General features: G+C 36.2%; 6 protein-coding genes across 7 annotated transcripts; 2 read left to right on the forward strand and 4 right to left on the reverse strand.

Moving 5' to 3' along the window:
• Positions 1 to 3,368: 3,368 nt before the first annotated feature.
• On the reverse strand, positions 3,369 to 9,699 carry LOC117327761. The gene is made up of 6 exons (XM_033884892.1): positions 9,642 to 9,699; positions 8,596 to 8,711; positions 7,344 to 7,677; positions 6,718 to 6,900; positions 5,259 to 5,520; positions 3,369 to 3,876 (listed from the first exon to the last, which is right to left on the reverse strand). The coding sequence occupies exons 1-6, from the start codon at positions 9,652 to 9,654 to the stop codon at positions 3,795 to 3,797; spliced, it is 990 nt and encodes a 329-aa protein (XP_033740783.1). The 5' UTR covers positions 9,655 to 9,699; the 3' UTR covers positions 3,369 to 3,794.
• A 210-nt stretch (positions 9,700 to 9,909) lies between these two features.
• Positions 9,910 to 65,378, forward strand: LOC117327760 (ATP-dependent RNA helicase HAS1-like). Of its 2 annotated transcripts, none has more exons than XM_033884890.1 (14): positions 9,910 to 9,927; positions 11,240 to 11,308; positions 12,552 to 12,683; positions 13,512 to 13,790; positions 14,946 to 15,105; positions 17,001 to 17,101; positions 17,659 to 17,858; positions 18,681 to 18,795; positions 22,502 to 22,641; positions 27,812 to 27,973; positions 39,830 to 39,982; positions 59,223 to 59,393; positions 62,811 to 62,988; positions 63,972 to 65,378. In XM_033884890.1, exons 1-14 carry the CDS (start codon positions 9,918 to 9,920, stop codon positions 64,097 to 64,099), a joined length of 1,998 nt encoding a protein of 665 aa, XP_033740781.1. In that variant the 5' UTR covers positions 9,910 to 9,917; the 3' UTR covers positions 64,100 to 65,378. The 2 variants fall into 2 exon arrangements, with proteins under 2 accessions (XP_033740781.1, XP_033740782.1); XM_033884891.1 differs by having other exon boundaries at positions 9,911 to 9,927; positions 13,515 to 13,790.
• Positions 65,379 to 87,156: 21,778 nt separating this feature from the next.
• Positions 87,157 to 88,581, reverse strand: LOC117328399. The gene has a single exon (XM_033885928.1). It carries the CDS (start codon positions 88,579 to 88,581, stop codon positions 87,157 to 87,159), a length of 1,425 nt encoding a protein of 474 aa, XP_033741819.1.
• A 43,405-nt stretch (positions 88,582 to 131,986) lies between these two features.
• LOC117328401 (DNA-directed RNA polymerase II subunit RPB1-like) lies at positions 131,987 to 132,424 on the forward strand. The gene has a single exon (XM_033885929.1). The coding sequence runs from the start codon at positions 131,987 to 131,989 to the stop codon at positions 132,422 to 132,424; it is 438 nt and encodes a 145-aa protein (XP_033741820.1).
• Positions 132,425 to 139,215: 6,791 nt separating this feature from the next.
• Positions 139,216 to 140,646, reverse strand: LOC117328402 (spore coat protein SP65-like). The gene is made up of 2 exons (XM_033885930.1): positions 140,558 to 140,646; positions 139,216 to 140,212 (listed from the first exon to the last, which is right to left on the reverse strand). Exons 1-2 carry the CDS (start codon positions 140,644 to 140,646, stop codon positions 139,216 to 139,218), a joined length of 1,086 nt encoding a protein of 361 aa, XP_033741821.1.
• A 57-nt stretch (positions 140,647 to 140,703) lies between these two features.
• On the reverse strand, positions 140,704 to 141,225 carry LOC117328403 (vicilin-like seed storage protein At2g18540). The gene has a single exon (XM_033885931.1). The coding sequence runs from the start codon at positions 141,223 to 141,225 to the stop codon at positions 140,704 to 140,706; it is 522 nt and encodes a 173-aa protein (XP_033741822.1).
• Between the last annotated feature and the right edge of the window lie 2,954 nt (positions 141,226 to 144,179).

A 144,179-nucleotide genomic window follows, 5' to 3' on the forward strand; every position in this document is an offset into this window, starting at 1 on the left:
TAGTTGATATGAAAATAACTACGAATTTGAATTTTAAAATTACCTTTTACATGGTGCTTCTCTCTTGCATTGTTAAAAAAAATGGCTACCGTTCTCATATTGCCTCGGGTATTGGCGAATACGTGAGAATCTAAACAACGAGTCTATTCAACACTATATGATTCACGTCAATGACACAATGATACGTGGGTTATTGCCATAACGCAAAATAAAGAGTATATATGGCATACGTTACCACTGTATCACAGGGTGTGGAGGCGGTCAACAATGTCAGGTGTTTATACCAGTGAGTAACAAGCTTAAGAATAAGTACCTGGAAATTCGGCCATCGACAATACCTCTGACGGTGTGCGGCACGTGACATATAGACGTCATCATTCATAGGTGATAGAAGTCATTAATCCAAATGAAGTACCGTATATTAGATATATATTTTCAATGTAAAATTTCTAGTTCCAGCAATGTGACTTTGTAATCATGACAAGTATGGCGTCTGGTTGTTTTCATTCATTATCGTTTAATACCATTATTTTGTAAAACAATTTCCACAGAGAACTGTTTAATAAGTACTTCTGCGACTGACGTCAATTATAATTTATTCATTGTGCCATTTAGCAGGAGTAATCATGGCTGTGACCACAAGAAGAAAGACAATGTTTAAGGGTAATCTATATGGCAAAAATAGTGTTGAATTTCACACACAAAATAGTCATGTGATATACCAAAATGTTTGTTTGGATATGTAGTTTCTTACAATCACCAATATTTTGTTGTTGATGCCACCAGTTTCTTCTATAGAGTTACTTTGTGGTACGATGTAGCAAGAAATAATTTTAAGTCAAATAAATAACCAAACTTAAAAAACAGCCAAGCTGTACACGTTATGCTCACAAGTGTCTCTAGCATAGGGTAAAAGCATTTGTTTGACCGGATTTTACTTTATGTACGTATTAACACTTATGTCATTTTTACCTTGAAATGCAAATGGCGCCTGTGAATTACACAAATATGGCATAAAGGGAGGTATTTCAATCAACAAATATGCTCCTATATCATACGTTTAAGACATCTGATCATAGTAAAAAGGACCTTATTAAGACAAATTGGTCAACTGTGGAGCTTGTGGCCTTTTTTCAGAAATAGGCATATTTTACCCCAAAGTCTATGGTTGAACTTTTTTTTCTAATAGCAGTCTTCTTGTCATTTCAAGATTTCTTTATAATGCATAATAAGAGCATTTTTTATGTTTGAAATACCTCCTTATATGCCATATTTGTGTGATATTATTCACGACTACCATTTGAATTTCAAGGTCAAAATAAAAACTGTTTGTAATGCAAAGTAAAATCTGGTCCAACCAATGCTCCTATTTTGTGCTTTAGACACTTGTGAACAAAACGACATGGCTATTTTGTGCAATTTATGCGATACAAATGAGCTAATTATGTCCCCCTGAAACATGCATTTTTCGTGTGTTTTGTTAAAATTTACAAACAGCTTAATAAACTAGATGTAAACAGCACGTCCCACGGTTTGCCATAATACATACTAAAAGTTCAAGTTATTTTTGTTAAATTGCACCATAGTAGGAATGTATAGGCTGGAAAAATATCACTGTTTTGACTGGATTTGCTGTTTAAATGCCCCTTAAACATAATGAAGTGTGTTATCACTTTTATGGAAATGATGGTGTCTACTTTGGGCCTATCTTTTTTTATTAATGTATTTATTTTCGTTGACACCTTAGTCCACCGTTTTAATATATTTCAATATTGTGCTTTATAATTATATGTGTATTGGTTTAAATATATGTCATTGTATCGGGCTATGAAACTGTTCCCATTTGTTTACATATTGGTTATTCTATCAGGCGATGTAACAATGTTTTCTATTTGTCAACATATCTGTTCTTATATCAAGCGATGTAACAATGTTTTTCATTGGTCTGTATATGTGTTATTCTATTAAGTGATGTAACATTATTGGTCTACATATATGTTATTCTATCAGGCTATTTGTAACAATGTTTTCTATTGGTCTACATATCTGTTATTCTATCAGGCTATATCTAAACATGTTTTAGCCACATATCTGTTATTCTATCAGGCGATGTAACAATGTTTTCCATTGGTTTGTATAAATGTTATTCTATCAGGCGATGTAACAATGTTTTCTATTGGTTTGTATATATGTTATTCTATCAGGCGATGTAACAATGTTTTCCATTGGTTTGTATAAATGTTATTCTATCAGGCGATGTAACAATGTTTTCCATTGGTTTGTATATATGTTATTCTATCAGGCGATGTAACAATGTTTTCTAATCAGGCGATCTTACGATGTTTTCCATTGGTTTGCATATATGTAATTCTATTATTTGATGAAAACAGTGTTATCGATTTGTCTATACTCTGAATCATGTCTATATTTGTCATCCTGTTGTTTATTGTATGCGACGAAAAAAATAATCCTGTATCTTAATTGTATCCTTTATATCAACATCACGTCGACATCACGTGTTACATTTCCCGCAGTGTAATGGATAAAACCAACTTATTTGTTAAGTAATTTTAAACATTTTCTCACACTAGAGGTAGATGTATCACGATAATACAAACACATTTTGATAATTTAATAAAAATATTAATGTGTTTCCTTACTTCAACTTTGAAATTATATACATTGTAGCAGAGACCTATATACTAGTATATAGGTCTCTGATTGTAGTGTGACCTGATCAGGAAAAGCAGGGACGATGTACATGTATGTCCCTGGGAAGAGGTAGCTTAGACATGATACACTTAGTGTAGAAATTCCATAGCTACCTGTATAGGATGATTAAAGAGACATTGTACACTGTTCATTGTGTTTATATGACTTTGCCGTCTCCTGCAGCAATAGCAGATCGAGCTCAGTTAACACATACCAATGTACGTTTTTAACATAAAATATAATCATTTGGGGACTGTAGCAGGAACAGTTTCTTTGAAATAATTTTTTCGTAAGTTAGTTGATTTGAAGTATTTACTGTTAAAATTATCAAATAAAACAAAACAATGCTGCATAAATTGACAAATAAGAATAACTGTCTTGTTTCCTGTGTACAGGTAGTTCACAGCCATTACAGATTGAGTAATAACAATAAAACATCTAGAAAAGTTATATAATAATGTCTAAGTAAATATGAAGGTCATTATGGAACAACAATTTAATTCTATAACGACCTATACCAGGTATCTATAACTACAAATCGCTGGGAATGGATCGATCTTAGAGCAGTCCCATCATCATTTCGCTCATTCAGTTATTAAGTGTGATTCTCGGGTGTATAAACCAATGTGATGAGTCACATAGAATAATTAATACTATTTCAATATATTCAGGCTGATAAAAGCCTCTTTAATTTAATAGTCATTGTGACAGAATACACATACACTGTTATATCATTTGATGAAACATTTGATCTATATTTAGCAAAATGAAAATGATATTTATGAAAACAATTAGATATTATTTACATCTGTGATAAAAGATGCTGTCTGATCAATGTATTTTACAGTTAACTATGTTGACAGTAAGCCCTCCATTAGTGATCACTCTAGGGACATCCTGTGGCAGACTGATCATGAATGACACATAATGTAGCCCCTACAAACTCACTGCTGTTTGTGGGTTTACAATGTTTGATTTGTTGCTGTTAATGTGATATTCTGATAGTGTTTACATGGATACCTCTGGGTGGATCAGTATCACCATTACGTCTAGTCAACATTATACACTATCATCCCACTCCATCACCTCTGTAACTGCAGCAACCCTGCATCAACAAGCTTCTGGATTTTTTTCTGTTTGTCTTGATCAGCCTTTTGGAGAAACCTGAAGAAAACAATACACTTGTACTTCTTTTTTTACTTCAGAAACTTTAATAGCTATCTTTCCCTCTTGATGAGAAGAGGGGGGGGGGGGGGGGGGGGGGGGGGGGGGGAGTGGAAGGGCTTATTTACATGTAACTCAGTGTTTCCTGTTTTAAATTGGTGGTTAAAATATGTTATCTGATGCATCCCCCATCTTTGATATTACTTAAATGAACACTTTGGTAAGCTGATCCCCCTTGGATCCTACTTTAGGAATACAAATTAATGACCTACTCATTAGTTTCCCTCTTGATGTTTTTACTTTATGTGTGATCTCATATGTAAACATATATTGACTACAGGTTCAGGCCTATTTGTCAGGTGCCCCCACAAACAATATACATAAAATGTAGTTCATTTTCAGATGTAAATGTGTGGGAAACTGATTTTTATTTCTTTGAACATGAGGTTCTTTGAACATGAGGTTTGTGGGCCTTCTAGGTCACCTGAGTTCTGGTATGCATTCCAATAGATTGTGTTTTCTTTTAAACTAACATTAAACATGTGACCTTGAAAGTTGATCAAGATTTGTTCATTTGAATAAACTTAGTAGTTATTAATTCCAGCATGATTAAAGACTAATATTATGACTATAGGCCTCTTGGTTGTTGAAAAGAAGACATTTAAATATTTCAACACATTTGAAACCTATGACCTAAAAAGGTAAAGGACATTCGTTTGAACAAACTTTAAAACCTTTCATCCTAGCTGGCCCAATACCATGACCCTTGAACTCTTGCTTATTGAGAAGTAGTTTAAAATTTTTAACACGTTTGACACCTGTGACCTTGAAAGCAGGTCAAGGTAAATAATTTGAACAACCTTGTCAGCCCTTCATTTGGGCATGTTACTGGCTCAATATCATGACTCTGAGCCTCTTAGTTATCCAAAAAAAGTTGTTTAAAGATTTCCTCCCACGGTGACACCTTGCACCCTTCCATCCCCACCAACAAGAGTCATTAATGTAAGTTTATATAACTGGTTTCACAACAGTTGTAAAATAAATAAAGTTTACCATTACAGCTGAAATAATTGATATACCTTCAGCGAAGCATTCTACTGGCCCAATATCATGACCCTAGGCCTTTTATTGAGAAGAAATCGATAATGGAAATTGTTTTCTTGGTTAGTAAGGTCAATTAAAAAAATATTGCAAACAAAATAAAAAAAAAAAAAAGACCATTTTTTAAACAATCAACATCTACATGTATACATATGTTTTATTGATGAGATCACAAACCATTAACATTGAAAACTTCTAAAATTCTAGCTGGAAAGTGAAAATTATTTTACAACAGATCGTATAAGTTAGATACATAACTATGATTGAGAATTGATATATACCTTTGTCCATTCACTGGATCAGCCCTCATTTTCTCAAACAACTTTTGTATCCATGGGTCCATTAGAATCTCACGTGTTTCAGGGTTGGATAATATTTCCTGCATTTTCCTTTCATCATCAGCTGTTGGTTGATTTGGGTTAGTAGAACTTCTGACTGACAGGTCAGCCCCTCCCCCTGGAGTTTTGGTGTGGACCTCCTGGACCTTAGGTGGTGGGTTTGGTGCACTGGGTGATGTTTCACCCATCTTATTAAAATGGTCACCTGAAAAAGTTTAATACAAAATTAAATTATCGTAAACCTGTTAATGTTTATGAGTGTTAACATTTAATATCCATTTTGTGCATAAGAGCTTTTCTAGTTCTCAAGTAAAGCCAAAATAGGTTAGATTTTTGTTGTACTATAAGACTGTACACTCAGGGCCAAGAGCGATAGAAGATAGTTAAGGGTGATGGAGCCATAACATACAATGTTGTAAACAAGTGTATACAAATGGTATTCATGCCTTTATTTGTTTTTCCACTTTTTAAGTAGAATTAAAAGTTGTTTTGTATGTTATTTGTATGTTTTGGTGTTTGTTGATAAGTTAAACACATAACACATACAGAGGGATGGTTGTTGGAAACCTCGTAAGTAGATACGGGAGAAAAGACAGGTGGTTAGAAAATGTATTCTGACCGGACATGCCACGTGCTCGAGACTCGGGGTAAAGTAGATTTATTTCATATATATTTTCAGTTGTGATTAAACGATAGTTGGCATATGATTTAGGTTAGATGTTTATTACTGTAAAACCCTCACTGTGTCTCGCGGGTATTATTTTGGTACTTTGTTATTTTTACACATGTTAATGAATTGTTGAACTTTATATGACGAGTCTATTTTCCTTCTCACCAGTTTACTAAATATCATCTATTACTTGATAATTAATTTGTATTTGGAATCTGCAAGCGAAAGTGGCAGACGAACCCTGGGCAAAAACTTGGTAGCAGTCCGACACACGTGGCGCCCCTGCGGTACACGTGCTGCGCGTTACAATAGCCATTGTAACTCCCAGAGGGGACCCTCAGAATTGTGGGTCTCAGGTTGATATATGGCACTATGGCCATATTACCTCAATGTAATATCTTTATGTATTTACCCATTTGTTTATCATTAATTTTATTCAAAAACAATACATTTTTCACACTACATCTTGTGTTTTACTGATATGATAAATGCACAACACATATATCAACCATTGGAAATCCCAGAGGTCTATTATGTAAAATTGTATAATGAATACAGGGAAGTAATATAACATTCCAGTTAATAAATTATAGTCTTCATACAGTTATAGAACATGTACTGGTAGGTTCATATGTACTTGCTCTCCATATATTACACAATACATTTTGTATCTATAAACAACAACCCTGTTTAAGCCAATACAATGTAGAGATCTAATAAATACAAAGTTACCCATGATTCCACAGAAGTCTTTAAATGTATCTTGGAATTCTGGGTTGTTCTGGTATTTAAGGGCAGCAGCTTGAGGGTTGGTCTGGAACTCGGCCAGAGCACGGGCGAATGTTGGGTCCTGGAGGCGTCGGGTAAGGCGTTCATTCTTCTGTACATTCTCCAATAACTCATCTGTTACCCATTCTGTAGTGGAAAACACATTATACTAACACATCCTTTCTACAGAAAAATATCAGGATTCACAACACTGATACATTTTACTTCATGCATTAATTTTGTAGTTATGAATTACTACAGTAGCATCTTGTTATCTTGACATCCAGAATATCTTATAATTGAAACATAATTTGATAAAAAAAGAACTTAATATACTCACAGATTTACCTTTATAGTGTTATCTGTTTTACCTATTACATTATTATCCATTAACTGGATGTTAACTCAGAGCCTATTCACAAGAGGTTCACTAAACATGATACTTTTATTACCTCTGCTGTCAAGAAGATGGAGTCATTATTTCACTTAAGATGTATTACACACTAAATATAGTATATCATTTTTGTCCAGATCTCTGTAATTTGACTCAATTTTTACAACATTTAATACAATACAATTTATTGTCATACCTTTGTTGTCGAGAAGACTAGAAGTTTGACTCATGGCCTTCTCTACCTCTGGAAACTTGAACTGTGATGATGACTCCTGTTCATTCTTTTTTATAAATGTTAAATCATCTGATTCTGTTTTTGTCTCTTTCTTAACAATTGCACTTTTTTTTGGTGATGACTTAGATGAACTTCCCCCAAAAAGAAAGCCTTTTTTCATTCCTCCGAACCCTCCTTTATTATCTCCCCCTGATTTGGGTGTGGGTTTGGCCTCATCCTTTTTCTCAGATTCTGCTGTGGTTTTGTTGGTGTTTGCTTTTGTGTGACCATCTGTTACCTTTACTGTTGATCCATTCTGTTTAAAATAAACAAATTTATTTACATAAATATACATAATACATTATTGTTGTTTCTTTTAATTTAATTGATTCAATATTTGATATCTAAAGACAAGTTAAGCTGGCCATAGTTTTATCAATTTTACCTCTGCTTAGAGTTACAAGCTTTGCATGTATATCACTAAAGTAAATACACTTGTACCTGGTAAACATTCATTTGAAGATGTTTTTTTATCAGCATCTACTTTTTTATGAAAAATAATTCATGAAGCTTAGTTGCATAAACAGATATAAAGATGTTAAGTTTAAAGAATAAAGGATATTAGTTATTTCATTTGTATTAATATAGAATATATACAAAATGATAGATTGAAAACTCCACCATGGCATGATATGTTCTTCATCCAACCTATGTTTATGTGAATATTCCAGAATTGAAAATTGAAAAGAGGACATTTCATCAAGGACTAACTAAATGATAATATTAAAGACAAACTAAAGAAATCCTAAACCAGTTACTCCAAATTCACATAATACCATAAAAATCTTTTCTTTTCTATTTCAAACCTTCATTTTGAATTTTTTATCTGTGTTTATTATAACTTTGGGGACCGACTTTTCCATTTTAGTAATAGTTTTACAAAACTAATTTTTCAGCTCCATTTTACATGCATTGAAAAATGTTGATACAGTTAACTGATCAAAATATAAAAACATGGACTTCTACTGTAAAAAATAAATTCTAAGTTATCTACCAAATTATTATATTACATTTCTACATGTAGTTATCAAAGTAATTTGCCAAATGTGAACAAAATCAACAAATGAGGCAACTGCAACTATAAATGAAGGCCAAGTCATCTACCAAATGAGGGAGAAAAAAATCTGATAATAGCATTAATATGTTAGTCAGGAGAAAGACACTATTACAGAACCTCTCTATGAGTATGTGATGTTCCGTTCTGTTGAGTGGTCTTCTTCTGTGGCTGTTCTCTCAATCTCTCAACCTGCTGTAACATTTCTGACATATCCTCCAATGGAGGAACATCGTCTAAAATAAAAAAAAACAAATAAAATAACATTGCAAACAATAAACCATATACACACCATACATATTCATATGATCTTTTCTTTTGAATTGGAATTGGAAAATTATGAGTACTATCAGAAAACCTTGGATAAAAATCTTGGAAAATCCATAAAAACCTAACAGGCTTATTTCCAATTGGGGTCCATAAAAAAAGTTGAAACTAGTAGACAATGGGGGAAAAGGAAAGGCAGTTGCCATGCTTAGATACCTAGATGAGAGAGAAGCAATTTGTCAGTTCAATAGCGAATAAAGCACATATAGTCATGTAGTTATGAAACAGAAAGTCAGTACCCGTAAAAAAAAGTCTTGTCTGAGTTTCCTCTGGCCCTGACACCAAACTTGGACATTCTGACAGCTAGGTCACATGTAGGGACCAGAACGCACTACTTTACATTTCCCGAGTTTCCTCTGGCCCAGACATTCTGACTACTAGATCATACATTTGTAAAAGGAACGGATCGATGTGGCGTGTGAAAAGATTTCTGCTATTTATTTAAGTATTTTATACTTCCATAAAATGCTTCATTCCGAGATTCACAATAATAAATATTGTTAGTATAAATAATATATCAAATGTTTGTTTAAAAGGTTATATATCCAATGCTTGTTAAAAAGGTTAAAGGGCCATCTCTCTTGATTATATAGCATTCTATTTTGTACATGAATACACATGTTTATATAGAGAAACGTTAACAGATCCCAAACTGTGTAGAGGTCTGCCGAGACAATATTATGAATATCAGCTGAATATTCAGACTGTTTTTCATTTGTACATGTACTTGACAGTTTTCAAAGTGAAATAGAAAATAGAAGGAACTATATTGTTTCATAATTAAACGAAAAGTAACTCATAAAACAAAAGGACAGAATGTAGCGTCATTAGAAACCCACCTGCTTCAGCCATGTTTCGCTTGGAATGTGAATGCTCTCTAAAATGTTTGTTTCGCTTGTTGTCTCAATATTAACAAATTTCAAGCGTCTATATAACAAGTGTAATGTCGTAATGAGATATGTTTTTATAATAATCGTTGAATATTCCCAACAAGCATGAAACCAATATCGATTATATATATGTTGGTGTGCGTATATATTGATTTATTTTTTTCTATTACCTTTGTTCCATATAGCTAACGATAATCTCCTGCTTTTTGGTATTCAAAATCCAACATGGCTTCCGGTGAGTTAAAAATCTTGAGCACGTGGTGTAACATGCTGTTTTATTTACATATATACTTAACATTGTGATTGTAAAATTTAACAGAAATTGAAGAAGTAAATCAGCTTACTGCGTTCTTATATTAGGAAAGTTTCCATACAAGATCACTGATTTAATGTTCAAATTTCCACACGATTCGCAAGAGATAGTTAATCATAGTTGATGTAGGCTCTAATCGTAGGTTCCTGGAGCATAAGATAGGTAAATGATATGTAATACATATATGGGTAAGTTACAGATACATGCATACATCATAATAACATGTACCCAAGCCAATTTGTCTCATGTCATTTGTCAGTACAGTCAATGTTTAACCTGGTTATGTATTGTGTTTTGACAAACGAGGCGAGTGCTTTGTAATTTTGATGTTTCTAATCTGATGTAGCTAGGGCCTGCGTTCATGATCTCGACATTCTTAACTTATCTAAAACATTTTGACCAGTTTTTACAAAACATGAACATTCACTTCTTTCAAATATAAACGTTTTTAAATTGAATATTATTATCACTGTCAGATTTTTTATCAAATTCAATGTCCTGATTTTAGATGTCAAATTGTCATGATCCGTTGGAAAAGTATTGAGAAAATAATAGTTATAAAAGATGCATTCTGTATTGTTGAAGTAAGGCTCCCAACAATCTCCTTCAGAGTTAAATTCCCGACCTTGCCAGGTACTGACCGCAGCCCCCCCCCTCCAAAACCTGGCACGTCCTGAAATAACCCTGGCTGTTATATATATAATAGGAAGTTAAACAAAAACAAATCTAAACAAGCCCTGGAATATATATATATATATATATATATATAGCCACAATATACCAATTGGCTAGAGAAAACTTATAATCATTGACTGGATAAGTTGAATGTAAGATTATAGACAGTCAGAGGTCCCTGCAGGTTCAATCCCTAGCAAGCAGAGGCACTGATTTATTTTTAATCAATCATGCACTCTGTTACACTCCTTTATAACATATAAGAGGTTGTACGTGTTGTTGGTCGATTATTATCTTATATTTTGCTGACTGTTACTGTTACACTGTTAGATAAAAGGGAAATTCCAAAGCTGGCAAGATGCCCTATAATCACATGTTTTCAGTAATTTTCTACTGAGATGGCAAGTAATAATGTTTCATTTGATAGAGAGTCGCCAATGTACATGGGGTACATTTATATAATTAACAATGAAAATGTTCATAGACATGTCCAGAAAATAACATTCCTTAATGACGTTTCATGTTGAAAAACTAACCTGATTTCATTATTATTTTCCAGACATGAAGAAGTTGAAAATGCTTAAAAAGAAACAGAAGCTGAAAGCAAGAAAGTTAAAAACACCGAAAGGTATATATACTCTATTACTTTTCATTCTCTTATCTAACCCAAATAATATAAACAACTGGCATCACTATTGAATCATACAAATGCAAATTAAATGTAAACACAAGTATAGTGATCAGGTATTATATGTCCAATTCACTAACCATGCTATCATTGTAAATTAGAATGTTTGATATATTATAGTCAGAAATGTTGCACACTTATAATTACAGAATATACACCAACATGACAAACACAAAAAGAATTGTGAATAGAAGTATATTTATGGCGTACAATGTACTGAATTTAAACAAACAAAAATCTGACAATCAGGAAGATATAGCATTGTGTATTGAAGACCCATGAATTATGCTGATTAACATCAATTACACAACCAATAGACTGCTCAGTGTTGTATTCCAGTAATCACTAAAATCACTTTACCAATTACCATACCAGCTGTAACATCTATTCATATAAACCTGCGGTAATGATAAAAAAAAACCTGTGGTATATATATTAAGCAGAAAGTGTCAGAAACTTCCACTGGGGCAAGGAAATTTAAACTTGTCTAATCCCTAGCTAGTGTGCAGAGTTCCTGAACTTACCTGGCAAGTACTTAAGCTTTTGATCATAACAAATTCAAGTTCTATGGTTTATTAGAGTGTCAAACATCTTATAACATATCAAATACATCATGAAATACTCTTCTCTATGACTTATTCAGACACTCTATTACATTTTAAGAAAATGAAGTATAAAGATATTTAGATGTTAAAAAGTTGATAAAGTAAGACTATCCCAAGCAATTAAAAATGGTATGTAACAGTAAGTAGCCATATTAAATATATTGCCCACACCACACACCCTTTTTGATGATTTTCATGTTACATGGTATATTATTTTGTTTGTGATGCAGTACTTACAACTTGTGTTAATTAATTACACAGACTTAATACCAGTACTACTTCCAGGATGTTTGTGTAATACTATCATTTAATGATTCATTCTTACATTCCTTCATCTATTTCTCTGTATACATTACTGTCTATAATATCTGTTACTTAATTCACTTAAGTTTGTATATATGTGGTATCTATTGAAGAGGTCTTATATAGGCTTGCCTGTTGTCAAATCTTTTTATTTTCCAAATAATTAAATTTGTTGAAATGAAAAATGAATTGCCATTTAAGAACATGAGCTTAAATAGAAGAGTCAGGGATATTGAGTTTACACACAATACTATACAAATGTCATTTCCCTACAGTCCTATCAGTGACAGATCCAGTGGAGGAGACAGACTCCATTGATGGAGACATGGGAGACATCACAGAAAATATCCCTCAAGTTCAACCAAAACTGAAAAAGAAACAGAAGAAAATGAAAGTTTTAAATGGAGGTAAATGATGTCTAAAATGTTCCTCAAGGCATTAATCTGCCCTTTAACTACACTGGAGTCAGGACTTATAGGGGTACATGCTCATTTACACAATAATTGCAATCAAGCTAATTTGCACATTGAAATGAATACTACAATTCTTTCAATTTAATTTCAATTCAGTGATACCACATTAACCATTAATTATGAATGCAATATGAACTGTCTATAAAATCAAAGTGATGAAAATACAGGTATATCATTAACAAGAGAGGTCAATTTGTATAAATCTGCATTGCTTAATTTCCTCACTATGGATCAAGGGAGATAAGTGATTCGTTATTTGCTGTAATTAAAACTGCTTGATAAATAAAAGACTGTCACACAAGTATTGAAAAAATGTGTATATATACAAATTGTTAATGTAGGTCAAAGTCTTTTGTTTTAAAAAAGTTAATATATTATTGAATTATCTGATTCACTGGAATCAATTATGTTCAGGGTTTCAGGGTTGGCCCCATCTGTACAGCTCCAAAAAATATAATACTTTTGTTTTGTTAACAATTGAATTAGTTTTACTGATTTCCCATGTGTACAGATGATACTGTACTCTAATGTATGAAAAGAAATAGAATTTTCTATGTAAGGGTCAAAGGTTTTTAGTTGTTTGGTCACTTATGTTTGGTCACTAATGTTTGAAAAACAAAATCAATTTCAAATTCATTCTGGAAATTTTAAATTATATCCATTCAATACAATTGACTTAATTCTGGATTTTAAACTCCTGAGAGGGTGTTTTTTTCTCTCTCCATTATAATCTACGTACTCACTCAAATTTTGTGGCACCAGCAGATAACAGAGAAACACATTCAGAAATAGCAGACGAAACAACAAAGAAAAAAAAGAAAAAGAAACGAAAACTAGAAGAGGCGAGGGAAGTTCCGGCCAAGAAAACAAAACAAGATTCCAGAGAACATCAGAGTGATGAAAATAGTGATGAGGATGAGGATGAGGATGAGGATAGTGCTGAAAATACTACAGATGCTGGTGGAGAGATGGAAGATTATTCAAGTGAAAATGATGGTGATGAGACACAAGAAGAAGTCAACAGGGATGTTGAATCCGCATGTAAGCTGAACAAATATTGATTTGTTTGTAGGTCTTAGTAATAGCTTTAATTATAGGACTGGAATTCATGCTTCTAAAATACCAATAAAAGAATAAAAAATGACACATTACCTAGGTAACTGTACTATTATAAGATATAAGGTTTTTGAGAATGCATAAATATATTATTTCACAACATATATTCTTATAATAGTTGAGCTCATAATTTACGTCGGACTTAACTGAGGAATAAATAGAAAACATTTTTTGTGTGTTTATTATCAAATATAAACAATATAGTACCTATAACTAATAGATTTTTCTAAAAAAAAAGACCTTACTGCAATTTTACTATAAGATGACAAATTTACCTGTTCCCAATTTTTCTGAGATTTTCATCATCATTACTTTTTGTGTTTCATTATTAAATATGAGCATTATACTGTAATTATTGTATTTTTCTAAAAATAGACCTTTCTGCATTTTGATGACAATTAAATATACCGGTTCCCACTTTTTTCTGAAATTTTGACCTTCATTACTCAACGTAATATGCCAAATAAGTAAAAAAAAAATGTTTGGTAATGGTATACAAGAACCGGAAGTGGGTGTATCACTTCTTGAAATATTACATAGCTAAAAATATGCCTCAAAATTTGAACATTTTTGGGCTGAAGATTGTATACCATATTCATTGTGTAATATTTAAATGTACATATTTGAGCTCATGATTTACAGCCAATCATATATCTCTTGAGATCATAAGATCACTTGGCAGTATATAGCATTGCTTTGATAGTTTTTGGATAAACAAGCACCTCAGGTGGGCAACACGAAGTAGGGCAACACGAAGTAGGGCAACACGAAGTAGGTCAAAGCACAGGCCCTTGTGACCTTTTTAATTTTTTAAACAAACTTCATGAATAATCAGAATTGTCTCTAAGGTTGCTGCAAATAGCACCTTGGTTTGGTCAAATTGGTTCGTATACAAATTTGATTGTTCCTGTAAGAAGTCCTTTGCATAAGGAAGATAACTCTCTAATGGTATCCTAAAACAGTTCTCAGTGTTTAATTGGTGTAACAAACTTATTTTATTCATTCTGTGGTAAGAATAGACATGTGGTATACTATGAGATACAGAGCATACTATATATAGCTACTGGCTGTTTATTGCAGTGCCTGGGTCAGGTTTAGGAGCTGGTATCCTTTCGGACACATCATTCAAGTCTCTAGAGGGCAAGGTGTCGGAGCAGACCATGAAAGGAATACAAGACATGGGTTTTACACACATGACAGAAATACAGGCTCAGACCATACCTCATCTACTGGAGGGCAGGTAAAGCAATAAAAAAAAGATGAAAATGTGTATAGCTGCAGTACTGCATAATAGTTCATTGTTACTTCTAGGATGGCCAATAACACAATCCACACTCCATCTCCATGGTGGTCATGGTCAGCTTGCCTTATAAAATATGGAGGAGAAAGAAAACAAACACAAACTAATTGATACCTTGGAGCTGAAAAAAATCTTGTCATAGACCTTAATTTATTTACATCCAATATGAACATTTGTACGTTTGAGTAATCAAGTACAGGTCTATTCATATGACATGATATTAATCTGTATTCTGGTCACAATAGGTCCCTCAACATAATGTTTTTATGAAAGAGAAATCAATTTTCCAACTACTTCAGAAGTGTGTATTAGAACAAAACTATCAGCTCAATATAATTGACATGGTACATGTACAAACTATGTACTAAATATGTATTGCCTGCCACATGGACAAAACACCATATAAGTTTATGTAATGGTTTTCTCTGCACTGTCGTGGTGTTTGGAAACAGATTATGCAATGGTTTTCTCTTCACTGTCATGTTTGGGAACAGATTATATAATGGTTTTCTCTGCACTGTCGTGTTTGGGAACAGATTGTGTAATGGTTTTCTCTGCACTGTCGTGTTTGGGAACAGATTATGTAATGGTTTTCTCTGCACTGTCGTGTTTGGGAACAGATTGTGTAATGGTTTTCTCTGCACTGTCGTGTTTGGGAACAGATTGTGTAATGGTTTTCTCTGCACTGTCGTGTTCTGGAACAGATTATGTAATGGTTTTCTCTGCACTGTCGTGTTTGGGAACAGATTATGTAATGGTTTTCTCTGCACTGTCGTGTTCTGGAACAGATTGTGTAATGGTTTTCTCTGCACTGTCGTGTTCTGGAACAGATTATGTAATGGTTTTCTCTGCACTGTCGTGTTTGGGAACAGATTATGTAATGGTTTTCTCTGCACTGTCGTGTTTGGGAACAGATTGTGTAATGGTTTTCTCTGCACTGTCGTGTTTGGGAACAGATTATGTAATGGTTTTCTCTACACTGTCGTGTTTGGGAACATATTATGCAATGGTTTTCTCTTCACTGTCGTGTTTGGGAACAGATTATATAATGGTTTTCTCTGCACTGTCGTGTTCGAGAACAGATTATGTAATGGTTTTCTCTGCACTGTCGTGTTTGGGAACATATTATGCAATGGTTTTCTCTTCACTGTCGTGGTGTTCTGGAACATATTATGCAATGGTTTTCTCTTCACTGTCGTGGTGTTCTGGAACAGATTATGTAATGGTTTTCTCTGCACTGTCGTGTTTGGGAACAGATTATATAATGGTTTTCTCTACACTGTCGTGTTTGGGAACAGATTGTGTAATGGTTTTCTCTACACTGTCGTGTTTGGGAACAGATTATATAATGGTTTTCTTTACACTGTCGTGTTTGGGAACAGATTATGTAATGGTTTTCTCTACACTGTCGTGTTCTGGAACAGATTGTGTAATGGTTTTCTCTGCACTGTCGTGTTTGGGAACATATTATATAATGGTTTTCTCTGCACTGTCGTGTTCTGGAACAGATTATGTAATGGTTTTCTCTGCACTGTCGTGTTCTGGAACAGATTATATAATGGTTTTCTCTACACTGTCGTGTTTGGGAACAGATTGTGTAATGGTTTTCTCTGCACTGTCGTGTTCTGGAACAGATTGTGTAATGGTTTTCTCTACACTGTCGTGTTTGGGAACAGATATACTTGTACATTAGATTGCCTTGATATACATGTATATATTCTCTTGTAATTAAAGGGTTTAATGTCCAGTATTATGGCCTTTCATTGGCCGAATAAATATAGATATATTGTAAATTATTTCACTCTATACGTTAACTCCGCTTTGACCTATTTTAGAGATCTAATGGGAGCGGCCAAGACTGGTAGTGGTAAAACGTTAGCCTTTCTTATCCCGGCTGTGGAGCTTCTCAACAAACTAAGATTTCTACCCAGAAATGGTATGTACACTATGTTATGGGCTTGTTGAAGGAAAAGTAAAATATTAACAGCTTATTAACCTACATGTGTTTGAATTTTTGTTCACAAGAAAAGTTGGTCAAATGGGAGCGGGTGATATAATCTCGCAATTATTTTCAGTTTTAAATTTTTGAATTCAAGTCACATAGCATCATTTTCAAATGTTAATTTGTATATATCAAACTAGTGTTAGATCATTTAATTATTGATGATTTAGTGGTCCGAATAGTTCCAAGAATTTAAAGTTTAAAACTAAAAGATCAATTGTTTTGTATAACACTGGTGCATCGTATCACTGGATAAAATTGCTTATGAAGATTGATAAACAAGAATCTTCATCTGGATGAGTAAGCCTTGAAGTGAATAGGGTGATAAGTTAATGGTTAATTGAACTATGCTACTAGGTACAGGGTGTATAGTTATCTCCCCTAGGTTATAAGTTAATGGTTATTAATTGAACTATGCTACTAGGTACAGGGTGTATAGTTATCTCCCCTAGGTTATAAGTTAATGGTTATTAATTGAACTTTGTTATTAGGTACAGGGTGTATAGTTATCTCGCCTACACGAGAGCTGTGTATGCAGAGTTTTGGTGTGGTGAAAGAACTGCTGAAACACCACTTTCATACATACGGCCTCATCATGGGAGGGACCAACAGGGCAGAGGAAGCCAAAAAGCTCTCGAGGGGCGTGAACCTGATTGTGGCCACACCAGGACGACTGCTTGATCATTTACAGGTATGAGCTATTACAAGGAGAATCTAGATGTTTTGAACTAATGTCAATATTCCTCGTCATTTACCAAGCACTGACCGGTATCTCACATATCTGTATTTACACTTTTGTGTATGTAAACTTGTCTGATGAAGGTTACATTACCATCATACTAGTCAATGAAATATTACATATACAATCTCACTGGTTTCCTGTTTCTACATTCTCAACCTGATTTGATGAACATCTCACATGTACAGTATTCCAAACAGATATCTCAGTTAAAGCTGAAGGTCACATGTTCTTTGATAATGTCATAACTAAAGTGACTACATAGCATTTACACAGTGGGAGGTAAAACAGATTCTATCTGAATTCCTGACTAGAATTTTGATCAAATACATTAATCCTGATGTTTTTTCCTTGAGACAGTTTTGTATAAAATGTTTAGCTTAAGATTTTTAACAAAGATTAGAAAGTTTATAGACCGTAATCATTTCACTTACACTGTAATATAATATGCACTTTTCATTTCCACATACACAAGCTCAACTTCCATCACTTTCATCATGCTGTTATTTTCTGTCTTGGTTACATCAGCAGGCATATTATGTACCAGTTTGTGTGTCAAATCTAAAATGATATATATTTTATCAACTCAGAAAGATACATGTAGTGAGATTCTATCTGTTCGGAAAATCGAGATAATTCAGTGTCCAGTGTTCTATGAATATATATATAAGCAGAAATATGTTTCAATATATTTCTTTTTATGAATTTACTGTGTTAGAGGGGAAATATGTCTTACATGTGTATGTCTTGATTAGATTCTCTTGTCATTCACAGAATACTCCCAACTTCATGTTCAAGAACCTTCAGTGTCTCATAATCGATGAAGCAGACAGAATTTTAGATATTGGTTTTGAAGAAGAAATGAAACAGATCATCAAACTTTTACCAAGTAAGAGTAATATCGGACTATTTGTGTAGTATGTGCATCTATTGATATTACTATATTATTATAATAGATAAAGATCCATTATCAAGGCTTTCATCTGTACATAGCATGTAATCAAAACTTCAACACTTGAATCAATTATTAGATATCGTGTTGAATGAGAGTCCTTTTATATGATCCATGGTCTCATCAATGATTAGATGTGGTGTTGAATGAGAGTCCTTTTATATGATCCATGGTCTCATCAATGATTAGATATCGTGTTGAATGAGAGTCATTTTATATGATCCATGGTCTCATCAATGATTAGATATGGTGTTGAATGAGAGTCCTTTTATATGATCCATGGTCTCATCAATGATTAGATATGGTGTTGAATGAGAGTCCTTTTATATGATCCATGGTCTCATCAATGATTAGATATCATGTTGAATGAGAGTCCTTTTATATGATCCATCGTCTCATCAATGATTAGATATCGTGTTGAATGAGAGTCGTTTTATATGATCCATGGTCTCATCAATGATTAGATATCGTGTTAAATGAGAGTCATTTATAATGATCCATCGTCTCATCAATGATTAGATATGGTGTTGAATGAGAGTCCTTTTATATGATCCATGGTCTCATCAATGATTAGATATGTTGTTGAATGAGAGTCGTTTTATATGATCCATGGTCTCTTCAATGATGAAATATCGTGTTGAATGAGAGTCCTTTTATATGATCCATGGTCTCATCAATGATTAGATATGGTGTTGAATGAGAGTCCTTTTATATGATCCATGGTCTCATCAATGATTAGATATCGTTTTGAATGAGAGTCCTTTTATATGATCCATGGTCTCGTCAATGATTAGATATGGTGTTGAATGAGAGTCGTTTTATATGATCCATGGTCTCATCAATGATTAGATGTGGTGTTGAATGAGAGTCGTTTTATATGATTCATGGTCTCATCAATGATTAGATATGGTGTTGAATGAAAGTCGTTTTATATGATCCATGGTCTCATCAATGATTAGATATGGTGTTGAATGAGAGTCCTTTTATATGATCCATGGTCTCGTCAATGATTAGATATGGTGTTGAATGAGAGTCGTTTTATATGATTCATGGTCTCATCAATGATTAGATATGGTGTTGAATGAGAGTCCTTTTATATGATCCATGGTCTCGTCAATGATTAGATGTCGTGTTGAATGAGAGGCCTTTTATATGATCCATGGTCTCATCAATGATTAGATATGGTGTTGAATGAGAGTCCTTTTATATGATCCATGGTCTCATCAAAGATTAGATATCGTGTTGAATGAAAGTCCTTTTATATGATCCATGGTCTTATCAATGATTAGATGTGGTGTTGAATGAGAGTCGTTTTATATGACCCATGGTCTCATCAATTATTAGAAATGTTGTTGAATGAGAGTCCTTTTATATGATCCATGGTCTTATCAATGATTAGATATGGTGTTGAATGAGACTCGTTTTATATGATCCATGGTCTCATCAATTATTAGAAATGTTGTTGAATGAGAGTCCTTTTATATGATCCATGGTCTCATCAATGATTAGATATGGTGTTGAATGAGAGTCCTTTTATATGATCCATGGTCTCATCAATGATTAGATATGGTGTTGAATGAGAGTCGTTTTATATGATCCATGGTCTCATCAATGATTAGATATCGTGTTGAATGAGAGTCGTTTTATATGATCCATGGTCTCATCAATGATTAGATATCGTGTTGAATGAGAGTCGTTTTATATGATCCATGGTCTCATCAGAGATTAGATATGGTGTTGAATGAGAGTCGTTTTATATGATCCATGGTCTCATCAGAGATTAGATATGGTGTTGAATGAGAGTCGTTTTATATGATCCATGGTCTCGTCAATGATTAGATATGGTGTTGAATGAGAGTCATTTAAAATGATCCATGGTCTCATCAATGATTAGATATGGTGTTGAATGAGAGTCATTTAAAATGATCCATGGTCTCTTCAATGATTAGATATGGTGTTGAATGAGAGTCGTTTTATATGATCCATGGTCTCATCAATGATTAGATATCTTGTTGAATGAGAGTCGTTTTATATGATCCATGGTCTCATCAATGATTAGATATGGTGTTGAATGAGAGTCCTTTTATATGATCCATGGTCTCATCAATGATTAGATATGGTGTTGAATGAGAGTCGTTTTATATGATCCATGATCTCATCCTTGGCTGTAGTCCATTTTACATAAATTATAAAAAAAGTTATTGACTGTAAAAACTACTTTTACCTAAAATTAACCCAAAATATAGCATTGGTTCATGTCCCACATGAAAAAAAACCATTCATACAGTGCTTGTTTGCTGGAAATTATAGACCATAACAGTTTAAAATTTATTTCCACAAGATTATCTCTTTTTTTTGGTCAAAAACAGAAAAGGTAGTAGTGACTCGTCACATTTGAAATCATGTTAGACCTGGTATTGGCAGAAACAAGAACCTTAGGCTTAAAAAATATAACATGTGTTTCTGCTAACATGCTACAAAAAAGGTAGGTAGATGAGGAAATCTTTTTAATTTTTTAAATAGTTTACTAAGGTTGTAAAGGCAAGCAATTTTGACTTCAATAATCCTTCCTTGAAAAAGGTTAAAAACTTCAGAAATATAGGGGCAGTAAGGTTAGCGAAAACACCATAGGTCAGTACGGTTAGCGAAAACACAGGTATTGTTTTAGGCTTAATCATTAAGTACATGTACCGCTTCGAGTTTAAGAAATAATTATGAGTGTCTTTTACAAGCATACATGAATGAACATATTCTGTGTATGGTATACACCAACCTCCAGATCTGAGGTTCATAGGCTAGTATGCTCAATTACAGCAAGGAAGCTCAGATCAACATTTAACTATCAGACTAAAACATCACATAATATCTAGATCAAAGTTGTTTTTACAAAAGAAATGCATTTTGTGATATAGTATGATATCAGCATTAATACAATTATATTACAGTGAAGTGTATGTTGACAAATTAATTAACAGCTGATTGATGCAGCATTTAAACCTCCATACAAGGGTTACTTTTCAAGTACAACCTTGGTGATATCACAATTTCATCGTTAAAGACAACTTCTTGTTTTAGCCTCAATATCTTAAGGTCATCTTCATTTTTTCATAGCATCTCAAGTTCATTTGATGTTTTGTCAAATTTTTCATCTTTTCTCATCTTGAAATATCAAGGATGTTGCTCACAATGTATCTCTACTCTATTCACCCTATTGACACAAACTTGTCAGAATTGTCTCGGATATTACTTTAACTTTATATCCTTGATAATTTGGTATTTAAGTGTAGAACAAACTTGAACTCGACATGGTTGAATCGTCATGGTTGATGACAACAGCCACTGGAAGGTAGCCGAGTGGTTAAGGTGTCCCGACACTTTAACACTAGCCCTCCACCTCTGGGTTGCGAGTTCGAAACCTACGTTGGGCAGTTGCCAGGTACTGACTGTAGGCCGTAGGTTTTTCTCCGGGTACTCTGGCTTTCCTCCACCTCAAAAACCTGGCACGTCCTTAAATGACCCTGGCTGTTAATAGGACATTAAACAAAAACAACCCAAACCAAAACCTGGGACTGTATACATTCAATGACAAATTTAGAGCGGTGGTAGTTATTGAAAATAATGAATTTTCCAATTAAATTTACAGAAAAAAGACAGACAATGCTGTTTTCAGCGACACAAACACGGAAAATTGAAGACCTGGCAAAAGTTTCGTTGAAGAAGGAACCATTGTATGTAGGTGTGGATGACAGTAAAGAAAGGGCTACAGTGGAAGGCCTGGAACAGGTGGGTAACATATCAAAATTGTCTCCCTTTATGATACAATAATTATTGTGCTTTTAATGTCACTGCATTCTTTGATGTTCATAATTTAGAAATGTGTGAACTTCATGGGTATGTAGAGTAGTACTCGGGTAAGTTTGTGTGAAGTACATCTTGTCATAGTAGAAATATGTAGGACTTCCATCAGGATGTTAAGAGGGTGGGGGATGAGGGGCAGCAATAGTCTTTAGAGCATTGGACAAGTGCTAACTAAGATACGTATATCCTAGTGTGTGGTTCAGTTCCTATACATCTGTGGTGGCTGTGTCCCTGGAAGCTTAGATCACAGTGCTGTTGTGGTTTTGTCTTTGTGTCTTACTCCAATACATCTTGATAGGGTAGGGCAGATATCTTACTCCAATACATCTAGATAGCATAGGGCAGATATCTTACTCCAATACATCTAGATAGCATAGGGCAGATATCTTACTCCAATACATCAAGATAGCATAGGGCAGATATCTTACTCCAATACATCTTGATAGGGTAGGGCAGATATCTTACTCCAATACATCTAGATAGCATAGGGCAGATATCTTACTCCAATACATCTTGATAGGGTAGGGCAGATATCTTACTCCAATACATCAAGATAGCATAGGGCAGATATCTTACTCCAATACATCTTGATAGGGTAGGGCAGATATCTTACTCCAATACATCTAGATAGCATAGGGCAGATATCTTACTCCAATACATCTAGATAGCATAGGGCAGATATCTTACTCCAATACATTTAGATAGCATAGGGCAGATATCTTACTCCAATACATCAAGATAGCATAGGGCGGATATCTTACTCCAATACATCAAGATAGCATAGGGCAGATATCTTACTCCAATACATCAAGATAGCATAGGGTAGTTATCTTACTCCAATACATCAAGATAGCATAGGACAGATATCTTACTCCAATACATTTAGATAGCATAGGGCAGATATCTTACTCCAATACATCTGGATAGTGTGGAGCAGATGTCTTACTCCAATACATCTAGATAGCGTAGGGCAGATATCTTACTCCAATACATCTAGATAGCGTAGGGCAGATATCTTACTCTAATACATCTAGATAGCATAGGGCAGATATCTTACTCCAATACATCTAGATAGCATAGGGCAGATATCTTACTCCAATACATCAAGATAGCATAGGGCAGATATCTTACTCCAATACATCAAGATAGCATAGGGCAGATATCTTACTCCAATACATCAAGATTGCATAGGGCAGATATCTTACTCCAATACATCAAGATAGCATAGGGCAGATATCTTACTCCAATACATCTGGATAGAGTGAGGCAGATATCTTCAATACATCTAGATAGCATAGGGCAGATATCTTACTCCAATACATCAAGATAGCATAGGGCAGATATCTTACTCCAATACATCTAGATAGCATAGGGCAGGTATCTTACTCCAATATATCTAGATAGCATAGGGCAGATATCTTACTCCAATACATCAAGATAGCATAGGGTAGTTATCTTACTCCAATACATCTAGATAGCATAGGGCAGATATCTTACTCCAATACATCTGGATAGGGTAGGGCAGATATCTTACTCCAATACATCTAGATAGCATAGGGCAGATATCTTACTCCAATACATCAAGATAGCATAGGGCAGATATCTTACTCCAATACATCTAGATAGCATAGGGCAGGTATCTTACTCCAATATATCTAGATAGCATAGGGCAGATATCTTACTCCAATACATCAAGATAGCATAGGGTAGTTATCTTACTCCAATACATCAAGATAGCATAGGGCAGATATCTTACTCCAATACATTTAGATAGCATAGGGCAGATATCTTACTCCAATACATCTGGATAGTGTGGAGCAGATGTCTTACTCCAATACATCTAAATAGCGTAGGGCAGATATCTTACTCCAATACATCTAGATAGCGTAGGGCAGATATCTTACTCTAATACATCTAGATAGCATAGGGCAGATATCTTACTCCAATACATCTAGATAGCATAGGGCAGATATCTTACTCCAATACATCAAGATAGCATAGGGCAGATATCTTACTCCAATACATCAAGATAGCATAGGGCAGATATCTTACTCCAATACATCAAGATTGCATAGGGCAGATATCTTACTCCAATACATCTAGATAGCATAGGGCAGATATCTTACTCCAATACATCTGGATAGAGTGAGGCAGATATCTTCAATACATCTAGATAGCATAGGGCAGATATCTTACTCCAATACATCAAGATAGCATAGGGCAGATATCTTACTCCAATACATCTAGATAGCATAGGGCAGATATCTTACTCCAATACATCTAGATAGCATAGGGCAGATATCTTACTCCAATACATCAAGATAGCATAGGGTAGTTATCTTACTCCAATACATCTAGATAGCATAGGGCAGATATCTTACTCCAATACATCTAGATAGCATAGGGCAGATATCTTACTCCAATATATCTAGATAGCATAGGGCAGATATCTTACTCCAATACATCTGGATAGGGTAGGGCAGATATCTTACTCCAATACATCTAGATAGCATAGGGCAGATATCTTACTCCAATACATCAAGATAGCATAGGGCAGATATCTTACTCCAATACATCTAGATAGCATAGGGCAGGTATCTTACTCCAATATATCTAGATAGCATAGGGCAGATATCTTACTCCAATACATCTAGATAGGGTAGGGCAGATGTCTTACTCCAATACATCTAGATAGCATAGGGCAGATATCTTACTCCAATATATCTAGATAGCATAGGGCAGATATCTTACTCCAATACATCTGGATAGGGTAGGGCAGATATCTTACTCTAATACATCTAGATAGCATAGGGCAGATATCTTACTCCAATACATCTAGATAGCATAGGGCAGATATCTTACTCCAATACATCAAGATAGCATAGGGCAGATATCTTACTCCAATACATCTTGATAGCATAGGGCAGATATCTTACTCCAATACATCTTGATAGCATAGGGCAGGTATCTTACTCCAATACATCTAGATAGCATAGGGCAGGTATCTTACTCCAATATATCTAGATAGCATAGGGCAGATATCTTACTCCAATACATCTAGATAGGGTAGGGCAGATGTCTTACTCCAATACATCTAGATAGCATAGGGCAGATATCTTACTCCAATATATCTAGATAGCATAGGGCAGATATCTTACTCCAATACATCTGGATAGGGTAGGGCAGATATCTTACTCTAATACATCTAGATAGCATAGGGCAGATATCTTACTCCAATACATCTAGATAGCATAGGGCATATATCTTACTCCAATACATCTAGATAGGGTAGGGCAGATATCTTACTCCAATACATCTTGATAGCGTAGGGCAGATATCTTACTCCAATACATCTTAATTGATAGGTTAGGGCAGATATCTTACTCCAATACATCTAGATAGCATAGGGCAGATATCTTACTCCAATACATCTAGATAGGGTAGGGCAGATATCTTACTCCAATACATCTAGATAGCTTGGGGCAGATATCTTACTCCAATACATCTAGATGGTGTAGGGCAGATATCTTACTCCAATACATCTAGATAGCATAGGGCAGATATCTTACTCCAATACATCTAGATAGCTTGGGGCAGATATCTTACTCCAATACATCTAGATGGCGTAGGTCAGATATCTTACTCTAATATTTCTGGATAGAGTGAGGCAGGATTCTGTATTTGTTCAGGGCTCTTCCAGTAAAACATCTACCCCACCTCAGGACTCCAGGTTTGGTTAAGGGGTGCCGCCTATGTAATTTATTTAATAAATTTCATAGGAGTAATAGGAAGGCAATCCAACCATGTATATAAGTGATTTGTTGTGGAGTCCTGGGGTCAGGTAGATATTTTAATGGAATAACACACAGTAAAGTATAGACATCATCTACTAAAAAGGAGCCTGCCTGCAGTTAAGCAACAACATCAAGTTGTTAAAGAAACATACAATTAACAACATAAACTTAAATGTTATAGAAGGAATAATATGGAAAGATCTTAATAACAAGATTATATGGAATATAAAACATAACCTGGAAAAAGTAACCATTGTTTGGGGAACATTGAAAGTCAGAAGGTGAAACTTTAGTTTGAGAGTTTAAGCAGAGTTGTCTCTCTTTGTATGTCATTGTGCTTGGATGTTGAGATTATTATATGCAGTATGGATAGAAATGATGTGTGCAGGATTCCTCTCCAATTCCTTAAAGTTTTAAAATTGTTAACTTCTTAGCTGATAGGTAAACACATTTCAGGAAGTAGTACCGATATTCTATGTTGGAATCGAATTAACTTATTGGTGTAGACAACTAAGGCATTAAATAGATAAAATATGTTTAAGAAGTAATATCTTGCCTACGTAAGGACCTGCCAACACATTATCCTAATCAGGTATATACTTGTTTAGCCTTTTATTTGACCTGGCTAGAAGGGCTACAGATTAAAATGTCTTTATTTTTACAAAGTGGTTTTTGTCACCGTTTCCTTTATGAATTCATTGACGTCCAGAGCAGCTGAATGGAATAAATGAATACAAAGATAATATAACATTTTCCTGATTCAAGGATTTTAATTACAAGGGTGTGTCGGAGGATGTATTTGTATAATGAACTCTTGAAAGCAGTTTTTATTAAAATTTGCCTAAAATGAATAAATAAATAAATTAAAATCACTAATTTAAAAAAAAAGAAGAGTAAATTAGCAATGCAATGCAGCTTAATGTTTCTTAATGATGAATTAGTGACCCAAATGGGATGAAAAATTTATATGAAAATGTGTAATAATTAATATGATAATGTGTAATGATTGATATGATAAAGTGTGAAAATTAATATGACAAAGTGTAATTTTAATTAATATGAAAATGTGTAATAATTAATATGATAATGTGTAATAATTGATACGATAAGGTATAATAATTAGTATGAAAATGTGTAATAACTAATCTGTTATTGTGTAATGATTAATATGATAATGTGTAATAATCAATATGATAATGAGTAATTATTAATGTGATTAAGTGTAATAATTAGTATGATAAAGTATAATAATTTGAGGGAAAATAACTGAATGACTTTTATCGATCTGTTTAATTTTGCAGGGTTATGTAGTGTGTCCATCAGACAAAAGATTTTTACTGCTGTTTACTTTTCTGAAGAAGAACCGGAAGAAGAAAATCATGGTGTTTTTAAGCTCCTGTATGTCTGTCAAATTTCATCATGAACTTCTCAACTATATAGACCTGCCTGTGATGTGTATTCATGTAAGTATATATTTACAGTAAATCATATCTTTAACATGTTTATATTTAGCATTTTGGGAGTCCCTAGTGTAAAAATGATTTACAGTGTAATGTGAGCCGTTGTCTTGTGTTGCTGGGTGTGTTTGTCAGTATGATGTTTCTACTGTACTCTATAACAAAAATAAACAGATCAATATCATATAGGAGATGCCCTCCTATATGATGTTGGTCTGTTTAGACAACTGTACAGAGTAATATATGAAAATGGAAGTCTTGTGACAATGAGAATGTGACAAAAAAAAAATATAACACTTAAGACAGTGCTTTAGGTACTGGATCTAGTTCTGAATTCCTGTAACAGTTATCTCTCTTTAACTACGTGTTCACACAGCAACTGGAGACTATATCACATCTGATCAGGACATGAATTCAGAATCTACTGTTGTTAAAATCATTGGTTTTCTATACTCGGTAATAGTTATATGGCAATGTTAGCTCCATGATTCCTGCACTAATTTTGTGTTTGTACTTCCTCACCAATGTAAATGTTTGTATTGCCAAAGGTTGCTTATGGCTTTGGTGTATAACACTTCGGTGTTGCAAATATAGATTGTAGCCAATTTATATTGTTCTTGCGGGCTTAATTCTGGTTGTGTGATAGATTCAAACTTGTCAGTGCTCCTGTAGTGATTGTTATAGGTGTGAAGCTGATGGAGTGGATGTGAGAAATGCAGGACTGTAAATGAGCTGAAACACTTAACGGAAGAGCAAGCGTTGTCTGATGGTGTTACAATTAGTCGGGCTGTGCTTTTTTGAAACATAAGCTATTTACATTAAATGGATAAACATTTTGTTACAGAGTTGGTAGTTGTTAAACTAGTTTTATCTTTTTTTCTTGGCTTACACATGGGTTGACTTTATAATCTTCAGCATCTTTAATAATCCTGACAAAACTAAACTAAACTAAAGTCATGTTTTGTAGAACACCTAGTACTTTAATGTTTGCACACCTTAACTAGTCGTGTGTGTAATTGTAGTTTCAATAATATGGTGTTGGAGTCACTGCACTCTCAGTTGTATGGTGTTGGGGTCACTGTACTTTCAGTTGTATGTTACGGGATCACTGTACTTTCAGTTGTATGGTGTTGGAGTCACTGTACTTTCAGTTGTATGGTGTTGGGGTCACTGTACTTTCAGTTGTATGGTGTTGGAGTCACTGTACTTTCAGTTGTATGTTGTGGGGTCACTGTACTTTCAGTTGTATGGTGTTGGAGTCACTGTACTTTCAGTTGTATGGTGTTGGAGTCACTGTACTCTCAGTTGTATGGTGTTGGAGTCACTGTACTTTCAGTTGTATGGTGTTTGAGTCACTGTACTTTCAGTTGTATGGTGTTGGGGTCACTGTACTTTCAGTTGTATGGTGTTGGGGTCACTGTACTTTCAGTTGTATGGTGTTGGAGTCACTGTACTCTCAGTTGTATGGTGTGGAGTCACTGTACTTTCAGTTGTATGGTGTTGGGTTACTGTACTTTCAGTTGTATGGTGTGGAGTCACTGTACTCTCAGTTGTATGGTATGGCGTCATTGTACATATTGTCCTTTTATTTCAGTTTGCTATTTAGAGGTTGATGGTTTTGTTTCAGTTCCATACTATGTACAACTTAACTACTGGTAATTTCAGTCCTTTATGGCAGTGTGGCTGTAATTGATGTTTTATCTATATAGTATCTCATATTAATATCAAGTTTATGTATGATCAGCATCCCAGTGGAACCACATCACAATAATATATATCCTACCTTTAAAATTAGTGTTTAGTAATTTGATATTTCTTGAGTCTATGAACGAAGTTTAATATCTAATAGCCAGACAACTGTTACGACACTGTTACTACAATGATATTTACCAGAAAGGTTGAGTGGGATCATTGGGAAATCTTACATATCAAGACACCGTGTCAGAGTTTAATTTAATCACAAAGAGTAGACCCTGAACAGTAATTGTAATAGGACTTCACGATATTACCATAAGTCATTGTAGAAATCCATTTCGGTTATCCCCTAACTCAAATCTTATGCCATGTATCCTGGTAATTGGTAGCACTCGTAATGTCGTGTCCTTTAAGAAGTAGCTGAGCTGAGATTTTACTTCATTTTCTACAGGAACACTTCCTTTATTGACTTTAGCTTATAAAGCCAGCAGTATAAAATGTATATATTAATTACATGTTTATTGCTGTATTGAGCTGCTGTGTCTGTATGATGGTACATTATACAGCAGGAATATGTAACAGTACCAGTTACTTATATTCTGTCAGCTGACCTTACATATATACTTACCTGAGAGGTACGTCAGCTGACTCCGATACTTACCTGAAAGGTACGTCAGCTGACATGCTCTAGAGAGGTACATACCACCCAAGATTCTGTAATGGATAACTGCTGGGTAATACAAACAGAATTATGATAATTAGATTAAATTTGTTTAATGAGCACTGTTCAACATCAGAATATAACTGGTAAAATGTTGGGTTTTATCATTTTCTCACAAAGAGCATCACTTATAAAAATCATTTAATGTTTTCTAACTTAATTAACCACTCATTAGATATTGGAAAGCTGCTAATGAAAGCATTTGGAGATTGATGTCATTTTCCTGTAAGCCACAAAGTCATTCTGAAAGTTAATGTACTGGAGCAGTGCCACTATGTACTCGAAACAGTCAGAAGATTTCACACCAGACGCTGTACTTTACAGTGTTAAAATTAGAATGGATGAATACAGCTGAAAATAGCACTGCAATATACAAATATACTTAACAGCTTGTTATTAGAGTGTGTTTGTTGTGCCCACACTTTCTTAATGACTTTGCTGAAACTGTTCTTAACGAAGTGAAGAACCATTATTAGCTAGCTGGCTATCAGAAAACATGCAAGAGAACATCAGTCAATGTCCGAGTAAAGTTTTGAGTGTATACGGACATGATATATCATCACCATGTTTGTTTACTGAAAGTTACACCCATCATATGTTTTAATGTGTTCAGTATACATAGTACAGTATATGGTTATGAGTTTACAGAGTACAGTATACAGAGTACCGTATACAGTGTACAGTATACATTGTACAGTATATATATATAGTACAGTATACATTGTACAGTATATATATATAGTACAGTATACATTGTACAGTATATATATATAGTACAGTATACAGTGTACAGTATACAGAGTACAGTATACAGAGTACAGTATACAGAGTTCAGTATACAGGGTACAGTATACAGGGTACAGTATACAGAGTACAGTATACAGAGTACAGTATACAGTGTACAGTATACAGAGTACAGTATACAGAGTTCAGTATACAGGGTACAGTATACAGTGTACAGTATACAGAGTACAGTATACAGGGTACAGTATACAGTGTACAGTATACAGAGTACAGTATACAGTGTACTGTATACAGAGTACAGTATACAGAGTTCAGTATACAGGGTACAGTATACAGGGTACAGTATACAGTGTACAGTATACAGAGTACAGTATACAGTGTACAGAGTACAGTATACAGAGTACAGTATACAGTGTACTGTATTACAGAGTACAGTATACAGAGTTCAGTATACAGGGTACAGTATACAGGGTACAGTATACAGTGTACAGTATACAGAGTACAGTATACAGTGTACAGAGTACAGTATACAGAGTACAGTATACAGAGTTCAGTATACAGGGTACAGTATACAGGGTACAGTATACAGTGTACAGTATACAGAGTACAGTATACAGTGTACAGTATACAGAGTACAGTATACAGAGTACAGTATATATATATAGTACAGTATACAGAGTACAGTATATGGTTATGAGTTTACAGAGTACAGTATACAGAGTACAGTATACAGAATACAGTATAAAGTGTACAGTGTACGGTATACAGAGTACAGTATACAGAGTACAGTATACAGGGTACAGTAGTACGGTATACAGAGTACCGTATACAGGGTACAGTATACAGAGTACAGTATACAGAATACAGTATACAGAGTACAGTATACAGAATACAGTATACAGTATACAGTGTACGGTATACAGAGTACAGTATACAGGGTACAGTATACAGTGTACAGTGTACGGTATACAAAGTACAGTATACAGGGTACAGTATACAGGGTACAGTATACAGAGTTCAGTATACAGAGTACAGTATACAGAGTACAGTATACAGGGTACGGTATACAGAGTACCGTATACAGGGTACAGTATACAGGGTACGGTATACAGAGTACAGTATACAGGGTACAGTATACAGGGTACAGTATACAGAGAACAGTATACAGAGTACAGTATACAGAGTACAGCTACAGTATACAGTGTACGGTATACAGAGTACGGTATACAGAGTACAGTATACAGGGTACAGTATACAGAGTACGGTATACAGAGTACAGTATACAGAGTACAGTATACAGGGTACAGTATACAGGGTACAGTATACAGAGTACAGTATACAGAGTACAGTATATAGTGTACAGAGTACAGTATACAGAGTACAGTAAACAGGGTACAGTATACAGAGTACAGTATACAGGGTACGGTATACAGAGTACCGTATACAGGGTACAGTATACAGGGTACAGTATACAGGGTACAGTATACATAGTACACTACAGAGTACAGGATACAGAGTACAGTATACAGGGTACAGTATACAGGGTACAGTATACAGAGTACAGTATACAGGGTACAGTATACAGGGTACAGTATACAGAGTACAGTATACAGAGTACACTACAGTATACAGAGTACAGTATACAGGGTACAGTATACAGAGTACAGGGTACAGTATACAGGGTACAGTATACAGGGTACAGTATACAGAGTACAGTATACAGAGTACAGTATACAGGGTACCGTATACAGAGTACAGTATACAGAGTACAGTATACAGAGTACACTACAGTATACAGAGTACACTACAGTATACAGAGAACAGTATACAGGGTACAGTATACAGGGTACAGTATACAGAATACTGTATACAGAGTACAGTACGTATACAGAGTACAGTATACAGGGTACAGTATACAGAGTACAGTATACAGGGTACAGTATACAGGGTACAGTATACAGGGTACAGTATACAGAGTACAGTATACAGGGTACAGTATACAGAGTACAGATTACAGAGTACGGTATACAGAGTACAGTATACAGAGTACAGTATACAGAGTACAGTATACAGGGTACAGTATACAGGGTACAGTATACAGGGTACAGTATACAGAGAACAGTATACAGGGTACAGTATACAGAGTACAGATTACAGAGAGATATACAGAGTACAGTATACAGAGAACAGTATACAGAATACAGTATACAGTGTACAGTATACAGAGTACAGTATACAGTGTACAGTATACAGAGTACAGTATACAGAGTTCAGTATACAGGGTACAGTATACAGTGTACAGTATACAGAGTACAGTATACAGAGAACAGTATACAGAATACAGTATACAGAGTACAGTATACAGAGTACAGTATACAGGGTACAGTATACAGGGTACAGTATACAGGGTACAGTATACAGAGTACAGTATACAGAGAACAGTATACAGAATACAGTATACAGAGTACAGTATACAGAGTACAGTATACAGTATACAGAGTACAGTATACAGAGAACAGTATACAGGGTACAGTATACAGAGTACAGTATACAGGGTACAGTATACAGAGTACAGTATACAGGGTACAGTATACAGAGTACAGTATACAGTGTACAGTATACAGAGTACAGTATACAGGGTACAGTATACAGGGTACAGTATACAGGGTACAGTATACAGAGTACAGTATACAGGGTACAGTATACAGAGTACAGTATACAGAGTACAGTATACAGTGTACGGTATACAGAGTACGGTATACAGGGTACGGTATACAGGGTACAGTATACAGTGTACAGTAAAACTTTAAAACTGTGCTGTAAATTACTGAGCATACCTTTCGAACCATGCTGTATATTACTGAGTGTAACTTTTAAAACCATGCTGTAAATGATTGAAGCAACAAGATCTACATATGTCTATACAATCACATAGATCCAGATCCCACCTCACACATTGGACCTGAAGTTTCAGGTTATGTGTAGTGTGTCTAGGTGTGTGGGGATCACTTGAGATGCTTTGTCCAACATTAAGATTTGTTGTAAACATGTGATAAGGAATTGTATACAGGTTTTGCACACTGCTGTAGATCTCGTTACATCAACTTCTCTGATATCTACCAATTTAGTACAGTATCTAGATAAAATTATAGGGACTACACTCTGCCACCTGGTATAGACAATTGAGTTGGACAAGTAGAAGTGGGTACATTCTGGACCTCCCACCTCTCAATAGCATAACTTGAATATATATGATAAAAGCATATTCTGCCTGATTTCTTCCTTATTAAAATGTATGTTGACATTGCAGCCTATATATGGAGCTGTGGAATCTCATTGGTTAATTAGAGTTAATTTAGAGTTAATTTGACCTGGCCAATAAGTGATAGATATACACATATCTTAGTTAACTTGGCCTGGCTGATGTTTGGTATATAAACTCAGCTTTGTAGCTAGTAAATTTAACTTGCCTTAATTGCCCTATGAAGAACTGCTGATCAGAATGTATTTCACGTAATATTTCACAAGCAGATGTAATAAAGCAACTAATTTCTATTTAATGAAGCAAGATCACACATAAAAGATTTTTTAATATTTCCTCAGTTACCATGGTGTTTTCCTAAAGGAAGAGGAAAGGCCCCTGTAAATACCATTTAGTAAAGTGTAATGTGTAGAATTTGTGTTTAATTATGTTCTGTATTGGAAGGCACTTAAATACCTAAAAGTGGTCCTTGATCAGCTCGGTAATGATTATAGGTGTGATATTATCATAACAGATTCTGTAATGATCTTCTACCTATTAGTGTATATATTAAAACATAACTACTAACTCATACAGGAATTCCCTAGGTCATGTGATCAGGAAACAAAATGGCAAACATCTGTGTTTAAAAACATTTTGCATAATTTAAACACATGAAAATTTTCAAGAACAAAAATTATCAGATTAAAGGATGTAATTGGAACTAGTACAGTTGTGGTTCCACCTGTAATTTAATGGTTTATTCCTGGGATCAGCCTCTGAATCCATTATTATCAGATGGCTTAATAATATTATTATAAAAAATGTCTCCATTATTATTATCAAAGGATTCAAAATGGCTTAATAATATTTTTATAAAAAATGTCTCCATTATTATTATCAAAGGATTCAAAATGATTTTATGGAACAAATACAAATAAGAAAGTTTAATGTTCATTCAATGAATTATCTTGGTAAATATGAATTCTCCATTGGTCCATTCTTCCAATATGTATATGAATTTTTCTTGTATGAATTCTAATATTTACATGAATTCTTCTTGTATGAATTCTCCTAGTATGTGTGAATTCTTCTTGTATGTATGAATTCTCCTAGTATGTATGAATTCTCCTAGTATGTGTGAATTCTTCTTGTATGAATTCTCCTAGAATGTGTGAATTCTTCTTGTATGAATTCTCCTAGAATGTGTGAATTCTTCTTGTATGAATTCTCCTAGTATGTGTGAATTCTTCTTGTATGAATTCTCCTAGTATGTATGAATTCTCCTAGTATGTATGAATTCTAGTATGTATGAATTCTCCTAGTATGTGTGAATTCTCCTAGTATGTATGAATTCTCCTAGTATGTATGAATTCTCCTAGTATGTGTGAATTCTCCTAGTATGTGTGAATTCTCCTAGTATGTATGAATTCTCCTAGTATGTATGAATTCTCCTAGTATGTGTGAATTCTCCTAGTATGTGTGAATTCTCCTAGTATGTATGAATTCTCCTAGTATGTATGAATTCTCCTAGTATGTATGAATTCTCCTAGTATGTATGAATTCTCCTAGTATGTATGAATTCTCCTAGTATGTGTGAATTCTCCTAGTATGTATGAATTCTCCTAGTATGTGTGAATTCTCCTAGTATGTGTGAATTCTCCTAGTATGTATGAATTCTCCTAGTATGTATGAATTCTCCTAGTATGTGTGAATTCTCCTAGTATGTGTGAATTCTCCTAGTATGTGTGAATTCTCCTAGTATGTATGAATTCTCCTAGTATGTATGAATTCTCCTAGTATGTGTGAATTCTCCTAGTATGTGTGAATTCTCCTAGTATGTATGAATTCTCCTAGTATGTATGAATTCTCCTAGTATGTATGAATTCTCCTAGTATGTATGAATTCTCCTAGTATGTGTGAATTCTCCTAGTATGTGTGAATTCTCCTAGTATGTATGAATTCTCCTAGTATGTATGAATTCTCCTAGTATGTGTGAATTCTCCTAGTATGTGTGAATTCTAGTATGTATGAATTCTCCTAGTATGTGTGAATTCTAGTATGTATGAATTCTCCTAGTATGTGTGAATTCTCCTAGTATGTGTGAATTCTCCTAGTATGTATGAATTCTCCTAGTATGTATGAATTCTAGTATGTATGAATTCTCCTAGTATGTGTGAATTCTCCTAGTATGTATGAATTCTCCTAGTATGTATGAATTCTAGTATGTATGAATTCTCCTAGTATGTGTGAATTCTCCTAGTATGTATGAATTCTCCTAGTATGTATGAATTCTAGTATGTATGAATTCTCCTAGTATGTGTGAATTCTCCTAGTATGTATGAATTCTCCTAGTATGTATGAATTCTAGTATGTGTGAATTCTCCTAGTATGTGTGAATTCTCCTAGTATGTGTGAATTCTCCTAGTATGTATGAATTCTCCTAGTATGTATGAATTCTAGTATGTATGAATTCTCCTAGTATGTATGAATTCTCCTAGTATGTATGAATTCTCCTAGTATGTGTGAATTCTAGTATGTATGAATTCTCCTAGTATGTATGAATTCTCCTAGTATGTGTGAATTCTCCTAGTATGTATGAATTCTCCTAGTATGTATGAATTCTCCTAGTATGTGTGAATTATCCTAGTATGTATGAATTCTCCTAGTATGTATGAATTCTCCTAGTATGTATGAATTCTCCTAGTATGTATGAATTCTCCTAGTATGTATGAATTCTCCTAGTATGTGTGAATTCTCCTAGTATGTGTGAATTCTCCTAGTATGTATGAATTCTCCTAGTATGTATGAATTCTAGTATGTATGAATTCTCCTAGTATGTGTGAATTCTCCTAGTATGTGTGAATTCTCCTAGTATGTGTGAATTATCCTAGTATGTATGAATTCTCCTAGTATGTGTGAATTCTCCTAGTATGTATGAATTCTCCTAGTATGTATGAATTCTCCTAGTATGTGTGAATTCTCCTAGTATGTGTGAATTATCCTAGTATGTATGAATTCTCCTAGTATGTATGAATTCTCCTAGTATGTATGAATTCTCCTAGTATGTATGAATTCTCCTAGTATGTATGAATTCTCCTAGTATGTGTGAATTCTCCTAGTATGTGTGAATTCTCCTAGTATGTGTGAATTCTCCTAGTATGTATGAATTCTCCTAGTATGTATGAATTCTCCTAGTATGTATGAATTCTCCTAGTATGTATGAATTCTCCTAGTATGTATGAATTCTCCTAGTATGTGTGAATTCTCCTAGTATGTGTGAATTCTCCTAGTATGTGTGAATTATCCTAGTATGTATGAATTCTCCTAGTATGTGTGAATTCTTCTTGAATGAATTCTCCTAGTATGTGTGAATTCTTCTTGAATGAATTCTCCTAGTATGTGTGAATTCTCCTAGTATGTATGAATTCTCCTAGTATGTATGAATTCTCCTAGTATGTATGAATTCTCCTAGTATGTATGAATTCTCCTAGTATGTATGAATTCTCCTAGTATGTATGAATTCTCCTAGTATGTATGAATTCTCCTAGTATGTATGAATTCTCCTAGTATGTGTGAATTCTCCTAGTATGTGTGAATTCTCCTAGTATGTGTGAATTCTCCTAGTATGTATGAATTCTAGTATGTATGAATTCTCCTAGTATGTGTGAATTCTCCTAGTATGTGTGAATTCTCCTAGTATGTATGAATTCTCCTAGTATGTGTGAATTCTCCTAGTATGTATGAATTCTCCTAGTATGTGTGAATTCTCCTAGTATGTATGAATTCTCCTAGTATGTATGAATTCTCCTAGTATGTATGAATTCTCCTAGTATGTATGAATTCTAGTATGTATGAATTCTCCTAGTATGTATGAATTCTCCTAGTATGTGTGAATTCTCCTAGTATGTGTGAATTCTCCTAGTATGTGTGAATTCTCCTAGTATGTATGAATTCTCCTAGTATGTGTGAATTCTTCTTGTATGAATTCTCCTAGTATGTGTGAATTCTTCTTGTATGAATTCTCCTAGTATGTGTGAATTCTTCTTGAATGACTGCATGGTGATGTTAAGCTAACTGTCTGGCCTGATTAATCCGGTGGTTTCTGCTGCTATTAATCTGTAAATGTACCTCTATAAGAGGCGCAGCTTAGTGTATTGATTTCGTTTTTACAAACACTGGTGTCTGGACTTACATGATTTAATGGCCATGGAGGAAAATCATAGATATTAGCTGTCAGGGTGAATCTGATAAATAGATGTAGTTTAATGGTATGTTGGAGAGGTTGCCAGAACTGTTCTGTCTGGGGTTGTACTTATTCCTAATAAAAATATAATTCGTAAGTACCCGACAAACCTATACACTTTACAAATAAAACTCATTCAATAAACGAAAAAAACTTATTGTATTTTTCTAGTCTGAAAGGAAGTATGATACCGTTTGATATGACAGTCGTGACGTTGTTAATGAGATATGGCCCTCGCGAGGTTTAGAGTGTACAGGATTGGCTAGGGTTTTACATGGGTAGTGTCGCAGTATAGTAAGTGAAGAGAACGTGTTTGTATCAAATGAAAGAGAAACTATAATTGTTCGTATAAAATGATAGTTTAATATGACTGTGTAGTAAAAATACAAGATACAAGCATTTGTATTTAATGTCTTGTTTTTAAACAATATTAACATTAGCTCTGTCAAGCTATTCTTATGACTATAAACAAAAATTGACATACCACTCAACAGAAATGTCAGACAGGTAGGAACTCAGTGTCTCCAAAGTTTAGGTAAAACCAATATTCAGAATGTAACCTACTAAAAGTGTATTTGAGGATGCTGATAAACTGATATATAATTGTACAAATAAAGGACCAGTCTTTATATTGGTCATAATATCAACTCATGGAGAGCATGACCCATTGGTAAGTCGCTCAGTGATGAAGTGATTTTATACTTAGCTTTGATCAGGACTCTGTTCCTGTGACATGAAACAGCTTTATAAAGTATAGACAGAAAAGCTTGATATTTTCCACTTAGTTTTTTGCATAATTTCGTAAACATAATTTTGTTTTTAAGATATGACCAGTTTACTTGATCTGTATTTTGGTAGTGTCTTGTTTACTAGACATTATCCTTAGGCAGGCATTAAGGTCACGTAATCAACTAAAGAGATAATTTGCCTGGAGATGTAATAGGGTTTCATCTCTAGTAAACCTGGCCTGAAAACCCCAATATTTTCTGACCTTTTGAAACCAATTTACTCATCCATTTGAAATGTTTTAATAGTAATTTCAAAATTTTCATTGTTGTGTTCAATTTGTTTTCTCACTTGAGGAGACAAAATTAAGGGATGGAAAATTTTAACCACAATCATTAATTCCCAATTTGAAATGCCAGGTGACGTTGTTGAGGAAATGTTCAAGTAGGTAAAAAAGTTCCATGAATGATGATTTGACTTGTGTTACAGGGTAAGCAGAAACAACAGAAGCGAACACAGACATTCTTCCAGTTCTGTAATGCCACAGAGTCCATCTTGTTATGTACAGACGTGGCCGCCCGAGGTCTGGATATTCCCCGTGTGGACTGGATTGTCCAATATGATCCTCCCGATGATCCAAAGGTTAGTCTCTTAATCACTATTACCTGTTACTTCTGGACAGGTAAATCAAGTTATTACCAGTTTCTGTAACAGGTAATGGAACTATTACCTGTTTTCCTGGACAGGTAGGAAATGAACATGTGACAGCCATTTTTGTATCCTGTTATATAACTTGAAGGTTAAAAGGTCATTGCTACTGTTCCTTTAAATAGAAAATTGATTGAATTACACAAAACAAGCTCTAACTTTTTACATTGTGTACTGAATGCTGGTGAATGTCCAAAAAATAGTTTTACTGGTTTGACCGGTTTTTGTTCTGCCATTGTCAAACTCTCTAGCTAGAGAACAAATTAAAGCAACTATTCACACCACAATGATTAGGAGTTTTCTCTGCAGCCTCTCAATTTTAGAAATAAAGTGCACCATGATGTTGGGTACATTTCTGTGATAGCATGCATGCACATTTTGAAGTCAAGTCTCTACCAGAAAACACTGTTGTGCTACTGATAGCTATAGCTATTAAGTTAGCCTTTAACTCAACATAGACTAGTTTGTGTTTTCTATCTTCAAGCATCCTCAAAACAGCAGCATTATTGTCTTTATTTGTTTATGTTATTAGTTAGCAGACATGTCCCTTAACATTGTAAAATGTACCTGATGCTACTGTGGTGGTGTGCACAGTTTAGACCTTGGCTACAGGCATGGCCAGAACCATTTCAGTCTTTCAAACAATGCATATTTTTTACTGACACATAGCTACAGGAAAATGAAGATTGTTTCCTCTAATTGGAAGTCTTTATGAATGTTGTATGACATTTCTCAGTTGTATAATATTTCTGTGAATTAAGGAATAATGTTTCATAAAGACATCAGTTACTGTAGGCAGATCCCCACGATAACTAAAGCTGCAGGAACTGAAGTACACAAAAGAAGCTTTCTTGAGAGTAGGGAGATAAACTAATGCAGAAGCAGGTGCTTGTTGAACTCAAGACAACCTTGTTGTACAGTTTGTATTATCTTTAATTTCATTCAAACTCAGACAAGTTAAGTGCTTTTTCTTTGTTCAGCTTTCTGGGTTGAAGGTTATATATATATACCTCCTGTCCTTCATCAACAGTTTTTCCTGATGTTTGGTGGTGTAACTAACGCCTTGCTTATAATGTAAAACTTACATTTGACAAATCATAACATTGCGATACTTCAATAAAAATTGTACATAGTATTCTAGCAGTAGGTAAGGTGTTATATTACACAGGAGTGGTACTAGGACAGGTGTTCCTGAGTAGGAGGAGATAGAGGAAGTCATTGTCATGTCTGTCCGGAGAGGAGATTAATATAACAACTCCAATAGGATGTACTGTCATTGGTGCGAATGCCCTGTTCAGGTAGGACATAAACAACTCCAATAGGATGTACCCTGGTTAGTGTAAATGTCCTGTCCAGGAGGAACATGAACAACTCCAATAGGATGTACTCTGGTTGGTGTAAATGTCCTGTCCAGGTAGGACATTAACAACTCCAATAGGATGTACCCTGGTTGGTGTAAATGTCCTGTCTAGGAGGAACATTAACAACTCCAATAGGATGTACCCCATCTTCGCTAGCCAAGGCTTCTGATTACGTTACACTACACGAACCCTTGGCGGATATAGTCGTGTTCAAACCGTCACGCCCTGGAATCCCAGGGCATCCAATCAAATCGCGTTTTACACTCGGGCTTGGTTTCGCAGTAAACAAAAATTGCGGCACCCAGTACAGAGCTACAATGTCGACTATGTCATGGCATTTTACCTATATACAGAGACATACAATCTTTAGGGGAACATTCGCAGTGTTTGATAAATCTATTTAAGTCATTGATCACATATCTCATCGAAATGACACAAGCCTCCATGTGTGTTTGTTAACATCACAGATGAAGTAAATCGGTAACGCTCGTTTTGATTGGTCGAAAATTTCATGCGTAAAGAGTGGTAATTTTGGATCTCCGCTAGAGGGCCAGAACTGACGCCTATATCCGCCAAGGGTTCGTGTAGTGTAACGTAATAAGAAGCCTTGGCGAGCGAAGATGGATGTACCCTGGTTGGTGTATATGTCCTGTCCAGGAGGAACAATAACAACTCCAATAGGATGTACTCTGGTTGGTGTAAATGTCCTGTCCAGGAGGAACAATAACAACTCCAATAGGATGTACTCTGGTTGGTGTAAATGTCCTGTATAGGAGGAACATTAACAACTCCAATAGGATGTACCCTGGTTGGTGTAAATGTCCTGTCCAGGAGGAACATTACCTACTCCAATAGGATGTACCCTGGTTAGTGTAAATGTCCTGTCTAGGAGGAACATGAACAACTCCAATAGGATGTACTCTGGTTGGTGTAAATGTCCTGTCTAGGAGGAACATTAACAACTCCAATAGGATGTACCCTGGTTGGTGTAAATGTCCTGTCTAGGAGGAACAATAACAACTCCAATAGGATGTACCCTGGTTGGTGTAAATGTCCTGTCTAGGAGGAACATTAACATGCTCCAATAGGATGTACCTCTGGTTGGTGTAAATGTCCTGTCTAGGAGGAACAATAACAACTCCAATAGGATGTACCCTGGATTGGTGTAAATGTCCTGTCTAGGAGGAACATTACCTACTCCAATAGGATGTACTCTGGTTGGTGTAAATGTCCTGTCTAGGAGGAACAATAACAACTCCAATAGGATGTACCCTGGTTGGTGTTAATGTCCTGTCTAGGAGGAACATTACCTACTCCAATAGGATGTACCCTGGTTGGTGTAAATGTCCTGTCTAGGAGGAACAATAACAACTCCAATAGGATGTACCCTGGTTGGTGTAAATGTCCTGTCTAGGAGGAACATTACCTGCTCCAATAGGATGTACTCTGGTTGGTGTAAATGTCCTGTATAGGAGGAACAATAACAACTCCAATAGGATGTACCCTGGTTGGTGTAAATGTCCTGTCTAGGAGGAACATTACCTACTCCAATAGGATGTACTCTGGTTGGTGTAAATGTCCTGTCTAGGAGGAACAATAACAACTCCAATAGGATGTACCCTGGTTGGTGTAAATGTCCTGTCTAGGAGGAACATTAACAAGTCCAATAGGATGTACCCTGGTTGGTGTAAATGTCCTGTCTAGGAGGAACATTACCTACTCCAATAGGATGTACCCTGGTTGGTGTAAATGTCCTGTCTAGGAGGAACATGAACAACTCCAATAGGATGTACCCTGGTTGGTGTTAATGTCCTGTCTAGGAGGAACATTACCTACTCCAATAGGATGTACCCTGGTTGGTGTAAATGTCCTGTCTAGGAGGAACATTACCTACTTCAATAGGATGTACCCTGGTTGGTGTTAATGTCCTGTCTAGGAGGAACATTACCTACTCCAATAGGATGTACCCTGGTTGGTGTAAATGTCCTGTCCAGGAGGAACATTATCTACTCCAATAGGATGTACCCTGGTTGGTGTATATGTCCTGTCTAGGAGGAACATTAACTACTCCAATAGGATGTACTCTGGTTGGTGTAAATGTCCTGTCCAGGTAGGACATGAACAACTCCAATAGGATGTACTCTGGTTGGTGTAAATGTCCTGTCCAGGTAGGACAATGAACAACTCCAATATGGATGTACTCTGGTTGGTGTAAATGTCCTGTCTAGGAGGAACAATAACAACTCCAATATGGATGTACTCTGGTTGGTGTAAATGTCCTGTCCAGGTAGGACATGAACAACTCCAATAGGATGTACTCTGGTTGGTGTAAATGTCCTGTCCAGGAGGAACAATAACAACTCCAATAGGATGTACTCTGGTTGGTGTAAATGTCCTGTCCAGGTAGGACATGAACAACTCCAATATGGATGTACCCTGGTTGGTGTAAATGTCCTGTAGCCAAGAAGAGTTGACCAAGCTGATAGAATGTACATTAGCCTTGATAATTAATGTTGGTCTGAAAATAAAAACTAGATTTGTTGTACATGAATTCAAATGAAAAATGAAGGATATATTTTATACCGAAGTGTTAATTGTAGTTCATTTTCTGTATTGATGATGATATGCGTGTGTGAATATGTTTGGGAATGATGTTGTTTTTAAAAACAGCATGTTGCTATTGATAAGGCTAACTAAAAGAAAAGTTGTCCTTGAAAACAAGAAAAAGTAGGGGGGAAAAAGGCGAAAATTGTATTAGGTAATTCTTTCTAAACACTTCAGTCGCCAAATGGCCAAATAAAATATAACGTAAAGGAGATAAGGATGGGACATAAAAACAAAACTGATATGTAATCATCACACAATCAGGAGATGGGATTTAATGTCTCATTTAAAGAACACAGGCCGAGTGAGAATCGACCGTAAACTCTGCAGATTTGAGTTGAGAGATGAAAACCATTATTTACAGTGTTATCATTAGTGATACATTGTTTCATGTACACAGCAGTGATTAGCTCCATGTTCCTTCAATAACGCTAATGAGTTAGAGAATAATACAGATCTTTTACTTGAAATGAAAACAAAGCAAGCCTTGTAGTGCACAAATAACAGGTTGAAGATATTTCCTATTTGTGAGTGTTAGGTGCCAAATATGTTTATGTAGCGATGCTGTAATCAAAGTGAGTTTTCCTTTGAGATGCCGTCATGACCAGTTCTCTGCAGACTATGATGAAGTACACCTTTGATCCTTAATTGAGAAACTTGGGTTGTCTTTCTGAAGTTTTATTGGTGCTGCGGGAGTGTAATTGGGTTGCTTGGAGTTGCCTCCCCTTACTGTTTTATGCGGTAAGGTATCGCAGTGTACAGGTGTAACAGATACGATAAAGGAATTACGAGATATGTTTTCTCCTGCAGTGTAAGGTTGTATGTATTTCAGATTTGATAAGTTCCAAGCTTTATCATATCTCCGGCATTATAAAGTAAACCAATCTGCTTCGTATCATATATTTCATACAGACTCCTATTCCATCCTGATCAAGCTACTTGTATTTTACTCATTTATCAGATAATACACATACCAATAGATATTGTTAAAAATTTAAATACAATAAAAAATTAAAAATTTAAATACCATATAAAATAACTGGAATGAAAGCTATTTAAATGTCCTGTTTTTGTCAGCATCAGGATATGTCCCTGATCCTGAGGGGTCCTGTCCTTAATTGTATATGTTAATGGAAAACCATCCAAACCATTCATTGGCTCCAAAGAATTTTAATTAGAAGTCAACTGGGTTCAATGTAACACCATGTTAAATAGAAGCCTAGAAGACTTGGTAAAAGTTTAGCGGTAAATGAATTAACAGAATGTGTTCATTTCATCATTAATGGCCCAGAGTTAATGTCGGAAAGTGTGGGTCTATCAGGTTTTAAAGCAGCATGAAGGTGTGTCCATTAGAAGTTATGGTAGATTGGTGACTGATGCACACTTAATTGAGTTCCTGAAACTGTTCCACCAGAGTGAGGCTGCCTAGCACCTGTCATGTACAGTGGATTTTGGGCCCTGACAGACTACATCTAATCTAATTACATGGGCATCGCTGCACTAGTACACTGTTGTAGAACTTGTTGCTATCACCTTCCAGAAGTCATATGGGTCCTCTATTAACTCCTAACTGTAAAGAGGATGTATTAATTAGATAAAATCTTTGTTCAGTCTGACACTTTGTTTTATTAGATATGATATGTGTTAGTTCATTGTCATGTGTGATGTGAAAATAATGTTGTTTAAAACCACAATAACAGATAGAGGAAGGTGGGTACATGGACACTTCTTTGATGTCAGGAGAGAAAATGATACAAAACAGAAAAAAGGGATAAAAAGGGGAAGCAATATATAATGGAGAAGAAAGCAGAAAGGAGAGCTGAAATAAATTATTTTATAGGAAGAGAAACAAAGATAAGGAAGAGAGGCAATGACTATTATGAAGTAAGGCAATGATGATGAAGAGAGGCAATGATGATGAAGAGAGGCAATGAAGCAACAATAAGGAAGAGAGACAATGCTGCATTTAATAAAGGAAGAGAGGCATTGACAAGGAAGAGTGGCAAGAGTGATAAGGAAGAGAGGCAATGATAAGGAAGAGAGGCAACGATAATTAAGAGAGGCAGTGATAATGAAGAGGGGCAGTGATAATGAAGAGTGGCAATGATAATGAAGAGAGGCAGTGATAATGAAGAGAGGCATCGATGATAATAAGAGAGGCAACGATAAGAAAGAGAGACAATGATAATGAAAAGAGGTAATGATAATGAGGAGAGGCATCGATAATGAAAAGAGGCAATGATAATGAAGAGAGGCAATGATAATGAAGAGTGGCAATGATAATGAAAACAGGCAATGATAATGAAGAGATGCAATGATAATGAAGAGAGGCAATGATAATGAAGAGTGACAATGATAATGAAGAGTGACAATGATAATGAGGAGAGGCAATGAAGAGTGGTCATAATAAGGAAGAGGGGCAATGACAATGAAAAGTGGCAATGATAATGAAGAGAGGCAATGATAAGAAAGAGTGACAATGATAATGAAGAGAGGCAATGATAAGAAAGAGAGGCAATGATAATGAAGAGAGGCAATGATAATGAAGTGAGGCAATGATAATGAAGAGAGGCAATGATAATGAAGAGAGGCAATGATAATGAATAGTGGCATCGATAAGACAGAGAGGCAATGCTAATGAAAAGAGGTAATGATAATAAGGAGAGGCATCGATAATTAAGAGAGGCATCGATAATGAAGAGAGGCAACGATAATGAAAACAGGCAATGATAATGAGGAGAGGCAATGATAAGAAAGAGAGGCAATGATAATGAAGAGAGGCAATGATAATGAAGAGAGGCAACGATAATGAAGTGAGGCAACGATAATGAGGAGAGGCAGTGATAATGAAGAGGGGCAGTGATAATGAAGAGAGGCAGTGATAATGAAGAGTGGCAATGATAATGAAGAGAGGCAGTGATAATGAAGAGAGGCATCGATGATAATAAGAGAGGCAACGATAAGAAAGAGAGACAATGATAATGAAAAGAGGTAATGATAATGAGGAGAGGCATCGATAATTAAGAGAGGCAATGATAATGAAGAGGGGCACGATAAGAAAGAGAGACAATGATAATGAAGAGGGGCAATGATAAGAAAGAGAGACAATGATAAGAAAGATCTCGAGAGGCAATGATAAGAAAGAGAGGCAACGATAATGAAAAGAGTCAATGATAATGAAGAGAGGCAATGATAATGAAGAGAAGCAATGATAATGAAGAGAGGCAATGATAATGAAGAGTGGCAATGATAATGAAGAGAGGCAATGATAAGAAAGAGAGGCAACGATAATGAAAAGAGTCAATGATAATGAAGAGAGGCAATGATAATGAAGAGAAGCAATGATAATGAAGAGAGGCAATGATAATGAAGAGAAGCAATGATAATGAAGAGAGGCAATGATAATGAAGAGTGGCAATGATAATGAAAAGAGGCAACGATAATGAACAGAGGCATCGATAAGAAAGAGAGGTAATGATAATGAAAAGAGGCAACGATAATGAACAGAGGCATCGATAAGAAAGAGAGGTAATGATAATGAAAAGAGGCAATGATAATGAAAAGAGGCAATGATAATGAAGAGTGGCAGTGATGATGAAGAGAGGCAATGATAATGAAAGAGAGGCAATGATAAGAAAGAGAGGCAATGATAATGAAAAGAGGCAATGATAATGAAGAGTGGCAGTGATGATGAAGAGAGGCAATGATAATGAAAAGAGGCAATGATAATGAAGAGAGGCAATGATAATGAAGAGTGGCAATGATAATGAAAACAGGCAATGATAATGAAGAGATGCAATGATAATGAAGAGAGGCAATGATAATGAAGAGTGACAATGATAATGAAGAGTGACAATGATAATGAGGAGAGGCAATGAAGAGTGGTCATAATAAGGAAGAGGGGCAATGACAATGAAAAGTGGCAATGATAATGAAGAGAGGCAATGATAAGAAAGAGTGACAATGATAATGAAGAGAGGCAATGATAAGAAAGAGAGGCAATGATAATGAAGAGAGGCAATGATAATGAAGTGAGGCAATGATAATGAAGAGAGGCAATGATAATGAAGAGAGGCAATGATAATGAATAGTGGCATCGATAAGAAAGAGAGGCAATGCTAATGAAAAGAGGTAATGATAATAAGGAGAGGCATCGATAATTAAGAGAGGCATCGATAATGAAGAGAGGCAACGATAATGAAAACAGGCAATGATAATGAGGAGAGGCAATGATAAGAAAGAGAGGCAATGATAATGAAGAGAGGCAATGATAATGAAGAGAGGCAACGATAATGAAGTGAGGCAACGATAATGAGGAGAGGCAGTGATAATGAAGAGGGGCAGTGATAATGAAGAGAGGCAGTGATAATGAAGAGTGGCAATGATAATGAAGAGAGGCAGTGATAATGAAGAGAGGCATCGATGATAATAAGAGAGGCAACGATAAGAAAGAGAGACAATGATAATGAAAAGAGGTAATGATAATGAGGAGAGGCATCGATAATTAAGAGAGGCAATGATAATGAAGAGGGGCAGTGATAATGAAGAGTGGCAATGATAATGAAGAGAGGCAGTGATAATGAAGAGAGGCATCGATGATAATAAGAGAGGCAACGATAAGAAAGAGAGACAATGATAATGAAAAGAGGTAATGATAATGAGGAGAGGCATCGATAATTAAGAGAGGCAATGATAATGAAGAGGGGCAGTGATAATGAAGAGTGGCAATGATAATGAAGAGAGGCACGATAAGAAAGAGAGACAATGATAATGAAGAGGGGCAATGATAAGAAAGAGAGACAATGATAAGAAAGATCTCGAGAGGCAATGATAAGAAAGAGAGGCAACGATAATGAAAAGAGTCAATGATAATGAAGAGAGGCAATGATAATGAAGAGAGGCAATGATAATGAAGAGAGGCAATGATAATGAAGAGTGGCAATGATAATGAAGAGAGGCAACGATAAGAAAGAGAGGCAATGATAATGAAGAGAGGCAATGATAATGAAGTGAGGCAATGATAATGAAGAGAGGCATCGATAAGAAAGAGAGGTAATGATAATGAAAAGAGGCAACGATAATGAACAGAGGCATCGATAAGAAAGAGAGGTAATGATAATGAAAAGAGGCAACGATAATGAACAGAGGCATCGATAAGAAAGAGAGGTAATGATAATGAAAAGAGGCAACGATAATGAACAGAGGCATCGATAAGAAAGAGAGGTAATGATAATGAAAAGAGGCAATGATAATGAAAAGAGGCAATGATAATGAAGAGTGGCAGTGATGATGAAGAGAGGCAATGATAATGAAAGAGAGGCAATGATAAGAAAGAGAGGCAATGATAATGAAAAGAGGCAATGATAATGAAGAGTGGCAGTGATGATGAAGAGAGGCAATGATAATGAAAAGAGGCAATGATAATGAAGAGAGGCAATGATAATGAAGAGTGGCAATGATAATGAAAACAGGCAATGATAATGAAGAGATGCAATGATAATGAAGAGAGGCAATGATAATGAAGAGTGGCAATGATAATGAAAACAGGCAATGATAATGAAGAGATGCAATGATAATGAAGAGGGGCAATGACAATGAAAAGTGGCAATGATAATGAAGAGAGGCAATGATAAGAAAGAGTGACAATGATAATGAAGAGAGGCAATGATAAGAAAGAGAGGCAATGATAATGAAGTGAGGCAATGATAATGAAGAGAGGTAATGATAATGAAGAGAGGCAATGATAATGAATAGTGGCATCGATAAGAAAGAGAGGCAATGCTAATGAAAAGAGGTAATGATAATAAGGAGAGGCATCGATAATTAAGAGAGGCATCGATAATGAAGAGAGGCAACGATAATGAAAACAGGCAATGATAATGAGGAGAGGCAATGATAAGAAAGAGAGGCAATGATAATGAAGAGAGGCAATGATAATGAAGAGAGGCAACGATAATAAAGTGAGGCATCGATAATGAAGAGAGGCAACGATAATGAAAACAGGCAATGATAATGAGGAGAGGCAATGATAAGAAAGAGAGGCAATGATAATGAAGAGAGGCAATGATAATGAAGAGTGACAATGATAATGAAGAGTGACAATGATAATGAGGAGAGGCAATGAAGAGTGGTCATAATAAGGAAGAGGGGCAATGACAATGAAAAGTGGCAAAAATAAAGAAGATAGGTAATCAGATAAGAAGGAGTGGCCCCATTGACCTTGTGTTTATTACTCTACATCTGAAAATATCTTGATTGTTTGTTTGTTGTGTTAATTGTCATGCAAACAGCCAGGTCAGGGTTATTCGAGGTGGTGTTTCCTTAGTAATTGGTGGCTACCTAGCTCCCTGAACAAAATACAGAAGGCCCTTCACAGCGTCTTTCCCTTGACTAACCATGACAGCACAAAAAGTCAGTTTCTCAGCTTCCCCAGAAACACAAACCCTCACAGGTTTAGAGCATGGAACCACACATCTCCGATATTCATCTGAGGTTACATAAGGTGACACTATAACCAACTGTGATATGATAACATAATCCCAGAAATCATTTCACATAAAACAACTTGTTTAATAACCTGATTGGTAGCTACATGCAGCTCCAATACTGTCTAGGTGGTGTAAGTGGTGGGGGGGAGGGGGGGGGGGGGGGGGGGGGGGCTCTAATGTAGCCAGCTGTGAGCTAGGTCTTATGATGTTGGTGATGTAGATTCATTGATAATGTTAAAAACCATCCCCGGAAGAATTATTTCGTATAGGATATGACTTATTGATGTGCAGAATGACATATGCACCATACACCAAAATTTGGAAATCAACTGCATCCAGCTCAAAGAGTGTCTGGCAAAATCATAAAAATACATTAAGCCTACAAAAATCTTAATACCAAGAAAAATGATGTGAGTTTAAAACAAGAATGTTTGAAATGAAATTAATGCTTTTTGGCACACACAACTGTCTATTGCATTGTGTGATTTAGAAAATTTCAACAATAGCGACCTGTCTTTCTTTTGCTAATCTCAGCACAGTATACAACTATGCATCTTGTTAAAACATAATTAAGGCTGAAGAAAAATGTTTGCATGCTAGCAGTATTGTATTTTATCAGAACACTTTTTATTTCTTTTTCTTAGAAACAGAATTAGAATAAATAAGTGGTTGTTGTGCCTGCTGGCTATCACAGTTAATAAGCTACATATACTCTATATTTGTGAGCTATTTCATATCAATTTATGTTTAGAATTTATTTAGTTAGATGTTACTTGAAGCTGAATCAGTTTTCATCTGTTGAGCTAGAGTATCAAAGTAACAAATGCTGATTTTCTGAAATGCAAGAAGCACCTAGGTCAGAGATTTTTTTATGAGAAAGCTGGCTATGAAAAGCTGTTTATGTATCAGAATTCAAAAGAATAATTATCTGTCCCTCCGTCCACTCTTATTTCTATAGCATTACCTCAGCGATATATGCTGGATGGGAAATGTATGAGAATCATATATACCAATATGTGTGAATGACAGAATGTGGTGGGTTAAGTATTAGCCCTACATATATTCCTATATGACATATGAACCTTATGATATATGAAATGTACACAAAGAGAGACAATATAGACAAAGATTCCTGGCTTGTAACATACCAATAAAGATTTCCAATTTAAACTCTTTCATGGAGGTATTCATCTTGTCCTTGCAGCGACATGCATGTAACCTTTTTTTTTTTTCTTAACACAGTTATAACTTTTGGTAGCAGAATGCACTAGAAGTCCTAAGCTTCCCTATTGATACAAAAACTAAGAACTCCTTCAAATTTCATTTGCTGAAACCTTGCGGTCCAAATACCAGAATTCTTATTTGCATTAAGCTGATCTTAAAATGAACAGCATCCTACAGTCACTATAGCTAGTGATGCGTATTTCCCTACCACAATACATCTATTTTGTCAAGAACACAATGCTCCCTAGCTTTTACCGTGATCTTTTTATATTTAATTGAGAATATGATTTGGAACATACGTGTTGTGGGATTTTATAAAATTTGATGTTTAAAAATGCTGTTTGAAATGCATTTACACTTTAGGATTGAGATGACAGTGATTAGAGACCTGGAAACCTCGGCAGGTTTCACATAAATCTGTATTTCAACATTTGTAGAAGTTCCTAATGAGCTGTTCAGTCATGTGACATTTCCAATTTTGTTTTAAGGTTTAAACTTCTTTTTGTCATAAATATGCTGATGATTCAGGCTTTGGGTAAAACATAAGAATAATGCATACTCTTGATGATATTGTAGGTTTTTCGACAACCATGGTAATTATCTCATTGTTTTTATTTTGGGGCGAAAAGTTGTGTTCCAATATTGATGTACTGGAGGTTAGACCATTATTCATCAGCTGAATAAGCAGACCTAAGGGAGAGAACATGGGGTAGAGATTATCAACAGAGTAATGGAATAAAGGTCTTCATTTGGAAGGCAAAGGTCGTGTTTTGGAGCGAAATCACGATGTGGGAGCAGACATAATGATGTGCATGTTGGAGGGGACAAAAATCGTGTGTGTGGGTGGCCAATGGTCATGATGTGACGTGTATCTGAGGGTGAGAGCTAAGGTCATATGATGCATGTGCCTGGGAGTGGGGTGGGGGAGGACATGTTGTTTATTTGGTTGGGGGGGGGGGGGGGGGGGGGCAAATGTCATGGTGTGTGTGTGTGTGTGTGTGTGTGTTGTGAGGGAGCAAAGAGCATGATGTGGTAGCAGCTACTGATGTGGGATTCAGAGGCGTCATAGCAAAAAGTGGTAAAATGCAGCAGAGATGACGATTAGGTAAAGTGCATGATATGGTAATATATAAAGGTCAAAGTTTCCAGGTAAAAAATGACAGGGTGATGACAGAGATAGAACAAAAGGGTGCAGGTGATAACTTGGCAGCAAAAATGATAGATTTGGGTTTATATGGTAAGGACACTGAAGTGAGGATTTCAGGGTCAAGGCAGCGGTAAGACTCGGGTGAGACTAGGTGTCAATGACACGACAAGGCAATTTTGATCTGGTGTAATATAGTATTGTTGGAGTGTACATAGTATATCTGCAGGTATTGATTTAATGAGCATGAGCTGAATTTGTCTCTGCATCCATCAACCCATTTTCATTTCATATTGTAAATTTAGAATGAGCATGTCTAATTAATGGCATGTTGAAACATGACATTAATCAGGGTGTGGTTATAACTTGCTTTATAATGAGATTATTTCATTCATATTTGCTCAGGGTATAAAAACATAAGTCTTAGAATGATATTTCAAAGTTAAACAAATCTTTTCCAGTTACATTATTGATGAGAGACTGACACTAAGATATAACAAGATTAATCTGCACTTTACTTCATTTAGATAATGTTGATATTAATAATCTCTTGTCCCTTAATATTTCATTCCTGATACAATATAATGATATATATTAAGCCAAACCCTGTAAGTGTTCTCCGCAGTGCTTTAGGGCTAACACTGATTTATTCCTATGGAGCTTCAGAGCACCGTCAGATAACTATGGCAGAATACTTGATGTGTTTCTAACACATAATTTGTCACATCGGAATTTTTTGAAGTTAAAAATTACTCCAGAAATGATGTGAATCATTTATTCATTCAGTCCGTCAAAAAATTTAATTCTGAAGATTCAATTTATTCTGTATTCCTTTTGAATGTTTCTGCTTGTAAGGTTAGCAGCATTGGAATGCGAGCTGTGGGAATCAAATTTTGTCATGTTATAGAGTGGGTCGGAGGTTTGGATCAAGTCTATTGTCTCCTGTAGTTCTGTGGCTGATGACAAGGTTACAAGAAATGTCTCGTACTGCGTGACTGGCAGCTTCCCTGTTTAGAATGTAAATTTTAACATTTTAAGTGAAGGTGACCTTAGAGAGCTATATGCCATCTGATATGTTTACAAACATAGATAATTTCCTCAGCTGTATTTTGACCAAACTACCTTCTATAATTTTCACCTGATAGTTTGGTGTCTTTTACCTGGTTGACTGCTGTATTAAAAATCTAGTTCCTTTGTTACCTCTCCGCTGTTGTCTTTGTCTTGTTGAACTATTCTTTAACGTATTGATCTTGAAAGTCCCTGCATTCATGCATTTTCATGCATATGATAATGTCATTTTCTTCACTTGCTTAAAGGTTTAAATTTTCTGTTCAATATTCAGTTGTTGGTTTTTTTTGGGAGAAAAGGAAAAACTCCAGATCGAAATCATAGGGGAAATTTTGTGATGTTTTACTAGTTATCTATAAATAATAACAATGTTGACCGTGTACAAAGTTGGTGATCACCTGGTAGTTATTGAGGAGAAACTATCCTTATAAAGTTACACTTAATTAATACAGTTGTGTTCCTCTGATATATTTTGCATTGATATACATTTCCTAGAAAGTCTGACTCATTTTTTTTTATGTTACAGAATTATAATATCTTCTGATTTGTATTTGTTTGATGTTGAATTATAAAGTTCTGACTCATATTTGTTTGATGTTGAATTATATCTTCTGACTCATATTTGTTTGATGTTGAATTATAATATCTTCTGACTTGTATTGTTTGATGTTGAATTATAATATCTTCTGACTTGTATTTGTTTGATGTTGAATTATAATATCTTCTGACTTGTATTTGTTTGATGTTGAATTATAATATCTTCTGACTCATATTTGTTTGATGTCGAATTATATCTTCTGACTCATATTTGTTTGATGTTGAATTATAATATCTTCTGACTTGTATTGTTTGATGTTGAATTATAATATCTTCTGACTTGTATTTGTTTGCTGTTGAATTATAATATCTTCTGACTCATATTTGTTTGATGTTGAATTATAATGTCTTCTGACTTGTATTGTTTGATGTTGAATTATAATATCTTCTGACTCGTATTTGTTTGATGTTGAATTATAATATCTTCTGACTCATATTTGTTTGATGTTGAATTATAATATCTTCTGACTTGTATTTGTTTGATGTTGAATTATAATATCTTCTGACTCGTATTTGTTTGATGTTGAATTATAATATCTTCTGACTTGTATTTGTTTGATGTTGAATTATAATATCTTCTGACTCATATTTGTTTGATGTTGAATTATAATATCTTCTGACTTGTATTTGTTTGATGTTGAATTATATCTTCTGACTTGTATTTGTTTGATGTTGAATTATTATATTGTTTTACTCGTATTTGTTTGATGTTGAATTATTATATCTTCTGACTTGTATTGTTTGAAGTTGAATTATAATATCTTCTGACTTGTATTTGTTTGATGTTGAATTATAATATCTTCTGACTCGTATTTGTTTGATGTTAAATTATAAAGTTCTGACTCATATTTGTTTGATGTTGAATTATAATATCTTCTGACTCATATTTGTTTGATGTTGAATTATAATATCTTCTGACTTGTATTGTTTGATGTTGAATTATTATATCTTCTGACTTGTATTGTTTGATGTTGAATTATTATATCTTCTGACTTGTATTTGTTTGATGTTGAATTATAATATCTTCTGACTCTAACATTTCACTATTATTCCTTTGATGTTTAATATTTCATCTCCTCGGTACAGTAATAATGTTATCTATGATATCTAGCGGTATTCCTTGCTGGGTTGCAAACACATCATGTCTGTGTGTCCTAAAAGACAACTAATTTACACAAAGACATAATAGAATCCATAAATTATTTTTTAAAAATGTAAATTATCCCGTACAGAATTTTCAAGGTCCATTTTCCATGCTATCAGAAACTTTTCCCTTTTCGATGGCTGAAAAGTGAAATTCCCCAGGCTTTTAATACTGAGTGATTGATGTGATTGTGTCACACTTGAGACCATAGTGTGACTTGGCAGAGTGTTAGGGATATGGAAATATCGGCCATTGTGACTCAACATGCAAACCTTAACATTCCCATGCACATAAAGCAGTGATCTTGATTGTGCATAAACCATGCTACGGTTGCATGGTCCATCAACCTCCTCTTTGTAAGGCCCTTGAGGAGATGAGGTGTTTAACAGGCACATTGTGTCCTGCACCACTCACCCCCACCCCTCTATCACTAGTCCACGGCGAACTTCTTGTATGAGATTTTAATTATTACTTTTCTAATTTACAAGCAGAATCTTTCATATGAAGTGTCTGCATCAGATTTTTTAAGTTTTATCCAAAATTTACAAATTTTGTATCATAGACAATGCCTTTCATCAGGATTGTGATTCCTATAGTTCAAAGAATAAAAAAGGATAATAAATTGTTTATGATTAAGTATTCACTATTTCTCCTAATAACACAATTCTGAAATGATCTACTAAATATACTCCCCAAATCTGAAATACAGTATGAACAATAGATGACTTGAATGGATACTATAAAGAAAAACACACAGATATTGAATTGTTGTAGTCAGTAGTAGCTACGTCACAGTGCCCAAGGTACATCATGAGTTCAAGGCCTGGCTGGAGCACGAGTCATAGTGCCCAAGGTACATCATGAGTTCAAGGTCTGGCTGGAGCACGAGTCAAAAGTTGTCCTCCTTTGTCTTTCAGATATGTTCTGTGTATATGTTTGTTCATGTTTAATTCAATAGAGCAGGCTGATACCATGTTGCAGATTTGATGGCAAGTCTGAATATGAATCGTTACATGTTTGTAATATTATAGCTTCCGAAAACGGAGAACAAGAAAAATTGGAAATGAGTTTGAAGTATTGGTCCCTTGGCTTTACTGTTGTTATTAGCTGACATATTGAATTCACCCTGTAGTTTGAAGTTTTTTTTTCTGCTGATGAGCAGTTTCCATCTGTGATGGGGATTTTAACACCCATTTTACAGTCTAAGATGGAATGTGTTCAATGTCGGAATCATGACCATCAACTGACAGAAAAACCACCATCTTGAGTGCAGTATGCCATCATTTTTGGTGCTTAAATATGTTTCGATTTGAAATAGACAAGGTAATAGTCACACATTCTGAAGCTGCTTCGTAATGTTATTATACCAGTGGGAACACATGCCATGGCTGTTTGGAAATTCCACTGAAGTATTTTTCTCATTCATAGGCCAACAAAGAATTTCACTGAATTTAACAGTTGTCACTTGATTTGAAATTTATGGTATGGAAGTGTCACTTATGACGGAAACATCAGAAATACTTACATTTTTTAGTGTTACGTGCTTTGGCACTGTGTTGGTATAATCTACTATACATTTATCATACAATATGTTTCTTTCAACTCACTTGGGGATTCATGGTTTTACTGTTTTCAAGACAAAAACAACATTCGCTCAACTGATAACAGGTCATAGTGAGGAAATAGACATTTGTCTGATATTTATGAGATGTATGATAGAAGTCATTAGTTGAGACTCCGATAGCTCATGCATTGCTTTTCCTACACACCATCAATCACAAGCATTGCTGGAGGTTAAAACATCTACTTCACTTCATGCTGAAAGCCATCTTTTCATTCAACCAAAATTTAGGAAAGCAAAAGATAAATAATACTATACAACAGAACTTGATATATTTACACTGTTGAGAAAATCCAGCACTACATCAACCTCTGCTGCGAGGACTTCTTACTGAAAGCCCTCTAATTGCTGTAAATACTGCGTAAATTAGCTGCACAGTTACTGCTGTTAGGCTGTTCGTGAGAATGTGTTATTTAGATCTGTATACCCTGATTGGAGAGTGCTCATCACACTACAATGATGCACTCGTTCGCTTTTATTGGTCCGTCGCAAATGAGCATTTAGCAGTAATTGTTTGAGTTTGGTGTTTGCAACCAGTGACAAATTGATAGCTCATAAATAAGTACAATTATTTTGCATTTCATCATTAAAGTATTTTGATGAGCAAGAACCTACAGAATTTATTGTGCATTTAAATGTTTGAATTAGGAGAGAGAACTGTAATTGCTTTTGTAACTTCGATAATAATACATTGTTGGTATGGCATTGTTCTGCCAGTAAGTATACACAGGGGAAACTCGTCTTGTGGGACATTAAACCCAAGATGATTATAGACTAAAATCTCTTTGCAGATGTAGAAATATACGGTTGTGATTGTAGGAAAATTGAAAAGAATAAGAAAAAACTAATTTGGAAAAGAAAAAAGGGGAAAGGAGGGGGGGGGGGGGGGGGGGGGGCAGTGGTTTACAAAAAAGACCAAAACTAACTATAATTAGCCATATTGACATATAAGCAGGAACTTTTTTGATAACACAGTATGTACAGGTTTCAGACCAAGGTAATATCTAGCTAGGAATGTTCAAGGGGAGAAATGATGTCTTATCTTATTTTAACTGATGAGGAATCAGTGGGTATAGGTCTGATGACAAGGAATCAGTGGGTATAGATCTGATGACAAGGAATCAGTGGGTATAGATCTGATGACAAGGAATCAGTGGGTATAGATCTGATGACAAGGAATCAGTCGGTATAGATCTGATGACAAGGAATCAGTGGGTATAGATCTGATGACAAGGAATCAGTCGGTATAGATCTGGTGACAAGGAATCAGTGGGTATAGATCTGATGACAAGGAATCAGTGGGTATAGATCTGATGACAAGGAATCAGTCGGTATAGATCTGGTGACAAGGAATCAGTGGGTATAGATCTGATGACAAGGAATCAGTGGGTATAGATCTGATGACAAGGAATCAGTGGGTATAGATCTGATGACAAGGAATCAGTGGGTATAGATCTGGTGACAAGGAATCAGTGGGTATAGATCTGATGACAAGGAATCAGTGGGTATAGATCTGATGACAAGGAATCAGTGGGTATAGATCTGATGACAAGGAATCAGTGGGTATAGATCTGATGACAAGGAATCAGTGGGTATAGATCTGGTGACAAGGAATCAGTGGGTATAGATCTGATGACAAGGAATCAGTGGGTATCTGGTGACAAGAAATCACTGGGTATAGATCTGGTGACAAGGAATCTGTGGGTATAGATCTGGTGACAAGGAATCTGTGGGTATCTGTTGACAAGGAATCAGTGGGTATAGATCTGATGACAAGGAATCAGTTGGTATCTGGTGACAAGGAATCTGTGGGTATAGATCTGGTAACAAGGAATCAGTGGGTATAGATCTGATGACAATGATCTGATGATAATTTTCTATTTTAAGTAATCTAAATCTGAAAAACTAACTTTGGTGTTGCAGGAATACATCCACAGAGTTGGGCGGACAGCAAGAGGAGATGGGGGAATCGGCCATGCCCTTCTCATTCTGCGTCCTGAAGAGCTTGGCTTTCTTCGCTACCTCAAACATGCCAAGGTACCACTGAACGAGTTCGAGTTTTCCTGGAGCAAGATCTCAAATATACAGCCACAGGTAAAAATATTAACATGCTGATGACTAATTGCTACATTTTTGTCCTCAAACTTCATTCATGTGGGCCGCGTTGGCCGAGTAGTTAAGGTGTCCCTTCGCTTTATCACTAGCCCTCCACCTCTGGGTTGCGAGGTCGAAACCAACGTGGAGCAGTTGCCTGGTACTGACTGTAGGCCAGTGTTTTTTCTCCAGTTACTCCGGCTTTCCTCCACCTCCAAAACCTAGCATGTCCTTAAATGACCCTGGCTGTTAATAGGACGTTAAACAAAATAAACTAAACAATTTCATGTGTAGGTTCCCCTTGGTACCTAGTTTTGCCAATTTAAGTAAGATTTCCCATCTGGAAAAGAAAATGACAGACAGTCAGCCATCTTGGATTATGATGAGAATTGAAGTTTGTTAGAGCTTCATTTTTGAAAAGTGCAGGAGGGATGTTTCTTCAACGTCACATGAACATTCAACTTGTCCTTGTTATGAGATTATTAAGAGGAAAAGAAGAAAGAAGGGGACCTAGAGAGAAGATCAGTCTGATAAAACCATTAAAAACTATTCAATGCAGTCAATGGTGGGGCCAAGATCCCTCTGGGTTTTCTTGTTGAATCTCGGGTTCTAATGTCGTCACTCCTCTATCACTTGTGCTATTCATGATCAGGTCAACTTCTTGGTTTCCAGGTATTACAGGAAGTATACAGTTCAACTGTACATGTCTTTGTTTTCCTGTTTGTTGTCCTCTGGATGTTTGCAACAGTGTGAAATCTTGTAAGAAAATGAATTTTGATTTATTTCTAATAAAATTTGATATAATTTCCCCCAAAAAACACTCAAACCCCAAATTCCTATAGATTTATGTTTTTACGAAAACACTAATTATTAACACGATACCAAAAAATATTAACATGATTCCAAAAGTATTCTGCTATATGCATTGTATCTTGTAAGCATGTTTGTGAAAATATGAGACATTTACAGAAATGTATTAAGGAAAGTCTTACCAGTGGGAAGTTTGATGAAGGCGAAAGCTAAAAATTGAGTTGTCTAGACAAATCTACTCAAGTCGAACATAGGAGACAAATGGAGAAGAAAAAAAACACACATGCTGGTGAGATGAAATAAATCCTCGTCAGAAATCTAATACAGAAATGGAACTGGAAAGATGATAACTTATTTCACAGTGCAAAATGATGTGTCTATTTTTACTGAATACATCTAGCTGTTTCTACAAGCTATTCCATTAAGGTTAGCCTTGTAATGGGTGGCACATCTCAATCAGGAACAACCTTTTAATGAACAACATTTTCTCTGTTTCTACAAAGTATTCCATTAAGAGCTGGCCTTATAATGGACGCACACCCCTGGATCTAGTGTTACGCCTTGGCATTAGATCGCCTTGGCATCAGATCGAGCTTCATCCACTTTGCAACAAAACCTATCTTTCTTCAAGATTGATGATGTTTTTAGGAAACCTGTTACGACCAGAGTCAATTACTATGGATTACACTTATATTGTGGCCAAACCTATTTATTACCCTCCAGCAAATTACTGCACTTTTTGTCTGCAGAACAGCTAGTGATTAAATATCCTGTTTGGTAATGTTCGTCTTTAAACAGAAATATAGTCTTAAAGCAGTGTTCCTTGTGGTGTTGTGGAATGAATCACTCTGTATGAACAAAGGAAATCAGTAAAATTGTGATTAAAATTCTCACTTTCCAACTAGTCTGTGGTGATTGTAGTTTCATTTCCAAATAAATTAATTTAAGAGGTTCAGCTGTATTTCAACATGTATGGTATTTGTCTGTAAAATCAAATTAAAAGTGAATAGTTTGGTAAACATTAAATAAAAATAAAGAGATTTACAGGTACACTATCCATACTTATTACATTATAATTAAATAAATTTACCAGCCTGCCCAACCCAGGTTTATACAAGTTTCCCCATGGCTATTGCGGATCAATTCTGCTGCGAAGTTGTGGAAATCCTCTTTTTATAGTCCTGTTTATGTCACAATCAACACTACCATGTTTAATCTTATATCCCAATTCTCCTGTGAATTGGAGGCAGAACAGAGTAAAAATAAATTTTTGAAATTAGGTTTGTTTTAAGGCTTATTGATGTTCTTCACATGTCATTATAAATTAAGGATTAGATTTCAGAAGCTTAAATAAAACTTAATTGATAATGATTTTAATTCAAGTTTAAAGATTTGAAGATAACTATTAAACAGATTATTGTGAGGGAATCCTCAAGTGGACATTAATTTTCATATATTTTTTTTTCTAAGATACTGACTGACTGAAATAAGAATTAAGTCAGGTTTGAAAATCATTGTACAGGTTGATATAAACTATGAGAAGGCCAAGGGTTTGAGGAGCTTTGTATTTATGTACACAATGGGCAAGGTAAGGTTTGAGGGGCCTTGTATTTATATATACAATGGGCAAGGTAAGGTTTGAGGGGCTTTGTATTTATGTACACATTGGACAAGGCAAGGTTTGAGGAGCCTTGTATTTATGTACACAATGGACAAGGCAAGGTTTGAGGGGCGTTGTATTTATGTACACAATGGACAAGGCAAGGTTTGAGGGGCCTTGTATTTATGTACACAATGGGCAAGGTAAGGTTTGAGGAGCCTTGTATTTATACATGTATATACAATGGACAAGGCAAGGTTTGAGGGGCCTTGTATTTATTTACACAATGGACAAGGCAAGGTTTGAGGGGCGTTGTATTTATGTACACAATGGACAAGGCAAGGTTTGAGGAGCCTTGTATTTATGTACACAATGGACAAGGCAAGGTTTGAGGGGCGTTGTATTTATGTACACAATGGACAAGGCAAGGTTTGAGGGGCCTTGTATTTATGTACACAATGGACAAGGCAAGGTTTGAGGGGCGTTGTATTTATGTACACAATGGACAAGGCAAGGTTTGAGGGGCGTTGTATTTATGTACACAATGGACAAGGCAAGGTTTGAGGGGCCTTGTATTTATGCACACATTGGACAACGCAAGGTTTGAGGGGCCTTGTATTTATATATACAATGGACAAGGCAAGGTTCATGGAGCCTTGTACAGAGATGACCTTTGTATAGATATTGAAACAAATAAACAAGGCCAGGTTTTAGGAGCCTTGTATAGATATACAAAATGAACAAGTCTGGGGTTGAGGAATTTTGTAAAGATATACAGAATAAAAAGAGCCAGGTTTGAGGAGCTTTGTATTGTCATACAAAATGAGCAAGGCTCGGTTTGAGGAGCCTCGTACATATATGTGGAGCCTTGTACGGATATCCACTGAAATAATCTGGCCAGGTTTGAGAAGTCTTCTACATATATTCACCATGAACAATGCCAGGTTTCAGGTGTTTCATCATTTATCTTTGATGATTAATTAATTTTAACATGATTTTTTTTTCAGTTGGAGAAGCTGATTGAGAAAAACTATTTCCTGAACAAGTCGGCAAAGGAGGCATACAAAGCCTATGTGAGAGCCTATGCCTCACATGGTTTGAAGAACATTTACGATGTCAACAGTCTTGACCTACTGAAGACAGCCTTGTCATTTGGCTTCAAAGTGCCACCTTTTGTAGATTTGGGTATCCTTTTTGTGAATCTCTGTGTAAAAAGAGTTTCTTTATGAAAAAATAACTTTTGTTCAATTTTAGCTCCCCCACAGGACGAACCCCAGAGGAGCTAGTGCCTTACCCTGGTGTCGGCGTCCCTTAGACAGTTAGTTTAAAGTTATTTATAAAATATTGTTGTGTCCATTCTAATGAAGATGCAACTGTGTTATTTGACTTGACATTTGACTTAGTTTTTTTAAAAACTTTAAACTTAGCCACAGCATGGTTACTATATGAGGTAGGGTTTTTATGACAGTTGCATTTCCATTGGTACTACATTGGTGACCTGCTGAACTTGACTATGACCTTTGGCCGTCTTTTAAAAACTAATTCAGGATTTCAACTCACTCAGAGAGCTTGGTTGTCTTCTAGCAACTCTTTTTAACTCTCTTTTGTTCCATGAAGATATAAAAAACATTTTGAATCATCTGTAGCAGTATATCAATGATATTGTTATACACACTTTATACATTTAATGCTATTACTCAAAAAGACATATTAAAATTTTATTTAAGACGCCTTTATGTCATTACCTACAATAAGTTATCTTGTGATACTTGAATGCATTATACACTTAAATATTCATAGCCCATAAGTAGCAGGACAGTAACATAGAAACGATCCCTTTTATATCTTTGTATTACACATCAACAGAATCACATAACTCATTGTTTCACTGAACTATTAATTCTTCTAACCACGATTTGACAGTGTACCATATATAAGTAAAAATGGTTGATTCATATCAGACAAGAACTATTGAAAATGGTTTACTGACAAAGTAGGCAATAGAAAACGGGGAAAAAGATTCCTTGTTGAAAAAGAGGAAATGAAAAATTAGGATATTTCAATTGTTACAATTAAAGGTTTAACATCAACAAACGAGATTTACAAGTGATGTGCTAAGGAAGGAAATAGAAAAAAAATTAGTATACCATTCCTTAACTCGTTCCTAGAAGTCTACGGCAGCAAAAGTAAGAAGGTCCAGAAGCGAGGAGGAGGGGGAGGAGGAGGCTTTGGCTACCAAAAACCACAGAAACACAACAGCAAAAAATTTGTGTACAAACAAGTCAAGAAGAGATAGGGGACTGGCCCATGATGTATTTGTATCATGTGGGAATCAATACGGCAACTAAGATCTGTAATGGAAAACATGTAAAAAAGAAACAGAAGAACATGCCTTGTATGACTGTGGAGTTTCATCCGGATATGAGGAGATATCACAAGGAATAATGGTACACCAGACAGAAGTTGTCTTTTTAGTGCATCAGATGTTTTTAAACATCTTGAACGTTCAAAATTTTCATCGTTGTCATTAAGACTACGGTTTAGCCTTTGAACATATCTGATACAAAGATAAAAACAATGGTTTTACTAAACTGAAATATAACAAATATGTGCGTTATGGTCATTATAATGGAACAAAAGAATCTGGATTTACATATTTAGAGAGAACGATAGTATAATTTTCCAGTATGTAACGTCATGATTTAAATATTTCAGTTAAAACAATGGCCATTTCCTAGTTGATGTACATACTTGATTCATTTAGGAATTTTAGCCAACAAACTTAAGGGTCTTTTTCGTTACAAACGTCTTCAATTTTCAGCCATAACTTCAGGGCAATGAGGAAACAAATAGCCCATACAAGTAATTGTATTTGTTTAACTTAACTATAGACGCAGTAAACATGGAATCAATTGCTAGATATGCATGGAATTATTAAATATCTGATAGAATGAAAACAAACTAGACGTAGCAGACAGTTTGGTTTATTGGAAACTGCAGCGTAAGTATCGACATGGCTGCGATGAACGGTGCAAAGCAGATTAAGCTAGAACTACTTGTGATATAAAATGCACATTCAGAACATCGTAGAGAATATTATGTTGATACCGAAATCACGATCAGGACAACATAAAACAATGTGAAGGATAATATAAAGTGCGCAATGAAAATATTGTATAGATTGGAGTTAATGGTCATACAAGAAAACAGTGCACGCAATCACATGGCTGGCCTTCTGGTAAGCCTTTCACGTAGGAACAACCGATGTACCATTACATGTCATTAGTGTAATTAAACATCAAATGTTACATAGTTACGTATTTAACGTTATGGTTTATATAACGGTGTAATGTTATTTCAAATGTATCGATAAATTTACTATTTTGGTTGTTAAATTATATCATTAGTTTTACAGTACACCAATCGAAATGAAAAGAGAACACCAAATCACATGAAACAAACGTATTATTATATTTTATGTATACAGTTGAATGTTTAACAACACGGTAGTGTAAAACGTAAAGTCTTCTGTTGATGAATGAACTTTTAAATAAAATCTACTGGGGAGAATGTCATATTGTTTTGTTTGTTCATACAAATGCGGTACTATAAATCGGCAAAAGTTCCGGCCTATCACAAGGAGACTTAACACGAACATACCGCAGCCTCCCAAAACACACATACGCACTCACCACACGCATACATGTCGCACGCACGGGAGGCCGTCTTTAAATGACCTTAGCTGTTAATAGGACGTTAAACAAAATAAACCAAACCAAACCAAAGTCTTCTTGAAAACGATTCCAAAATCTTAATTTAACTGAAAGCTTTACGGTAGAAATTATTCCCAATGCGTTTGGCTGCCCCTCTGTTTGTTTGTTTTTGTTTAACGTCCTATTAACAGCCAAGGTTATTTAAGGACGTGCCAGGTTTTAGAGCTGCCCCTAGCTCCACCTCAAAGTGAATGTAAATCGTACTGTGTGTACCGTATCTGACCTGTGATTCTGTCCCCGTTTACATAAATCACTAGCACGTGCGAGAGGACACGGAAATAACCTGAATTCGAAAGTTCTTATCTTTATGTTCATCGAAAGTAATAAATGAGTTCAATGTAATTCATCTTGTCGATTCAGACAGTAAAACTTTCATTATTCTTCCCGAAACAAATTCAGCATTTCTTATTTACTGTACTGCTAGAAATAGTGTCTCTTTCATCAGACTACAAAAGAAATTTGCGATACCTTTCATAGATCAATCAGGGGGAAGCAATTAGATGAAGCAACTGGACATTAACCTCTGTAAACTAAATATAGAAGCACTATTACACCGGATCACGCACTCGTAAACAACATCTATTGACACATGCACCTGATGGTGACCATTGGCAGAATATATCTCAAAGACATTAGGGTTATCTTAATTTGTATTGTAGAATATATGCTGCAAAAATTGGAATCTCTTAAGTCAAATGCTAACTGAAACTGATGAAAGTATCGTAAAAGATGAATAATAAAACGTCTTTGTCAACGAGAAAAATAAATTTCTTTACTGGCAGAGACGTTGAAAATGGCATCAATTAAATGGAAGGAAGAGTAGCGATTCATGATATATGTTCAAATTGTGTTATAAATGCCATTTGGTAATTTAAATAGATCCCCTCACGGCTTCATTGGTCAACAAAACGAACCTTATTGTCCGAGTCACTATGATAGTAAAGGATGTTAGGATATCAGTTTTGCGTGGAATTTCTGTGTTATATGAAATTTGTATAAACTCATCGTCATCTATATTTGGCAAAACAAGCGCCAAAACTAGCTTTGCTGTAGTGAAAATAATTCATTTATCCATTCCCTGAAGGGTCAACCGGTAAAATGAAAACGAAGAAACAAAACAAAATCGCAAAAACTAGAATGAAATTACTTTTGTTAAGAATACTAGACTACCGTAATAAGATATGGTTGGGTTAAAGTAATAAGTACCAAAAAAAACTGAAATCGTCAAAAATTGCCAGACAATAACACGTAATCTAAGATTCTGACTGATATTGCAGTAGTCAGAAACTAATAGAGTTTATGTAGAGTGCTCCATATCCTAGACGTGGTATTGTGAATTTAATATTGTCAGTCGACTACCTGTTGTTGTATTGATACATTTGAATTGGAATCCTCGAAAATCAATTTGTTTCCTAAATATAAAACATGAAGTATCATATGCTTAGTGTTTGTTTTAAAACGCACGCACAGCAAGGGGAAGGCAAATCTGTCATTGCCATTGTTCAACTCTGAGTGAGGTAGGATAGATTTAATCGCATATAAGAGTTTTTTTCACGTTTGTATGCTTTGGAATCGGTCTCTCGTAACTAATACGATGACATTTCATACTGTGAACTCTTCAAGTCGGTATATGAATAGCATATTAATCCTAAATGCGAATAGATCTTGTTTTCAATCGACATTTTCCCTAATTGATTCTTGTGTCAGATATAGCTGCTCCAATGCATCTGTGATCGGAAGATTGCGACCGGCCCGTACGAGCCATGAATTAACACCATTTATAAAGCATGCACATCTTTATCATGATCAGAAGAAGTCTGATTACGCCATGTCCAACTTTCATTATTTACGAAAACAAATTCGATATTTCCTGTGTTGGTTTTTTTCCCAGGAAGAGTGTATCTTTCATCAACATATAACAGAAGTGGTAATGATTGATATATAACTTTCATCAGCCAATCAGAAAGCTAGATCATTAGGACAAAGTTATAACAAGAGGAAAACTTGTGTAAGGTTAATATAGGATCCCTACATACCTGATAATACACTCGTAAACAAATTGACACATGCACTGAAAGTCAACGGCGGAGTGTACTTTTATAGTCTTGTGACACTAGAGGTGCTCTGTTATGTATTCCATTACATTTCTACTGATAGTTTCATGGACTACGTTTGTACCCTGGTAGTACTGCTGTTCTTCCTAAGAGTTTGTCAGGATACAGCCACGGACTGAATTTAAAATAAGTAGTTTCTGACATGTTTAAACTGTGTATTTATCATTGGCTACGTCCGAAACACCTGAATAAGTCAAGGCATTTTATAGTGTGTCTAACACAACTTTAAAAAGGCCATACTTTGGTATCAAGAAAGAACCCAAACAGTATATATTGGTTCGTTGGGCTCGAGTATTCTTGTAATCATGAACACTCCACCTTCAAATTAGCACCAGTTTGCAAACATTGTAGTGCAATGACGAACATGGGGCGAAAGTTAAGTATATTTTGGGGTACGAAACTTGGATTTTAATCGTGACAACCAGATTTCCTTGAAAAGCTCGTACGTAGATTGGCAATAGTGATTATTCTATGCAAATCAAATGCAACTACCGATAGGAGGATATCTGAGTTGCCAAGTTCATATAAATTCAAAGTACATTTTTGTAAATGTTATATGGGTACATGGATTATACAATTTATTGTGCTTAAGAGACATCAAAATACGGTATAAAATTCAATGTACATAAAAAGAGACGAGATTTTGGGGTGCTGAATTCATTTCTGCCGTAAAACTATCTGTTAAAGACACAGTTTATTCACTAAGGATGAAAAACTGCCGGCGATAAACGCTTCACTCTCATTATTTTCCAGTGCTAGTAATACAACAAATTGTACAGCTTGAATAATGTTATATAATGAAAACTGTTGAAAACCTGTACTTTTTATGACCGCTACACATTAAATCCTTCAAAGGAATATCGTGATCTTTGTAAAATCTTCAATGTTTTGCTTCGTCATTCAGAAGTAAGGGCCGTTGCCAATATTGGCTGTAGTTTCAAGTAGGAGTTATATACTAAAAAGTAATGCCAAATTTGCATACATAACAAGGGACATGGATCGGCAAGTTGTCGCAATATCTAAATGTCGGGTCTCAGCGTTGTCTCCACAATGTCTAGGACTATGGAAGTTCTCTCCAGGTCTACCTGTTTCTCCTAAGATTGCTCCTCCTCCCGGATATCGACAACTGGCGAAAAGATTAACAGCACAAGGTTTCGAGTGATGCAGGGTGATGGGGATCCAAGGGTGCATTCCACTAGTGACATATGCAAATATTTTACATGGGCGCATTCATTGGATAACGGCGATTGTGTAATAAAAAGTGATGTGGTTTTTCTTTGGACATTACTTTCTTTAAAAGGTACATCATCAATGCTTGCGAGAGAATAGATACCAATGTTGCATTTCGAGTATTTTATAGTCTACGTGTTTAAACAGTAAAAAAAACACTAACGAGAAAAGGCTGTTTGTTTTAGTGAGGAACTTGTAGGTTAACATCGAAATATAGTTTAATGTAGTTTTAACACAGAGCAAGAGACTAAAATATGATCATTTAATTAAGCTTATAAGTCTGTGAAATAAAGAAGTTTGTTGTGAACGCTTTGCATAATGTTCTGTTAACATCGAAATGTATTTTAACGTACATGTAGCTTCTACGAATCGTCGGATACCCACGGTTGATTAAGTGAGGCGTACTGTTGGGTAATAAACCATTGGTATCCGACGATGGCTTCTACAAAGAGTGGTCAGATGTGAGATATTAATTATATTGGAAACTTTAAGGAAAGTAGTCTCGTAAATAAAGAAGTTTGTCACGAACGTTTTGCACAATGACCTGTTACCGTATTCGGTCCTATTCACTTGTATTAATTTGATATGCATAATACATGTACATACCTAATTGAGCAAACTATTAGGTTGGTGCAGCCTCCCTTCATTTTAACATCCAGTCCATTTTGATTTCTTACCTACGCCATTTACCCCTAGATTTATTGTTGAACCATGGAATGATTAAACTGTCATGTCGCAGTTATATTTTATATTTTCATTATGTGATATGATACTTCATTCATATTTGAAAGGTGAAACACCTCCGACAAATAGCATTTTTTTCATCAATTGAAAACACGAACGAGTAATGGCGATCGCACTAAGAAACAAGGAAGGCCACAAGTGTTAACGTCTCCTGAAAAGAAGGAATTGGTGTAAATTATATTATGAAACGAATAAAGGGAAGGATTTCAATCGGAGAGTGCATAGACAGATGACTGATAGTTTCATGGACTACGTTTGTACCCTGGTAGTACTGCTGTTCTTCCTAAGAGTTTGTCAGGATACAGCCACGGACTGAATTTAAAATAAGTAGTTTCTGACATGTTTAAACTGTGCATTTATCATTGGCTACGTCCGAAACACCTGAATCAGTCAAGGCATTTTATAGTGTTTCTAACACAACTTTAAATAGGCCATACTTTGGTATCAAGAAAGAACCCAAACAGTATATATTGGTTCGTTGGGCTCGAGTATTCTTGTACTCATGAACACTCCACCTTCAAATTAGCACCAGTTTGCAAACATTGTAGTGCAATGACGAACATGGGGCGAAAGTTAAGTATATTTTGGGGTACGAAACTTGGATTTTAATCGTGACAACCAGATTTCCTTGAAAAGCTCGTACGTAAATTGGCAATAGTGATTATTCTATGCAAATCAAATGCAACTACCGATAGGAGGATATCTGAGTTGCCAAGTTCATATAAATTCAAAGTACATTTTTGTAAATGTTATATGGGTACATGGATTATACAATTTATTGTGCTTAGGAGACATCAAAATACGGCATAAAATTCAATGTACATAAAAAGAGACGAGATTTTGGGGTGCTGAATTCATTTCTGCCGTAAAACTATCTGTTAAAGACACAGTTTATTCACTAAGGATGAAAAACTGCCGGCGATAAACGCTTCACTCTCATTATTTTCCAGTGCTAGTAAATTCAACAAATTGTACAGCTTGAATAATGTTATATAATGAAAACTGTTGAAAAGCTGTACTTTTTATGACCGCTACACATTAAATCCTTCAAAGGAATATCGTGATCTTTGTAAAATCTTCAAAGGAATATCGTGATCTTTGTAAAATCTTCAATGTTTTGCTTCGTCATTCAGAAGTAAGGGCCAATAATATATATAACAAAAACGACAATAAAATCGGAACACATGCGGAAATGGCACAGTTTTTGTGTACACGCGTACACTGTAGGTAGTGTATCGTTCGAACTGTATTAATCTTTACTGAAAATGTAAGAATGTGATTCGATTGAATCAATGGTTAGGATTTCTATCGTGATATCTATTGATTGCAGTTGACCATTTATCGCTCAACAGCTTAGACTTATTGATAAATCACATTAGTATCAATTCAGCGAAATGCGGCCGAATGGGGTAACGCTAAGAAACCTTTTTCAGTACGTTGGTTGCAGCATGCAGAAGATCGTGATTTTCTTGACGGATAATATTGAATTTTTTATTTGGTTTTTATTTTATTTTTGCATTAAAACCTCGGCATTTTAACGTTGCTGTTAATCTCGGCTGAAGTCCACCATATGTGTGTTCTTCTGTATGTAAATCTCTCCCAGAACGCACTGCGATCAAGGTCACGTAAATAATGGTGGTCTCTTTCATAGGCAGGGATATTCAAGGGTTTGTAACTTCTTGGCTTCATTACGACAATTTTTGACTATAAAATCATTTTTTTTATTTGTATGTCTTAAACAGGCATACATATATGGACTAGTTGTCATTGGTTGTCAAAATAATAACGATTCATTACACTCTGTCGGCGGTGTAGCATCTTAAATGTTGACGAAAGTAAATAGCTTAGTGACAAATCTTGAGCTTTTGCAATTGTTTTTGTCAAACCCGTCGGTGATAATCCAATAGAATTTCAAGGCGTCATATGACGTCAATGTAACCTTGATGCAATCTCGCATGTTATTAGTATTTTATTATATTTACATAAACCTATTAAACGTTTATGCTGGTAATTAGTCTTATTTGTGATACCTGACTTGGAAATAAACGTGTTGCTTTGGTTTTGAATATGGAGACAGCAAACGAATTGTGATTTTTTAACTGGAATCTGTGGCGAATTCTATCCCCTGCATTCCGTTTCCTGGTTGTTATGCAAGAAATAAATGGTGCAATATGTTTCTACTATTGTAGAATCAATTACTCCCTAAAACAGTGAGTTGCATACTAGACATTCGTCTACATCAAAATTATGAATCATACAATGTACGTAAAAGTACATCAACACCAGCTTTTATGACTAAAAGTCACGCCAGATTATGTGTATTCAGTCGGCGACTTTACTGCTACCCTTGTACTTAAAGTCCGAAATAACAGTAATTTGTGTACGAACTGATGTCAGTATTTCTGTCGCATCATATTGGCATAAATGGCCGGTACTAAGGGGAGTAATGCTGGTGTTTCGGTACGAATGTGGTATTTACCTGGAGACTACCGTTTCTAAATGTCTAGACCGGAAACTGTGACTTTCTTTAGGACAGTGCGAAATGGCTTTCCTCCGATTTCAAAATGTGTGTGCTGCAGATATCACTTCATGTTGCTACTATCTCTAGCTTGTATTAAGGTAAAACATATCTTTTGTATTACATAAAAAACGAGGATTTGTATGACATATATCAACAGGTGACGAAAGCTTGTAACGAGCTTAATTAACAGGTGCGCATTTTATTGAATACTTAATGACGAAGACTTGTAACGACTTCAATTAAAAGGTAAACTTTTTGCTGAACACATCATTATTGACATTTACAAACTATTTGGAATTCATTCAGCTCTGTGCAGTGGTTTTACGAACTTTTAACAGTGATAGGATTCCATTCCGCATCTGGTGTGAAAATAAATGCACGTGAGGACTTGTTTTAAAAGGTTCGTTATGAGGCGTGGTGTGACACAGCTAGTTAGCTGTCGTTAATGTAACTCTCGTTTGTGCTAAAGCGGACAGCTACATCCGTTAATTGTTGTCGGCAATTAGGTTCCATCGATCCTAACTGTTTGTTAAAGTAACACTCAGATAATTGGTTTGTTTTAATGTGTTCGACAAACTTCAAAGTACATAAATTTAATTTACCCAAAAATGCATTGACTTAAAAACAGAAACTCCACTTGTCAAGTATTTAACAATTTAGTAAGGCAATATAGTGAACTAATTGTAGAGACAAATGCCGTGCTAGCAGTTATCAGTGGTCGTGTATTATTGAATTACATTTCATCACACTCCTCATCTTTTGCAATATATTTTCCTGGACCAGTTTGTGTGTCATTTGAGGTATAAATGGCTTACAAATTTTTTTTTGTTTTGTTTGTTTTTTGTTTTTGTTTTTTTACACCAAAACTTTTAGAAATGAAGAGAACCCTATTTTTTGTTTTTAAATTATTCCTTCCTTTGATCTCTATAGTTTGCAGATAATAAGTTTTCAGATACCGATGAAAACCATATCAAACCCACGTAATGGTGTCTATGGATTACTGGATCCACTCAAGGGTTATGTCGAATTAGCGCCATTCTGGTTATACAGTCTAAATTCAAGATGGTGCCAACGGAGACTTTAGGAAAGAGACCAGTGGTATAACACCAGTGGTTTGATTGAATCGGTAAAGACAATCGTGTTATCAATTGTTTGGTCAAGGACACCAGACGACACCTTTGAAACAAACTTAGTTTATTATTGCTGTAAAATAAATAAGTTATTTCAAGTTCGGTAATTCTACAAATTAAATAACCTGCATACTGCTGATCCACTCCAATGAATCGGAAGGAAATTAAATTCCGTAATGAAACAAAAGATCGCCGGCAATTCACATAGCGTGGACTATCTATTCTGATGTTGCCGTCACGAAAGAAGCAATCTATGGCCCATATTGCATAAACGTTTACAAATGGAAAATAGTTGATGTCAAAACAGAGAAAACATAGATATATGCACATATGATATATTTCGATACCTCAACATTTCACGTTGCCTTTTAGCGATCATTGAATGACGTTAGCTTGGCCTAAACCTAGACATGGTCTGGAGTACTTAGAATAGATCAGCAATTCATGACAATCATTTCTTAACATTACGCTTTATTCCATACATTTGGCACCCATGAATTTCACGAAGAAATGTTGGTGGACTGTATGAGTGTACTGTGTGTGCGAGTGCTGGCATTACTGTTTACAAGCTTGCTATTGAATATTAATCATCATTTAGTCTAACACTCTTTTCAACTGAAGCATTTATAAAATGATAAAAAGATGATTTGTTGACGTTAGCAATTTCGGAATTTAAATTGTCAGACCATAATATTTCCCCTCGGTATGCTTGGATTGCATGTGTTCCACCTATACGTTCAATTAGCAGGATAACTGGCGGAGTTACACATTATACTCTAAATATGTTCTATTATGTGATTGTATTGATCAGTTTTGTTTGAAACGTGGTGCAAATTATGGCATGATTTAGTTGTGTACTATACGTAAACGTTATGTCAGATGATTGTCAATGTCAGTGTGCCCAAGGTCGGTTAATGTTTACTGATGTTTAATACGCGGCATTCATTTGCTATCAGTTGACAAAAACACTAATTGAATCTGAGATGGAAAACCACTAATGAGATGTTTGTTTTGAGGTAATTCACTTCATGCGAAAAAGTAAATTAAAAACCTGTCAAATATTACCATATGTTTACAGATGTACTCCACGTGGTAATTGGCTGTTTTAAGGCGTATTTGATACTTGTAGTAAACAAAATATCGACACTCAAAAATTACGTTCACGTATATTTATAACAAAGAATCTTGTATGATAGATTCGAAGATAGTGTTAATACAAAATGGTCGAAATTCAAAAGTGTTCGGTCGGTCAAGCAGACTGTTGTATTGAATAATTATACAAAACAAATTAGCGCCATTCACTAAAATAAATGTCGGCATGATATCGAATTCGTAATTCTATCTAAAAATCAATAAAACAATGGCAAAATCTTAACATAAATGATAAGACCATGTGTTCTGGAGGGAGAAGCGTCTTCTACATATCGGCGTATTTAGTCAAATCCGGGATAAATAACATTCTCAAAATGAGAAGTGAGAGCAAGACATAGTAGAGGCCCTAAAGTTAATGTTGTTATAGAGGAAGTGACTGAGGAAACTAAAACATGTTAAAGAAATATCTAGATAGAGAAGTGCAATACCCCTGATATTCAATAAATATCACAATTTTACATGTTGAATTTCAAACGACGTAAAATACATGTCATTTGCATTTAGACCGAATGGGCATCTTGCGTTTACAACATTACGGCATAAAATGTCAAAATCACGTATATTTTTCTTGTCCCGTTATTTATGATTTTAACCATACCAAGTATTTAGCGTTCAGGTCCGCGGTCTTTCTATCGATGACAGAGTAATTTCCCTTGGAGTAAAAAAAATTATATATAATTATTGAAAAATGTCTATGGTGAGTTAAAGCCTCTATTTTTGTTTATAAATATAAAACTTTATCAACGTGAACCAACCCTGCGCGCGCCGGTATGGATCACCTGATGATGAAGTAAAACGCATGGGTTTGTTTTTCAAATGCCGACAAGATTCACTACCAATTCGTGGTCGTTTTTCACGTTTAACCTATCTTTATTTTTTGTCTAACCGACTCACGTTAGCCCGTGAGTTGTAGAGGTTATTGTGATTTTAGTCCAATCCTTTGCTTTCGCGGCAGCAACCAGTACGTTTGATCCACTTTGGGCTTCTGATGCTTGGCTTTGATCGCCGGTCTGCCATTCTTCAAAATCAATCCCGGTTTGCGAATGCGTTCATGAGATATTTTCCGCGGTTCATTTACATATAGATAGTGGAGCACAGCATCAGATATTACCCGTAATCAGTGGGTAGTTTTACGGTGTTAATTGCAATTTAAAATAACTACAGTATTGATTCACAAATTATATCATAATTAGGTTATATTTTCTATCATTCAAAATATTTTTGAAATTGTCATAATTTATATGTTACGAAAACAGAAAGCTTTAAGTAAAGAAACGATATGATTAACCTGAATACTTTTAATTTCATAACTATTGATTATTCGGCATGTAATGCATCTATCATTGTTATCACTTTGTCACAAGGTAATAACCTAAACCATAGGCATTATCCTACCAAATCTCACTTTGGTAAATAAGCAATAGTATTCGTCTACTATACAATTTTCTACAACTATAAAAGTCCCATGAAACTTACTGTTAATGTGTGTGGTGGATAGATTGTTTATCGCCATCATTGATTACAATATTTTATCAGAATGGTTAACTCGGATTTATGACGAAAACGTCCACTCTAGAGCCATCAATAACATATGTAACATATTCTAATATGGAATATCGGATAGCATGACTGACCTTAGAATAAAATTGCAATTATATGCAATTTCAAGTGTTAAGTGTGTAGCCAGGCATTCTGTACAAAATTTGGTTATATTTATATCCTACAATGAACTGAACGATGACTTTTATTGAAGACGCTGTACAGTTTAACCATGTGTAATATTATCATAATGGTACATATATCGGGTCACGTGACAGTAGTGCTCTTACCAAATCTCTAAGGATGTATGTTTGTGAGAACTGCTTTGACAGAAAATACATAGACTTGTTTGGACACTAAATTACTGATTTGAAAAGAAAGTAAATTAGATTATGTTAATTATTGAGTAACTTCGCTAGCTAAATTACCCGGAATTTACCTGATTAGGGGTCAGAGCTTTGTCTGAGTTATTGACTCTCGTCAAGCAAGAATAGGAATCTAATATACGGACTACTGACAATACTACAGAAAGGCAATACCATTGACTTGTCTGTTCGCCAGATTGCTTTCCCAACATGTGTTTAAATATGAAAGAAAATTATACGGAGTTGCTGCACTTGGCTGTGTCTGATCGAGTTAGACTATAGACACCATTAATAGTGTCGGCGCAGGAGTACTTACGTACTATTATATATTACAAGCAAGCCGTCATTAGTGTTAAGTTTTAAGAAAGGTCGTCAGAGGAAGCGACAATTTAATACTGTGTGTTTATGACTTTTAAGAAAGGTCGTCAGAGGAAGCGACAGTTTAATGCTGTGTGTTTATGATACCGGGAAATTTCACTTTCGGTTGGTGAAAACTTTAAACATAACAACCATAAATGATTTCTTAACTTATATGCACGGGTTTAGATTTGATGAAATAAATCAGATTGACATGTTTTGATGACTGGTTTTGCATTGAATGTCTATCTTTTCTACGACAATGACCTTTTCTTCACAGACTATTGGTTAAACATCTTTAGCAAGTGGTGCCTGGTGTCTTAAATAAGGAAAATCGAACAACATGAAAAGATTTTCAAGTTGATGCATTTGGTTATTGATACTGAGATAATTACATTGGATTTGCCCTTGATTACGTCATCAACTTTACAAACCACTTCGTGGTATGATGAAATGCTGATGTGAACCTTGATTACATAATTTACAAACTATTTTGTAACAGAGAGTTAATCTTTTATTGTGAAATATACAAGGACCATGTTATTTATATTTACATTCTATTTGTAGCAACATAGTCTATGATGTATACAACCTATGCATACTTTGTACAGACTAAACATGACACATCGTGAGAACATATTTATATAAGATCTATACTGAACACAACATGTCCGCCTGTCTTAGTTATGTACATGTATTTATAGATAAAAGATATTTCCAAATTTTACGTTTGAAGATTTATTTGTGACGAGGATATGACAAAGATATGACCCAGAAACAGAGCACGTGTCTATTGTTTATTGTGTAAGTGGTTATTGTATGGTAAACTTATACATCACTTTTGGTACTTTATTAGGCGTATATTAACGAAATAATTGATGAACTTTAACTGTTAACGTTTTAGCAGATTAGTTTTCGCTTCACCTTCAACATCCGATGGTTGTGGAAAGCATAGCTTTACGCTTTCCAGTGCAAGTCATTCGGGCCTACGTCAAATGTTTGATATGTATATAGAAAGATGTTTGGAGTATCCCGTGTAACCATGCATTCTACATTGACATGTATTAAGGACTGACGTGCAAGATCCTTCCAAGGAACCGATTACAATATCGTACACCTGTAACATTACATGAGGCAGTGGTAGGAGGGTAATTTCTATAGCAATTGATGTAGAGGAGGAAAAAATAGAAAAAAAAAGCACATCAATCTTTCCTGAAATCAAGCCATGAACATAAATCTTGTGAACTGTTTTTACCTCATATCCGGTAAACAATGTATCGTATGTACTGTGAGTACTGTGAAACAAAGGAGACGACTTCAAAGCTATTCATAACTGTTTCTATTAGTGATACCAGCCATCTCCATGGTATCCTTCTCATTGATTCCAAAATATTTAACAACTTGTACTTTTGTTTGCGAGAGACCTACATCTGCGCCGACGACAGAGGACGTTATAAGGAGCTGATGTGTACGGTCGTTAGATCATATGAGACTCGCCGCTGTAGAACTGGAGGGTTGCTCTGAACAGTCGTCTCACATGGAGAAGTGCCGTCTTAAATTGATCTTCTGTCCCGATGGCGACATTTGGGACACACGAAGGCGGCTATTTTGTCTCTCTTGCTTGGTCTTTGAGTTTTTGTGATGCCCCCCGTGGCTGGCTAGATATCTCTGGTTAGCTTGTTGTTAAAGCCGAGGAAGTGTGTCTGTTATCTGTTTACATGTTTAAACATACAGACAACAGACTTTCACAGTAGTTGAGTTCTACTTCCTTAATGGTGACATACCTTTCCCTGCTACGTAAACATTCAGAAAGTATGACAGAACTTTTGGGATAAATAGCTATATGGTAATTAAATGATACGCTTATAGTACAAATCTGTTTAGAAAACCTTTACGTTTTAGATAATTCTCCATTTAGAGATTTTCCTTTAATTTGTGTTGATACCAATGTCCCCAGGACAAGTTTGATATTCGGAAACTTTTGTTAATGAGGATTGCTGTTGTCTTCTGTCCTGGATATTAACGATTTGCGCTAGCTAGGTAAAGGTTCAGATTATAATTGTATAGATATAGAATTGAAGTATTTTTATACTTGATTTGTTAGATAAAGCAAGACACTGTGGTGTCCCTGATATGTCAATGGCAGCACCTCCATTGTGTCAGAATTTCATCAGAAATACCAAATCCGTCCATATTGTTAATATACAGCAAGTAAGTTAGAGAGGAAAACTGACTTCATACGATATTTTTTACTCGTAGCATTATTAAATAAAGATGTAAATTAAATTAAAGCGTTAAAGTCTATTAGGTTATCCGTCTACTGGGTTTCTGATGAAGCAAGTGAATTCGTATTTCGCAATACAAATATGTGCTTGAAGCAGTAGTAAACTAGAGTATTATTTAATACAATGTATTTCGTGACTCGTCCTACTGTTTTATTTGTACATATCGTAATGATATAGTCATGCTACTGTGTACTGAGAGTGATACTATTATAAGTGTATGTCAGCAGGTATATATTTCAATTTACGTTTACTAAGGCGTACTAAGTATAGCAGGCATTTAAGTCGAGACTACTAGTCTCACCATACGGTAACATTTTTTATTACATTTTTACCAGTGAAATATCAAAAATTATTCATTCTATAAAAGTGATATTTTTCATTATATCATATTTTTCACTAAGTGAAAAATATCACTTTTGCTGATTTGACCAATCAAATTAATGATTAGAAAATACCAAAAGAATTGATCAATCAGAAAGCCCGACATATATGTCAGCACCTGGACAGGGAGAACTACTTTTTTTGTATGCAAACTTTCGCTGTAGGCCTAGTTAGCATACGGGGTAGGTTTTTCGTTGATAAAAAATGTAATAAACAGAATATCTAACAGTGTCTTCAGTAATACCAAATATATTTCACTCGTGTGGCTAACATTTTGATATTTTTCACTCGTGCTGCGCAGTCGTGAAAAAAATCAAAATTTTAGCCCCACTCGTGAAATATATTTGGTATTACTGAAGACACTGTTAGATATCCTCTATATACTTCATTACATTTAAAACACACACTATTACAGGATGATGCCACACTATATAAACACCAGCTGTAGAGAGTGCGTGCAAATAGTCACCATCAGTGCATGCTGTCTGACAAACACAATTGCATGCTGTCTGAAAAACACAATTGCATGCTGTCTGAAAAACACAATTGCATGCTGTCTTTTAGGCATTATTACATGTTGTCTAATAAACATCATTTCATGCTGTTTAATATGCATCATTGCATGTTGTTTTTAAACATCATTGCATGCTGTCTTATAAACATCATTGCATGCTGTCTTATCAACATCATTGCATGTTGTCTTATAAACATCATTTCATGCTGTCTGATAATAGACATCATTACACATATTGACTTTAGTATTGTAGGGTTTTATCTCGGCTTTGTTTTAAGCTAATGTCGAACATCAGATTATCAATAGTCACTTTTGTTAACATATCTCAAAGTCACTTTTTATTTCATCAAATGGAAGAATAATAAAGGACATGGTGACATAGTCACAGCTGCCTGTTTGTCTTCATCAATGTCAAAGTGATAAAACCCGTATCGATTACAAAAAGATATCAAAGTGAACTTTTCTCTAGTCCAGAACAGGAAAGCAGCTTTGTATGTATCCTTTACACATACCAAGACATGACGGGGCGCGGAATCCGGTGGAGGGACGGGGATTTATGTAGACATTGTTTTAAGCTAATGCTCGCAATGCTGCAGTCTTATTGCCTTTTTGTGACATGTTTATCTGCATTGTTAATGGAGTAAAGAAGTCACCTACACTTTTAAGGCGACTAATATGTTCCTTTGTAATATGTTACTTGTAATGTTCTGATGAATTTCAAAAATCATGTTATTTTAGGTAGGCATTTCTACGCTACTGGTGCATGATTATTTAAGTACATGTGTCTCCATACTTTCATGGAAAGTGCACGAAAGTTATTGTCGAGTACTATAATCCCATTTCTAGTGCTTTCCCAAAGGAACTATGCTTGCCTTTAGTGTAAAAGCACCACGCCTCTTTCAAATTCTCCTTTTCTCCTTTAGTTAAAATTTCACTGAAGGCCATCACTAACAAATGCGAAACATGTGAGATAATAAACCTCAATTCCTTCAGTGAGTAAAGCTAACGATCCATCTTTTATGTGCAAGCATTTTACTTCTGGGCATTTATAGCGGTTGAAGATGTGTTCGCAAAAACGTTTGTAACAAGGCAGTCGTAAAAAGCGCTGGTGGTATCTGGATGCGATATGTATATTTGGGACATTGTTCCTGTTTCCGGTAGGATAGCAGATCAGTGTTTACAGGTGTTTTCGGTGTATCCTGTGATGGCGGTAACGGCTTGTTTAAACACCACCAGATGGGCTACCGTCGTAACTGACAGCTCTAATTAACTCTATACTGGATGCTTTCTCCTAATAGTGGCTCCTAAGGAGGGATTTACCTCATTCAAGATTACAAGCGAACGTGACGACATCCCCCGTATTGTTGTGTTTAGTTTGGTGCCTTCCTTCCCTGTGGATACATATGGCGGAAGTCATATTGGATATTTTTTGTAAATATTTCAGATACTTAACGAAATATATTGATCATAATTCAACATATTGCACTACAGGATTTAAATTAAAGTGTTTTATGATATGATTCATAGCGACAAAACAAAAGGACAAAGCTAGGTTCAAATGCCGATAGAATAAGACAAAACTAGATAATGAAAAGGCTAAAACAGGCCCCGAAAAGAAAGAATCGACAGATGATGATATGGTTACATATCAAGCAATGTTATAATTACGGAGTTTTAAACCAATTATAAAGCGTGCTTGCATTCAAGTTATGTAAGGTGTATTGATGGCCAATATCTTGTATGTTATTTGAAACCATAAATATAAGCTTTAAAGTGAAGGCAATGACGAACTCTCCATACTGCTAAGCTGAAGTCATTCGCATATAGAAAAAAAATCGACCAACATTGGCATCCTGGTTATACCAAGTTGATTGTCGACAGCAATGTGTGTTATGGGACAATGCACTGTTTTACTAAAACATCAATACCATGTATATATAGCATTGCACGTGTATCGAGACATTATATCATTATAACGAAATTGATGCACCTATTGATAATAGTGCCCCTCCATGGAAGACTACTGCGAGTGTCATTAAGCTAAACAACGCGGTGATTAACCAGGTAGAAGGGTGGCGTAGTTGTAACACACACGCCTATCACCTGGCGATACAGGTAAACGGACACCTGTTGGTAGACATGATTAGGTTCCACTAGACCATATAACCGATTGACAATAGTTACAATGCATTAAGTGTTTGTGATGATGATGCTTAGTTTGTGAAGATATGCCATAATGTATATGAAAATAAACTCTGCTATGTATTTCCGTATATTCCAACGTATGCATCATGCCAAAGTAGTGTCGCTGAGACCGTCCTCATATCAGACTACCTAGACGGTTATGTTGATGACACACAGAGTCTTATAGTGATCTTACTGACGTGAACTGTGCTCATCTCTTGTTACAATATCGATTATATTACCCAATAAATTAATCCCCTACTATACCAAACTTAATAAATAGCGCCAATTACTCCAAATTACCAGATTAATCCTTTTAATGTCATTTATATTTTGTAAGTGTATATGTAGATTGGCTTTTTTATCGCTAACTAACGTAACTATAGCAATCATTTCTATTCCCCTTGACATACGATGAGCTCCCAATAGGAGAATTTATATGATAAAACCTCTTGACTACACCAATTCTATCGAGTTATACGGTAATGGTAGCCCCGATAAAACAACCCGTTCTACACAGGGACATGATTGTATTACTACGGTTGTTAGGAAAGAAATAATACTTGGTTTGTTTACAACGAATAGTTTCATTCGTCAGGTATCTAATACGCTGGGCACGGTGCTGAAAAATCAGACAAATATAGGATAATGCATTACAAGGTTTTTAGAAATGGTTTGCTGTATAGACATCAGATCAGAAAGGCTAGAATTGGTTCCTGTGAATTCCTAAATACGTCATATTTAGCTCCACCACCATGTAAAGTAAACACTTCTTCTATTTTACACGGAGTCTTAATTACTGTCTCCAATAACTCATCAACATTGTACGTATTGTGACCGTCAGTTCCTTGGCTTGATGACCGGAAGCAGGGGATGACATTCCATTCTACGGCAGATGCTTTCTATTCTGTCAATACGGTTTATAGATAGCTTATAGGCTGGGTTCACTTTTCGACACCCTTCGGTCCCCTTTCCATAATACGAGATCAGATGCTCCAACAAACAAACCGGTAATTAGGCACAACATGAACTATGGCTCTGAAAACCTTCGATGATCTACTTCAGGCAGTGCAAAGTTATTATTTAAAAGCCACCAAGTAATCAATCTATTTTCCAAACTCGATAAAATAATACCGATTTGTATATGTTACAAGTCTGGACGAAATTATTCACTTCATCCCATCGCAGCCGATTACGACGCATCAATCTATTAAATCACGCGCATGATATAATTATTTGTTACTTTTACTGCATATTCTCTATCTTTTAATTTACTTGTTTATTTCAGTGTGCATTAGGTAAACTGCTCTTTAAATAGTTTATCGCCACATGATTTCTCCCCTTCATTATATGACGTCCTTTTTAGCATTATCATCACTCAACTCGGCACGGTGCGTTCGCTAATAGCTATGTTAAAGTTAATATAACGTGTTGATAGCTTTCTACAGGATTTTGTTGACCAACTGTCTATTTACACCTCTAAACTATCTTTGATCTGATGCTTTAATGGTGTATATATAGTAATTTCAGAACTAACAGGAGGAAAGGGTTTATAGCGAATTAATAACATCATACATTATGTGTGGTTCACTTTCATTAAAAACATGCCTGACGGATTGAAGGTACACATAAATAACTATTCATCGTTTACTTCTCTTCTTCTGTATACAGTTATTGATTTGCATAGTCACCCTTAATTGTATTTAACATTTAGTGGTGTTGATAATCGTCACATCATTATTCTATAACTATGTTGTGCTGAAAACGATCTGTTATCGGATTTGTCGGTGCATGTTACTTTGGTTTAATGGGTTGTTCTCGTTCAATTGTCGCGCGATTACTGAACGTGTTTCATTGTTTTGTAGGGAGGGGGTTGTGGGAGGGGGGGGGGGGGGGGGGGGGGGGCATTAGATCTCACTTAAATATATGGAACCCACGAAGCCTTTATACGATGTCTTAATTAAGAAATAATTAACGATGATTCGTGTATTATTGCAGGATATACAACGAGGACGAGGATATTTTGCAATTAAATTAATAACGAAGGCCGCAGGCCTGAGTTATTAATTAAAATTGCAAAATATCCGAATATTAGATATTTAAAATTGTGACAGCCGTGACTCACGACCGTGCATTATTGGCACGAGAGTGGGTTATTGGAAAATAATACATGGTTTTAAACCAATCAAAACCGGCGTTACATAGCAAACATGGTAGAATTAAGAAATAATTAACGATGATTCGTGTATTGTTGCAGGATATACAACGAGGACTCGGATATTTTGCAATTAAATTAATAACGAAGGCCGCAGGCCTGAGTTATTAATTAAAATTGCAAAATATCCGAGTCCGAGTTGTATATCCTGCAACAATACACGAGTCAAAGTTGATTATTTCTATTCTACCATGTACTGTTTAGTTCTGAGATCGACCTCTTTCTAATAGAAAAACAGCAAAGAAACCCCGAGAAAACCTTGTAATTTATTTCTTGAGTATTGCATTATTTGTTGTCGAAATATACAGGCAATACAGTACTACGATAAGAGCATCTATCATATGGCATTGATTTTGAAAATTTAAAAAAAAAAAGGATAAAAAAGGGGGCCTCCGTAGGATTCGAACTCGCGTCTTGATAAAAATTTATTGAAAGACTAACCCATTAGCCCACTATAAAACGGGTGAATATTAGATATATAAAATTGTAACAGTCGTGACTCACGACCGTGTATTATTGGCACGAGCGTGGGTTATTGGAAAATAATACATGGTTTTAAACCAATCAAAACTGGCGTTACATAGCAAACATGGTAGAATACAAGATATATTTAGTTTAACAATATTTTATTCAGTATTCATACAAGCGTTCACACATTTTTAATAATTGTGATGGGATACAAGCTTAAGCTTATATCTTCAGCTTAGTAGACTCTGACTCCGTTAAAATTAGCGTAAAGCAGTGAAAAAGGGCTCAACGGATTAATAAGCGCGGGAATCAGTAACATAATCATGACGTCGTCTCTTTATGACGTTACCGGAACGTCAACCAGACGACGCCATTTTGAAAGGACTGATTAACGAAATGTTAGCGTTTACTCCTGTTACCCGATGACCTCTGTAAAAAAAATCTAATGTCAGTTGAGTGTTTTGTCAAAAACAAAACTGAAGATTGCGCAAATAATTGGATATTTAACCTCTCCAAGAGGTAAGCTAACAACAAATGGCTGAAGCGTACAGTTCCTATAGAACAATCGACCATGTGATTACTAGGCTATATCTGTGCTATAGATATGTTCTAATAAATTTCAGCTATGAATGATGGAATAATCTATAATTTACCTTGAAACACTTTCAATCCCCATTTGGTATTTTTCTTCGTCGCTTTGGCCTGTCGATTTTTCTCGATCTCTTGCAAACAAGATTCATGGAGCTCTGGAAAGCGTTTCGGTTGTGTGTATGGAGTAGGCATAGACAGCTGACAGTCTTCAAGTGTCTCGTTCATTTCCCGATTGGCTTTTTGAGGGGAAATGTCATCAGAAGCAGATCCAAAAAATGATAATATTGCATCGAGTTCGGTATCTCCGATGGGTTTATAATGGTTCTGTTCGATATCCAATCCGAAAATATCATCAGGATTGCCGACGTTGAACGACATATTGATAATATTGCAAGCAGACGACGTCAAAAGTAGTTCTACGTGTATTACGTCATAAAAAATGACGTAATTTTTTTCGGGCTATGAAGAAATAACCTTAATTTTCCAACCAATGATAATGAGTGTAACAGATGAAATAAAATTATTAATCTGTAAACAGTGAGCATCTTTCTTAGTGTGTAAAAAGAACATATCTCCTTTAAAAAAATATTTGGTATGCATTTTATTCCATGTTAATTTTAATTTATGTATGTTGAAATTAATTAAGCCCTGTATAAGATTAGTCACGGTTACTCACAAAGAAGTCTAACAATCACTTCCTTAAGTTTCACATATAAAAAAAATAATGAATATAAAGTTTCAGTGTATTTTCTTTGAAATGTGTTGCGAATCATCCTGGTTTTTATCGTCAATTAGTCTATTTTACTATGAATACAAATTTAAATTACATGTTCATTTACAGATAATCCAGAAAAACTGCCCAGGGCCATGAAACATGGACAAGAAATGGAAGCTGTTGCCAAAAAAGAGTTTTTTGAATCAAACAAGACAAAACATCAGAACTTAACTGTTGATAACAGTGGCTTTTTCATACATCCACAAAAACCTTTTTTGGGAGCTAGCCCTGATTTGTTAACTTCTTGCACTTGTTGTGGAAAGGGGGTTGTAGAGATAAAATGTCCTGTTATCCCACCTTGTTCTAAATGTACCACAAAAATGTGTTCCTGTCCAGACAGACGTTTGAAGTGTTTTCAATATGTAAATGGTCAACTTTCTTTAAAGGAAAACCATGCATATTTTGGCCAAATTCAAGGGCAAATGGCTGTAACAGGACGACATTTCTGTGACTTCTATGTATATACTGCATATGCCACATATCAGCAGAGAATTCAATTCAATTCTGCATTTTGGATAAATATGTCCAATAATTTGGAGTATTTCTTCAAAAAGTACATGATTCCGGATATGCTCAAAATGTCCACTACAGACTTCGGAGCAGCAAATGTCAACGAAGATGTAGAGGACATGGAAACTGAGGATATATTTGGAGAAACATATTTTTGTCCATTATGTCACCAGAAAATTTTGGAAGATGAGAACATCAATAGTTTTGGGGCAAGGAGTGTGTGCTGTGACTTGTGTGATAAATGGTATCATTTCAAGTGTGTCAAAATGACCAAATCTTCTCTTAAGTCCCTAGGTGACTGGTTATGCCCAACATGTATGTTTGTTTGAAAGTGATATATGGTTTTTGCATTTCATATATCTTGCCTATATTGTGATGATTCATCTAAAACTGTAAAACCTTAATCTGTACACTATCTTTGTATGCATGTGTAAAACCATAAACAAACTGTCACATGTTCACATTAATAACGGTTGTAGCAATGCAATTAAATACTTAACAAGGTTTATTTGCTATACCTTGGTAAAGGAGGATACAGATTACAGATACCTGCTACAACCAAAACAACATCATCTAAATGATGTAACAATGTTAATGGTAGTTCATTCTTCAATATTCGAAAGTATTTCATTCTCCTAATGGCTTGCTCAATGTAAATTCTACGATTTGCAATTTGTTTGGTTTTCTTTACTTCTTCTTTTGTGAACTGTGCAGTACCACGCCTACCAGGGGGAACAAGTAGTTCAGCTTGCAGAAGTGCAAGGTCTTCAGCGATTGGAAACCCACGATCAGCAAGAACTTTGTCAAAGGGTTCTATTATATCAAGAAAACCACAATGGTTAGTAATATGCTTATCACTTGTTCGTCCACCCCATCCTTTTGAAACAAAGTTAATCATACCTGCTGGGGTGATACTAATGAAGTACTTGGCAGTGTTGTGATGTTTGTAATCACTCCATGTATTTGCTCGTACTGAAAGATTTTGTGGAGTCTCCAGAAATATTTCTGTGCAATCAATGATGTGCCTTACATACTTATATGTCAAATTCTCAAATGAGGGGGGTAAATTTTGCCTCACAACATCTTTTGGTGGATTGAACACTAAAGTTCCAAGAAATTTGGCCAACAGTTTGGTCCAAGTAGTAAATATATTTGAAACAGTCTGTTTTGAAATCCCAAATTTCAATGCAAGTTCCTGATTCAGTGTACCCAATCGTATTTTCATCAGGGTCATCAACATTTCATCCTTGGATGTAAGACATCGTCTACTAGTTTTTTTAGGGCTTCGTTTGTACCTAAGAGGGTTACAGACAAACTTTACAAATGTGCCACTATGCCAGTATTTCATGTGTGTTATACTGGGCTTTATGACATTGAAGATGGCATCAAAAGCTTTAATTGTTGGTATTCCTGTATGAAATTTCATGTCTTTGTCATTCAAGATACTATTGTATCCAAAAGGCTTCTTCACCTTTTCCTGATAAATATTGTTCAATTTTACCAGTTCTTGACTTAGAGTTTGGACTTGTTTTTTCAGATATTTTATCTGAGAATCTTTGTCTAAACATGATGAGCAGCCTTTGTCAACATCAACATACACATGATCATGATGGACAATAGTGCTGTCTGCTTCAGCTTCGATGTCATGTTGATGTATAATGTTGTTGACTGTAGTTTTGTGACTGTCTTGTTTTTGTTTTTTTGGTTGAGGTGAATCTAAATCTGGAATAATCATCCTAGTTTTTGGAGGCTTACGAGGTGTTATCTTTTTGATGGTCTCATACCCTAAAAGGAGTGTTGGAATTGGATTTTCCTCTGAAGGAAAACCATTCTCAAAATGAGAGGAACAGATTCTTGAGTCTGTATTGGGTTCCCATATTTTTGTTGGATTTCTTGGGTTTCTGCGATTGACGGCTTTTGTCCAAAGCATGCAGAGGGAAGATTCACTTGGGAAAGAGAAAAGTTTAAAAGGAGGCTTGCATGTACATGGGTCAGTACCATAGTTACTTGAATGAATCACACACAACCTACTTTTCCAAATGTTTAGTCTGTATCCACCATTGGAGCACCCACTAATGCAACACATTCGTTTTGACATTGCTGGATATGATAATGAAATAAACCAAAAGAAAAGCAAAGATAAAATAAGCATACATGCACATTTACAATAAAGTGATAATGTCACAAACATTTATTATCATATTATTACTCTATGTATTTTGTCTAAAACAGATTGACAACAAAGTGATGTCAATATGTAAACTTCTATTTACAGTGAAAAATGTCAATATTTCAATGCAATGCATTAACATAGTTTATTACACTGATAATCTGTATTTGTTCATTATCACAACACAGTTTTAGCAAACAATGTGCTTGTAAAGATTCTTAACAAGGAATGTAGTTATAACAGCAAGCAATCAAATAGCGTTGAGCAACATGCAGTGCAATGATGCAGGCAAGTAGGAGTTTAAAGCTGGCACGTTGACAAGATGAGAAGTTTGAGAATGGTTCAAAGTTGAATCTAGCAAAACATTTAAGCAGATTGGCACGATAAGCATGTTTTAACACATGGATGACATGTTGTTGCATAGGTTAAATGGTGCTGACATGGATACAGGTGCTGACATGGTTAGTTCTTGGAACAATAAGCATTTTTTACCACATAGATGACATGGTGCATAGGCTAGATGATGCTGACATGGATACAGGTGCTGACATGGTTAGTTCTTGAAACAATAAGCATTTTTTAACACATGGATGACATGGTGCATAGGCTAGATGATGCTGACATGGATACAGGTGCTGACATGGTTAGTTCTTGAAACAATAAGCATTTTTTAACACATGGATGACATGGTGCATAGGCTAGGTGATGCTGACATGGGTACAGGTTCACTGGTAGGTAGAACAAGCAGGCTATAGTTAGATGTCAATCAAACATGCATGTTTGTATCTGTATGATACATAGCAGTATGAGTATGCAGTCTAAAATCCACCACCACAAATATCTGCAAGTCAATATAATATATTGTAAATATGACATATTGTATGGTATTGTTAGTAGTAACAAGACAAATTTGTAGGTATGTATATATATAAATAGTGTTAGTAATTATACAGTACATGCATGTATATATACATGTAATAGTGTTAGTAGTAACAAGACATAACGTGTATTATAGATATACATGTATGTGTATATATAATAGTGTTTGTAGTTACAAGACTTAATGTCTGTTTTAGATATAATAGTGTTTGTAGTCACAAGACATAACTGAGGAAGTTATATAATTAATGGCCATTATAAACAGTACCAATCACTGAATTTATGAATAATAAAAGTCTGTTAAAAGATTCAATTTGCCTTGTATATATACTTTGCTTTTTACTTAAAAATGAATTAAACTTTGTTATACTTTGAAAAGTGAAATGTTTTCTTTTCATTGGTGTCGATTCATTTCGATAGTAAGGAGGAAGGACTATGTTCAGCTTGATTTCCTCGAGATATGTGTCTGTGTGATGAACCGTGGTGACCAACAAAGTATAGCATCCAAGTTCTATGATTAAATGTAAGACCCATAATTTAGGCCATAGGGTATAAGACCCATAATTTAGGCCATAGGGTAAGCAATGCACTTGTCAAAATATACACAAAACCATACACTAGACTAGTGACGTGACCCTCTGATTAAGATCGCCAGCCAGCCAAGCGGGTCAGGCCAACAAACGATCGTAATTTGTCATGATCATTGTAATATTTTTATTTGGTGGCATAAATAAAACAGAAAACTCTTCCAGTTAGTGTTATGAACAACGAACAGTTTATACCTTTCGATTGTTAAAGAACAGCGGCTCTAATCTGTAAACTATCGACCACCAGCCATGTGTATTGAATGGAATCCGGAAGTGTCTTTACTCCGACCAAAGGGCACGTAACTCTAAAATTCCAATATGGCGGCTTTATGTGGATAGGTCTATACCCGCTGTACTTGGGAACCATACTTAATGCGAGACGGAAATTGTGGATTGTGAATATATTAATGAATTGAAAACGTAATTAGCACATTAAACAAAAATGTTCAGTCTTTCTTTTGAACTGGTGTCTTTACGTAGATTCACTGGAACTATATTATCTTAGCAACCACGACAGCCGTAGTTACCAACGTCGCAACACATCACGACTTTTAATTTCTTCGTACGGTATTTCAACGAATTGTTTGATGTAAATATATACATTGAACGGTGTTTTTATTGTGTTAACGGTGGTATGAACGCAATGGGATACAGACATATCCATATATAGAGAATACATGGTCAATGTCTTAAAATATAAGCTGTATTTTGGCGAGCCACTTTTGTCTTCCTGTCCCGAGCCAAAATACAGCTTATATTTTAAGACACTGACTATGTATTATATTTATCCTGCAATAATAAAAAGAATAATCATCAAAAATAATCATTTTGAAGTGAAACGGTGTCAAAAATGACAGAAATATGTTCGACTTTTAAACGTTGTTTCACTTTGAAGTAGGTCAGTCGAATTGACGCACGTGCTAAGATTTCAAAATACAACTGTTTTCCGTCACTGCCGTGTAATAATGGTATAGGCTACAGCAAAAATATATACGGTGGGTGTATTCCGACAATGCGGTGACAGTTGCAGGATAAATGTCTGTTTCCCATTGCGTTCATACCACCGTAAACGCAATAAAAACACCGTTCAATGCATATATTGATTCCTTTCCAAAGTACTTACAAAAGCAACTAACATATACATATGGTGAAAAGAATAAATTGTAATATCTTATTGGTGACGCCTTGGATGTTACATACAAGTACTTAGTGATGCGCACATACAAAAAATACAAACAGTTGATTTTATTGAGACAAAAATACAAATAATAAGCTAAAACGTTTACTTAGTTTGATATCATTTTGGACAGCTAAAATATTTCTTCATTTACCTGTTTAGAGTTACTAAAACAAGACGTCCTCATACAATATGTCTCGATACAAGATGTCTCTATACAAGATGTCTCGATACAAGATGTCTCTATACAAGATGTCTATATACAAGATGTCTCTATACAAGATGTCTCTATACAAGATGTCTCTATACAAGATGTCTCGATACAAGATGTCTATATACAAGATGTCTATATACAAGATGTCTCTATACAAGATGTCTATACAAGATGTCTCTATACAAGATGTCTCGATACAAGATGTCTCTATACAAGATGTCTCTATACAAGATGTCTCTATACAAGATGTCTCGATACAAGATGTCTCTATACAAGATGTCTCTATACAAGATGTCTATACAAGATGTCTCTATACAAGATGTCTCTACACAAGATGTCTCGATACAAGATGTCTCTATACAAGATGTCTCGATACAAGATGTCTCGATACAAGATGTCTCTATACAAAATATCTCTATACAAGATGTCTCTATACAAAATGTCTCTATACAAGATGTCTCTATACAAGATGTCTCTATACAAGATGTCTATACAAGATGTCTCTATACAAGATGTCTCTATACAAGATGTCTATATACAAGATGTCTATATACAGGATGTCTCTATACAAGATGTCTCTATACAAGATGTCTCTATACAAGATGTCTCTATACAAAATGTCTCTATACAAGATGTCTCGATACAAGATGTCTCTATACAAGATGTCTCTATACAAGATGTCTCGATACAAGATGTCTCTATACAAGATGTCTCTATACAAGATGTCTCTATACAAGATGTCTATACAAGATGTCTCTATACAAGATGTCTATACAAGATGTCTCTATACCAGATGTCTATACAAGATGTCTCTATACAAGATGTCTCTATACAAGATGTCTATACAAGATGTCTCTATACAAGATGTCTATACAAGATGTCTCTATACAAGATGTCTCTATACAAGATGTCTATACAAGATGTCTCTATACAAGATGTCTCTATACAAGATGTCTATATACAAGATGTCTATATACAGGATGTCTCTATACAAGATGTCTCTATACAAGATGTCTATACAAGATGTCTCTATACAAGATGTCTATACAAGATGTCTCTATACAAGATGTCTATACAAGATGTCTCTATACAAGATGTCTCTACACAAGATGTCTCTATACAAGATGTCTATACAAGATGTCTCTATACAAGATGTCTATATAAGATGTCTCTATACAAGATGTCTCTATACAAGATGTCTCGATACAAGATGTCTATACAAGATGTCTCTATACAAAATATCTCTATACAAGATGTCTCTATACAAGATGTCTCTATACAAGATGTCTATACAAGATGTCTCTATACAAGATGTCTCTATACAAGATGTCTCTATACAAGATGTCTCTATACAAGATGTCTCGATACAAGATGTCTCTATACAAGATGTCTCGATACAAGATGTCTCTATACAAGATGTCTCGATACAAGATGTCTCGATACAAGATGTCTCTATACAAGATGTCTCGATACAAGATGTCTATACAAGATGTCTCTATACAATATGTCTCTATACAAGATGTCTCTATACAAGATGTCTCGATACAAGATGTCTCGACACAAGATGTCTCTATACAAGATGTCTCTATACAAGATGTCTCGATACAAGATGTCTCTATACATGATGTCTCTATACAAGATGTTTCGATACAGGATGTCTCTATACAAGATGTCTATACAAGATGTCTCTATACAAGATGTCTCGATACAAGATGTCTCTATACATGATGTCTCTATACAAGATGTTTCGATACAGGATGTCTCTATACAAGATGTCTCTATACAAGATGTCTCTATACAAGATGTCTCTACACAATATGTCTCTATACAAGATGTCTCGATACAAGATGTCTCTATACAAGATGTCTCTATACAAGATGTCTCGATACAAGATGTCTCTATACAAGATGTCTCTATACAAGATGTCTCTACACAATATGTCTCTATACAAGATGTCCTCATACAAGATGTCTCTATACAAGATGTCTCTATACAAGATGTCTCTATACAAGATGTCTCGATACAAGATGTCTATACAAGATGTCTCTATACAAGATGTCTATATACAAGATGTCTCTATACAAGATGTCTATACAAGATGTCTCTACACAAGATGTCTCTATACAATATGTCTCTATATAAGATGTCTTGATACAAGATGTCTCGATACAAGATGTCTCTATACAAGATGTCTCTATACAATATGTCTCTATACAAGATGTCTTGATACAAGATGTCTCGATACAAGATGTCCTCATACAAGATGTCTCTATACAAGATGTCTCGATACAAGATGTCTCTATACAAGATGTCTCGATACAAGATGTCTCTATACAAGATGTCTCTATACAAGATGTCTCTATACAAGATGTCTCCGTACAAGATGTCGCTATACAAGATGTCTCTATACAAGATGTCTCGATACAAGATGTCTCTATACAAGACGTCTCTATACAAGATGTCTCTATACAAGATGTCTCTATACAAGATGTCTATACAAGATGTCTCGATACAAGATGTCTCTATACAATATGTCTCTATATAAGATGTCTCGATACAAGATGTCTATACAAGATGTCTCTATACAAGATGTCTCTATACAAGATGTCTCTATACAAGATGTTTCGATACAAGATGTCTATACAAGATGTCTCTATACAAGATGTCTATACAAGATGTCTCTATACAAGATGTCTCTATACAAGATGTCTCGATACAAGATGTCTCTATACAAGATGTCTCGATACAATATGTCTCTATACAAGATGTCTCTATACAAAATATCTCTATACAAGATGCCTCGATACAAGATGTCTCTATACACGATGCCTCGATACAAGATGTCTGTTGTACTGTAAACTATAATACCCCACGTCACACAAATCACGAACTAACAACAAACTAGACTTTTTACACCTTCATTATTCCTGAATTCATCCATTGGCATCTCACCAATACATATATCGAAATATTTGTCATAAACACTACACAGGTCATAGCTAAAAGGGAAATGTAACCCCTGGCAACAACAATCATGATCAACATTGACATTAATTTTATCCCAGTAAGATATGTCACATGACATCCCAAAAACAGTCGTCACGTGACCACGCTGTTCTGTTCAGAGTAGTGCCCCTTAGTGTAGTGGATGTAATCATGCGCGTTTTCTACCTACTCAATCTCGGACAGCGCGATACCAGATGTCATATACGCGTTTGAATACAAACCCAATCATTGGCCTGCTTTATTGCTAATCTTCTGTTCGTGGCCACGGGTCATAGTTTGTATTCATGGCCTCATCACGCAAACAATATTTATGTATAAATAACCGATCATTATTTTCTTACCCCTCGGTATCAGCAGGACGGCCATTTACGTTAAATAATTTATTCTGATATCCCTGGAGAGAGTGGTTAGATGATTTACTGTTATAGACAGCAGAGATATCACTTACATTGTGATTTATGATGCAGCTTTGGCTATTGTGACGCTTGATAAACCAATCATGTTGTAATACTCTGACAACTGTCGTTGATATCAAAATAAGTATAGCTTATTTAGATGTTATTAATTTCATGGCGTCCTCGTTTGTGACGATTTCAAACAAAACCACTTTTCCTAATAAAACGTCCTTGCTGAACGAACCTAATGGCGTATTTTCTACTGGGCCCATACCATGTTTTTTTTAAGTTGACTCTGAAGTAATGCAAATAAATTTAACCAAAGCATTATGATACATATCGTATGTCACATTTATAAGATAAAACACCAATCCAAAGGTATCAAATATGTTTTAAAATAACAAATGTATCATCGGGGATCAAGTGCTGTGTATGCCTTATTGTAACAAGGATATCGGGACGAACTCCAGAAACCATGTCGTTACCGCCATATCCATTAGGAACATACTACCCGTACGTATTACCCCAACTATAGATTTTGGTCATATTAAATTCTCGCTACAGACTTTTCTCATTAACAGTGATATTTGTTTGCCGAGTGATCGAGAACAAGATTATCCGACATGCGTATAGATAACCAACATGTTACTCCCGCGAGAATCTGCGAGACTTGCAATACAGAATTGGACCTGCATTAGAGAATAAGGTTGTATGCACTTGTATCAATATTTAATTCGTGATAAGGGAGGCGACGGAGATAGATTAGAACTTAATAACACTTATCGATACCTCATCTTGAAAATGATTACATTAGAAACGACAGCACGCACGTGAAATAGCGGGTGAACTAGACACCAGATCAAACGTGTTTCTTTATACATATAATTTTTCTCATTTAATATTCTTCTTATGCATATTAAAATACCATCTTATCAATTCCAGCTGGTATAATAACAGTATATTGCGCTTTGTACAATAGTATATATCAAAATTATTTAATGAATCAATCAATTTATGTACAATTGCATCATCGAATCAATATTTCCTGTTTTATTAGTTTTAATTGTCAAGAAAAGCGAGACTTGTATAAATATTTTCATGACTTGTATCAATTGTACGACTTGCATCACTTGATCATCAGGAGTTTTGAACTAACTTTAAATAATTTTTGAACTTAGAAAATAACCCATTGCACTAAAATCGCTATCGTGAAAACCTGCTGCTTTCTACCAGTACCTACATGGATTGTGGCCTAGCCTTTGGTTTCATCACACCAGCACCGTTCAATAAATAATTTTCTCCCAACGTCTGTGCTATTTCAACAATACAGATCCGTTTCCTCTGTATTAGTATTCCTCCATTTATTACCCCGGTAAGGTACAGGGCGACTTTTCCACTGTCAATCGAATCTTTATGTACAATACGCCCTACCAGACATTGTGTTATCAAATGGCGGACGGTGACATTTCTCAGATTACTCAATGACATAATCCATACCAGATTGGCCATTCCACAACAGTATTGTAGCCTACGAGTCGAGATCGTGTAAACTATCAACTAGATTTCCAGAATTACAACAACCTAGAGTAAAACCTTAATCCACCGTGAGTGAGGCTGGTCATGTGGTGATATGTCTCCACCGTGAGTGAGGCTGGTCATGTGGTGATATGTCTCCACCGTGACAGAGACTGGCCATGTGCTGATATGTCTCCGTCGTGACAGAGACTGGTCATGTGGTGATATGTCCTCACCGTGACAGAGGCTCGTTATGTGGTGATATGTCTCCATCGTGAGTGAGGCTGGTCATGTGGTGATATGTCTCCACCGTGACAGAGGCTGGTCATGTGGTGATATGTCTCTACCGTGACAGAGACTGGTCATGTGGTGATATGTCTCCACCGTGACAGAGGCTGGTCATGTGGTGATATGTCTCCACCGTGACAGAGGCTGGTCATGTGGTGATATGTCTCTACCGTGACAGAGGCTGGTCATGTGGTGATATGTCTCCATCGTGAGTGAGGCTGGTCATGTGGCGATATGTCTCCACCGTGAGTGAGGCTGGTCATGTGGTGATATGTCTTCACCGTGACAGAGGCTCGTTATGTGGTGATATGTCTCCATCGTGACAGAGGCTTGTCATGTGGTGATATTACAGTAAGTGTCTAACATGTAGTTTGATTAGCAAAGGATTGTTGCACTGTCCAGACCTATTTTTCAGTGGTGCAACTTTAACTTCTAACTTCTCTGTTATATGTCAGTTACTGTCGATCAAAACGCTCTCTTTGAACACCTGCTCCAACTCTCTCGGTAAAATGTGTTTAGGCCTTTGCATAAATATTTGCTTTATTCATAGTTTGCCCTCGGAATTTGTTAAAATTGTATTTCCTCTTTCTGAAAGAACACAAATTGAGAGTTGGCCAACTTTCTCCCTTTACTATTGGGCAGCAATAGTAATTTGTGACACTCAGACGTGTCTGCTATGACTGTCGATGATTGTGGAGATTTGGTTAAATCTCCGTATGAATACAGATGTACAAACAGAGACTATTTACGACATCACGTACCTTGCTACAACGCCTACTGTACGGGAGCCGTAATAGATTGTCTACCAATAACAAGGTTTACCAGTAAAGTCAAGTTGATATTGGCATACGTTCGAGCTATCTAACGGAACTGAAATATTATCCTCCTGAATAAATCATGAAGTTATACCGAAAGTTTGATCGCCATATATTCACATTTACCCAGCATTGACGTCACCATATAACAATAGTAAAGTCTGGAGTGAAAAAAAAAGATTAATCTAGAGCAATAATCCATTAAACCAGTTGGGATCGTTCCTTTTATTGAAATGTCAAGAAAACCAAAGGGATGCTGTGATGGTATTGTCTCAGTTGTATATACTGTTATATCCCTATCATAATTTGCCCTCGGAATTTGTTAAAATTGTTTTTGTTAGACATTGTCTCATTTTATGTATTGTTATATTCTTATCAAGGCCACAGAGAAATATCTACACATATATATTTCGCCATGAACGTCTGTCGATATTTTATGCAATACATATATCAGATTAATACACCTATAAGGATAAACAGACTTGAGTTTGAGACAATTAGATATATTATTAGACATATTTATAGATATCGTCATAGTTGATTTATCGATTTGTTTATGTATTTATTTATTTCTTATTTTGTTGCTGTTTATATTTGACACCCCCTTTATGTCACGACAATTTAGAAATAACCTAATTTTATCCATCACGTAAGTGGGAAATTACAGAAATGTATGTAAAAAGAGTAATGAGATATACAAATGTATGTTCTTTTTGTATCCTCTGATTGGTGACACAAACACAACTAAAATGTAAATGATATATATATTGCAACATTTAGAAGCTCCTCTTTGCCTCTTACCTGCAATTTCTTTCCCAATGTATAACTTGGATACATCGCTTTTGGCCTCAGTCATTCGAGAGAAGATGTTATTGGTCTTGTCTCTAAACCAACGCAATCAAAAGTGATTAAAATTGATATATCTTTCCCTATCTTTGTTAGACATTGAACTTTAAATCAATCATATTTAGGATTGATTATACCAATGTTAGTATAAAGTCACGTGATTATGTATCATTAGGATATATTATACCAATGTTAGTATAAAGTCACGTGATTGTGTTTCATTAGGATATATTATACCAATGTTAGTATAAAGTCACGTGATTGTGTTTCATTAGGATATATTATACCAATGTTAGTATAAAGTCACGTGATTGTATATCATTAGGATACATTATACCAATGTTAGTATAAAGTCACGTGATTGTATATCATTAGGATAGATTATACCAATGTTAGTATAAAGTCACGTGATTGTGTTTCATTAGGATAGATTATACCAATGTTAGTATAAAGTCACGTGATTGTATATCATTAGGATACATTATACCAATGTTAGTATAAAGTCACGTGATTGTGTATCATTAGGATATATTATACCAATGTTAGTATAAAGTCACGTGATTGTATATCATTAGGATACATTATACCAATGTTAGTATAAAGTCACGTGATTGTATATCATTAGGATACATTATACCAATGTTAGTATAAAGTCACGTGATTGTGTATCATAACGATAGATCATTTTTTCGTGTCATCTTCATGATACCTCAGTGTGATGACAAAGAAAAATGAACTGAAATTAAAGTGAAGGTAAAATGATACATAACACACCCTCGTTGGACGGTATATGATTTCTCAATCCTAGGTTGTGTAGGACTTTAACAACGGTTGTTCAGCTGACTATAATGCTGGCAAACTAAGAACATTTCGAAAAACTTTAACAATAAATTGAGAAGATATTTCCTCATTGAAAGCAAATCAGAAATGTCCAATATGGTGAAAGTAAGAGACATGGCGCTCGGTTCCTTCCTGCCGGTAATACATTGGTGTTGAAGACGTGGCGTCATTAAGAGTGTAACCAGTATTTACTGAAATAACATCACCAACATAAATCATTAGAGGAAACTCCATACAATATTGATGTCTATCGAAGGATACAGTGTGCATTCCTCTGCTATAATATGCTCTTAATGAGCTTCCAACAAATTAATACAAAATGCATCCCTTTCATCAAACTGGTGTAGTCCTCAACTAGCACGACATGCAAGCAATCATGTAAAATGGTATCTGTACAATTATATAACCACAGATATTTAAACTAATGGAAATCAATTATATAGATGTGTTAGTTGCGTCTTCGTGCTGCACTGACATTGCACATGTACCTACTGCAATGCTGATACATATATGTTCGTGATTAACGGAAGAAATGTATATGCATGGTTTCAGATTAATTTCGATTTGTGTTAGAACGATACTTGTAGCAGAGTTAGATTGCTTCAAGAAAATAACACAACGTCTGATTAAAAGAAATTAACAATAGAATAAATCGCCATACGACAAAAAATGTTATTGATGATACGGATACAGTATGCATTCTGTATATATGAGACATAACGAAGGGCGACAAATTAGGATTAAGTTCTTGCCCAGTAATCTCCATCTCTGACATAAAATTACCCATAGCTATTATACCATCTCAGTTTCCTGGAGTAACATGATTAAAGCAACATATCGTCCATTAATGGTATAGCCAATATTTCATATTTGTCACACTACAATTAAGAAAGGAAATTCATTAGATATAAATGTATATATCACGGCTACACCGGTGTATCATTAATCAAAGACTCCAGACAATCCATTTCGATTCACGGTGCACTTATTAAGGTTAAATTTTACCATTCAGAAACGGAAAATGCCGATCTGTCGTTCTTGCCTGAAAGACTTCCATTAAATCCTGTCACCACGTCTTTCTACATCTATTGACTTCAGTGATTGCTGCTTTATGGGGCGGAAGCCGTGTAGATTTTACCTTAACAACCAAATACATATGCTGTAACGTTCGCCAAGTGTTGAGCAGTGTCACATGAACCGTTAATCGAAATTTCACTGCGGTGCTAATCACACAACGAGGCTATAGATTGATTGCTGTTCTGCACGATCGCGTAATTAGGTACATGTTTTTCTGAGGTGACCTGATGTTACGTTCAATGGAAATCTTTACAGTTCTCCTAGTGTCTTTGACGGCTGATTAGTAGTATATGGTGTTTGTAAGAAAATAACGTCATTATGTAGGAGTACACAGGCTACACTATATCTTTACATATATTGTTTTATTGGTGGGTTTTCCAATGTTAAGTCTTAGGCTTCTTGGCCTTCCTAAGCGATCCTTATATATTTGATTGAAAGCGTTATCGATCTTGAAAATAATGGACAATGTGAGCTCCTTGTCCAATATCACTCCCAAAATGTTTTTAAAGAGAAAATAATCCACAGGTTCTGACATCGACAAAGTGATTTCACAGCAAGAATGAAAACTGTCCACCAAATGCAAACACACAATTATAACAATTTATAGTTTTGGGCTCTGAAGAACATCATATAACTTAAACCTTTTAAATTCATTATGTATTCACACCTATTTGCTCAGGTAAGAATAAAAAAGATATTGTTAGCTACATTTAATTAAATGTGCATGTATGCGTTGTTAGTTTGAATCCTGATATTAAGCCTGGCTCTAATAGACGACGCACATTAGCGTGATCCAAATACACGCCGCGCATCAGTCTGGACCTTATAAACGACGCGCCTCAGAATGGTTTCAAAAAGACCACGCGCATCAGCCTGGTCCTGATAGACGACGCGGATCAGTCTAGCTGTAACTGACGACGCGCATCAGTCTGGTTCGTGTAGACGCCATGCAAAAAGCCTGGCTCTAATAGACACCGCACCCCAACCTGACCCTAACAGCAGGCGCGCATTAGTCTGGCCCTAATAGACACCGCACATTAGATTGGCTCTAATAGACGTTGCACATCAGCCTGGCCCTAATAGACGACGCGCCTTAGCCTGGTCTTTATAGACGACGTACATAAGCTTGGCTCGTATAGACGCATCGCTTCAGTCCGGCCCTAAAGAAACGACGCACTTCAGCATGACTCTAATAGACGCCGCTCATAAGCATGGCCCTTATAGACGATGTGCATAAATATTGCCCTAACAGACGCTGCGCATCAGTCTTGCCCTAATAGAGGACGAACATCAGCCTCTCCCTGATAGAAACCACACATCAGCCCGGCTCTTATCAACGACGCGCATCAGCATGACTCTAATATACGCCGCGCATCTGTTTGGTCCTTATAGATGACTCGCATCAGCCTGGCTCAAATAGATAATGCGCATTACCTTGGTCCTTATAGGCGACTCGCATCAGCCTGGCAGTAATAGACGACGCGCATCAGCCTGGCCCATCCAGGAAGTATTTTTTGAAGAGAACTGTACTTAAGAAAATCTTTGATAGGGAAAGATGAAAACAATGTAAGAAATTGCATCAATTTACAGACACCATAGAGTACATACAAAGGCATCAGATGCTTCTATCACGATAATAATACATTTTATCAACTTTAATTATTTGCCGCTTATTGAAATTGTGGTTGTTGATGTATGACGTTTGACTTTCCAGAACACCTGGTCTTAGCTTCATTGAATGAACCAATTGTCTCCGTGTTATTTCTGCAATTTGTCAGTATGTCTTAGTTGATCGATCGTCAATCAGAATCACGGGGGTACAATAGCAAGAAATGACAAAAAAGAACTACTTTTGAAGTAAATAAGTTACTCCTTTAAAGCCGATATTTCTCATAACTCGGATGTTTAAGGTTACTTGCTTTGAATGATATGAAACTAATATTGTTACCAATCACTTAGTAACGATACTAAGAACGCATCATAGTGTTATAGCAATGTTGGGGTATTTTGTTATATATAGAGCAAAATTCCCATTAGTCTGTTCTTATTAAAAATCATTTCCTTACACATTTCTCATGCACCTGGTTTTAAATGCACTCATTACGTATAACTTGTCTGAAGTAATGTGTGGTGTACCGGGATCACCTTCGTCCCAGCATCTGTTGTACATTAACGCACTTCGCAGTACTTTATCTGGGAGATATAGACGGACTGAGCTTATTGTTGTTAGTCGTCAGGTGCTACAAATTGTTAAACGTGGAAACAATTAATCTAGTGTTTAATTACTATATCATCACTAAATGAGCATATCATTTTTCAATTAGGAACATAATTATACTAAAGTAACAATGTTTAATGAGAAAAAGTATTTCATTGCTATTCAACGAAAAACAAGATTGCATTAATGCTGTTCGGTGAGAAACATTTTCATCATTTTCAATGAAGAGCACGACTGTTTAAAGATGAGAACACTATCTCATTACTGTTCAATAAGGACCATTATCTCATTACTGTTCAATGAGGACCATTATCTCATTACTGTTCAATGAGGACCATTATCTCATGACTGTTCAATGAGGACCATTATCTCATTACTGTTCAATGAAGAACATTATCTCATGACTGTTCAATGAGGACTATTATCTCATTACTGTTCAATGAGGACTATTATCTCATGACTGTTCAATGAGGACCATTATCTCATTACTGTTCAATGAGGACCATTATCTCATTACTGTTCAATGAGGACCATTATCTCATGACTGTTCAATGAGGACCATTATCTCATGACTGTTCAATGAGGACTATTATATCATTACTGTTCAATGAGGACCACTATCTCATTACTGTTCAATGAGGACCATTATGTCATTACTGTTCAATGAGGACCACTATCTCATTACTGTTCAATGAGGACCATTATCTCTTTACCGTTCTATGAGGACCATTATCTCATGACTGTTCAATGAGGACCATTATCTCATTACTGTTCAATGAGGACCATTATCTCATGACTGTTCAATGAGGACCATTATCTCATGACTGTTCAATGAGGACCATTACCTCATTACTGTTCAATGAGGACCATTATCTCATGACTGTTCAATGAGGACCATTATCTCATTACTGTTCAATGAGGACCATTATATCATTACTGTTCAATGAGGACCATTATCTCTTTACCGTTCTATGAGGACCATTATCTCATGACTGTTCAATGAGGACCATTATCTCATGACTGTTCAATGAGGACCATTATCTCATTACTGTTCAATGAAGAACATTATCTCATGACTGCTCAATGAGGACTATTATCTCATTACTGTTCAATGAGGACTATTATCTCATGACTGTTCAATGAGGACCATTATCTCATTACTGTTCAATGAGGACCATTATCTCATTACTGTTCAATGAGGACCATTATCTCATGACTGTTCAATGAGGACCATTATCTCATGACTGTTCAATGAGGACTATTATATCATTACTGTTCAATGAGGACCACTATCTCATTACTGTTCAATGAGGACCATTATATCATTACTGTTCAATGAGGACCACTATCTCATTACTGTTCAATGAGGACCATTATCTCATTACTGTTCAATGAGGACCATTATCTCATGACTGTTCAATGAGGACCATTATCTCATGACTGTTCAATGAGGACCATTATCTCATGACTGTTCAATGAGGACCATTATCCTCATTACTGTTCAATGAGGACCATTATCTCATGACTGTTCAATGAGGACCATTATCTCATGACTGTTCAATGAGGACCATTATCTCATTACTGTTCAATGAGGACCATTATCTCATTACTGTTCAATGAGGACCATTATCTCATTACTGTTCAATGAGGACCATTATATCATGACTGTTCAATGAGGACCATTATCTCATGACTGTTCAATGAGGACCATTATCTCATGACTGTTCAATGAGGACCATTATCTCATGACTGTTCAATGAGGACCATTATCTCATTACTGTTCAATGAGGACCATTATCTCATTACTGTTCAATGAGGACCATTATCTCATTACTGTTCAATGAGGACTATTATATCATTACTGTTCAATGAGGACTATTATCTCATTACTGTTCAATGAGGACTATTATATCATTACTGTTCAATGAGGACCATTATCTCATTACTGTTCAATGAGGACCATTATCTCATTACTGTTCAATGAGGACCATTATCTCATTACTGTTCAATGAGGAATATTATCTCATTACTGTTCAATGAGGACTATTATCTCATTACTGTTCAATGAGGACCTATTATCTCATTACTGTTCAATGAGGACTATTATCTCATTACTGTTCAATGAGGACTATTATCTCATTACTGTTCAATAAGGACCATTATCTCATTACTGTTCAATAAGGAACACTATATCATTACTGTTCAATAAGGACCATTATCTCATGACTGTTCAATGAGGACTGTTATCTCATTACGGTTCAATGAGGACCATTATCTCATTACTGTTCAATGAGGACCATTATCTCATGACTGTCCAATGAGGACCATTATCTCATTACGGTTCAATGAGGACCATTATCTCATTACTGTTCAATGAGGACCATTATCTCATTACGGTTCAATGAGGACCATTATCTCATGACTGTTCAATGAGGACCATTATTTCATTACTGTTCAATGAGGACTATTATCTCATTACTGTTCAATGAGGACCATTATCTCATTACTGTTCAATGAGGGCCATTATCTCATGACTGTTCAATGAGGACCATTATCATGACTGTTCTATGAGGACCATTATCTCATTACTGTTCAATAAGGACCATTATCTCATTACTGTTCAATAAGGACCATTATATCATTACTGTTCAATGAGGACCATTATCTCTTTAATGTTCAATGAGGACCATTATCTCATTATTGTTCAATAAGGAACACTATCTCATGACTGTTCAATGAGGACCATTATCTCATTACTGTTCAATAAGGAACACTATCTCATGACTGTTCAATAAGGACCATTATCTCATTACTGTTCAATAAGGACCATTATATCATTACTGTCCAATGAGAACCATTATCTCATTACGGTTCAATGAGGACCATTATCTCATGACTGTTCAATGAGGACCATTATCTCATGACTGTTCAATGAGGACCATTATCTCATTACTGTTCAATAAGGACTATTATCTCATGACTGTTCTATGAGGACCATTATCTCATTACTGTTCAATAAGGACCATTATATCATTACTGTTCAATAAGGACCATTATCTCATTACTGTTCAATGAGGACCATTATCTCATAACTGTTCAATGGGGACCATTATCTCATGACTGTTCAATGAGGACCATTATCCCATGACTGTGCAATGAGGACTATTATCTCATTACTGTTCAATGAGGACCATTATCCCTTTAATGTTCAATGAGGACCATTATCTCATGACTGTTCAATGAGGACCATTATCTCATTACTGTTCAATGAGGACTATTATCTCATTACTGTTCAATGAGGACCATTATCTCATTACTGTTCAATGAGGGCCATTATCTCATTACTGTTCAATGAAGAACATTATCTCATGACTGTTCAATGAGGACCATTATCTCATTACTGTTCAATGAGGACTATTATCTCATTTCTGTTCAATTAGGACCATTATCTCATTACTGTTCAATGAGGACTATTATCTCATTACTGTTCAATGAGGACCATTATCTCATGACCGTTCAATGAGGACCATTATCTCATTATTGTCCAATGAGGACCATTATCTCATGACTGTTCAATGAGGACCATTATCTCAATATTGTCCAATGAGGACCATTATCTCATTACTGTTCAATGAGGACCATTATCTCATTACTGTTCAATGAAGAACATTATCTCATGACTGTTCAATGAGGACCATTATCTCATTACTGTTCAATGAGGACTATTATCTCATTACTGTTCAATTAGGACCATTATCTCATTACTGTTCAATGAGGACTATTATCTCATTACTGTTCAATGAGGACCATTATCCCATGACTGTGCAATGAGGACTATTATCTCATTACTGTTCAATGAGGACCATTATCTCTTTAATGTTCAATGAGGACCATTATCTCATGACTGTTCAATGAGGACCATTATCTCATGACTGTTCAATGAGGACCATTATCCCATGACTGTGCAATGAGGACTATTATCTCATTACTGTTCAATGAGGACCATTATCCCTTTAATGTTCAATGAGGACCATTATCTCATGACTGTTCAATGAGGACCATTATCTCATTACTGTTCAATGAGGACTATTATCTCATTACTGTTCAATGAGGACCATTATCTCATTACTGTTCAATGAGGGCCATTATCTCATTACTGTTCAATAAGGACCATTATCTCATTACTGTTCAATAAGGACCATTATATCATTACTGTTCAATGAGGACCATTATCTCATTACTGTTCAATAAGGAACACTATCTCATTACTGTTCAATGAGGACCATTATCTCATGACTGTTCAATGAGGACCATTATCTCATGACTGTTCAATGAGGACCATTATCTCATTACTGTTCAATGAGGGCCATTATCTCATTACTGTTCAATAAGGACCATTATCTCATTACTGTTCAATAATGACCATTATATCATTACTGTTCAATAAGGACCATTATCTCATGACTGTTCAATGAGGACTGTTATCTCATTACGGTTCAATGAGGACCATTATCTCATTACTGTTCAATGAGGAACACTATCTCATGACTGTTCAATGAGGACTATTATCTCATTACTGTTCAATGAAGAACATTATATCATTACTGTTCAATAAGGACCATTATCTCATGACTGTTCAATGAGGACCATTATCTCATGACTGTTCAATGAGGACCATTATCTCATGACTGTTCAATGAGGACCATTATCTCATTACTGTTCAATGAGGACCATTATCTCATGACTGTTCAATGAGGACTATTATCTCATGACTGTTCAATGAGGACTATTATCTCATGACTGTTCAATGAGGACCATTATCTCATGACTGTTCAATGAGGACCATTATATCATTACTGTTCAATGAGGACCATTATCTCATTACTGTTCAATGAGGAACATTATCTCATTACTGTTCAATGAGGACCATTATCTCATGACTGTTCAATGAGGACCATTATCTCATTACTGTTCAATGAGGACTATTATCTCATGACTGTTCAATGAGGACCATTATCTCATTAATGTTCAATGAGGAGACGATAGCATCACTTTTCATGAATGAACCCGACTACGTTACTGCTTGATAGGAACACGTTACACTACTGTTCAATGAGGAAATTGTTTTGACTTTATGATATTAAAAAGGGCAACATTGTACCAGAAAATATACTAATATATCCTTCTTCAGTAATTCTTGTTTTAAAATAATGAATCCCTCGGACCTGAGACATTATTACGTTATATCGGTTTTTTTTTTAAATACGTAAGGCTGAGTCTATTTGGGAATTCATTTACTTCGTAATAATTCGTATCAAACCTGTTCGTCTTAAGAAAGGTTTACTGTACTGTAAACGATGATTCACAGTAATCTATGACTGTTTCCCTTATAGATTATTTTGTTAATATTGATGACATGTTTACGATTTCAGAAAAAAAGAATCCATGATATTCTCCTCGCACCCAGTGAAGCAAGTAATATGCTGCGTGATTGATCAATACAATAACAAACCTGCAGCGCCCTCATTCTCTGGGGAGACAACTCTGGACAACTTTGACGTGATGGGCCTTATCTCCGGTAAGAAAGGCCATGGCTGACATGCGTATTCCCCTGTCGACTCTCGTTCTGTCATCAGACGGACCATGTCACGACGATAACGTGTATTATGTAGAGATGATGGATGCCCTGAGAGTACTTTAATCTGTAGCCAGATAGTCTCTTCCCAGACATTAAAGCATTAACACAATGAATAAGTCTGTGGACAGAATTTTGTCTTTGTCAAAAGTGGGCATTGTTTTCTTACTCTATGAAGGTAAAACAAGGACCCAATGGGCCCGAACCGCTCACCTGCGATCTTGTGATTCTCTTAATAACTTAACATATTTAAGAACAACTGCATCAGAGACCAAATATAAGATCCAAGGGCCTTACGGTTATTTGAAATAATGTTTTAATTTTTTGCCAAGTCTTTCAAACTTAAATCGTGGTCAATGTCATTCATTTCAACAAACTTCCTAGTCTTTCTCCCAAGAATTCTTCAAGCAAATATCAGGTCTCTTGACCTTTTGGTTATCGAAAAGAAGTCATGGAAATATTTTAGTCTATTTGACCCATACAACCTGAATGAATGTCCAGATGATGCATTAGAACAAACTTAGTAGCCCTTCATCCCAGTATACTGGGGGTTCTTCATTAATGAAGCTGTGAAAATATTTCAGCCTACTTGACCTCTTTGACCTCGAATGTGTGTCAAGGTTATTCACTTCATCAAACTTAATAGCCCTTTATCCCAAAATCCAGCCTGATACAAACCTTATATCAAGTCCCTTGGTCTCATGGTTATTGAGAATACGTCATCTAGAGATTATAGCCTATTTGACCCCTGTGACCTTGAATATAGGTCAATGTCATTTATTTGCACAAATGTGGTAGCACATAACCCCAGCATGCTACACGCATAATATGAAGTCCCGGGGCCTCTTGGTTGTTTAGAAGAAGTCATACAAAGATTTCAGCATATTTGGCACATGTGACTTTGAATGTCGGTCAAGGTCATTCACTTGAACAAACTTGGTAGCCCTTCACCCTAATATACTACAGACCCAGTATCAGGTCTCTGGGCATCACAGTTGTTGAGAATAAGTCGTTAAAATATTTTAGCCTATTTGACCTCTGTGACCTTCAACGTAAGCCAAGGTTAATCATTTGAACAAACCTGGAAGCATATCATCCCAGTATGCTACAGAACCAATATCAAGTCCCAGGGCTTTTTGATATTTTTAGCTATTTGACCCCTGTGACCTTGAATGTCGATCAAGGCCATTCATTTGAACAAACTTGGTAGCCCTTTACCCTCGCATGTTACAGACTCAATATCAACTCTCTGGAACTCTTAGTTATTGAAAGGAAAACTGTTTAAATGGAAAGTTGACGCCGGACGGACCGCCACGGCCAAAGTTCACTTGCCCTTTAGTGCAATAACGGTTCTAAACCCAGCTCAACCACGGCTTAGATTTCACAGTAACCTTGCCATAGCAGTTAGGCTAGACATGCATCCCCAGACCTGGTGTCGTCCAGTAACACTTCCCTTGATACATGGCGACATGAACGTGTTGAGATGCGTAGAAAGCTATATACGGGTCACCAATGATCCCTGTATTGCGACTCGTTATGACATTATGATCATGTACTATAGTTTTAATGGGACAGTGAACACAAGCTATATCATAGTATTAACAGCTGTTGGTGCAGTATAGAGATGCCTTGTCGTTAGATATAGACAAGGACTTCGTATGTCATGCAATCTAGTTTAAACAAAGGAATATGCTATAAATGGTTGTACTATTGAGCTTGTCAATAAAACATATCCCTAATGACGATATAAGTCAATCACTGATAAATTGTTGTTATCCCTTACCACAAGAATCCGACATTAACGCATCTTCTTTGAGTATTTGCAATTATAAACGAGTCCCAGAAGAGACGTTTCCGGCTGTGTTTGTGTCAGAACGATTATCTGCTATATCATGTCCCCTTATCACACCTGTCACCAGCTCCTCTGATGACATGTCAAGATACCCAGATAATGCGCTAAATATCTAACTCCAAATGCAGCAGTGATTGATATACACGCTCGTAAATATGAACAAAATACAATATTCATGTGAACTAGTGCCTTGTTTTAGTGGAAATATTGCCGATACTATGATTTGTACATATTATAATGCACGCTAAATCAGCGGAAGGTTTCAATACAAATAATTAAAAATCGAACACTACACCCTCCCACTTCTTAAAACCCTGAATTGTTTTTACCGAATCAAGCTGTTCTATGTGTGTATTTATAACAATACAATATCACATTTGCCCTTGTGATTGGTTTGAACACATTACCATGGGTGTAGACATGACTACAACGAGCATTTGAAGTTTGGGCATGTGAAATCCGGGGAACAGGGACGCGACACTCTAAAACTTTAAAATTATTGATATTGAAACAGAACACAACACAATTACCATATAGCTTCGTTATCCGTGTTCGTTACGTTATAAGTATAGGTCGATGTAAACAGCTGATTGTAAAGAGTCGGTAACATCCATGATTCCAGGTTCCAAGGTACATCCGCTCGATATTGTCAATATTTTTCCTTTCCATTTAGCAAACAATTGATATATATATATCTTAAGGCGAAATTGAAGGACGTTGTAAGTTATCGTAACCTGCTATGATGAGGTCCTCTTTATAATTAACTTCGTATTAAACAATAACAATGTCGCAAATGGTGGGGGAATTTTACTACAATTAGCATTTTAATAGTCTGTTTAGAATATTCTGCCACCAAACTCAACAATAATATTGCCAACCTCCATATTTTCGTAATATGCTTCAGTTTAATTTACAACCATGCACGTGAATCACCATCAGGTTCTCTTCGAAAAGAACGGTCTCAGAACAGTCTTTTATGTTTGGGAAGGGGTTTACTATGTTCAAGATAGAATCAATACCCTGTAACTTTGGAGTATACAGAATCCTAGTATGGATGCAACCTTGACGTAAAGTACTTGCATTGCTTGCTCGTAAGAAGTCAGAGAAATGCTTTGGTAAGCGATAGGCGTAGCCAGACTGAAATGTCTGCCCCAAAGGGCCCGGTGTAAATATCTGGCAGTCTTGGCTGTACCTACAGACTCGGTTTGGTGTAAATATCTGGCAGTCTTGGCTGTACCTACAGATACAGACTCGGTTTGGTGTAAATATCTGGCAGTCTTGGCTGTACCTACAGATACAGGCTGGGTTTGGTGTAAATATCTGGCGGTCTTGGCTGTACCTACAGATACAGACTCGGTTTGGTGTAAATATCTGGTAGTCTTGGCTGTACCTACAGATACAGACTCGGTTTGGTGTAAATAGCTGGCAGTCCTGGCTGTACCTACAGATACAGACTCGGTTTGGTGTAAATATCTGGCAGTCCTGGCTGTGCCTACAGATACAGACTCGGTTTGGTGTAAATAGCTGGCAGTCTTGGCTTTACCTACAGATATAGACTCGGTTGGGTGTAAATATATGGCAGTCTTGGCTGTACCTACAGATACAGACTCAGTTTGGTGTAAATATCTGGCAGTCTTGGCTGTACCTACAGACTCGGTTTGGTGTAAATATCTGGCAGTCTTGGCTTTACCTACAGACTCGGTTTGGTGTAAATATCTGACAGTCTTGGCTGTGCCTACAGATACAGACTCGGTTTGGTGTTAATATCTGGCAGTCTTGGCTGTACCTACAGATACAGACTTGGTTTGGTGTAAATATCTGGCAGACATGGCTGTACCTACAGATACAGACTCGGTTTGGTGTAAATATCTGGCAGTCTTGGCTATGCCTACAGATACAGACTTGGTTTGGTGTAAATATCTGGCAGTCATGGCTGTACCTACAGATACAGACTCGGTTTGGTGTAAATATCTGGCAGTCTTGGCTATGCCTACAGATACAGACTTGGTTTGGTGTAAATATCTGGCAGTCTTGGCTGTACCTACAGATACAGACTCGGTTTGGTGTAAATATCTGGCAGTCTTGGCTGTACCTACAGATACAGATTCGGTTTGGTGTAAATATCTGGCAGTCTTGGCTGTACCTACAGATACAGATTCGGTTTGGTGTAAATAGCTGGCAGTCTTGGCTGTACCTACAGAAAAAGACGCAATCAAAACATTGGGGTCTTTATAGCATGCTAGTCCTGTAGAGAACTATTTACCAAATAATATAATGACCACGCTCTGATGTGTCATGATATATACTACTCTAAATTAAACAAGATAATTCCAACATTTCATTTTAATTATTTCCAATTACATTTAGAGCCTGACATATCGAAACTATATTACAATGATGGGATTTTTTTGTACATATTGAATACGGCATGGAGTTTGAACTTTTGAACCCGCAATGCATGAAACCGTGACATTCCTGTTTTAGACCTGTCTCAGTTCCTAGTTACGTTTTTGTATCTACCGTACACAGACTTTAGACAATCTTCCGTACAGTAGCAGCTCTGGCGTACTATTCTAACAATATACAAATTAGATTACATAAAACGGTCAGTGGTGGTGTTTACACCTGTCAGCACGTATTTCAGTCTCCGTACCTGATGGTGAGGGCTTGTGTACTATAACGAGACGCTTTGTCCTGTCAATTAAAGGGAGATAATGAGAATCCGCATTAAACTTACATGATGAGTAAACAGTCCGATTATAAAATTCCATTATTTCTTCATTTGATCGCTAAATTATCTTGATATATAATGCGTATGATCTTTTCAATGTATTCACTACAAACAGTTACTCTACAAAAACCCGTCTGCGAATGAAGAGAATTTATAGGATAATCACATAGTAGAAATCTTTTTGTGAACAGTTTTGAACACGTGGTTTTCTGGGGAAGATTTAATGAAGTTCAATTTGATATCGCATTAACTGCTCTAACACTAGGACAACTCCTAATGTAACTCGACAGCCATACATCTGAGAAATCTGAAATTTAGGAGAAACATCACACTCTATTTTATCACTAATGTTTCCCTAGCTGGATATGTAAACATTGATTATTTCAACAATGTTTTGGCTGATGACAGAAACCAATTACTCAGTCACCAAGCCAGGAGAGATAGAAGATTCCCGCATAACGTAATGCTGAAAGTTACAGATATTTGTCTTACAAAATTTAATTGGAAATTCTATATTAGGATTTACGTCTGATCTCATAGAAGACCTTCGTAAGTGGGAAATACATGTATTGTCGTATTTGGTAACACATGGGTGTGAGTACAACCCCGTGACACGTATTCAATTTCTTACAATTATATATATCCATCTGCTGATCTCGCCTTGAATTCAGAATTTATTATACATTATCCACCAGCTTAGTTATTGATAACTTTAGTGTATGATAACCCAAGACATGTCATTTTATTAAAGGATTGACTATTGCATATTAGAGTTAGATAAAGTAAAACCAAAATGATTTAACATAATGGGAGTTTTCATTCTTACTACATATCACAAACATGCATTAAAAAACACCCACTATATATTACGGCAGACCCTTGCTTGCTGTCAATGTCATTATAAAGAATGCCAAGATTAAGTTTCCATAGTTACCAAAAGCCAAACTAAAGGTTACTGGAGATTAACTCAGGTTACCGGAGAGTTCAGGTAATCATGGTTAACTGAGGTTACCGGAGAGTTCAGGTAATTAGGTTTAACTTATCTAACAAGCTTATTGTAGGGCTAACTAAAGCGAACATGTAACAATCTAAAATTACTGGAGGTTAAGAAATAAAACCAATCTATGGCAATATAAGGTTACCGTAAGACTGACTAAACAATCTATGGCAATGTAAGGTTACCGTAGGACTAACTAAACAATCTATGGCAATGTAAGGTTACCGTGGGACTAACTAAAACCAATCTATGGCAATGTAAGGTTACCGTAGGACTAACTAAACAATCTATGGCAATGTAAGGTTACCGTAGGACTAACTAAACAATCTATGGCAATGTAAGGTTACCGTAGGACTAACTAAACAATCTATGGCAATGTAAGGTTACCGTAGGACTAACTAAACAATCTATGGTTACCGTGGGATTAACTAAACAATCTATGGCAATCAAAGGCTAACGTAGGACTAACTAAAACTAATCTATGGCAATCTAAGGTTTATGTAGGGCTAACTAAAGCTAATCTATGGCAATCTAAGGTTTATGTAGGGCTACCTAAAGCTAATCTATGAAAATCTGAATTTCTTTACCGTTTACAACTAACATCAATCTACGGCAATCTAAGGTTACCGTAGGGTTAATTAAAACCAATCTATGGCAATCTAAGGTTACCGTAGGGCTAACTATAACCAATCTATGGCAATCAAAGGTTACCGTAGGGCTAACTAACACCAATCTATGGCAATCTAAGGTTACCGTAGGGCTAACTAAAGCCAATCTTTTGCAATCTAAGGTTACCGTAGGGCTAACTATAACCAATATATGGCAATCTAAGGTTACCGTAGGGCTAACTATAACCAATCTATGGCAATCTAAGGTTACCGTAGGGCTAACTAACACCAATCTATGGCAATCTAAGGTTACCGTAGGGCTAACTATAACCAATCTATGGCAATCAAAGGTTACCGTAGGACTAACTAACACCAATCTATGGCAATCTAAGGTTACCGTAGGGCTAACTAACACCAATCTATGGCAATCTAAGGTTACCGTAGGGCTAACTTACACCAATCTATGGCAATCTAAGGTTACCGTAGGGCTAACTATAACCAATCTATGGCAATCAAAGGTTACCGTAGGACTAACTAACACCAATCTATGGCAATCTAAGGTTACCGTAGGGCTAACTAACACCAATCTATGGCAATCAAAGGTTACCGTAGGGCTAACTAACACCAATCTATGGCAATCTAAGGTTACCGTAGGGCTAACTAACACCAATCTATGGCAATCTAAGGTTACCGTAGGGCTAACTAAAACCAATGTATGGCAATCAAAGGTTACCGTAGGGCTAACTAAAACCAATCTATGGCAATCTAAGGTTACCGTAGGGCTTACTTAAGCCAATGTTTTGCAATCTATGGTTACCGTAGGGCTTACTATAACCATTCTATGGCAATCTATGGTTACCGTAGGACTAACTAAAATCAATGTATGGCAATCTAAGGTTACTGCAGGGCTAACTAAGGTTGCTAAAGTTACCGTAGGGCTAACTAAAGCCAATCTTTTGCAATCTATGGTTACCGTAGGGCTAACTATAACCAATCTATGGCAATCTAAGGTTACCGTAGGGCTAACTAAACAATCTATGGCAATCTAAGGTTACCGTAGGACTAACTATAACCAATCTATGGCAATCTATGGTTACCGTAGGGCTAACTATAACCAATCTATGGCAATCAAAGGTTACCGTAGGGCTAACTATAACCAATCTTTTGTAATCTATGGTTACCGTAGGGCTAACTATAACCAATCTATGGCAATCTATGGTTACCGTAGGGCTAACTATAACCAATCTATTGCAATCAAAGGTTACCGTAGGGCTAACTATAACCAATCTTTTGTAATCTATGGTTACCGTAGGGCTAACTATAACCAATCTATGGCAATCTATGGTTACCGTAGGGCTAACTATAACCAATCTATGGCAATCAAAGGTTACCGTAGGGCTAACTATAACCAATCTTTTGTAATCTATGGTTACCGTAGGGCTAACTATAACCAATCTATGGCAATCTATGGTTACCGTAGGGCTAACTATAACCAATCTATTGCAATCAAAGGTTACCGTAGGGCTAACTATAACCAATCTTTTGTAATCTATGGTTACCGTAGGGCTAACTATAACCAATCTATGGCAATCTAAGGTTACCGTAGGGCTTACTAAACAATCTATGGCAATCTATGGTTACCGTAGGGCTAACTATAACCAATCTATGGCAATCAAAGGTTACCGTAGGGCTAACTATAACCAATCTATGGCAATCAAAGGTTACCGTAGGGCTAACTATAACCAATCTATGACAATCTATGGTTACCGTAGGGCTAACTATAACCAATCTATGGCAATCAAAGGTTACCGTAGGGCTTACTAAACCCAATGTATGGCAATCAAAGGTTACCGTAGGGTTAACTAATGTTGCTAAATAAGTCTAATCAGTGGCAATCTAAGGTTACTTGAGAGCTGCATAAGGCTTGACAATGGAAATCTTTATCGGAGGTCTAACTGAAGCTAATCAGCGGTAATATATAATGAGAAGTAATTCCATTAATATGTTGTATAATCGTTAACATCTTTGACATTGTATAGTTGATTGGTTTTACGATATTTTGGCTAGCTCTGATTCCCTTTTGATGGTTATATGTTTTTTACTAATAAAAGTCACAAAGAATTCACTTGAACAGTTAAAAATGATTTTTATGCACACAGATATCATAAAATATCCCCAGGGACTGAGTGGCAGAAATGATTCGGAAATATCGGGAAGAAGGTAATCTTATTAGTGTTAATAGTCCTCGTGGAGACTTGTCACGTGATATATTTAAAATGGGGATGTTCCTAACATGATTTTAATTGCCTCACACCTCGATCCTCAAGGTTGCCATCGTTTACCCCGGTGATAATTTAACGGAATCTGATTTTAGCTGGTTAGAGCGAATGTGCCGTCTGGGATTAAGTAAGCGGTAGATTATCTCATCGTCCTCTCTTATTTTATTATTTTATTCTAAAATCTCTGTCAATATCTTATAGCAGGCTCCTACTTAAACCGGCTCAAATGTTCTGCCAACAGACCGTTATTATATTATGCTAAATATCTAATAAATTGTTTCTGATTATTGTCTTTGTATAAGGCACTCTAGGAGTAACTCCCCTTCCGAATACGGTGCCACAACACTATTTAATCAATTAAGAATGTTTTTACTTTTATATACCGGTATCAGACTGCTTATCGTTTAAAGTAAAATATTCATAGAAATGTAGACATTTTCAACACCAAACCATAGGCCGATCCATCATACCCCCATCCTGAGTGATCAGAGACGCTAACATCGCCATTGTTTTAGGTTTGCTCCGGGAAGTAGTGTTCTGTAAATAAATATTTACAAAGCCTAACAATCTGAAAATGTCTGTTTTTCTTCGAATCTGCTCCCGAGGCGTTTATACTGGACCAAAATTGCTTATATAGCACATGCAAGCTTGACACTGTTAAACAATTCCGAAGATTAATGTGTTAGGTTTATAAATGTACGAGATTGAATATCCTACCAAAGATAGTACTAATTGATACATTAAAACATTCTTTAACTTTGATACCTTCAATCGATTTCAATGATGTAACGATGGCTGTAAAATATTTCTTAAGTAATTCTCTTAACGATTCAGGTTTTAAGGAAAGTATTTAGAGGGGCATTGTAGCACCATGTTAGATAGGCACAGAGCACGTCGAAGGTTTGCAGTATAAACGGTGCAAAGTGGTGGTCTAACGGAGCTGCAGAACATTGAACATACAAATGTAGTTAAGGGAATGCTTATCTATTTGCATTCTACTATTAAAGTTACAGTACATGGCACACGGTAAAGGAGTTGCACGTATTTCACGTGTTGAAGTTGTCCACAATGAACTGTGCAACAAGAATGTCCAGTGCTATGTTGAAAGGTTACATTACATTGTACAATAATGGGTTCCCAGCGTTTAAACTGACGTACGTATGACAGATAAATAAATTCATTATTAATACTGGCACTCTTTGTGTGTTATTTCATTGTAGCACAAGAACTGGACTAAATGATCCTTTCGTAAGTAATATATCCATTCATTGTTCTGATTGCGAGTGTATATATGTTCCATTTGCCTACTGAGTTCACAGCCAGGGGCTGTGTTGGATTTCCATTCAGTACCTCCTCGTGAAGAATTGTTATGGTTTACCTTTCTGGCTTTTGTACTTCTACACCAGGAGCCAATTTAAATAAAACTAAAACTACATCCGAAATACCTGGGTTTATATATGTGTTTTTAAAATAATATCTAATGAGTACCTAGCGGGGTTGCTTGCAAACGTTCGTGTTGTTTTGTTTTGTTTTTATATATATATATATATCAAGAAAGTTTTTATAAAGATCTCGCAGCAGTCATTACCGACCTGTATTGAGCAGGTATCCAATGCATTGAGTAGTTTTATAGCCGTATCTGCTTGGCAGGCAGTGGACCTTAATATGCTATATAACAATGCCTGTCCCACCGAGGGAAGTTCGCCTTACTAACATCGCTCACGGTCCACATCCTATACAATGTTAAACAGATTGCAGTCCCGATTCGGTCTATTTCAAATAATGCTGGAATTGGCAGCGGAGGCATGTTTATGATTAATTAATTGGTTTACCTGGATGTTTTACACGCGCTTTCTCCAGATGCCACCGGAGGAAAATGTGCATCTGTGTCGGTATCCGCGCCCCAAACACTGGCTAGTTATTTACTTTCGAGACAGGACAGAGAGTCTGGTATTTATACAGCTCCGGAAACCATTTAACTAAACTCATTATTTATTATCTATCTACAAAGAAGTGTTCAATAGGAATAGAAATTCGATGGAAAAACAGACCGGGGCTGTGTAAGATAAAACAGCGATAAAATCATTTTATTCCTTCACCGGTCCATATGAATATTTATCTAGGTTCACTGAAAAAGTATTAGATTAACAATCAACGTCATCGGATTTGATTTAGGTGTAGATATAACCTTGTGATTGGCCAGTTTCTCATGTCTTGAGCCAATCTAATATGAAGGTTCGATTGTGTCATGACATATTCCAAGGGTGAAATATATGCACAGAGAGAGAAAACCTGAATTTCGAGTAACACTGACTGTTAATCGTGTTCATCATTTTAAAGCCAGTGAACTATTGGTGAAGTGATCAAGGATCACAGTATGTCCACAATGTATGATGCGAGGCCCTAGTTCTTGTAGATTTCAGTCAATTACGGTCAGGTGATATTTAAAGTAGGCACCCCCGTAAAATGCGTGCTGTTATACTGTTAACACGGATATGTAGAAACATGTGCTCTCTGTAATGCATTAAGCTCAACATAGTTCCATTCAATCTAGCGTATGTTCTCATGGCGATAAATTAGATTGAACTGTATACAAGAGAAAAAGATTTTCTGTAATTTTCATGAAAGCAACTAAAAAAATCAAAAGGGCAATATGGAAATGGAATAGATTTTATCGAATTCGTTTTGTTAATATCACATTTTATTACCAGACAAATGTGATTCTATAAAATAATCAAATTCCCTTGAGGTGGAAATGAAGCGGTGTTCTGTTCGGAATCAAATTAAACTCGATTGGTAACTTACTTAGGAGAAATGTCGTGCGGTATACGTTCTGCATATTAGAAGCGTTGCCGAAGGTCTACAGTTACCCTCCCAATGAAGAGTGTTTTCATGAGAGACGGTGGTCTTTAAAATCCCATTACATTGAAATACCGATTGGAAACAGGTGCCCGAATACCAGAATGAGAGCCAAATTAGGAAGATGATCGTGAGGTTATTACTGGCTACATAGATTTGCTGCCTGTATGTTATGTGGATAGATGTGTTTGGACACAGACACTCCACCAGATGGATAATTAGTTAAGTTTGATCATCCTTGCGGGACGAACTCGTTCATCAATATACAAACATTAGATCTTCTGCAAGACTTCGGTATATTTGGCACTGAAAATGTTAAATTGTAAGAAAAATGATAGTCATTGGATTAGATAGCGCCTGTATATTACTGTGTGTTTATGTGGTAAAATCTTCCCTAGTTTGAGGGTATAGCAAGGAAAGATTCTCCATTGCCTTTCACTCTATATAACTATACGATATGTCATTTCTAATCAATATGAAACAATTAAAGTATCACTATAAACATCTTTGAAATCTACTTACAGCATCCGTATTAAGTATAAAGCAATATTAATATCACACTTGTCAACTATAAGATTATATCAAAGTCATCGTTTACAACTAACGTAACGCATTAATAATCGACCTTATCGATGATAATATCATCAGCCATTCTTCATAACTATCCCATAAAAAGTAAAGTGCTATGCGGTTTCATTTTATGGAATCATGTCACACGTGAATAGAGGCCGTAACACAGTAACTGTTATGTAATATGAATTTAAGTTCTCCTCGCACGTCGAGGACGATACCAGTATGCTGTATAAATCAGTTAAGTGTTCATATTTGTGTCAACCTCCCACTTTAATAATTATATCACGTCAGTTGTCAAAGCTTTTTTGTACGTGGATTTAGTACATTAATTAAATTAAAGTAATTGAATAACGTCGGTTGTGAAAATGTTGTTTTTTTTCGTTGAAAAGGTGCATAACTCCGAATTTATCAACGGGTTCGTAGACGTGATGTCAGTCAAGCATTTTTCAAAATTAACGAGAATCTTTGACATTTCGCTTCATTTGAAGATGGTTTTTCAATAGATTCTCAATAGCTGCTCATTTGTTTAACACACACGCATTACTCACGAACGTTCCAATAGCTAATCCAGCTCAATCAGGATTCACTCTCTGGTTTTAGCCATTAGTACAACATATAACTCTTATGTTGGTAATAAAATTATCATCTGGCCTATTTACCAGAGGAGTACATTTATATGGGACCTGTAATCTCCAACATGTCCAAATTGACCAGAGATATTAACCTTTTTATAAACACGTCTTCCCTTTTATGTCAATTCGATGTCAACCTAGCGTCTCGTGAAGTTTTACGATATGTGATGAATAGATCTCGCTAAGAAGTCCCCGAAGTGGTGCTTAGTTAGGTGTTAATGCGCGTACAGCAGTAAATGTTCTCGATACTTACTACGGGATTGTTATCCTACTGGTAATGTGTCCCAATGGTGAAATTGACAGACGGCAAATGGCATGGCTATAAGACAAAAAGATGACGGTATCTCTCCCAGTCTCCTGTCTTCACACATAAAAGTGATGGTATTATATGGGTATATTGGCAATATAGTAGGGGCCACAGTAAGTGTAGAAACATCCAAATGGACATCTGACAGCAGAACAGCTATTCGGATTGGCACTCCTGTAGTTTTTTATCGAAAGCACCGCATTTTCTCCGGGCCGAGCAATAAAGGAACGTCTTGCTTTGTCCTCTACCCGATCTGAATTCTACTTATCACTCAGAAAATAGATCTCTCGGCAACCTTATAGCATTCTTTGTTCCAAGATATTTCTCTCGGGAAAACACGTAATGTGGACTACGAAGAAGTTTGGATTCAGATATTCTGACGTTTCAACATTTTAATCATCACCGGCCTCAATAAACCGTATGACAAAAACTTTTTATTAGCGTTATACCCGATAAACAGAGACCGGTGACGTGATTTATAGAGGGATTTTGTAAAGCCTTATTCCTAATTATGAATTGAATATCTAAGTGCGCCGTGGGTGTCAAGAGGTGTCTGACAATCTAGTCGTATGCCAGGACGAAAGGGCATCCGGATTGGTACATTCCTATCCTTATTTTATCAGTATATTCTCTGATTCCAAATGAAATTACCTCTTTGTTTTCTCTCTCGCCATATCGTATCCTTCAGTCATTTACACACCACTGTCGTTAGGTACAAGCTTTCCCGCCACGATTGAATTACGTATACAGTCTGTACAGAATGAACAAGTTCATCTCCTTATTGGTTCGTGACGATCACTTTAAGGCAAAAGACAATTCAAGAGGAAATTAACTTTTAGGGGAAATTGCTTAACAACTTTGTAGAATCAATATTGAATGAATTTTACATGCGCTACTGAATCAAATATTCAGATGGTTTAAAGTCCCTAGACATCAGATTTACATGGTATATTGAACTTCAATTATCGTACTGATTAAAGACAAATCGATATACCTATGTGGAATGATAGGTATTAATCATCCGAAAAGAATGATTAGCCAATATGTACGGGTAAATCAGTTCAGGTGCTTATATATTGTTCATCGATACATATTTTGTAACTAGGAGTGTAATGGTCTGGTATGTACGAGTTAAATGGAACCTCGCTGCCTGTCAAACATTTTGGATCAAACTATAGGGTATATGTAACATGAAATTATGTTTTGCATGAAACATATATGATAAGATTCTATCTTCGCGCGCCCAATATATTTACGGACAACTTACATTTTTACCAAATTCATAAGGAAACTGCCGATATATTATAGAGATATATGATTGACGATAATCATATTGCCTCTGATGGCCAACGAAATTGAGCTCAACGCTCGCCTATCATCTGGAAGTGTTAACGTCCTTTATAGCTAGCCGTTAGTGGTGTTCAGGGTTTACCTGATATCGGAAGTAGGTCCCTTATATTCGATTTACAATGTAAATTGTAGTATCTGAAAATAGCAGGATTGGTCACCAACACGACAGACTTGGCATTGAACACAAAATGATCGAGGGCAATATGTAGAATTGGTATTGACAACTGCAATCCTGGAAATATCTGGGGTTGGTAGGCTTCAGAATGACATGTTATTGGCCATCACAGGATAGATGTTGAAAACGACAAACTAATATGGGGTTTATTGAGCCAATTTCTTTGTGCAGATAAATACTGATAGACACACATCAGACACACTTGACAAATGGTGCGGACATCAGATAGCATTCTTTTTCAATTCCACCTGACTAAATTGCAGAGCGTATCACCATGTCTCAAAGTAGGCTCTAATTTTATCAGACATTGTTGCTGTATTTGGTTTCTGTCCCACTGTGCCTTTGCTCTTTCTCCGTGGACCTAGTCATTATATGGTGGAAATACATCAATGGTGAGCGTCTCCGTCAATAGGTCAACAATTTCATTAGGTGTTAAGACATTTAGTGGAAACATTATTTCTGACTGGCGTCTGCTCCGTCCGGTTTGGCGTTTAGGTATTGATTTTACTGTCTGTGTACGATAAGGAGACCGGTGATAGCGAGGATATACTTTCCCACATAGCACAGGTCATAAGTCCGTGGTCTCTCCAACTAATGAACAAGACGAACTTGGTGACCTTTATGTGGAATCCGGAAAACGTCAATCATTGTTCGGTCTACTTACACTCACATGCTTCAAACCTTTTTTACATCTAAGATTTTAAATTATCTTTTTAACGTAGATTTATGTGTGGTATCTTAATGGCAGAAACGATGACGAACCGACAACAGTACTGCATGACGATCAGTCTACTGTGTAAAGGAAGCTAGTTCGCGTGTAATGTTTTGTTTCTCTGTTGCCGTTAGTGTTGTGGGCTTTGTCGTATATGTAAATGCACATTTTATTAAAGATTTGATAGTACTGTTTTTGGTGAATGCATGATCCGGGATTATCAAAAGTTTTTACACGGCAGTGACTATCCAAAACAAGAGATTTTTATATCAGGGGCATACCTTCGTTCAGACATCAATCAGAAACGTGCAAACTTTTTATTGACAAAATCTATGCCCGAATGAGGAGTATACGAGTTTTGGTGCCTACAAGTAACGCCGAAATGTATAGAAAAATGACGTTTCTTACACATATACCGCCTGGCTTTGGGGTAATTAGTGATACTTCGGGTCGAATTGAGAATTTTTATGATATAATACTTTAGACACTTTGATTTCCCTTGAGAGTTAACTTGACATATTAATTGAAAGATGATAACTGATACTACTTTGGAAAAATGCACATTAAATTTCATTTGTCCCTTTAAAGAAAAAAACAAGTATATTTTATTTTAGTTGATATAATGACTATTTCTCCTAAAACGATCATAAAGGTCTGTCATTACCTTACATAATTGAGAATTGATAAGAACAAATGATAAGCATTAATAACACAAAATTTATTTTTCCTCAAAGTATTAGTAATCTCGAGGCTTTCTCCTGCTGGATTTTCCCTCCTAATTAGTTAGACGCAAACAAGCAATTATTTTACCGGACAAAATAATAATTGACACTATTATTCCAGAGTTCGCGGTTTAGCAGTTAGAAACTCTCACAATGGTCATGGTTTAGCAATTACCACGCTCGCATACTTCGACATCGGATGTCAGACTGTTCATCAGTAAGCTTCTCACCCACTCAATCATACTACGGCGATGTACGTCTACCTGTGCCCCCTTTTTACATACACCGACATCCACAAACCCTTTGATGTATTTTTTCAAAATATTTCAAAATCCAGTACTTAGATATTTCAATTTGATTCGATAACTTGGTTAACGGTTGTTTATAGTCAGTGTCGTGAGTGATGATATACAGAATGTATATGTAAGATAAAAAAAATTCCTCAAATATGACATTTTGCAATATGATATTTGTATGGCGTTTTGTGAAACATATTCTTTCGGTTGGTAATGATAGCTATATTTAAGGTTATCTAACACCGCCAATTAAGTTCTTGGTAATGATGTTTCGATATCAGCTCTGTCATCTTCCTCAGACTTTAATGCACGAGACCATTATTGTAATCATCTCGTACAAATTTACCACCTTACCACCAGCAATAACAGTATTGGTTGTGTTATATAACCTTTTATTTATTTGTATGGCATGTCTTTCTCAAATACATTTCTAAGAATTATGAGTACATTTTCTCACCACCGAAGAAAATGATATGCTAAGCGATCTTTGTTAACAGTATAACTTTATGGGATAATTTCACATCAAAATGTTTTATTTATTTTCCTCCCCAAGGACGCGGGATATTTTTAACATGTATATGTTGTCACTGAAAATCAACCTATACTTTCAAGAAATTGTAATAGTTCCAATATCGATGTGCTAGTCATATACAAACAAATCAAAATCATATGTCAAATGTTTTCGAAGACGGTGTGGAAGTATAGAAATACCACAACAAGAATGGTACGAAAACAATAAGACTGGTATCCCTGGTGATCACGAAGAAACTCTAAAAACGGGTTTTACTGAAGCTGCTTCCCTACCTTTTACGAAACGTTATGCTAGTCCTTTGTGTCTCTTTATTGTCAAATATATTTCGTACGAAGCGGCGGCTTTATTACTGTTTATAGAGTATTTGGCATGAGGTGATGGTGAATTTCATAAACGATCGTAAACGTCCAATAAACCTAACGCGATGTTGAATGTGTTCTATTGAAGCTCTCGTTAATATGATCAAAAGAGAGCATTTCACGACGCCATTCCGTTGTTCGAAGGTCAGAACATAATGAAACTAGAACATTCTGGTTTTAGATCAAGGCTATGAACATGACAGGTCACGTTGCCTACCATGCAGTGTAGAAAACACTGTCAGAGAATGCATGAGGTCACGTTGACATCTTTGCAACATCTAAACACTGTTAGTGATTTCAGAAAGTAGCATTGCTCAATTTGCAATTTGGAATGCTTTTGAGCGAATAAAGTAGGTTACGTTTGCAAATTTTGCTGTATAGACAGAAATAAATCACTATATTTACTTATTACATCTGCTGTCATCAGATGCATTATCTGTACAGACTCCATAAGACTACCGAGATAGGATATGAAAACTAATCGTGGAGAATGTATTGTTGGCGTTTTGTGGGCAGATCTATTAAGGACACTTACCCGTGGAAATTGTCTTAAATGTAATAATATGATAATACAAAAGTAGTATTTTGTGTCAGCTGACGACACTGACATGTGATTGACGATATTCCTCGTGCTGGTAGCCATTGTTGTCACTATGTGTCGCTACAGTAGGTTTATGTACTTCCGGAATTATACCAATCCCTGCAAAAGCGTGTTACCCAGTTAATGGCATTATAAATCTACTGTGCTGGTGTGTTAAATGTGTGATCGACTGTAGATCTGTTGCTTTGATATGATAATACCACAAACATTTTACCCTACACAAGATTTTCAAAATAGTAATCATATCTCAAAATCAACAGAGAATACCGACATTGTAACAAAATAGTAATTACATCTCAAAATCAACAGAGAATACCGACATTGTAACAAAATAGTAATTACATCTCAAAATCAACAGAGAATACCGACATCGTAACAAAATAGTAATCACATCTCAAAATCAACAGAGAATACCGACATTGTAACAAAATAGTAATTACATCTCAAAATCAACAGAGAATACCGACATTGTAACAAAATAGTAATTACATCTCAAAATCAACAGAGAATACCGACACATTGACGTAACAGTAATTCGTTTTTAAAAATCGATAAAACGAGCGCAAATTATGAGTAAAATTATCGATTTGCATGGAGACTTTTCATATAGTACAAGGAGAATGAGACCAGATGTTCCGGAAGGATAAACGTCTTCTGTTTCTGTCATACAAATCTATGTTAAATCCGGCTTAAAGCGACTATAACTATAAAAAAATCGCTTTAAAGGCACTCAATATGAGACCAAGGTGGCGAAAAAGGGACCCCACTCGGCATATATCAAACAATGATAAAATCAATTACATTTCGAATCACAAATAAAAGAAAATAAACAAGCCATCCCCAAGGCAAAAACGTTAAATTGTCGTACAAAAACATGGATTAGTTAGTATGTTTCTCTGTATTTGTATTTTCAAATGCAAGGAATAACACAATATGAGTTGTTTCGTATGACTTAGTTTCGGCAAATATAAACTAATTCAGCAGGGTTTACGACAGTTCTACATGATAGTATATGTAGTGGCCCGTATGATATGTCGTTTGGCGTTCAAATTAGAGCCCGCGTCATTTGTTGTGTATCCCCGGCGTCGGAGTCCTTAAGGTTAAGCTCCCATAATGCGACACAACAAAACTGGTGGCCAGATATATTAACAACGGCAAATAAAGCATACGTTAATGTATAAACGTCATTCCTAAGGGACAGAATATCGTCAGTGTTTGTGGTTTTAGGAATACAATACCACGATTGTATCTTTATCCACGACAACATGATGATTCAGTCAGAATGTTGTAAGCAGCGACAAAATATCCTATATAATAGTATATTTAGATCATTTGGCGGTATTAACAACGTTTGTATTTCCCTCCGGCTTCCTTCGCAGCTGCAAAGTGTTTTGGACTTTGTATATACCAGGAACCAGGTTATCTCCGGGCGGTAGGGAAAGTCTCCATTACTACCAGAGTATCATCGTAGTAAGTTGTAATTATAAGAGATTACAGCATGTCACATGTGATTCATATCTATCATGATTGTCTGGGTTCATCAATAAATAACTTGACCAGGGTTTTCTACTAGAGAGTCTCAAATATACGCGGAGGTAATTATATTGCCGTTATCAATAATCCTAGCTGGACTTGAATATACATGTATTATTACTGAGGCAACAAGAGGTGCAGATGACTGTGTTTTTGTCTATTCTTAAAGGATCTTAGCATACAGGCATTTCTTCACAGGGTTAGAACTAATGCTGCATTGATTCACATAGTTCAAAGCATTGTGGCATTGCTTCATAGTGTTCGAGGCATTGTAACATTAATTCATGGGGTTCGAAGCATTACGACATACTTATTTGGTTTCGAAGCATTGTGACATTACTTCAACGGGTTCGAAGCATTGCGATATTATTTCAAGGATTTCCAAGTACTGCAACACTACTTCATTGGCTTCGAAGCATTGTGGCATTAAAACATGAGTTCGAAGCATTGCGACACTAATTCATGGAGTTCGAAGCATTTCGATATTCATGGTTTCGAAAGCATTACTTCATGGGATTCGAAGCATTGCATATTTATTTCATGGGGTTCAAAACATTGCAGCATTAGTTTATGCTATTCGAAACATTGCGGCATTACTTCATGGGGTTCCAAACATTGCAGTATCAATTCATTGGATCCGAATCATTGTGGCATCAATTCTTTTGTTCGAAGCATTACAGATATCCTTTACGTACAAGTATACGACCCAGTACCCAATTCCGTAAACATAGACGAGAATTCATCCTTAAAGATCAAACATAGATCGACAGCATCGCGATATCTGGCGTTATTCGACATGCTTGACTGGCTTTACATTCTGGCGTCCATGTGTGAGTTTTCGCAAAAAACGACCATTTTCTGCCGTGCGGGTTTCCTGTGTGCCCGGGGATACGCCATCATGACACGATAACGCGAACCGTTACCATGGCTACACATCCAATCCATCACCGAGACCGAGTGCCACTAAGCATTAGACACGGGTATTGCGTCAAAAGACCTGTCATTTCTCATCACAACTCTCTTCACGTTTCAGACGATATCCGTTCATCTATGTCATGGCATCACTTCCTGTTTTCGTTGATGTCGTTGGCGTACAAGCAGTCATTTAGAAAAGTGGATTATATTTGGCTAGGCAAAGGCAAACAAAAAGCCAAATGTAGAGCTAGAAAAGCTTATGAAAGTATCAAAAAGATTTATATTGGTAAATGTATCAGAATGTATCGATACACATAGTATATGATTGGGAGTCCGTCTAGAACATTAACAGTATTCTATACAAACCACCGAGATTGATCACTCTATTCTTGGTTTTCGATATGATATGTTTAACACGTCTATCACAAAATATGTCATATAAGGCTATTTGTCACTTTAAGAGTTTTAAGATATTTTTCTGAACTAACATTCATAAAGAACAGAAATATGATCAACTTTGGCATATAATCGTTCTCTCTGAATGAATTTATCAATGAGAGTCATTTTATCATTTCCTATTTAACTATAAGTTTATGGCTATTTCTCACAAAATTGACAGAACTGTTGTTCAAATTTAAACATCAACAGCAACAGCAACAAAATCAAATACAATAACAACGCTTACAAAAAACAAAAATAAAAACATGAAAAATAATGTAAAATACAATGTAGGTATGTAAGTATTTTATATCAAGCGCACAATTAAGAATGTTATCCTCCAACTCTATTGCTTGCCGAAGCTTTCTATCTTACGCGTGATGCCGATACGGTAATGCGGTATTATTCAATCATTTGTGATATAGGGTAGTCAGCCAAACTACAATCGTGTCGACTTTTTCTCTCCACTGGTCATGACAGCCGCGCGGACTTCCAATCACAGGCGACACCTCTTCCCGCTCCCGAACCTTGTAATGTGTGATCGTCCAAACCGACACCAGAGCCATTTAATGTGCTAGAGTTGGAGGAATGTTCACAGCAGACTTCCGTTGGTGAATTCGTCAGCGATCTCTTTATAAAACAACAGTTTGGGTACAATGTTAGATGCATTGACATTGAGATTTGAAAGATTCCATTTGCAGAACTTTAATCTTTATTGCTTAAAATAAGACAAACATTATTCTGATATATCCTGCATAGTTTAAATAACAATTTCCTTTAATCGCCTCTTCTCTTCCCTTTGGCTCGGAATATCATATTCCAATGACTTAACAAATATTAGCCAGAAATAATCTACTTGGCGTTCGGGCTGTGGTAGTTTAACAGCGTCCTAATGATGAAACACTATTGCGTACACCTAAGCTGTTTCGGCGATTTGGCTTTAGCTGATGTCTGCGATTCTGACAGCCACTGTGTGGTATACCATTACGATTCGGCGCTATTGCATAGCCCGTCAAGCACGTTCGTTTGTACCGGAAGTACTACGGAGACGGTGTGTACGGTCCTCTCCGCGTGCTGCCACCTGAAACGAGCCTGCAGGTTTCTAGCTGTGATGGAGTCTTAAGATGGTCATACTTCTTCGGAAACTGTGCGTCGTAAGCATTTTTCACACATTTTCAATCTTCATATGGAAATAAATTGTCTTTTGATTTGTTCTACCTTCATTGATAACTCGCGACATTAATGGTGACCACTTTAACCCCGCCGATCGATTCTATCGTTATCAGCGTATACGGCTTACCTACATAGTGTTGTGACGTCATTGAGAAATCATTCCTATGGTGACAGTAGTGCATTATAATGCGCATTAGTACACGTGATCTACTAAACACATCATCCAGTTTTCTTCTACAGAGTAATATAATTATTGGGGTTTGATGGAACAGAATTAGCCGATAATTATTTTCCCTTCAGTGTCATATTTTCTGATAGGTGGCGTTGTGGTCGAGTAGCGCGTGTGCTTGGGTGCGTGGCTTGTGACTGTTTTGATATCAGAAAAGTGAGGTGTGATGATGATTTTGTACATATCTGTCGGCGATTATGCGCTCCTTATCAATAAATATTATTATTATTGTCATTGAAGAGTTGAGTTTTTCCTGTCAGAAGGTAAGGTTTTGGAGGAAATCATCTTCATCTCTTGGATAACATAAGCCTACATGCCATATTATCGCCCATATTTTGCCAGGTCGGCTTTCTCTTTTTATGTTATTATTTTACATTGTTTCAGTATTATCTTATTAAAGTAATCGAACTAATTAAGCGATGAGATAAGGACAAAATCAGCGTTATGATGCCGTGTTATTGACTATAGATATGTGATCTATGTTCAGATACGTGACATTTACACATACGATTTAGATTCTATTCTGCCTTAATAACGGCAAAGTAAAACACTTTATTAACCTGTAGGTAACAAGGGGGTTATGGGTTAGGTACGAAATATTGTAACGATCTTATTCCTTCAAATATCACAATTTTATTATGACTATTGTGAATTAGTTATGCATTTGTACGGCATGTAAGACTCCTTGTCCATTCGATATATATGTTGACTATTTTTCCGCGTGAAAATATTTAATCATTTCTATTTCTCTGGATTGTATAAGTTATGATTGTTACCGAAATACCCAATTTGTAAAGTAGCTCCTAGTATTAATAATCAAATGAAAAGACTTTTTCTCGGATTTACTAGATACCCGCCTTACATATTTGGAGGTAAACAGACAATCACGTGACAAAATGATACCCCATAATAATGCATGTGGCATTTCCCTACTCCAACCCATCGCACAAATGAAGTATAGACATGCGCACCGTCACTACGTAATTTTGGATTCATTCACGATGTTTCGGAACAACAAATGTATTTTATAAATATGCCTATAGATAAAAGGGGGTCATTACCAATGGCAAAATCCAGTAGAATGCCATTTCCTTCTGATACCTGCTATGGAACTGTCCATATATACATCAAACACAGCAATGCTACAATTGAACATTGTTTTCTTAGTACATGCATGAGTTCGCACGTACTCGATTTTCCCCTATTGTATACAAAACTGATGACCCCGGGTTCAGTAATACTGGTACACTACGTACGTGAGCATATAGAACATGTGAAATACTCATACAAACTTTTTGTTCAGATTAAAATGACACTTAGAGTTTTTTTTGTAATTTTTTACTTAGTTTCGAAATATTCTTTATAACGATAACTTAAAATGACAAAACAAAAAAGCGGCGGTGAAAAGAAAGCTTAGTAAATAGATGTACCAATATTTAACGGATACAGTTAGTAGGCAGTTTGATGCGGGACATAAAAAAAAAATAGAGGAAAAAAAAATCCATTCTATTACTTAATTATACAGCCAGTTACTTTACAAATTTTGTATTTATGCGAAGCTCATATCTTAGACATTCAAGGAAAATTATGGATTCTAAATATTTTACGGGGAGCAAAAATTGAGTGCAAAAAAAACAACAAAAAAAACGCGGAAGCCCATCTGTAAAAGATAAAAGAAACCGGAACAAATACACCGTAAACGGATAAACAAATGCATACCTAATTGACGTAAGTCGCAATAAAACTGTGACATTTTTAGGTGAATAAGATCTTAACTGTATTTCATACCGTCACATTATGATGAGTCCCCGCCAGTCTCCCACAGTCCCCGCCAGTCTTCCACAGTCCCCACCAGTCTCCCACAGTCCCCACCAGTCTCTCAGTCCTCACCAGTCTCCCACAGTCCCCACCAGTCTCACACAGTCCCCACCAGTCTCCCACAGTCCTCGCCAGTCTCCCACAGTCCTCACCAGTCTCCCACAGTCCCCACCAGTCTCCCACAGTCCCCACCAGTCTCCCACAGTCCCCACCAGTCTCCCACAGTCCCCACCAGTCTCCCACAGTCCCCACCAGTCTCTCAGTCCTCACCAGTCTCCCACAGTCCCCACCAGTCTCCCACAGTCCCCACCAGTCCCCCACAGTCCCCGCCAGGCTCCCACAGTCCCCACTAATCTCCAACAGTCCCCACCAGTCTCCCACAGTCCCCACCAGTCTCCCACGCCTGGACCAGTCCTGTAGACATAGACGACATTGATGAAGGGCGACATAGATTGGAAAATAACAAATTAATATGACGGCACTGCTATGCCTTGTTTGGAATTAATCATCTTATCTTGGCGGGAGGCCGCCGTATAAAAGAGCCATTTAACTTGAGTTGATGAAGTACTCGTTGATAAAATGACCAATGCAGATTTTACATATTGTACAAGGACACTCGAAAGAACGACCATTGACACACGGCTATCTGATTCTGTTGAAGGACAGGGACACTCGAAGGAACCACTATTGGCACGTGACTATCTGATTATGCTAATGAACAAGGACACTGGAAGGAGCAACTGTTGTCACGTGATTGATTCTGTTGAAGGACAAGATTGGTATAAGCAGTTTGTTAGCCTGTAACGTTAGAGAGTCCGTCATCAGGAAATCCTCGCTATTCAAGGAAATTGGCTCCCGATTTGGTGCGTTTGTGTTGCTAGAATTTTTATTTTCAATAACGGTTATAGGAAACTAAAGATAGCTTCTGTAAGAGAAGGCCGAACTATCAGGCCGATGACCTACCGGAATGCTTCACACGAAAACATGTTTCACTTCCCACTCGTGATTTTTAGGTTTAAAACGTTACAATAAACAACGGGACAATTTGTACTCCTCTCCTGTACACCTTATGTCAGTACCACCGTTATCATAGTAAAATGAATGTATTGTTCTGGTGAGATAAAAAAAAAAAACGCATTTTGTATGACATTTAATAACACGTCTTTTCAGAAATATTCGCCAATAACTATCTATATTTTCGTTTTACCTCATAAAGTCTCACTATAAATGTCAGACACCGCAAGTGACTCTGTATTGTTCCATGAGCTGTCCACATGCTAGACAAAACCTTTCATCAAGGGGATATAAAAGTATTCCTCCATGTGTCGTTAACACGGTAAACTACCTAGTCACCCCTCCAGTAACATAAACACACCATGCTATAGGTCGCAAGACACAACTCGAATAAATAGGTACATTTGGTCCCTCCCTCGGCATATTGTCCATAAAAGTGTCTGTGATCTACAAACCAGCCATACAAAATGTAATAGAGCAATCCTAGATCAGCCAAGTCACTACCTCATCAATCGTGTATACCAACATCCCCTCCATAGGGTGGTGGCATAGCTGATTCCATACATCTGCGCATGTACTGGTCTAGCCTACCTAAAGCATTGCTAAAGGTACCAAAGGTTCACGTCTGAGAGTAGCGAATTATCCTGGTCATTGCTACAAAATATGCCAATAATGTCTGTATACCATGTGACGAAGTACAAAAATACACTCCGAGAATATTGTTTATAAATTATTTTGGGGCATAACTATGATTTACTGTATTTGGAGCGAAATCGATATTGTCTATTAAATGTCGCTTTAGGAGTACATCTGACGTCATCGTCACCTCGTTTGGAGTAAGTGTGAGACTTAAGGTCATCTATGATTTACCATGAAAATATTTTTAATTACAAATGAAACATTTAAAGCAAATTTTGTTATGTTTTAACTATTAATCTATCACCAGTTACCTCAATAACAGAGACGGAAGTTTAGTATGCATCCGAAGAGATTTAGTCTTGCTAAATAGTTTTTTGTGGGTAAAGATACTGGTGACACACAATCTTTGATTGTTCTAATATTTTAAAGCATGCAAGATAGACAATTGGGGAAAGTGTTCAAGATAGGTTATAGTTGAGCTGACAAAAGTCGCATGTCAGAATTTACTTTATTCTGATGTACACCTCTTTGCTACTGACCAGCATGTCTGAAAATACTAAAATTAAATTAAAAACTGTACATAATGTAAATTGACTCTGATTTCAGTACATTTGTGGTGGTATGAAAGTATGATACAGATACATTCTGTGTGTCACATTAACGCAGTTCCGAATACATGCCTCTATTCGTTCATATTAGGAGTATATAGTAAGGGGGTAGCAGAATCACTCCTCCCTCTTGGTTTGGGGGCCTCCATATAATTACAGAGGCCCACAAATAAAGTATGGGGACGTTTAGTATTATGTGTGCCTAGCAGATCAGCTAAACATATTACTGTAGCCTTAGCTGTCCTTCATCGGATAAAATGTCGGGTTAAGGTTGTGAGAATTGATGCAATAGAATAATTAGGAAACGGTCTCTACGGCCAATACCTGTAGCTCCTAAAATACATTGTCTACATGTACTTTAATTGTATTATCAATTAACATCTAATTCAATAATAGCTACAAACCTAGTTGATTTAGATAAAACAGTTAACTTCTGTGTGGTGCTTGTAAACCGTTTATAAAACCACCAAATCATACGTCTGGGTATGACGGTATCGATATTGTGTCCTTTTGTTGAGTCAACTCACGACTAAAACTCACCAAAACGAAATAAAGAAGAGACGAAATGTCATTTTACCACTCCTCAAAATCAAAACGAAACCGAAGCGTAACGAAGATTTGATTTGAAAACAGTACAGAATAGAACGTAGTAGCATTAGATGCATGTTCCACAATTCATCGATTGCCTGGCTTCAGTAACTCTGTAAATTTGAACTAATTAACGTCTGAACTAGAATGCTCCAAGTAGGCATAATTGCGTTTAGAGATTAACGACCGGGTATTCAGGCTCCATGAGAGCCATTTCCCGTCCCACATCTAAAACCTCCATCTCAGTCGGTATGTACATTGCCTTTTAACCAACAGAGCTCTACCGAAAACGAGTCAAAAATCACAAGGGGCATCCAAGTTAAGTGTGAGAATCCTTTATCGCGATGTTTCCTTTCTGAAAGATGTACTGGTAGTATGGTTATGGCCACAAACATTATCTTTGATGGACTCCACAATGTACGAGACTACACAATCCTTGCTAATCCGGGATTTTTGCTTTTTGAAAGAGCAATGATAATACCGTATACATGTAAAAAACAACAACCTGTCAATTGGCCTCATTATGGTGAACGTTATACGAGTCACGTGCTCTTCGTTACAATCATTAAAAAATGTTCTGACACTTCCCATTATATAACAATTTATATAGCTAGCCTAAACTGACCTCTACAACTGTAACACTCTTTGTTGTAACCTGACCTAGTTTATATCGGACATAAGGTGCCTCACAGAATTCGTTAAATCCGCATCTGTCTGTTACAACCTGACCTAGTTTATAGCGGACATAAGGTGTCTCACAGAATTCGTTAAATCCGCATCTGTCTGTTACAACCTGACCTAGTTTATAGCGGACATAAGGTGTCCACGATATTCGTTATATCCGTGTCTGTTTGTTACAACCCGATCTGGCCCAAGCTTTATCAATGTTCCTTAACTTAGGGGAATTCCCTAACTTAAAAGTCTCTATAGGAAACCATTACAAAAATTAAGGAAAACTCCTTGACTGACATGCTTTTCTTAAATCCAATAATCCTTTTAAATGTTTTTTTTTAGTTAAGTTTCTCCAGTTAAGGACCGTTGATGAAACTGGTCCATAGCGAGCATTAGGCCTACGTGCCTCACAATTCTAGTCAAATCTGATTAGGTCCCTGGCGAACTTAACCCGCGCCTAAATATTTGTAAAACCCTTATTTTGTCCCTAGCTAACTTAGCATGCCGCATGTTACAGCCGGAGAGTCCATAGTAAACAGTTGATAACAGAAGGATTCAATAACTGTTTTGTAATAAAACATAATAATACTGACGATAAAGATGATTTTACCAAACTGTAAAATATCCACTACAAACGAGAAACTATTGTGATGTAGTGATTTAAGCATCTAACATGAAGTATTTATAGCCGATACCCACTGCTGATCGGGGCGGAAGGTCCTTTGATGGACCGACTTGAGTCGAATTATCCTTAAAACAAATATTTCTGTATTTAATTTTCTTGTTTTTACGGACCTGAACGATCATAAACATCAGTTTAACGACTCAGATTTTACTGAATACTGAGAAATCTGTTTGCAATCAATGGGTAATTTGATTGAGGGGATGCATTTATCTTCTAAAGTAAAATGATTACATTATCAACTATCCAGTTCAATATCCTAAACTGTTCCAAGTAGCTGGTATGGTCAACTAAACCATTAGGGCCTGGCCTGGTCACTCATTCTGGACCGTAAGGTACAGTCATAGTCACTGCCATAAGGAACCGTTTGTTGTATGTCATGGTCACTGTCATAAGGAACCGTTTGTTGTATGTCATGGTCACTGTCATAAGGAACCGTTTGTTGTATGTCATGGTCACTGCCATAAGGAACCGTTTGTTGTATGTCATGGTCACTGTCATAAGGAACCGTTTGTTGTATGTCATGGTCACTGTCATAAGGAACCGTTTGTTGTGGGCATGTCATGGTCACTGTCATAAGGAACCGTTTGTTGTGGGCATGTCATGGTCACTGCCATAAGGAATCGTTTGTTGTGGGCATGTCATGGTCACTGCCATAAGGAACCGTTTGTTGTATGTCACGGTCACTGTCATAAGGAACCGTTTGTTGTGGGCATGTCATGGTCACTGCTTTAAGGAACCGTTTGTTGTGAGTATGTCATGGTCACTGCCATAAGGAACCGTTTGTTGTGGGCATGTCATGGTCACTGCCATAAGGAACCGTTTGTTGTGAGTATGTCATGGTCACTGCCATAAGGAACCGTTTGCTGTGGGAATGTCATGGTCACTGTCATAAGGAACCGTTTGTTGTGGGCATGTCATGGTCACTGTCATAAGGAACCGTTTGTTGTATGTCATGGTCACTATCATAAGGAACCGTTTGCTGTGGGAATGTCATGGTCACTGTCATAAGGAACCGTTTGTTGTATGTCATGGTCACTGTCATAAGGAACCGTTTGTTGTATGTCATGGTTACTGCGATAAGGAACTGTTGGTTGTATGTCATGGTTACTGCCATAAGGAACCGTTTGTTGCACGTCATAGTTACTGCCATAAGGAATCGTTTGTTGTAATGTCATGGTTACTGCCATAAGGAACTGTTGGTTGTATGTCATGAGTTACTGCCATAAGGAACCGTTTGTTGCACGTCATAGTTACTGCCATAAGGAACCGTTTGTTGTATGTCATGGTTACTGCCATAATGAACCGTTTGTTGTATGTCATGAGTTACTGCCATAAGGAACCGTTTGTTGTATGTCATGGTTACTGCCATAATGAACCGTTTGTTGTATGTCATGGTTACTGCCATAAGGAACCGTTTGTTGCACGTCATAGTTACTGCCATAAGGAATCGTTTGTTGTAATGTCATGGTTACTGCCATAAGGAACCGTTTGTTGTATGCCATGGTTACTGCCATTAGGAACCGTTTGTTGTGAGTGTGTCATGGTTACTGCCATAAGGAACCGTTTGTTGTATGCCATGGTTACTGCCATTAGGAACCGTTTTTTGTGAGTGTGTCATGGTTACTGCCATAAGGAACCGTTTGTTGAGAGTATCGTCAGAAGTAGGACTCTGTGTGGGTACTGATTAGTGCTAAAGTAATCCAATTAGCTAAGTTTTTAGGCATTCCGTTGCGATTGATCCAAATTCTTGGCCTTTACAAATAATTACTTATTATGACCAAGAACAAATCTTCCCAATATTTTTTTTATTGGCATATGCCCTCTCTCCCATCATGTACTGATATCTACGCAATACATATATCCCCTACCCCTTTGTCCCCTATTCTGATATCTACGTCATAAATCCCCTACCCCTATGTCTCCTAATGTTATGTAGTCCACGTTAAGGTTGCTCTATCTACCCCCTCTGTCCCGATCTGCTGCACTTTTAACAGACTTTAACGTGATTATTTCATTATTGATAAAGTATGAGCCCGACCGCCGAGTTTGTGTAAATACCTGTAATCGCAATACCAGCGGACTAACATGAACGCCATCTGTCGGGAAGAGTTTTCCCGGTAGGGGACGCATCATTCGTTGGTAATTGTTACGGAAAAAACAATGCACGACGAGAATACGCTGCACGTGTAACAATGTAGTAACGTTAATGTCATTACCGACCACTGATTAGGACGAGTTTGTTTGCGCTCCGTACCGACTGGGATTGACGTTTATAGGACAAGAGGTCCACCCCAGGGGATGTTCTCTATCTGTCAGCGGCGACCATTACGAACCTTGTATGGATTTAGTTGTTGTTATCTGTATGTTAGATATGGTGTTTAATTAGTCTGTCCTCATCACGATTACCGTGATAGTGTCAACTGGCCACGGAAAACTGTTTTGAAAGATACAGGTTGATGAAGATTATCATCATATAAACCCATTTTGGAAAATTCAACTTGTTTTCTATTTTCGTCAGTAAGCCTTGTTCTTATATATATAATCTACCCCGGTTCCCATTTTGAGAAGGTGATTCGTCATGATTATACATCAATTTGCGTGGCGGATGTGACATCAATCAACAGCAGAACGCCTACAGTTCCAAAACTTGCGCGATTTCAATGATCCTCATGAGCATGTATGTTTAGTTCATATATTAATTGATTGCTATATCGATTTTAAGTTAAAATTACGTGTAAGCATCGTCTTGTTCATGTAAATGTTGTCTCAAATCTGGTTATATACATACGCTGATAATAAACTTCACATACATATGATCGTTCGAATAAGAAAAAACAAACATTCAAAGAAACTATCTAGATTATTGATGTTCAATGGAAGTATTCATTTACGTTTGAACACTTTATTTCAATGACTTCGTCTCTCTACTGAATATGTCATTAGGTTCATAGGAGTTTATAGAATCAAAGTTGAAATTCTGAATAATTGACTTCCCATTCATCATTTCAATTAAAAACTGGTGTTGTATTGTTGGTGACTCCGCCTACTGGTGTTGTATTGTTGGTGAATCCGCCTACTGGTGTTGTATTGTTGGTGAATCCGCCTACTGGTGTTGTATTGTTGGTAACTCCACCTACTGGTGTTGTATTGTTGGTAACTCCGCCTACCGATGTTGTATTGTTGGTGACTCCGCCTACTGGTATTGTATTGTTGGTGACTCCACCTACTGGTATTGTATTGTTGGTGACTCCGCCTACTGGTGTTGTTTTGTTGGTAACTCCGCCTACTGGTATTGTATTGTTGGTAACTCCGCCTACTGGTTTTGTATTGTTGGTGACTCCGCCTACTGGTGTTGTATTGTTGGTGACTCCGCCTACTGGTTTTGTATAGTTGGTAACTCCGCCTACTGGTGTTGTATTGTTGGTAACTCCGCCTACTGGTGTTGTATTATTGATAACTCCGCCTACTGGTGTTGTATTGTTGATGACTCCGCCTACTGGTGTTGTATTGTTGGTGACTCCGCCTACTGGTGTTGTATTGTTGGTAACTCCACCTACTGGTGTTGTATTGTTGGTGACTCCGCCTACTGCTGTTGTATTGTTGGTGACTCCGCCTACTGGTGTTGTATCGTTGGTAACGTCGCCTACTGGTGTTGTATCGTGGTGACTCCGCCTACTGGTGTTGTATTGTTGGTAACTCTGCCTACTGGTGTTGTATTGTTGGTAACTCCGCCTACTGGTGTTGTATTGTTGGTGACTCCGCCTACTGGTGATGTATTGTTGGTAACTCCGCCTACTGGTGTTGTATTGTTGGTAACTCCACCTACTGGTGTTGTATTGTTGGTGACTCCGCCTACTGGTGTTGTATTGTTGGTGACTCCGCCTACTGGTGTTGTATTGTTGGTAACTCCACCTACTGGTGTTGTATTGTTGGTGACTCCGCCTACTGGTGTTGTATTGTTGGTAACTCCGCCTACTGATGTTGTACTGTTGGTGTCTCCGCCTAAAGGTGTTATATTATTGGTAACTCCCCCTAATGGTGTTTTGTTCCTGTGTTCCCATTTCTTTCCCTTGTTTCCCCTTCGTTTCTGTGTTTCCCTTTCTTTCCCATGTTTCCCTTTCTTTCCCGTGTTTCCCTTTTTTCATGTTTCGGTGCCGTTCCTGTGTTCCCATTTCTTTCCCGTGTTTCCCTTTCTTTCCTGTGTTCCCATTTTTCCCTTGTTTCCCTTTCTTTCCCGTGTTTCCCTTTCTTTCCCGTGTTTCCCTTTTTTCATGTTTCGGTGCCGTTCCTGTGTTCCCATTTCTTTCCCGTGTTTCCCTTTCTTTCCTGTGTTCCCATTTCTTTCACTTGTCTCCCTTTTTTCTGTGTTTCCCTTTTTTTCCCGTGTTTCCCTTTCGTTTCTGTGTTTCCCTTTCTTTCCTGTGTTTCCCTTTCATTACTGTGTTTCCCTTTCATGACCGTGTTTCCCTTTCGTGTCTGTGTTCCCATTTCTTTCATTTGTTTCCCTTTTTTCTGTGTTTCCCTTTCTTTCCCGTGTTTCCCTTTCTTTCCCGTGTTTCCCTTTCGTTTCTGTGTTTCCCTTTCGTTTCTGTGTTTCCCTTTCTTTCCTGTGTTTCCCTTTCATTACTGTGTTTCCCTTTCGTTTCTGTGTTCCAATTTCTTTCATTTGTTTCCCTTTTTTGCTGTGTTTCCCTTTCTTTCCCGTGTTTCCCTTTCGTTTCTGTGTTTCCCTTTCGTTTCTGTGTTTCCCTTTCTTTCCTGTGTTTCCCTTTCATTACTGTGTTTCCCTTTCGTTTCTGTGTTTCCCTTTTTTTCCTGTGTTTCCCTTTCATTACTGTGTTTCCCTTTCGTTTCTGTGTTTCCCTTTCGTTTCTGTGTTTCCCTTTCGTTACTGTGTTTCCCTTTCGTTTTTGTGTTTCCCTTTCATTACTGTGTTTCCCTTTCGTTTCTGTGTTCCCATTTCTTTCACTTGTTTCCCTTTCGTTTTTGTGTTTCCCTTTATTTCCTGTTCCCATTTCCCCCTTGTTTCCCTTCCTGTCCCTTGTTTCCCTTTCTTTCCTGTGTTTTCCTTTCTTCCCCGTGTTTCCCTTTCGTTTCTGTGTTTCCCTTTATTTCCTGTGTTTCCCTTTCATTACTGTGTTTCCCTTTCATTACCGTGTTTCCCTTTCGTTTCTGTGTTTCCCTTTCTTTCCCGTGTTTCCATTTCTTTCCTGTGTTCCCATTTCTTTCACTTGTTTCCCTTTTTTTTCTGTGTTTCCCTTTCTTTCTCGTGTTTCCCTTTCTTTCTCGTGTTTCCCTTTCTTTCCTGTGTTTCCCTTTCTTTCTCGTGTTTCCCTTTCTTTCTCGTGTTTCCCTTTCTTTCCCGTGTTTTCCTTTCTTTCCCTTGTTTCCCTTTCTTTCCCGTTTTTCCGTTTCTTTCACGTGTTTCCTTTTCTTTCCTGTTTTCCCTTTCTTTCCTTTGTTTCCCTTTGTTTCTGTTCCTTTCCCGTGTTTCCCTTTCTTTCACGTGTTTCCCAAACAAAACAAAACACGAATCACAAAACAAAAGCAAGAAAACAACTGCCGTTTTCTTACAGCGCATCGTGTTATCTATAAAATAAACTTGGATGATTTCTTTTCATTCATCAGGCCTTCCCCTTCCAAAAAAAGTGATGAATCTCTGGATGAAATAGCTGAAGGAAAAAATAACTACCACTCGGCTAATATATGATGGTTAAAATAACCAAAAAAAACTATGGTAGATACGAGGTTTTTTTTTATGACAGCACCTACGGAAAGGCAAAGGCAGATTTGTACAAGGTCGTCTGCTAATCGACACAGCGAGGGTTCGGGGGAAGGAGACAAGAAGAATCATGCTAATTGTTTATTTTACACACCACGATAAGAATCTACAGACAGTTTTTTATCAATTACACTCAAATGGAAGACAGCTCCCCGACATGTTTCTGTAGTATGAGGACTGACAACGTAATTCCTCATTCTCTAGATGAAGATGGAGAAGTTAGCAGACTGTTTCCGTCTCTACCAGTGCTTTGTAAATACAAATAGAATGTGTTTCCATAAACACACTGACATCTGTGGTTTATTGTCTGATGAACTGACATTGTGTAGCCAAAAACAATACAACATGTCAAAATATAGATAATTTACACTATGTAATGCTTTCTGAGAGTCATGAAGACGAAAACTACAGGGAACATCAATTCCATGTGTGCGTCACATTCTACTCTTTAAAACTTGATAGACTCACTTACATATACGGTAAAAAAAACAATGCCAATTGGATCATTTTAATCATACTTCCATGAACCATGTTGTACGACACGGCCTGATAAACTTGTTTTATATTATTTAACGGCCATCGACAATTAGAGGCAGTAAGGTCCAAATTACGGTATTACTAATTATATATATATATAATATAATATAATGTTTTCCTATTATGATACGATAGCTCCCCGGAAACAGATTTATACCGGAAGTCCTGGTGAATGACTTGTGGTTTATCAAGTCCTAATTGTAGGTAATTCCCTTGATTGATCGGTCTGTGCTTACACGCGCATTAGGTATGTATGTGTAGTAAATCTAGACAGCTAGACATGTAATGCACGTGAGGCGTCGCCGTGATGTATCAGATCCTTAATACTACTATACGTAATAAGAACAGTTTCAGTAACACCCATGTGGTCTCATTCAGAGCCCCACAGGTAGGCTCGACAACCCGCCAGTTAAAAATTGTCGTTAGAGTTGCCTCCCCTGCCTCAATTAAATACTAATTTGTAGCACACTAATTCATGGTGTTTAAAATAGACCATCCCTCGTGCTTCAATCAGCAGAATATCCTGGACGAATTATTTTTAAATGTTGGATACATGTACCAATATCTAACATACATAATGTGTATCAAAGTGCGTGCATCTATCTAGGTAGGCATATGGATTTGCTAAATGTAGCTTCGAGTACAGTGTTATAATAATAAATTTAGTTACAGCCATATGGTATATACTCATATAGTTACAAGTACATGGTATCTTTTAAATCTAAGTACAACATTGTCTACACTGAAATCTTCTATTCAGCGGACATGAACGAGTCTAGGAATGGTTACCACGTCTTATATTTAGGGGACATTGAAGAGGCCAATATAAATCTACTGCCCTCATTGCAACACTTTGGATATTCAACTCTCTTCCTTCATTTCTTTCCTGTTTCTTCCTTTCTTCCCTGTATTTTTCCTTTTCGTTCCTGTCTGATCTTTTGTTCAGCATCCTTGTCCTTCCTTCCAATACGTGACATCCGTCCTGATGGTCGTAACATCCAATACGTGACGTCCGTCCTGATGGTCTTGACATCCAATACGTGACATCCGTCCTGATGGTCGTGACATCCAATACGTGACATCCGTCCTGATAGTGTCGTGACATCCAATACGTGACATCCGTCCTGATAGTCGTGACATTAAATACGTGACATCCGTCCTGATAGTCGTGACATCCAATACGTGACATCCGTCCTGATAGTCGTGACATCCAATACGTGACATCCGTCCTGATGGTCGTGACATCCAATACGTGACATCCGTCCTGATGGTCGTGACATCCAATACGTGACATCCGTCCTGATAGTCGTGACATCCAATACGTGACATCCGTCCTGATAGTGTCGTGACATCAAATACGTGACATCCGTCCTGATGGTCGTGACATCCAATACGTGACATCCGTCCTGATAGTGTCGTGACATCCAATACGTGACATCCGTCCTGATGGTCGTGACATCAAATACGTGACATCCGTCCTGATGGTCGTGACATCCGTCCTGATAATCGTGACATCCAATACGTGACATCCGTCATGATGGTCGTGACATCAAATACGTGACATCCGTCCTGATGGTCGTGACCTGGTTGTTGCGAGGACATTAAACCTCTAAAACAAAACCAACCAAAAATAGCTGAAAGAAATGATAT

Source organism: Pecten maximus, chromosome 5, assembly GCF_902652985.1.
Source record: "Pecten maximus chromosome 5, xPecMax1.1, whole genome shotgun sequence".
NCBI lineage: Eukaryota > Metazoa > Mollusca > Bivalvia > Pectinida > Pectinidae > Pecten > Pecten maximus.

Coding starts and splice junctions, on each gene's coding strand:
- LOC117328402 (XM_033885930.1), bottom strand. CDS start 140,646: ATGAAAGGGAAACACAGGAAAGAAAGGGAAACACAGAAACGAAAGGGA. Junction 140,213..140,557: donor CACAGAAAAAAGGGAGACAA/GTGAAAGAAATG, acceptor TAACACCTTTAG/GCGGAGACACCAACAGTACA.
- LOC117328403 (XM_033885931.1), bottom strand. CDS start 141,225: ATGGGAACAGGAAATAAAGGGAAACACAAAAACGAAAGGGAAACAAGT.
- LOC117328401 (XM_033885929.1), top strand. CDS start 131,987: ATGAGTCCCCGCCAGTCTCCCACAGTCCCCGCCAGTCTTCCACAGTCC.
- LOC117328399 (XM_033885928.1), bottom strand. CDS start 88,581: ATGCTTTGGACAAAAGCCGTCAATCGCAGAAACCCAAGAAATCCAACA.
- LOC117327760 (XM_033884890.1), top strand. Junction 11,309..12,551: donor AAAGTTAAAAACACCGAAAG/GTATATATACTC, acceptor ATTTCCCTACAG/TCCTATCAGTGACAGATCCA. Junction 15,106..17,000: donor CCTCATCTACTGGAGGGCAG/GTAAAGCAATAA, acceptor GACCTATTTTAG/AGATCTAATGGGAGCGGCCA.
- LOC117327761 (XM_033884892.1), bottom strand. Junction 7,678..8,595: donor CATCACATACTCATAGAGAG/GTTCTGTAATAG, acceptor TATTTTAAACAG/AATGGATCAACAGTAAAGGT. Junction 3,877..5,258: donor GATCCAGTGAATGGACAAAG/GTATATATCAAT, acceptor TGTTTTCTTCAG/GTTTCTCCAAAAGGCTGATC.